The 144,179-nt window shown below is 40.0% G+C and overlaps 4 protein-coding genes across 5 annotated transcripts; all 4 read left to right on the forward strand.

The window, feature by feature from the left end:
- The first annotated feature begins 37,051 nt into the window (after positions 1 to 37,051).
- On the forward strand, positions 37,052 to 49,672 carry LOC130170458 (thiamine transporter 1-like). Its single transcript, XM_056377734.1, has 5 exons — positions 37,052 to 37,248; positions 40,639 to 41,395; positions 46,896 to 47,088; positions 48,271 to 48,412; positions 48,659 to 49,672. Exons 1-5 carry the CDS (start codon positions 37,057 to 37,059, stop codon positions 48,800 to 48,802), a joined length of 1,428 nt encoding a protein of 475 aa, XP_056233709.1. The 5' UTR covers positions 37,052 to 37,056; the 3' UTR covers positions 48,803 to 49,672.
- An 11,475-nt stretch (positions 49,673 to 61,147) lies between these two features.
- On the forward strand, positions 61,148 to 85,233 carry LOC130170344 (regulator of G-protein signaling 8-like). 2 transcript variants are annotated; one of them, XM_056377533.1, is made up of 5 exons: positions 61,148 to 61,352; positions 75,456 to 75,569; positions 76,633 to 76,694; positions 81,716 to 81,882; positions 83,015 to 85,233. In XM_056377533.1, exons 2-5 carry the CDS (start codon positions 75,469 to 75,471, stop codon positions 83,207 to 83,209), a joined length of 525 nt encoding a protein of 174 aa, XP_056233508.1. In that variant the 5' UTR covers positions 61,148 to 61,352; positions 75,456 to 75,468; the 3' UTR covers positions 83,210 to 85,233. The 2 variants fall into 2 exon arrangements, with proteins under 2 accessions (XP_056233508.1, XP_056233507.1); XM_056377532.1 differs by having other exon boundaries at positions 61,150 to 61,352; positions 75,459 to 75,569.
- A 15,213-nt stretch (positions 85,234 to 100,446) lies between these two features.
- rgs16 (regulator of G protein signaling 16) lies at positions 100,447 to 102,385 on the forward strand. Its single transcript, XM_056378763.1, has 5 exons — positions 100,447 to 100,606; positions 100,844 to 100,927; positions 101,044 to 101,105; positions 101,285 to 101,451; positions 101,573 to 102,385. The coding sequence occupies exons 1-5, from the start codon at positions 100,563 to 100,565 to the stop codon at positions 101,786 to 101,788; spliced, it is 573 nt and encodes a 190-aa protein (XP_056234738.1). The 5' UTR covers positions 100,447 to 100,562; the 3' UTR covers positions 101,789 to 102,385.
- A 20,077-nt stretch (positions 102,386 to 122,462) lies between these two features.
- On the forward strand, positions 122,463 to 133,365 carry LOC130170812 (regulator of G-protein signaling 5-like). The gene is made up of 5 exons (XM_056378458.1): positions 122,463 to 122,615; positions 123,398 to 123,511; positions 124,695 to 124,756; positions 128,414 to 128,580; positions 130,451 to 133,365. Exons 1-5 carry the CDS (start codon positions 122,572 to 122,574, stop codon positions 130,613 to 130,615), a joined length of 552 nt encoding a protein of 183 aa, XP_056234433.1. The 5' UTR covers positions 122,463 to 122,571; the 3' UTR covers positions 130,616 to 133,365.
- The last annotated feature ends 10,814 nt before the right edge of the window (positions 133,366 to 144,179 follow it).

Raw genomic sequence — 144,179 nt, forward strand, 5'->3', positions numbered from 1 at the left:
CTGACTTTGACTGAGACCCAGTGTATGTGTGTGTGTGTGTGTGTGTGTGTGTGTTGTTGTGCCAGCCACCATCAGCTCAGTAAAAATATGCAATCATCAGCCATATCTCTGCCCCCCACCCCTCCACCCCCGCCCTCATTTGATGGTAGCCTTTTAATGACGAACAAGCCAAACGACTTCCACCCACTGCGTCCTTGCCGCTAACCTTTATGCAGAATAGATGAACTCCTGACATAAAGTGCGACTGGGGGGGACGCAAAGACACAAGGCATTCTGGGAGGTGTGTTTTTAAAACGCAAAAGGGGGTTTGGTCTCACACGGACATAAGGAATGGCAGGTGGAGGAAGCGAACCTTTTGACCAGTCAGCACCCTGTCGTCCTACCCTCATCCTTCTCAACCTTTCCCTCCCTCTCGGAGCCTCTTCTCTGTCGCCCGCTCTCTGCATTTCTTCATCTTTTCCCCCTCACATGCAGCTGTAAAAATCTCATTTGGCATACATTAAAGTCCTGCAGATAAGCTACAACACTCTGCTCACACTGAGTGACAAGGACAGATTGCCACCTATTGGTAATAACTGGTCATTGGTGGCAAAACAGTAAATGTAAAGATGACATCATTCCTAACAAACTTGAGATCACTTCAAGGTGTCTGTAAAGCTGCACGTGTATTTATGTGTTTGCACACGTGTACACGGATTTAAGTAAGAGGAAAAACAAAGCTTTAGGTTTGTTGCTGTTGCTGTTTCCCTTTCTACTTCAGCAACCTTTCTCAGCTGAGACCAGACAAAACAGACATTAGCATAACAAATTATTTCTCCCCAAATTGATTGTTTTGTCTGCAAGCAAAGCAGGCAGACACCAGTGCTCACCACACGCTGCAATGTCGTTACATTTCTATATTAAGATTCTCCTCCAACTGCAACAGCTCTCTTTTTCTCTTCTTACACTTTCAGAAAGTATAGAAATTAAAAAACTTAACGCCTCTCCATTTATCCAGCCCATTTCTCAGGGGGCCCTTGAACTAATCTGAAGTCTGGGTGGATTTTTTCCACCCTGGAGGAGTGTGTCATTGGACTCTCATTTGAATAATATTACTGTGGATAAAGAAGTGCCATTATGAGCAAAGAGAGCCTTAATAGCGCACCACAATCAAATCACAACATTGCAGGAGACCAGAGTTGGCACCACGGTGCCTGGACTCATTTAGCAGGCCTTTTAACTCGGCTCCTCTCCAACTTGCTCACCGTAACCTGCATAAGCCGGTCTGTCCTGCAAATCCTTCTTTCCACACATATCGTCGTGTTTGGCTATTTGGCCATTTCAGCAGGGTGAACACAAAAACACCAATGTCACCTGGTTCCCCCAATTCCAGTTACATTTTTAATCCTGTCTAAACTAAATCATTCACCACAAACAGCAATAGAGCATGGGCTGTATCCACCACATCCTGTGACACTACAGTGCATTCTTTACCTTGCCATTGTGCACAGCATATGTCAACCTGTAAGTCAGACAGTCTGGTTTCTGACAGTGAATAATGATTTTGTGGAAGGATAATCCAGGACTCCAGGCAGAGGGGTTATGGCACTTTTATATCATTTTCCAGAAGTATTATTCGGTTATTGACAATGGTGAAAAGTACACATTAGATTACATCCGTACCAATATATATATGTAGGTCCAAGGTGTGAAGTTCATGGAATAAGAAGGTAACAATTCAGGATCTTATAAAGAACTTACACTGTAGTTATGTTTAAATTACTGTGTGCCTATTCTATTATCACAGGGTATGTATGACTTTCTTTTACTTAACTTATTTTGTTTAAAGTTACTGTCTATTACAAAACACGTGGTTATCTTATGAAATATGATGCATTGTATCAGTATAACCTTGAAATGCTGCTGTAAAACACTTTGACAGGGGCCATTCTGCATAATGAGTACTGATATTTTTTTTTACTAATAATACTTGTGTAAGCACAATTGTGAATGCAAGACCTTTTTGTCTAATTGAGCTCTTTTTATGATGTGTTTTTTGGCAGCAGTAGCTTAACAGTGAAAGAATGATTGGCTGTTCTGGTTGGTGGTTTGATTCCTGCCTCAAGTGTCCTTGACCAAGACATTGAGCTAGAAATTGTTCCTGATGTGTGTAAGGAAAAACTGTATGTCACTTTATACAAAAGCATTTGCTAAGTAATTGGTTATGTTATGTAGTGCCTCATCCACCACCACCACTAAAAGATTAACGTAGGAAATATGCATCAGCTCTCCTCTTCTAAATATCCTCACATCTGACATGAAGTTAAATTGCTGTAAAATGATCCCCAGAGTGTTGTCACACTTTCAGAAGTACAGTCCAGACAAATGAGAGAGAGACTGAGAGCACGACAGAGGGAGAAAGAGAGAAAATGTCAAGGATACGTGCAGCACACATTCTAACCAACTGAGCTACAAGAGACAATATGCAGGGCAGATTGAGGCACCAGTCTGAATCAGCATTAACAGCTAAAGCCTCTAGTGTTCCCAAACTTCACGTCAGACTGTGACAACTTACAGCTGTTTGTACTTGTGAATGCGCAAGAGACACAAAACAGAAGTTAGAGTACCAGGAAAGAGCCGAAGCTCTCAAGTGACAATCTGGCGACCATATTGGAGGTCCCTTAGCTTGTCATGCTAGCTGAATGTCCAAGTGGAATTTAATTCACAAGCTTATGCTGCGATTTCAACTGAATAGCTGATGAAGTCTGTTTAAGAGCTCCATGTAAGTTTGCTAGAATCAAGTCAGCAAATATCTGGTTTTTACACTTTTATTATACTGTGGCTACAAAAATATTATGATTGGCTGGTATCTGCTGAAACCACAAATTGTCACTCTTATATTGTGCTTTTTATACAGATTAAAGCAATGTGTTAATGAGCGGTCTTTAGAGGCAGTGGTGAGCAGAGCCTGGCTAACTGTTTCCTCTTGCTTACAGTCTTTATGCTAAGCTAAGCTACACTAATGTCTACCTTTAAAAGTGGATTGTGATTTTGTTCAACTTTACTGGAAGGCCCAAGCATGACAAGTGCAATAATACTTAACAAGAGAAGCTTCCACTTCATCTGTCATATTCATAAATGAGCATGAAGATGACAGCACCATTCATATCATCGCTAGCCTGCTATTGAGTTAGCTGACTAGTTTGTTCAGATATTTAGTGACATGTCTTACCAACCTAACCTATAGGCTAGATCTCCATTATCAGGTCCAAATTTCAATTTGTCCAATACTTTGGTTTATGACCAAATGACTACTTGTGTTGCCAAGTCCTAATTAGACAATTTTGCATGCTAACATGCTAAAGATGGTTAACATGGTAAACATATAGCCTACCTGCTAAACATCACCATGTCAGCATTGTCATTGTATTAAACTATTCAACTATGTAGCATTGTGTTAGCATTTAGCTGAAAGCACAGATGTGCCAAGATGTAACTGCAGCCTCACAGAGCTGCTAGCCTGACTGTGGACTTTAATCTTGGCATATTTTTTGCCATTACCTCCACACAGCTACAATATGGTTGATGGCACAAGCTGCGGTTGCTAGGAGATGAGTACCAAAACTGTAAAGCCTGTATAAGTATTATGAGAGAGGGAGGGTGTGAGAGGTTGGAGGTTGTGAAGGCTGAATGGAATCCATCCTTCATTAACGTCTGTCTCATGCTCACTCACTAGTGAGCACATCTCTTTGGTATTTAATAGTAAATAAAGAAAAAAAAAGGCATGCGGGTTGGCCTGTGGGAAATTGGTGTCACTCCCCCAAATTAGCCCGTGCTTTGTGAATCTGAATAGAATAATTTGCGGTTGATCACTTCTGCCAGCAGGTTTGTTCCCTGCATAATTTGCTCCCATCTTAGGACACTATGCCGGAGTCATTTGACATTTCTGGGTCACTTCTTGCTGCTGAGGCCTTTGTTTTCAGGGTTCAGCGGTAAATTGATACATGGAAATGGCATGTTTCTATATGCAACATAATAGCATCATGGTTCCCCGGCTGGAATGACGGAGCAAATGCTTTCAATTCAGCAACACATTGATGCCCCCGGGGCAGTGGCACCTCTCTCCCTTTTTTTTTTGTCTCCTGGTCTTTGTCTCCTGTTCCTCTAAAATACACACAGAGACAACACAAACGCAACAGTCAAGTCTTTGTCTTTGTCTTTGCTGCATTAAAAAATGCAAGGAAAATGCAAAGAGAACTTCTTCGCAAAGCCTAACTGCCAGTCAAGGGTATCCACTGCAAATCCCATTCAGGGATATAACAAAGGGGCGCTCACACACAGACACTGATACACAAATGCAGGAAAACATACACAGGCACCTCTCCTTCCTGTTATGCTGAGACTGTACGGCTTTACGGCCAAATTCTCTCAGTATCAGAGATATTTGCAGGGAACTCTGGGTGCAGAATGAATGGATGAGATATGGTAGATGGGAATGGCAGAGGAAGCGGTTGTAGAGAGAGGTGGAAAGGTCAATCTGTCTTCAAATTGCTCTGTCTTTCTCCACAGCAGCAGGTAATCAAAGTGCCATTGAAATATTTCATTGGACGGAAAGAAACAAGTACAGTAAAACCCTTCTTCTTGGGGTTAGAACTGATCCGACACTGCGACCTTTACTCAGCCAGCTGTTGTGTATGTTATATAAAATCACAGTCGTGCGAGTATCTTGCACAAGTGTGTGGTCTTGTAAGAAGCAGACTTTTCCTTTCCCTCAATAGAGAATACTTCAAAGCGGCACATTACCATTTCAGACAAACTGGGCCAGCAGTAGCCCAAAGGTTAGACAAAGAGTGCTTGTGACCACAAGGCTGTCATTTTTAATTCCGGAGATTGGCTGGGAAATGACATTGCTATTGATGGCCTCTTGAACAAGGCACTTAACCTATTATTGTTGCACTGAAAACACATATATAAAAGTGGTCATTGGATTTTTTTATAAAATTAACTTTAGAACTGTAGACTTCAGACTGCAGATGCACATTATTTTGAAGATAACCAGAAAGAGGATATTCTCACTGTCATGCCACTGCCTCCCAATACACAGAGACACAGGCACAGTGAATCAGAAATCTCCCATCGCCTACCCAAAACGCGTGGAGGCTGTCATCCTGCTGTCTGTCCTGCTGAAGACATCCTGGCTCAAATGCCCAGTGTGGAGTTGTCTTGGAAACCAGCACATCTGACAACTCCCAGTACTGTCCCCAGATCCTCTGCTTGGGAGGAGGACGAGGAGCACATGGCCGCCAGTCTTCTCGTCACATGACCACCCTGCCAGCAACAAAGCCAAGTGATTGGACATGCCTGAGGGAAGGTGAACATTGCCTCTGCATCATGCTTAAGCAGAGAGCGGTCGTGCAAGGGAAAGCTCAGTGATGACTGAAAAATAACCGTGATTGAGGTAGATACCAAAATTGGTACGGCACCTGGCCACCTGTTTGATCCTATGTTCATTAAAAAACAAAAGAAATGGGATTGTACAGAACGTCCAACACTCGATTGTGGTGGAAATGCAACCACTCTTGGTCACAATAATACCCTTTGATATCTGAGGCAGATGATGATGATGATGATGATATGCTAAACACAGCCTCTGCTTTCAGTATTTCTTCTGTTTAATTTTTTGCTGATAGAAACATTGCAAACAGTTTAGATTAAAAAATAAAATTTTCTCTCAGAACTGTATTACTGATGTTCAAGAGAGTGAACTGTCAGTACGGATGATAACAGAAGTGGTTCTGTAATGAATGAACACACTATTGAATTTTGCCTCCATGGTATCTTATTTACAGGTGTCTGGAGGTTTGGAGTCAGGTCATCAGGGGGATTTAGCTCAGCTGGTTTGGGTGGCTGTGGCTCAGGAGGTAGAGCGGGTCGTCTACTAATCACAAGGTTGGTGGTTCCGCGTGTCGAAGTGTCCTTGGGGAAGATACTGAATCCCAAATTGCCTTTAGTGGCTGTTCCATCAGTGTACGGGTGTGTGTATGAATGTGTGAGTGAATGGGTGAATGTGGCAAGTACTGTAAAGTGCTTTGAGTGGTTCATAAGAATTGAATAGTGCTATTAAAGTGCAGTCCATTCACCATTTACTTGCTGTGCTATTTAAGCTGGGTTGTGGCTAAAGCACAGGGCGCTGGTGGGCGCATTGTCCTGTGGAAAGGCTCGCCTTGCTACAACAAGATCCAGTACAATCAAGTAGTGGAGGGAAAAGTCTCATGGCCTTGATCCAGACTGTGTATGACATTTTACCAAGCCCATCTAATTTGTTCTGCTCAGAAAAGGCAGAGTCACCAGTTTGCTCTCTGTGCCTGGAGAAAAGGACCCTGCAGCACATCTCCAGCAGCTGTTGGAAAGCCCTGGGCTAGAGGCACTGCCACAAGTCCTGAAAGCCATAGTGGACACCATCTGCAGTGGGATTAGCCTCTGCCCAGTGAAAAAGACCATTGCTTTCATCAGGGCTGTGGAGAGGACAATGTCAGCTGCCAGGAGTACCCCCTCTGGCCTGCTAGCAATGACACAAGACTCGGAGGTCAAAGTCGATCTAAGCAACTGAAGTTCACAGAAACTGCTGCCACAACAACACTAGCACTAACTGTTCCCAGGGAGCATCACGCTCAGGAGGCCAACGACAGGAAGAGTGCAAAATACGCTGAGCTAGTGGAAGAATGCCTGAGTGATGGGTGGCGAGCGAGGTGCTAGACCAATGTAAAGGATTCATAGTAAAGTTCCTCTGCAGGGCCTGCAACATCCTGCTCATCACAGTGGCCAGTCAGTGAAGGGACATCAAGATGGCAACCGAGACAACAGCATTTGCTTCAAGGTGGCTGTGGATCAGGGGAGGAGAGCCGCGGGTGGAGCAGTGCTAAATGAAAATAAACCGGGACTCTGGACCAAGCTGGGTCACTTTAGTGAAGGTGTCTGATTGTTGATACACCCGATGACCCCAGGAAACATCACTGATGATGTGTCCGGGTGCAACACAAGACAAGTCATCCAGTCTACTTCCTCTCTTCAACTGACCTTCACTCTTTCTTTAGCCATTGCAGTATTGTTTTAATTTAATTGAACCCAATTTCCTTTCTATGTCAGTTTGACGAAGAAGAAACTTTTTGGTTTGTGGTCTTGAAGCAAACCTCCTTTCAGCTTTCAAACTTAGGCACACCAAGTTTATATTGAAGAGTTTTGAAGTTTACTAAATGTTCCAATGTACCTCAAATCCGGTCCCATGTGCTGAACAAGGTTTAGTTTTAACCAAGCAGTGTTAAGTCTGGGTGGTTTGTTAAATGTCATGATATGCATCTAAAATACTCCATGCTTATTGAAGTACTAAAACTGACAAGTTAATTAGATTTTCTTTTTTTCAAAGAGCACTTTAAATCTCAACATCTTTTCCCATCATACTTTCATAATTGGTTTGCTTGGACAGAAAATGACTGCACTGCTGCTACAGGTAAGAGTTGGTTCAGCATTTTGAAGCAGTTTTGTTTTCTTTTACTTTGTTTATTCTCATTTCATATTTTGGATCAGTGTCATTACCAGCATTTTTCCTACATCATTTGTATACTGCAGGAGATTTCTATGCTAATCAAAATTTATGGACTTCCCAATCATTTATGACTTAACAGGGGATAAACATTACTGGCAACATCAGTCCATGTATGATTTTTATTCATTTATTTCCCGCCATCTGGCTACTATTCATCTGGACAGTGTCAGGCAGCCATCAACAAGATTCTGTATTAAAACATTAATATGTGTAAATGACTTTAATTTACATGAGCACATGTCACCCAGAGTGAAATTAAATGTCTGTGTTGGAGAATGCGAATGATCTGCATTTTAATTAAATGGCTTTTGAAAGTCAGGAACTTAAAATCATCAGAATATTAACTTCATGAAAAGAACTTAGTGATTATGAATCAGGCAAAACTTGCTTATTCATTTCCACATCTTACTGCAGATTTCCTCTCAAGAGCCAGTTTTCTGCATCTCTTCAAAACACCATTTTAAGTTAATCTATTTCCACTTTCCTCTCTCACATCACAAAAACCAAAATGAAATTAAAATGCATAAGTCTAAAGGAAAGCATCTCTGGTATTTGTGGTTCTGTGTGATACGATTCAAAGAAAAGCATCCACAGTGCACTCTGCGAAGTGTGTACAGTTAACAGACCAAGCAAAGAAACTACAGATATAGATTTCAGTAAGAATACACTCCCTCTCACTAACATGATGCCAAAACACACATCCTATACACTGCTCAGCCAGTGCATGTTAGGTCTCCAGCAACCCGCAAGGTCTAGGAAAGTAACTTGAAGCTATATGTTATACTTTGGAAAATGCAGTGATGTGAAGAAGCGCTAAGCCGTGAGGATGCACTGCTCCCACATGCTTGTGTCAGTGCTGCACATCGCGACAGGGGTTCACAGCTGGGGTTCGAGTTTTTGTTAATATACTGTGAAACCTTTTGCTCGACTGGGGCTGAACAAAACTAAAGAGTGTTTTTAGTTCGTGATCCCCTGCTGTCTGGTGGGGATAAAATATAGCAAATTAAAAGCTACAACATTTTTAAGAATAGAAAGAAAACTATCACCTGCTAGTGGTAATTAAAAAAACATACAGTTTCTCTGTGAAAATCATTGCAACATATGATGGTGTGAGAAACTCAGAAATAAAAGACAATGAAGATGGTAATTGGCATTAAACAGAAATCTTTTCAATGTAAGAATCCACCAAAATCCTTTGATTATTTTCATAACTCAGAAGAATAACAACTATGCGATGCAACACTGCCCTTAAAAAAGAAGAAAAGTGCATCTAAAAATCTAATTAACTTGTAAAAGTGGTCAACAAAATATTGTCCCATATTTTACACACTCGCCCTGTGTGTGAAGTTTTGATATCCATAAGATCATCAGGTGGTTTTAAAAGCCAAAAACCATCTCAATTTAGTTTTACATCTGCTTGGTGAGCCAATCGGGAGAGAGGAGGCTCTGAGCTTCGCTTCTGATTGGCTGAGTTTTCTGAGTGATCCAGTAAAAATATTGGAGATTTCAGGTAAACACTCAGAGAAACCAAAACTTGCAAGGTTGGATGGTGGGTCCAGGTGGGCGGGGCTTGGGGTAGAGCTGAGGGCGGTGACTGCTTTGTTGTGACATCAAAAAATTACAGAATCCTGACAGTTCATTTTAAGGCTCAGTTTCTGAATACAGGCTGTGTGCATTCCTCTGTGGACTGAGCGCTTTGATACTTTCACAGTATTAATGTAGAACCTAGATCTGCTTTATAATCAAAAAAGACAGGGGAATCTATCTTTATACAATATGGGGCCTTTAATATCACAAATTGAAATGAGTTCATTTTATTACATTGTAGCTTTTTCCAGCCTTATTCTTCCAGTAAACTTGAGAGCTCTGCTAATTCCTAATAACTTCCAAGAAGGAGCAATGTCAATTTGTACTAACTAAATAGTTATTTTAGTTTGAGACTAGTTACGTGTTTTGACTTTTGATTTGCTCCATTAAACCGCAAATAAAAAAAAATTTTAGTTGACCTGCTGTGAAATCCTTAAGACACTGTCTAGATTAAACTAACTTAACACTGAACTGGAATTAGAAGGAAGTAATTAATTGTAAGTATACCAACTGAAGCCTCCGTTTTACCACTACTTAAGGCAAAACTATGTAGTTTATTCCAAGAAACTTCCTTTTGGATATTAAGAACTTAAGGGCCTGTAAAACAAAGCATTACAAATTGGTCCTGTGCAATCAAATGTTCTTGTACTTTTGTTTAGTTATTTCTTTATTTTGCAACAAAGTTTCTAGTTGTGCTATAGCTAAACCTTTCCCTGTAGTTAGTTGTATTCTGAGAATAGCCCCTGTGTCTAACTGTGTAAGTGTCCTTATGCCAAAGGGTGCTGACACTACTGTGGAAGAAGGAGTGCAATCGAAAAACCACAAGTGGGTTCATTTGAGATATTAAAAGAGCTCAAGCCCTCAGGAGAGCTGAGTTCAAACAGGGAGCTGGGCCACGCCGGACCCATGTCTAATACAGCAGCAAAGTTCCAAGCATCATTTCAAATCTACTTCCTCGATGCGTCTTTATCAGGTGGATCGGCCGGGACAGCACCGCTCTTACTTCACACAAAAGTGGCGTTGGCCTAAGTACTTGTTAAGAATTATTGCAGCCCGTGCAACTCTATCTCTGTCAGATCTATAAATAGTATCTCCTGACAAATTGAGGTTGCTCTTATCAGAAAATTGAGATTTCACAGCTTTGAGGGTGAGATGTGAAGTGACACATCAAAGAGCTTTTGGGTTGGGTTGAGCTGGGCGAGGGGGTGAGGAGGGGGGCTGATAGCAAAAGGGGGTAGCACATCTCGCTCAGAAAAAGGAGAGCAAGATGAATGTGGAGCCAGAGAGGCACTGCTCACTGCCATCAACTGGTGACAAGTGATGATAGAAGAAATGTGTGAAGTTGTCAAGAGGGTGTGGCAGGAGGGGGAAAGATTCGTTTTAGAGCATAAATTATAATACATTAATGTGACCAGATGGAGTCCAAGTAAGATATTCTAACAGCACCATTCCAAGTATAAATGATAAATGAGCCTGATATAACCTCCCCAGTTTCACTTGAAATACTCATTTATAGGAGCCAGAATCCAGTTATTATATTGCTTGTTTTTTCACTTATTTAATGAAGGGACCAAATACTGTAATAGATCTTACTAAATTATCCTTTTAGTTTAGGGTTTTTCTCAGCACATTATGAAAATAATTCAGTAATCACGCCTCATGAACCAACCCCCTTTAGTGTTAACAGACTGATGACAACTATCCACACCCAGGTTGAGGCGACGATTCCACTCTCAGCAGTCTCTCAGACTGTCCTCGTATAGCCGACCTCTCAACCCGCTAATAAGGCAGCAAAGATGAAGAGCAGAACTCTCATCCCTGATGGAAAATGTCAAGCCTCCAGTGTAGGATATACAAACGGCTATGGTATGTAAGAGTGAAACAAACCAACACAGTTGGAAGCAAGATAAAACAAAATGTTGACGAAAAGGCAAGTATATAAGGATATAAAAAACAAAGTGCAGTCACTCCAGTCCCCTGTCTGAACTGTGATGCATGATGCAACAGGGGTTTGAAATATAGATTTGTAACACAAAGCACAAGTTTTTGTGCAGGCACATGGCAGCTCTTTCTTTTTCCCATTTTATCCCCGCACATAATTCAATTTTATTAATAAAACCCAGAATCACACATTTGTCTGAGACAGTATCTACAATCTGTAGCCTACAACAGACACACTCTGTCCTTAGATCCTCAGTCTGGTAATGCATGTGAATCAGTATATGAGACAAGACTGACCTATGAGAGTGCTCAATTGTGAGAGCGGTCAGGGAACTTGACCATTGTAAGGCAAGACATCTGAGAGACTGCGAGCTCATATCTGACTCCACAGTTTATCTCATATAAAAACCAACAGCTACTTTTACTGTTTTATTTGGGTGTATATTCATATTCATTTTATGAAATTATTACTGAGTTTCATCTACATTTTGCAGTTGTCCTCATGAATGTTTGACAGAACAGCTATGGTTCTGTTTTCATAAATCAAACTGCCTACACAAGCCACATAAGGACTCATGTTTTCATCACACTGTGCATGAATGCAACCCAGAGCATATTTTAATGCTTCGCTTTTCTTCTATTTTCTGCACATAACTACAGTTATGTTACCGTAGTTACTACAGGATGGGTGACCTACAACTCAGTCCTGTGTCTGAATTGTGCTAACATGCTCACAATGACAATGCTAACACACTGAAGTTAAGCATGTTCACCATCTTAGCTTAGCATATGAGCATACTAACAGTTGCTAATTAGCACAAAATGCAGCTGCAGCTGATGTGAATGTTTTTAGTTTTGCTGGTTTCATAAACTGACACTGAAATTTTGACCTGATTACCAAGGTTTGCTTTATTTAGATGAATGTGTGAAACAAATGCCATGGCAATCCATCTAACACTTTTCACTCAAAACCACATGCCAACAAGAAGAGTCAGGGCTGGGAACTGTGATTTTGTAGCAATCCATCCAGCAGACGTAGACATATTTTCAAAATTTACCTGTCTTTGCCACAAGAGGAAGTCAGAGGGTTATCAAAATCTGCAGGAATCATCTTCTGGGATAAATGACTGTACAGATTTCATCATAATCCATCCTGTATTTGTATTCAGATTTTAGAATGGACCAAACTGGACCAAACTGGATCGACCCACTGAAACACAGTCATTACCATCCTTAATGCTGCTAGCATTGCTAACATTGCATTTTCATTGCTTTTTCTAGGAGAGTTTTGTGTTGCATGCATCGAATATGTGTTCACATAAGTCTTTTGTAATATGCATAATACCTGTTTTAAACTGCTCCACAGATAAGAGCTGCAAGTCTATTCCTGTGTCAACAAAGGTCCCTTATATCTCTGCCCTGCTCTATTCATAGTGGCCAGTGGCTATAGCTTCTCTGCTGATAGTGGAGCAATCTTCCGCCTTCATCTCTCTCCAGCTCTGTCGACAAATCCACCAACTGTATTAAAACTGCTCAAGCAAAATATCACACCAAGGACGCAGTTGTCGGCCGCCAAAAGCATATGAGATGTATGTTGTTGTTTTTTTTACCAGCGTGCAAACGTATCTGGAAAGTTTGTGTTCAACAAAATAAAGATCACAATATTCCATCCATTTACAGTCTATGGTGTTGCTGTCTTATGTGTTGCTCTGAATTATGTATGAAGGAAGGCAGCCTACATCGTCACTGATAACATGCATTCACAGAGATATTACAAGGGCTGTGTCATCCAGCTAATAATTGCTAATGAGCTTGGTTAGCAACCAGCACTTTAATGAAATGAGATCCCTGTGGGTGGTGTACGCTTAACTACTAATGAGAACATACATCTGAGGACAAGACAAGTTTTCAGTGGACTTTGAATACTTGACATATGATGGCAATCAAAGTCATGTACATGTTAAGAGGCTTCCACGTGGTTGGCTGCTGTATGATGTGCTCATAGTACATATGCTCATAGTACATATGTACACGTCCTAATTCTACCAGATTCTGCCTTTTCTAATTCTACCTCATCCCAAAATATATACACTGGACAATTCTGCTAAACCGTGGATTTCACTTCACTACCAATTTTTATTTCCTAGAATGTCCACACATGGATATTATATAGTGTGTTTTTACTGCCTGTTTTAGGTCAGTAACACGACTTGGACCTTACAGGATCCAACAACTTTCAAACCTTTATTTGCGTTATTCTTTTATTTATCTCAGTTCGGTTCCTTTTTAATGCGCTATGTTGGCAACACTGCAGACTGTAAATGTCCCCCTAAAAGAAACTGTTTGTGCCAATTCATTTTGAAAGAGCAACAGCCAATGGTGAAACTCCAACTAATGGTGGAAATATGAGCACTTAACTCTTTCACTCAGTCAGTCAGTCAGTCAGCGACATTCATGATTATAGGGCTGGCCTCGCTGTTGCGGTCCATCCAAAAATATATGTATTTCCATTGTGAGGTTATTTTGCACTAAGCTTAATATTTATCAGTTAATAGTTCAACAGCTTCAGACAAGTCGAACAGTGGGCCAGTATCCAGCGGCAATCCTACACTCTGGGAGGCCTTAGGCAAAGAAGCCCATCAAAGAAACCCCATTAGACCCCCATTCAGACTACTGGCAGAAAGAACTTCACAGATGTCCCCTTAATGCCTCACATGCAGACCATCAGTAGACAGTACAATTTACAGATGTTCCCTGAATGCCTCAAATACAGGCAGTGGGTAGATGCTAGCTAGTGTATGCTTCATCAGGGGTCTCTCTTAAGGAGGTTTTGGGGTGAAAGCAGTGCACTGTATAGTCTCTTTATGGAAGGTTTAAGGGGGTTTATAGTTGCTATTGCAAAATGTTCCAACATGAGGAGCCATCAGGTGTCTCCTTTCCCCTTAGGGGGCCCCAAGTATTTGCCTGGTTTTCCTCTTTTGATGGTGAGCCTCTGCCAGCAGGTTTCTGTGTTTACAGTCACAAGCCCAGCTTTATTTTACACCCATCATCTCATTGACTTGCCTCATGTTTCTTAGAGCTGCAGCGATGCATTATGAGTGTAAATGGGAACACTGAACTAACAGCTATAAATCCTGTGGGGACTGAAGGAATTTCAGTGCAATTATTATGCAACTGTAAATGACATTTATTATTGATAACCATAGGGCCAACCGGCTTGAGGCAAAAATCTTTGCACTGCTAGCGTGCTAATCCTCTCGTTTTCTTTCTTTTGTTCCTTTATCAGTGCTGCACTTTATGTCATTGTATATGTATGTCTTATAGATTTTTCTGCTTTTTATTACTTGACTTCCTTTACATTTTACACTCACCATTTTCCTGAGTGGGATGCTTCAGTTTGATCCAGTCCTCTGAGCTTGCAGTTTTAGTTGGACTTGGGAAATATAATTATTTTGAATATAAGGATGCATCGGTACATGTAATGATCTTTCCTTTCATCCTGCTGCACTGCTGTCTCAGCTATATTTTTCCTGTCTGAAGTCCTTGTCAGGTGCATGTATACGTGAACTCATACAGAGTCAGTTACCTTGTTATGCAGATGCATGGCCAAGAAATCAGCCTTGGCCAGGACAAATCTACCTGGGGAAATCAGATTGCTCTAATCCTGTGCATGTAAACATTAACTGATTTTGGACTTTGCTCTATAGCTTTGACAAATCTCAAAATCTCAAGCAAATCAGGCACCATGTGGGTGAATCCTACTGAATCTGAATGTTGTTATGCAGTCAACCTTGGGACATTCATGAATTATTGACAATATTTTTAGAATCAAGGCCTTGAGGAATTCAGCATCGTGCCCTGAGGCGAAAGTGGTTCCTACTTAGATCTAGCTGATCCGAGCAGGCTGGGCATGCACACACAGAACACACACACTTTTTGTGTCATCATTATCGCAGTCACTACCTAAATGCTGTAATGTCGAACGCGGCTGCAATTCAGACATAGAGTCACTGAACGATCGGCATCATTGGCTGAGCAGATAATGTGCTGTAGAGTAACTGGTGCTCAGGAGCAATCAAAGAGGGATGGACTTGAGCCAGACAGGCAGGCAGCTAATGCCGATCAGAATCCACTTCAGCCCCGTTGAAATGGACAGATTAATAATTGCAGGATAAAATGGACCAGCATGACTCAATAAAAAAAACTGAATATTAAAGCTGAGCAAAAAAAATATCCCCTCTCTCTGCCCTTCTGCTCAACTCCAAACTAGTGTCTCCCTCATAACTGGCTTCATTAGCAGCCAGAGAGAGGCAACATTAGCGCTGCCCCTTCCCTCTAACACTAATAAACGTTCACCACGTCTGGATTAACACCTCTCTCCCTGCCCTTCTCATCATCATACAGTATTTTACATCGTTTTCCCGAAGCCTCGAACAGGGTCACGCTGTCTGGGCCCCAATGAATGGCCATTTCACGCCCACCTCGCATTACCAGAACCGGTGGCGTTGCCGTAAACCTACGGCCGTATTCATCATAGTTATGATTCTGTGACAGGGTCGTCTCCCCTGCCTGAGACGCAGGGCTTGTAAAGACTGCCTTGCTGCCAGCAGGCCTCCTGTTGTGGAGCCTGTAATTGGCTGATTGGCGGTGAAGAGAATGTGCTGCTGTCTTGTGAATGTATGGCCAATAAGACGCAACTGTGGTCCCCCGGGGCAGGCGGGTACCTATTAAGGGCTCCTTTCCAGCTCGACGCCTCATTGTCATTGTTATACACATCGAACCTTTACACACTATTATTTTTTTTCCCCCCGTCCGAGTGCTGTCTCTTCTTTTTCTCCGCCACAGACTAGTAAACTATAACTTCTAAATTGTCTGTTCAAAGAAAGTACATCCTGTCCCAGTTTTTGCTGCTGTGGGATGTTTGATTGTTCGGCTCGGCTGTATCGCTTTTCCTGCGAGTAGTTAGACAATGGCCCTCAAAATTGCCCGTGTCCTTAAAAAACGTCACTGTCAAATGCCAGTAATTAAATTTGAGACTCTCTCCACCGCGGATAATTCACCTCACCTTTCATTTTTGCCCAGTGCATGTCACCTCTACCCGCATAGACTGTACTTGGCAGCAGATGTTTGGCTTTCTGAGGCGTAATAGCTCAAAGACCATTAAAGAGAATTGTATGTAATATTTACAAAGGTTGGTATTTTCTATCAGTCTTCATAGACCGCAGGAGCTTTTCCTCCTCCATTACCATGCGGAGTGCGGCGCAGAAGTGGAGGGTAAGGAGGGTAAATACTCTGTCTTCATGTCAAGATTATCTATGCACCTTTTAGGCAGTGCTGGAAGCTGCTTTTGCTTAATAAAGAGCTGATTAATGAACAGAGCAACAGAGGAAGATAGGAGAAAAGAGAAAGAGAAACACTTTACAGCCTCTGCCATTTCAAACCCCCCCCCCCATATGGACATGTGTAAGGGCCCGTCTGCTTTTGTCTGAATTGAAGCCTGTTTTTTCCCCCTCCATCTTTTTTTTTTTTTTTTGTACTGACAGGAGCAGGAACAGCTCATAATTGCATCATTCAGCCACACCTAGGTCTTTCTTTCTAAAAAAGCATCAAAGGATCCTGGAGCTTTGAGGAAGGCTTTTTTAATCAGAGAGAAATGTGAATGGAGGGATTGTTGCTGTGTATAGGACCAGTCATCTATATCCATTCAGTGTGTTTTAAACCCATCAGATCAAAGCGGAGAGACAAAAGCCGATCTCCGACAACTCCTCGAGATGTTTTTTTCTTGAGTTTTCCTTAAGCGCACTAATTAATAACACACTAACCGCCAACATCAGTGCAGCTCTGAGGAGGATGTGAGAATTAGTGTACTCTAAAAATAACTGCAACTGTGACTTTTCTGCTTGTGTGTGGGGGCCCAAAGGCAGGGAGCTGTATTAATCTAAACTTCCTATTCAGATTTTTGTTATTAATTCACCGCGGCTTAAATCCTCAAATTACACAAACCTGATGGTTTGTTAGAAGTAAGGCAGAGTGGGCACGAATCGGGATCTGAGAGATTAATTAGCTAAATATGTTTGTGACGCTTTGGATTACAGCCCTTCTCTTATAATTACAGTGTTACAGATCTACAATGCATTCAGTATGTTTACCAATAAACTTAACAGTGAATATCTGCTGCTGAAACTAGCTGGTTGAGTCTAGATAAAAATAGACCCTCAAATATGACAGATAGCAGTGCCCAGCTTCCAACCACTCTGCAGTTTAATAGCCCATAATTTTGCACACTGTATTCTGCTGCCAGCTAATTACCATGTAATTATGAAAATATGGGAGCTGTAATTAAAATGCTTACCAACATATCATATACTGATGACACTGAGTCGTGACCATATAGGCCTTCACACTGAAATGTTCAGCAGATATAAGAAGATGGTGCAAACAATATACATCTGTGATATACATAGGGGTGTTGGATTGTGTGTGCCTGGCTGTGCGATTAGATGTGTGCGCACACGCCCTGCGCGTGTGTGTTTGTGTGTGTGTGGATGTGTGTGTGTCCAGGTAAGAAGGAAAGAGAACCTTAAACAATTAAAGGTTGTCCATGTGGAGGTAGCATCCAGAGACACAGAGGTCGAGGCAAATTAGACAGCCACATCACAGACTGTGTGTAGGTGTGTGTGTGTGGCCGCGTGTGAGAAAGAAAGAGAGAGCACTACTTTACTGGTTGTCCTAGCAACCTCTTCTTCCCCTTACCCAAGAACCAGGAATCAATTATTCATTACATTGTGTTATTGCATATAATCTAACCACTGTCTCCCCCTTTTGCATATACGCTATTAAAGCGTGGCTAAATGCTCACCAGTAAAAGCTCCATTGCTATGGAAACTTTTCATGGATTTTCAGTGATGAAGCTCAGCAGACATGATATTCAATACAGTGATAAAAATGCACACACTGTGCTGATCAATAAAGCTTTTATGAGGTAGTTAAATGGCTCTGGCAGCTTATTAGAGGGAGTCATAGATGTTTTATAAATGGGAAAATACAATTATGATATTAATGATTTATGTATGTGTTTGCATGTTTATCTCCCGTGTTTGCATGCATTGCTTTCTGTGTGTGAGAAAGCACACGCATGAGAAATGAGCTTTTGAAGGAAAGTATGAACATATGTGTGTGTGTGTGTGTGTGTGTGTGTGTGTGTGTGTGTGTGTTAATGTGTGAGTACATGCATGACTGCAACATGCCTGTCTTTTGCAGGGCACACAGCCATTTGTTGTGAAAAATACAAACATTGATGCCAGAGCTGATCGACATCCAGCCTCGCTGTGGACTACAGGGGATTCCAGATGCCTTCTCACCCTTTCACTCAGAACAGCAAAATCAATTAACATAACTCGCAAGCGCAAACAAATAACCGTTTGATTCCTCGGGGAGGGGGATCACGTTCTCTCTCCCCATCAAACAGTTTGCACCCCGGTGGTGCCATGACTGTCTTTGCTCCCTGATGAGTAATTAATTTATTTACATCAAATTGCCGTGGACTCTCAAGTGTTTCTCATGGTCCATTTCCTTCTGCTGTGCAGCTGAGATAAAGGGATAAGAAGTGGAAACTATCTCTATCTCAAGTCAGCCTGCATAAAGATCCGCTGCACTGCTGGACAGCCATTATTTATGAGGGATCCTGCATTCTTAAACTCACCAGATGCAGCCTTTTAGTTTTGGTAGTCCAGTAGATTACTGAATTTTTTATGCCTGTCTTGAGCAGGTGCAGTCACTAGTATACTGAGAGCATAATCTCAGTGATAAAGGAGTCCTGGTTAACTCTTGACATTAAATAGATGTTAACACGGGGCTAGAAACCCATGTAATTATCACACTAAAATGAAGCACACTCTGGAACTTTTGATCGTATCACATGATCTTTATCAGCACTTGCTCTCATAGAGATGTAGATGTTAGAATCACCATGTTTTGACTAAGCTCCTTAGTTTTCATTAAGGAAAATCTTAAAGCTACAGCATACAATGGTTTTATATTTGTTACAATGGTTTTTGGAAGGCCCTGTAAAAAGAAATGGTGTTCCCAGTTATGCTGTTTGAACTGGAACACACAGTGGGAGCCTTATCACCCAACAACAGCGATCGAACTCACTGATCCCATCCAGATGAATGGGAACAAAACCCTGCAGCCAAGTTCCCGAAATCTTGGGGAGAGCCTTCCCAGAAGAGTATCTCACAAGTTTGTGTGTCCACATACTTCTGACCCTGTTGTGTGATACTATTGCAGTTCCAGGATGACCCTCCACCTGCCAAGCATACAGACCTGTAAGGAGATATATTATCATGACATACAGTATATACATCCTCTGGAAATATGAAGCTATATATGAAGATAGATAGTTTATAACATACATAGTAAAATTTGCATTTGAACATACAGTACAAATATCTACATGATTAATTTTGTTGCAACCATATATGTTAACGATATATATTTCATTCATATATGCAAGTTTATTAAAACAACATACAATAAAAAATTCTGTATGCTTATGTATGTTTTTCTTATTAATTTCTTAATTCATTTAAAACATGTCTGTCTTCCCATTCTGGGAAAGTCTCAGACTTTTGGAACGTAATGTCTCTAAGTGTCAGGGTTTTGAGGTAAGTACGACCCAAATGCAGCCAAAACTTGGGGAACGGTGCAGACAGGTTTATTAAGCAAAATAACAGACATGAACAGACGACGTGAACAGACCCTGAACTAAACAGAAAGACAACAGATGAACCGAACAATGACAAAGGGGAGCACAAAGACTATATAGACAAAGGAGGCGAGGGTGATTGCACACAGGTGAAACACATTAGGGCGGGGCAAACAATCACCACACAGAAACAGGACCAAAACAGGAAGCACAACACTGAGACACACAAGGAACCTAATTACAAAATAAAACAGGAAGTGAGAAAAGTCCAAACAAAACTAACAAAAGGTGTCTGCCATAGCAAACCATGACACTAAGCACACATACATAAACATACATATTTATATGGGCTATAATGTATGAAATGTTCCAAAAGGTTTTATATAATATGTTTACATACATGTTTTTATTTCATATGTATATATATTACATTTGCATATGGGCAGTACTGCACTTAATTATAATATATACAGCACATTATTATAATAACTTTAAATCCGCATGTCAAGTAAAGTGTTCTGATAACTGGCTGGCCTTCTCAACAATCAGCATAATACACCCAGCAATGTGTTTTTACCAACTTCGCCAATGGGACATTCAGCCTGAACTAAAAGTAAAGCCAGGTCCTTTGACCCTCTGATCCTCCAGTACTGAACAAGACCTGGGGGGGATCTGAGAGCTGTTCAGCTTGCTGGATTGAACTGCAGCCTGTGGCCAGTCAAGGCTCAGAAAAGGGTCAAGGGAAGGTCACATGCACCTCCGAGACCCAACAAGACAACAACGTTCGACCCGGGCCCTGTCCGTGTTTGACTTGAGTAAACAACAGCAGATGAACACAAACAAGATTGATGTCAACATGATCCCCTGTTACCCAGGAGAGGTATATCCGCAGGTCTACCAAAAACAGACCAAACAAACCCAAACAGAGTATTTTGAGATTTTATCATCTGTGGCCTCACGTTTAATTTTTTCACCCACACCTTCCCCGCTGTTGCTTCATCCCTGGCTTCCTGCTCTTGGCCTGCTGGGTTTGCTGCCCACTGTGCCATCAGGACGTCGCTCATAGAGAGAGACAGAGCAATTCCAGGGCGACTGGTGTGAAAATAGGGAGTTTAACCAGAGGGGGTTGGAGAAAATGGCTTGTTCTGTCCTGTCTTGTTTGCTCTGGCTGAGGTGGGCACTCAGCCACACTTGGCCTCTCTGGCCTGACCGATCACATAAATACACACAGAAAGAGCTTGCCTTTGCTGATGACTAAGCCCGCTGCCTGTTGTCATTCACTGGGGGAGTCAATTGCTGCCTGTCAATGGTCGCACATCACGATGTGACCTAAAGTGAGGGTTTGTTTGTGTGTCATGAAGGCAGAAACAAAAACAATCCAGTGCACAGTTGAGAAACGATGGCATGTGGGAGGTCGTCAAGGAAGTCCATCACCCAAGAGAATATTATTCACAGACACAGTAAAATATATCGAAACCTGGAAAACAGTGAATCTTTAATAATGACCTCATCCTGGAGTCAAAGACATTTTTTAGTAATCCCACCCTTCTTACAGCCTTCCTCTACTGAGCTGATATTGTACTGGTTTAGAAATGTATACTATATACTGAGTTATGTACTATACATTATATAATGTAATTTCAATAATTTCATACCAAGATGGAACCATTTTATATTTTAACACATAAATCAACACTGAGTGAGACCCACAACCAGTAGTGATGTAAAACATCAATTATTTCAGTACAGTTTATGTCAAGTGCTAGCTTGCAAGTACTATTGCTAGCTTAGTGACTTCCTTTGGTCACATGAACTGTACCTTGCATGTTTAAGTGATCTGTTGAGCCGCCCCCTACTTCCTGGTGCTTTATAGGGACTAATGTAAAAACATCCAATCAGTTATTTTTTTTTAAAGTGGAGGATCACTATGAGACCTGGTCTCAATACACTTTGCAATTAAAGAGAATACATGGCACAAAACAGATTGCAAGAAAATAAAATAATGAAAATTAAAAATAAAGCAACCACATCAGGATTAAATGTCAGATAACAACTGATCCACTATGGGCGCTGGCTCAACTTTCATTCTGGTTTACAAGACCACTGCAGGCTCATACATCATGTTTGTAAGAAGGCAGAATGGATGAGAGAGTCACGGAGACAGTCAGCGGAGCGCTCCACAAGACTTTTGGCTAAGAGGGACTGAAAGGTGAAGGAGAGCCAGGGAGTTCAGAGACTGCAAAGTTAGCTAACTGGCAGGCGGAGAGGATGGCACAGATATCAAGGTTGGAAGCCGGAGGGTGCACGGTGTCAAAAAGGGGAAGCAGAAACCTTCTGAGAGCCAGGGGCCGTTACAAACTCAGATTTAATCAGAGCATCTGTCTTGCAAGTCTATAAAACTTCACGCAAGCACTTCTCATTTCAGGGATGCATTCATTAACACAGGAATCCAAGAGGGTGTACTGTGCAGAGAAAAGATAAAATGTCTGCCCATGAGGATGGATGCATGAAAACAGTAGCCTTGATATTCAAATACGACATTCACAATGATATTTTTGAACTTGCAATGCCTTTTTTCCATTAATTTTATATAATATAACGCCAATATTATTTTTGCAAAGTTAGGGTTAGATATAGGCTACTAAAACGAGTTGAAATATGACTAGGATAAACTTAAAATTAGGTGTTTAAAGGAGCTATTCGTAAGTTTTGCTATTGCTAAATAGCTAACATTAACAGCTGTTTACTTACGAGTCCAGACTAAATGTTGCAAGTTCATCATCAAATTTGATTTCTTTACTCAGCAAGAGCTGTCTCCAGCAGTGTAAAGCAACACTAATGTTAATTCTTGTCTTTATTACATCTTTTCTTCTAATGAAGTCCCTTTCTGACAGCAGCTCCCTGTAGCCTCCAAACTGTCCTAACAGCTAACTTACTCACGGCAAGAAACCACGTTCGGACATACAAATAGCCCCTTTAAAACCCCTAGGGAGGAAACTATTAATCACTGATTCAAATAATTTCACACAGCTTCACAGTTCCTTTGTATTTTTTTGTACTTTTTTGGTGAATAAATGCACATGAATGATCAAGGCATTGATGAGAATCCCATGTCCCTAAGGCACTGCTTCTACTGTCTTCCCTATCCTTATAAGTTCACACTGCTGCCGGTTTGAACTGCTTCATTCAGTTCAGTCAAACACTAGGCAACTGTAAGCACTGTTACTTATTGCATCATGTTTTTGTAGCTTTTGTGGTCTGTCAGTGAGCTTATGACCAAGAAGCGGTATAATGCTTTGGCTCAGCAGACAGATAAATGTCACCAGCGAGGAAGCGCCAATTCAAGAGTCAGTTCGTCCTGAAGATTCAGTGTCAAACTCTTGATTATTCATGTGCCAAACATGTCTAGACTGGATGCAAACTCCAGTTTCCAGTGGGAACTTCCTGTGTTGGCTCTGCCAAAGTCAGATGGGATGATTGAATAAGAAATAAGATAACAAGACGACATAATCATTATTTATGAGCATTCTGCTTAAGTAGACAGCACTGTATTACACGATGGGAGAAACGCGTCACATGGCAGACGGTCCCAGTCTGTTGGGGATCGCTGCACCTCAGTTTAGCTACACCAGGAAATTGTAGCCTCATGAGTTTGAGTGTAATTCAGTTAGTTGAGTCTGGTGCAATTTCCTCTCTTTTATAGCTTGCCGCACACAAATGCTCACTCCAAACCTATTCCCACATTCCAATGAACACACACTAATTCACTTAAGGCTGACAAATCTCACATACATACGTAGCTCAGACAGTCAGCTCAGCTCAGCTCAGCTCAGGTCTACTGCTTCGACCACTGCTGCGTCACTTCACCCCATGAGTTCATCAGTTCACCACTCCGAGGGGACCAAGCGTCCCCCGTGCATTATGTATACCCTCATAGACCTAATTGAAACTGAAAATGTTATGTTCCACTCTGGTGCTCTCCTAATAGGCTGGCTCTCAGTAACCAGGCTTGTGAGGCAATTACAAACCAGAGCCATGAGTCTAAATGAATCTTAAAGTGGGGGATGGGGCCAAATGGGTGTGAGTGACTTTGTGCGCTTATAGTGGGGGTCTTAGCCAGCTGTGAGCGCCGCTTGAGAGAGGTGAAGCCTAACTGACTCACTAATTATAGATGTCTTTTTTGGCTTTGCCTTTATGTTTCACACTGTTCTGTCTGGATGAGGGAACGGAGTCCTGGCAGATCAAACGACACGCTCCGCTTCATTGGCTCGGCTCTAAGGCCTCCAATCAGAAACAACTGGGCGCCAAGTGAGAGCAGCCAAGGTGGCATCTTTATCCAACAGTTTAAGGGGATGAAATTTAGGACGCTTTCATACTGACGGTTTCATCTGAGACTGGGAGAGGTTTGCCTAAAACATTGGTAAGATAAACGCTTTTTCTGGAACGAGGTGGCGCGTGATCGATTCCAGTTGAGCACAGTCAGAATCCTATCCATACTCCCACAGGGGATGAAGTCATGTCTGTATTTTCAGTGGCATTCATAGCTAAAAAAAAACATGAAAAAAAAATTGGTGTATGAGAAGGGAATCACATTCAAGCCCAACGTGATGCCATACCTTGTTTTAGGATAGTTGAAAGGGGGTAGACTCTTTCTCATTACTCATTCCTTTTCTTTGTTTTCTCCCTTGTAATGTGGCAAAACAAAACATGTCACGAAAGGTAAATTAACCAGACACATGAACAACAGAGCATGCAGACATCAAATAAAACCGTTAAAAGTGATATGTCTGATAAAACAGTCAGACATTAAACATTGATTTGATTTGTTTCAAGCTTTCTGTATGCTTCAAATGATGTGCTTGTAACATTGTCGAACAGACTCACAAAAACAGATTGAGACAGCCAGAGTTTCATACGTTATATGACCTAAGCAATCAATCCCGTCAATTTGTGGTAACAGGGGGGCGGAGCTGAATAAACCTGAAACCATGTCAGTACCGAAAGCGAGAGTTTGCATTAGCACAACCACTAAAAGTGTGTCAGCCACTGCCAGTTACCAGCTAACAAACAACATCAACAAATAAAAGATGCTAACTACACTTACTGTTCTGATATGACTGCTAGTCAATCATTTTGGTCACAACAGACACTCTCGGTCTGACTGAGGCCCAAACGTGGGTGTGTTTCTCTACTATATTTCCTCTGCTTACCATCTTGATGCTCTCTGCCCTTTCACCTGTCAACCTAGCACAAGCAGCAGTGGTGGGTGGGGCACAAGGCCTGATTTTCCCAATGAGGAAGTAAGTGTAGATGTGCTTCCTATTATTTTACATAGTTTGAAACATGTCTGGAGCAGAACTTTAAGTTGGTTACTCACTTTTGGTCACGTAAAGTGCGGTCATCCACCTATTAATAGTGCTATTCTGTCTCCACCTGCCAAAACAGGCACCCGATCTTAGCTGCCAATGACACATGACTGAGGGCTGGCCCCTCCCTATATTTCTGAGCTTTCATCCCCCTATGATCCAGGATACTGTCTGAAATCCTCTGGTAGTGCATTTCTGTCCACTCCAAGGTCTAGGTTGAAAACCAAAGGAGACAGGGCCTTTGCTGTCAGGGCTGTTCAGGAGATCAGACCGGTTTTATCTCACTTCTTAAGACACATTTTAAATTCATATAAATTCTACACTTTGATTTGTTTGGATGTTTTATATTTGACCGGTGTCAAGGACTTTGTTATTTGTACTGAAATAAAGTCTCATTATTGTTATCTAATAAAAGGACCCAAGCAGACCACAGGTCAAAACAACAGAAAAGAAGTCACAAAGAGGAGCAGGAAGGTCAAAAGGAGTAGTGACAATCGAACTCTGGATACTAACAAAAACACTTTGGGATAATGGTCTTACAGTGCGCTTTAGGCATCCTATGCTGTCCTCCATCCCGATGACCCGGGACAGTTCTTTGTGTATAGGCGAACATCTATTACTGTCTCTTGCAGCCAGAAACAAGAGAGCAGAGCTGGTCCGGCCCCCGCAGGTGTGAGGCTCCGCAGAGAATTAATTAGAAAAGATGGAAAAGGTGGCTGAGGAAGAGCACAGGGTATGGGTCTGTATTCTGGTTCAGAGCTGTTAGCGCTGCTGCAAGTGGTGCGAAAGTTCAAACCAACATTTTACAAGTTCACAAAGTTCATACCTATTTCCTCTCTCTTGCCAAAAGGAGCGACTCAGTGTTGACAGCACCGCAGATGCTCATGTTCACAAGTCAAGAAGTCCTAGAGATGTGGCATAATGGGGTTCTTTAAAGTGAGTTGTGAGCCTCTTTGGAGTAGCAGTGAAGGCATATACACTCACATTAAGCTGTGTTTCAGTATCTTTTATCTTTCTAAAAGGAACTTGTGTGGCAAGGGCATTCGGTTGTGTATGAGACCAACAGCTAGCGATATGGAGGTTGGCTGTTAGCCAAGTTCTACAAACTTTTTTTTTTTCTTTCTCACCCTGGACAAATTCATAAATAATGAACTTCAATACGACACGCAACGTGCTGCTGGTGAGATTGTTATGAGGGTGTTGTTTGAGCCTCGAACCTGCATCTTATCAGTCCGCTTTCTGTGTCCCTTTTGCCTGTGTATGTGCGTGTGCGTGCACATACACACACGAAGAGCATCTTCTTCTTTGGTTTAAGCAGTACAATGTCTGTCCACCTGACAGAGTGCACTAATTAAACACATACAGGCATGCTTGAGCTTGAACCTATGGCAGAGGACAATTTTTGGAGGGGTCCTATTTCCCTCTTCTGTCCACTGTGGGGAACTTTTCCTTCATGGCAATTACACATATGTTGGGTGGTGTTACAAAAGCTGTGTTGCTTATTTTAAAGTTAAACCCAAATTTTAATTCTTACCTTATGTGTAGGAAAAATGTAAACCAACCATGATAGTCGAGCTGTTGTGCATATTTTTCCATTTTCTGAGACAAGTAGAAAAAAAACGCAGCGCGTTTCTGAATTTGTTTTGTCTATTTGCATGTGTTTTATTAAGCTGCATTGCGTTGAACACTCGGGGCCACCGTACATGTTACTTGGTAGCGGTAACTGAAATTTGAGAGACAACAAATGTCACAAAGCAACGGTTTACGATGTCAGCAGCCAAACTTTAGTGCAACTGAATTGATACTATTTTTAGTTCACTAGTCAAATCACCAGTACCAGTAACAACATTGTAAGTTGGATCGCAATTAATTCAATCATTGTTTCACAGTTTTGACCTCATACTGTAGTTCCACAAGCCAAAACAAGGATATATTCATACTAGCAGTTTAGCATCTTGCTTTCATTAAATAAAGAATTCTTTTTTTTTTTTTTTTTGTTTGAAGTTTCAAATGAAGCATAGTCTTAAACAGCAAATGGTTGCTATGGTCCAACAACATTTGTACCAAATGTTGAGTAGTGGTTGCAGTTCACAGAGAGCTAATTGAGCGTTTGCTATTTTCAGTTGGTCAGTAATACAGTGCTAAATCATAGTGAGGCAACAAGAGAGAGAGCACCAATACGAGGGTAACTTGATCGACAAGGTCATTAGAAGTAGCATTGGCGCACAACCTCTCTCAGATGAATGTATTAATTACCATACAGTATGACTCCCAATACCAAATGTATCTGCCGGCAGCTCGCTTTGACCTTAAAGTGGATTCCCTGCTTTCATTAGAATAATTAATGCCCAAATCAAGGGCAGAGTGCAGCCTATTGTCAGCTGCCTAAAATGCACTGTTGATTACCATCCCCGTTATTTTTCTTTCCCTTTATTCTTTAATGGTTTTCCATTAACATATAAGGCTTAATGGGAATGGCTGCAATTTGCACCGTCGATTAATAGAAAAGACACAAAACGGCGCATTTACTGAGAACACTGCCTGGAGGTTAAAATTAACAATGCATGTTTCTAGAGATATCCAGTGTGCTTAAGAACTGTTTGGTCTCTAGGTGCGCGAAAAGGTCACAAACTGATTGCCTTGTCCTCACCTATCTATCTGTCTATCTCGTCTGGCACGGGAGGTCAAGTGCCCTAAATGTTAGTTATCTCAATTATTAGTAGCATTTAATTCCTGCCTGAGCTTTTTACGGCTTTCAGACCTCCGCCCAAATGATAAGCACTAAGTACAGTTTCCTGTTCGGTTGTGAGACGAAAATAGAGTCTCACAAAGGACGGCACGGTAAAGAATATGATTAGTTGATTGCGGAAGGAAGCGCCCTGAAGGATCTGGATAAGAGCTGTCAAACGGGAAGCTGAGTGGTGCTCTAAACTGAAAAGGCAGCAGAAAAACAAAACACACTAAATAAGTGCTTAGCTAATCTCCTCCTGCTCTGCCACAATTACTCCCCAAAATCAGGATCTATTACAATAAAGCAAGAGATGCAGAAACAATGAAAGGGAGAATTGAAGTCGGTAAATGGTGGAAAGACAGAAACAGGAAGAATGGAGCGTAAAAAAGCCCAACTAGTACTGATTGAAAATTTCATTGCACTCACATTCACACGTTTGCGCACATGCACACCCCCAAACGGCGAGCTGATGAAAGGCAGTCTCCTCACAGCTAGCCCGAGCATCCAATAGGAATGAGAACAAGACAAAAAGGGCGAAAGAGGGAAAGAAAAAGAGAACAAGAGGTTTTGGATATTGGATCGGGGCAAAAGAGGACAACTCTGACAAGATGTGGAGAGGGTGCTGATATGTCAGCTTTTATTTCCTTCCTCCTCCTGCAGCTCTCTCTGTCAGAGCAGGGCTCGTCTGGGAAGGAGGGGAGCCCAGTGAGGGGAACATTAGGCCTCCAGCGCTCACCAGAAGCCGCTGACACTCATCAGTCTAAGAGCCCCTCCAGCTATGGCACGGCATCATCTTAGAAATGACCTTGATTGATTGGTGCCAAAGACCTCCCATCCTCTCCAAACAAGCCCTAATGAGTTTTAATGCATGGCTTCTAATAGATATGTCCTAACTGGCGTGAATATTGCCGTATTGAGGCAGTTTTTTCAATTAATTTATCTGTTTAGGACTTGTTAAAGTGGTATTAAGTCATCTGTGACCTCTGAGGGAGCAGTAGGGATCTCTCTTCACTCACACGTCTCAAAATGTCTCACCCTTTCAATCCTGTGGATCTTTGGTGGCCTCTACTTCACCAATGCAGCTGCCTTTTATAGAAGCGATGAACAGCACTGCTGTCACACCAGTTGTGTGTGTAACATTGCGCATGGCAAGGCTGTTATTTTCAATGAACTTTTCCTTCAGTTGGTTTTCTGCCAGATTCTGCAGCCAAACTTCAACTAAAGCTGAGCTTTGACCCCCCCAGCCCAAAAAATATGTGGAACCCCAATGACATTCTGGCATTGACGGGATGCAGAAGTTATGACGTGTGAATTTCACCGTAGAGAAGAATGGAGAAAGTTGATTTCATGGTTCTTTGAATTCCTAGAGTTACTGTCCAAACTTACTGAGCAACAGTTACAGGGGTAAAAAAAAAATTGTGTCGTTTAGAAAGTAAAAAAGATTTCTTAAACATTTTTCAATGTTGTCTGGTCAGTTGGTCGGTCCGTCGGTCCCCCACTTTGGTCCAGACTGAGATATCCGGCTGGATAAATTGAATAACTGTTGGATGGATTGCCATGGAGTTTGGGCAAACATTTAAAATTCCCAAACAATATATTTTAAAATAAGAGGTAAGACCAAGAGAGTTGAGTTTTGAATGTAAGAAATTCTCACAACTGCTATCATCCCTGTCACACACACACACACACACACACACACACACACACACACACACACACACACACACACATACACCGAGATATTACTGTCATTTTGTGCAATGGGGCAGTGAAAACCTTCCTTGTTTCCCCTTTTAAATGTCACAGGGTTGGGTTCAGTGCTGACAGCCATAGGTCCACTTGCCTCAAATGTGAAGTGGCGATCGGAAGCAGCTCCTCCTGAGCTTTATAGTGCCTTTTGATATATTGATATTCAGTGACATTTGAATTCCACAAGTTTCTCTTTTCTGTGTTTTTTTTTTTTTTTTAACTTTATATACCATATCCATTTAATTGAAGGCCTTACTTCCTACAGACAATGCAACATAATCTCTTTGTATTTCGGATTCATTGGTAACGTAGTGTTTCCAGTGGAAACTGGAATCACCTATTTATGCGTGTCATAAGAAAATATTTATGTTATTCATCAGGGCTGCCAAAGAGAAGGCTGTACCAGAATGCATGATGAAAAATTTTTATTTTTTTATTTTTCATTTTTCATCTGTTTGACAGGTGAAGTGAAAAATAGGAACTCGCCCTTGTAAATTGGTTCTACTGTATGATTTATATATTTTCTGGTATTGATCATAGCAGTGATGTCCAGATGTCCAGAGGTGTCCATCATATCATAGATTCTTGTCAGAGTTGGGAGGATACATTTTTTTTTCTTCCACGTTACTGTGGGTGAAAACTACATCCTGTGAAACCCTTGGATCTTTACAATATTTCTCAGTGTCAGGAAATGTAGCCCCATGGTTGAGTGAACAAAATGTCAAAGGGGATTAGCTGTAAGCCAGCAACGCTGCTCTTTATATGATTCTCTGGACCAAGTTATATCTTCACTGCAAGCATGTCAATAGATCATAGCGGATGTCAGCTATAGCTCTGATCTATTGACTGATACTGCTTGTTCGGCTGGTGTTATTACTAATTCTGCTACATCTATTGCTCCTGTATAGAATCGAGGAGCCCAAAAGAAAGCCAGAGGATAATTAAAACATATGGAGACAAAAAAATTAGCAATCAAGCTTGCATTCCAATCGGAGCACTCGTCGGCCAATTAGAGAGGAAGCGGCAGATGGCCGCACGGCGAGGACAGCTGGTTTTGAGGTTTTCACTGTTTGTCTGTCCATCAGCGTGTCAATCATGTGCTGCTCTTCCTGCAGCTCTCACGAGTCTGATGGTGAGGCTGTCAAAGTAGGAATGTGTCATGAGCACCCTGCATTTCAGAGATGAGGAAGTGATGTTACAGGTGTGTGATGAAGCAAGAGCTCCATCTAGTGTTGTGGGGTTCTTCATCATCATCATCATCATCTGCCTTCAGTGCTGCCATTAACACTTTCAGATGGATGTAACAGCATCTTGCTGTAAAAGCTGTGTTCTCGGTCTTAGCAGCAGACTGCAATCTGAAAAGTGTTGGTGTAAAAAAGATTTGGATGCTAATCCAGGATGTTGGAATGAAATACGCTTTTTAATTAAAGAGCTTATTAAGAGAGTGCAGAGCTGGTTTTCATCTGACTGTATCAGTCAGAGTTTTACTTGGGAGAATACAGTGAAATGCAGTCTATAGTGTGTGTGTGTGTGTGTGTGTATGTTCAGTATTTGACCTAGATTTAAAATGTGGTGAAATTCAGTATAGAGCCATATTAATATAGTACAGTATAGATCAGTATGAATCAGAATAGACCCCAGGACCCCATACTCCTCTAAGGGTCGCAAAAAATCCAAGGTTCACACTGTATCACTTGGCTTTTGGTAATTGCAACTTTATCAGGGAATTTGCTCCACTGAAATACAATATCAACTAAAATCAGTCTCGTATTATTACTTGTTGTTGCTAGTTGGGGCTATTTGTTCTCTCTACTCTATTAAGTTTTCTCTGCTGCCGAATGCGATTTCTTTCTGGGAGCTGGTGGTGGTGGTTGTCGCTTGATAAGAGCTTCGTGCATCGCTGCGTTTACAAAACAAGAGGTTATAATACGCCATCTGAGCAGTGCTACATCTTCAGGGCAGATTGGAGGCTACAGTCACTCTGTATCGGAAAGTAACGGCCTGGGGCTAGCTGGTTAGCATGCTAACTTCGGGAGAAGAAAAGACGTGATAGAGATAAGGGTTAACACTGGCGTTGCTTTCCACCTCTGGGGACAGCTGTTGGTGGATAAAGGAATGAAGTTTGATGCTGAACTCACAATGTTTCTTCTAGAATGGGAATTAAACAGCTGTCAATGCTAACGTTAGCTAGCAACAGCAAAACTTATAAATAGCTCCGTTAGATAAAACTTAAAATCTAATCTTAACACCTGTGTAACGTCAATGCCCAATATAAAGTGGTTTGGATCACTCTTGATAAAAGAAACAGCTGTAAGGAGCAGCCACAACAACACAGGTTATGCAGACAGTGTTTCGTTGATAACTCTATCAAAACTGCACCGTCCAAATTAAGTGGTACTTCATGTGAATATTTTAAAGGCAAAAAAGTGTGTAAATGGTATTGGATTGTATTGTGTTTGCGTTTTTAAACTTAGTTTAAGCCTTATTATAAGTATGACTCATTGTCCAATAAAATCAACAGAAGCCATAATGGAGGAGGGGTAGAAAGAAAAAAAAACACATCGAAACTTCCACGTCTTATCAGCTCAACACAGTGGGAGTCCTGTTTTGCAGCTGAACCACTGCACACATATGCTTATCTGGGCCTGACAAACACCTCAATATACACCCCCCAACACACACACACACACACACACACACACACGCATACACACACACGCACACGCACACATTCACTGTTTGTTTCAAAGTCAGGCTCCTGACTGTAGCAGCCTCATATGATTTGCCAGCATGGAAAAAAAAAGGAGATTGTGGGAAGAAGGGTTTGTGAGGCGTTAGGAATCAATGCATCTGGGTTGCCTTTGAACACTCACTATGTCAGATGCTGCAATCAGAAGTGATGAGGAGGAAAGGATAAATAGGTTAATTGAAATATTAAGCGAGGGTACAGACAGGAAATTGAATAACCCTAGTGCAACACTGTTGAGAACAAAATATGTAGTGAACGACTTCCCTTTGACAAAGGTGACATTTAAAATTTATTTCTTGCAGAGGCTTTCGTCTTCTTTTTTTTCTTTTTTTTTTTTGGAAAGGGTTGGTTGTGGGGCTAAACTCTGAACAAACTCTTTGTTCACAGCAGGGTCAACCAGGGCATTTCAGAGCTTACTCAACAAAGTGTCAATCTCAGTCCATGTTCACACACCAAAATCAAATTCCACACGGTTTCCTCTAAGGAATTTTTTTTTTTTCTTTTTCCTGAGCTGGTTGCAGGTTACACACATGGATATGGTACCATGAGCCTTTAGATGTTCTTCACCATGCTGAGCTCCATTTTGCCCTACTGCACACTGTAGGTGGTCATGACCCCCCCCCCCCCCCCCGCTCAAGGTAGCGTAAGACTGTCTAACTCTATCTTTAACCATGGACGCACAGATAGAAAGGAAGCACAAAGGGAGGATAGATACCTTTGATCATCACTTCAGTCTCAGCACAGACTGGAGGATATTACAGAGGGGAAAAAAAGAGAAAATTAGGTAGTCTGACTCCTTAAAATGAGAATGAGGTTCATCTCTGTCTGCTGTAAATTAATAGTAATAAGATGGCAAGTCAGAGATGATTAAGAGTGTAATAAGTCCAGAGAGCAGAATGAGGGAGGCGTTTCGCAGTGTTGTTGTTAATGTTATTTTACTTTCGCTATAATACTTAGTAGTCTTATTTTAACAACAGGAAACTCAACAAAACTTTATTGATGAATAAATGATGTTTAAAAAATGAAAGATAAAAAAAGAAAGTGTGAATATAGATTGTTTCTCTATGTGAATAACAAATGGTGTCCTAGCACATAAGAAACAGAAGTAGAGATTAAGACTACTAAAAAAGAAAATCTAATTGAATGAAGTTGTGGTTTATATGAAGGGATGCAGCAGGTGCAGAAACAGCTGCTAGCTCTATATTGCTGATGCTACTCCTCCCACTGCAATTATTAATAACAGAACTACCCCCTGTGGTATTATTAAAGTATGACACCTGAAACCTATAGAGGGAATAGAAGATTTGGCAGATTGAGAGAATGATGATGGACGTGAGATTAGGAGGAGGACGCTAAAAGCATTTAATGAACACTTTTTTAATGAAGCAGTCAAAACCTTCAATGTGTTTTTCCTTCAGGTTGAAAATCATTCAGCATAATTAGGAACACAGCAATCCAAAAAAAAAATATTTAAAAAGGGCATGAAAGGTTAAAGTGTTGAAGCTGATGAAAGGTCAAATACACCAGGAGACAGGGTTGAGTTTTCCCCAGTTCAGACTTGGTATATAAGAGGGCCTTTTAAAGCTATCCTGAAAAATCCATTTATAATGCAGTAATTTGCCACAGCAAATGTATTTTGAGAAAATTGTAAGACCATCCAAATTATATTTTTTAATCAGGCAACATTTTAATCAACATACCTGGCAAGTTGCAAAATGTTAATACTGAACCTGTCTGCTAATCCAACCCAATCCAATCCAGCTTTATTTATAAAGCACTTTAAAAAAACAACCAGAAGTTACCAAAGTGCTGTACATGATAAAAATGATAAACACAAGATAAATTAAAAGACATAAAACATCAATAAAAACAGATATATAATTAGAGAAAACAATAAAATAAAATCACATTTTACATGGTGTCAAAGGCCATGGAAAAGAGATGGGTCTTAAGAAGGGATTTAAAAACAGACAAGGAAGATGCCTGTCTAATGTGCAGAGGCAGATCGTTCCACATTTTAGGGGCTGCCACAGCGAAAGCACGGTCCCCTCTGAGCTTGCGCTTCGTTTTTGGCACCCTCAGGAACAGCTGATCAGCTGACCTGAGAGAGCGGGTGGGTGAATATGGTTGCAGCAATCCAGAGAGGTAGGGAGGGGCGAGACCATTGAGAGATTTAAAAGCAAATAAAAGAATTTTAAAATGAATCCTAAAATGTATGGGCAACCAGTGAAGTGAGGCTAAAATGGGGGAAATGTGGTCATATTTGCGTGTGCCAGTTAAAAGACGTGCAGCAGCATTTTGTACCATCTGGAGGCGGTTGATGGAGGACCCACTAACCCCCACATAAAGTGCAATGCAGTAATCCAGCCGTGTGGTGACAAAGGCGTGGATCACTGTCTCAAAGTGCTGCTTTGAAAGAATTGGCTTTATTTTGGCCAGCTGCCTCAAATGGTAAAAACTTGACCTCACAACTGTCTTGATCTGATTGTCAAGTCTGAGGTCAGAGTCCAACTTAACTCCCAAGTTAGTGACGCTGGATTTTAGGTGTTGAGCCAAGGAACCTAGATCTAGACAGAGGGTCTCGGAGCTGCCACCAAAAACAATCACTTCTGTCTTCTTTTCGTTAAAATTTAAAAAATTTAGAGCCATCCAGGCCTTTATGTCGGCAAGACATTCAAGTAAGGGTGTGACAGAGAATGCTTGATTCTTTTTAAGAGGCATATAGACCTGAGTGTCTAAAGTCACTCACTGACAGAGTTGAAAGCATAGTTAATTTAAAATTCTTTTTGTAATTTATGTTATGTGAACTTACAGGACTTTTTTAAGGATAAGGGACAATTGTGTTTTTTTCATGTAACTGAAACCACAATTTACCCCTTACATGAAAGGAGCTATTTGTAAGTAAATTTTGCTATTGCTACATAGCGAACGATAGCATTAGCATTAGCATTAACAGCTATTTAATTACCAGCCGAGAGGAAAAGTTGCATTTTCAGCATCAAACTTCTACTTCTTAGCAGCTAACCCCGGCTTGTCTTGTCACTTTCCAATAGCAACACACTGTAGCCTCCAATCTGCCCTGAAGACGTAGCGCTGCTCAGAGAGCGTAATATAACCTCTTCTCTTGTGAACGCAACGATGGCAATCACCACCACCCGCTCCCAACAAGAAATCATCTTCAGCGGCAGAGAAAGCTTTCGAATAGCCCCTTTAACTAACGCACCTTCTAACCAAAACTAACTACATTATGGATACAACATGTGTTTGGGTTTTGTTTTGTATATCCACCATCCACCCTGACCATGTCCCCATAACTTGTACATATGGAACAAAAAGATTCCAATTCCTTCACTTGAATCTTGCAACTGGACATAATTAAGGAAGTAATTTTCCCACAACATGCAAATCCATTGCACATAAATGCAGTTTCCAGCATATTAAATATTTCAGCTATAGACACAGTAGCACATGAATGAATAATGATGTATATCTGACCTTTTCATATTACGTTGTACCGATAATAACAGCATAAAAGAGAATTTTATTCAAAAGAATAGAAGGAAAATATCAGTAAAACATTATAATTCCACTTTCTGTATCTGTTTCCTACGGCCACAGTCACAGAACATCACACATTGTAAATCTGACAACATTAAAACCAGAAATGCCAAACACGTGAATATGAATAATACTTACCGTGACCTTGAAGTTGAGAATTAAGTCATGGAGACACTCTGACAGTTTGAGCTCAGGCAGAGCTTTCTGTTGACACCCCACTGGTGAGTCATAATTCGCTGCTGGATATTTTAAATTACAGACTACAGTAATTCTCATCTCGGAAATGATTGCCTTGCTTATTTCTTTCCCTAAGTATTAAGAATTCGCTGCCGAGCCACCCAAGCAAACTCAAAAAAAAAAAAAAAACTGACTTTAAAGTTCGAGACTTCCTGTTTCTGACAGTCACAAAGACAAAATACTGAGTGTAAGATGATCTGATCAGATGAGGTTCTCTGGGAAATTGAATTTTGGGTGAGTTTAATTTTGAGCTAAATGATATTTGTGGATGTGTGTGTAGTTCATTCTATTTTTTTTAAGCAGCCTAAAAAAAGAGGCAATGCATCATTTTTAAATTCATTATCGCTCTAATCAAAACAGTGTTGAAGCATTGCATCACTCAGATTGTTTTGGACTCCAGTGGCTAATGGTGGCAGAAGCTAAACAGGCACACAGTGCAGGTGTACACACAACCCTGCTGCCCCCCCACATACAGACACACTCATACATATTCCTCTGCTTGACTTCCACCCCTTCCTCAATATCTGCAGGAATGAGGGTGTTTTTGTATAAAGACAGAGGAGGAGACAGTATTTATTATAGCCTGCTGGAGCCCCAGGGGCTCACCACCTCATATTTCATCTTAATGTATCTTCACTCACAGCCTCACATTTTTTTCCTGTCTCGCCGCGGCCAGGAAAACTTCAGAGGAGAGAAACAACAATGGGTGAAGCAGGTGACTTGGTGTTCACAGTCCGTCTCACCTTGGCCTTATCTGGGGCTTCCATATCTCAACAGATTAAACTGCCTAATTTAGACTCTGGTCTCGGCGGACGCAGCGAGACGTCCCCGGGGAGCCAGAGAGGAACGATGGGTTTTTGCTGGAGCGGGGAGTGTGGCAACAGGCCTTGCCGGGCAGGCCATTATATGCCCTGCCATGCTGGATGGGTGGGCCCCACTGTGCTGCTCTGCATCTATGGTTTCTGCTCCATGATGAGGCCCATAGAGCCCTTCCTGACAGAGTTTCTCACGGGAACTTGTAAGAATCTCACCACCGAGCAGGTGAGCTACTGAGCTATGAAATTAGATATGTGCCTGTTTTATAGTGATGGAAGCCTCAGGTTATTAGATTTGCTCAGTTGTTTATGTTTAAATGCACATAATAAGAATAATGTACATCAAATGAAACAAAGTTATGTAAAAATTAATAACATGGTTTCATGGTTTCAAGGTGCATTTGAAATGTACACATAAATACATTATACTAGTTATAGTTGCTAGTTGCTTTAATATATTTCTAATTAGAAATTACTGGTTAGAAATTTGATACACAAGTGAATATAAAATATTTACACGTCAATATAATTATGTACAATTTTCCATCTCATTATAACTTCATAATTAATTCTCTGTTTATCACATACAGTGGCATTCAGATGGTTATAGTGTGCAAGAGTTGTTTTTACATGTAGCCTCCTGTGCCCGGATCATAGGCTTTTCCAGCTTTGTTTATGTCCTTTCTTTGACCTGTGAGAGGGAGAAAAGCAAACGCAAGATAGTAAAACAAGCGTCTAAAGCCCCGTTCGCAAACTCATAGTGGCTGCATTGCTCATTACACCTGACAATATGAACAGACTATACACTGTATACTTTCTGCGATTCAGTTTTATGCTCCTCTGCGTGGCAGAGGCTAAACACAGGTCAGGGGACGCTCGATGACATTTGTGGGTCTTTCTTTTGTTTTATACTTACACTTCAAATTCTGATCCTGACAGGAGTTGGATCAACATCAAGCTTGCGTGACCCTCAAAACCAAATGACACATGGGGAGGTGTCCACATCCGCTCGTGTGTGAGCCTTTGTGATCCATAACGCACTTCTCTGTGTACACCCACAGAGGTGTTTAGGTTTCTGACAGTACAGGAAATATAGGGTCAGGGTTAGATATAAATATTTAAGATGCTTTTGCTGTGTCCTGGGTCATTGCCACTTTCTAATCCGATAATGTTTTGTATTTGTATTTGTAGACTAGAAAACCATCATTATTTCTTCATGCTGAACTATTTTTATTTCCTGAATACCAGGTGTGAAAACAAAGTACATATATTTTGTGGAATTAGGACAGAGCTGTTACAGGACAATCAAAGGCAAAACAAACACACTAAAAAACAGCACTCTCTACTCTCAGCACAACTCTGTTCTATCTTGGACCAAAACAGTCAAGACAAAACTGATGGTGGCACTAAAAAGAGTTAAGGTTCAAATGTTTACTTAAATTAGTATGATCCCTCCTCTGGCGGCCATGAGTACACAAGTCAAACAGATTTTCCGTCTCCAGACTAGTAGGACAAGATGAAACATCACTACCAATTTTCTAAAATACTTTGTGTTGGGTTTGTTAGATTCCCCATTTGAATTAAAGTAATCACATGTTGTATTAATCATTTAAACATGTCATCGTAAATGAATGATCCATATTGTAATATTCATTACTTCTTTTCGATATTCACCAACATTTGACTTTCACTCCATACATGATAAAATAACATACAACCAGAGCAAAATGATGTAGGCATGAACCAGACTGACAACAGTGGACCTGTCATGTTTACTTCAGCACTGAGTAAATTCAGGGCTGAGGTAAAGTTTGGCTCTCCAGTGTCACGGCTCACTGGTGACATTAAGATGAAACTAGATGGGGTCCTTCACACCTCGGCAATGACAATCACTTTGTGATGCACAAGGCAAGATGGAAGATGCTTTGTTCACACAAATTATAGCAGGTACACTCAAGGTGTACTCATTTGATGCTCAACCATGTATGATGCAAATTACCTCTTCAACTTGTGGTCCTGAATTGCTTTTGAGATTTTATATGGTGCTATACAAATTAACTAAGTTGGTGAAGAAAATGCAAACTCCACACATTCAATTTCCTGTTCCAAACCAATACCAACAAAGAAGAGTAGTCATTTCAGAGAAGACTACTACCAACCTGATGTATTTGATTTCATTTAAAGAGCCTGAGGTCTGAAGGTGCATTTAAACTGAAAACTTACCAACAGATTTTGTTTTATTTTTTTTTGCCCCAAACAGACAACCTCCTGACTGTGAGGCTTCAGCTGTAGCTGTTAGCTTGCCAGACTTGATAGCTCTTCAAAGTCCAGCTCTTCTTGTTATTTTTCTTCACTTTCTCTGAAATGTGGACTCCTGGTTCTGCTAAGAAAATTTCGGGGGACACCAAACTAATCAGGGTTTGTCCTCTGAGAAGAGGCTAACCAATATCAAACCATTATGTAAAAAGTGTAATCCTTAAAGTGGCATTGTCAAAGATTTACATTTAAATAAGTGTCTTATAAGTCACAATCTTATCACAGAATGAGGTAACGCAATGGTGATTGAACCTATGACCCACTGATGAAATTATATCAAAGTCCTTCCTTTTGGATGCAACGATCCAGGCACCTGAATTGGGACACAGCTAAAGTTACTGACATGTCACCAAGACTCGTGTGATGGTTCAAAAACAAAACTGCAATTTTCCAGATGTTCGTAGCAAAAAAAGATAACGAAAGTGAGAAACTTTGAGATTGCGTCAACACTCCCTTGAGCAGCTACTTTGTCAGAAATACAACAGGCGAGGGAATGGGGTATTGGTTTACAGTGCAGCCAAACAAACACACATTATATTATAATAAAGAGGCTCACTCTGGCTACACAGTGAGCCTGAGATAAACCTGTGCTGGATTACATCAATTGTTTCCTATGAATCCCCCATGTTTAGGCAGCAGTCTGAATCCGGCACAGGAATGGTGGGCTCCATTAGCACCAGTAAAAGCCACTGTGTAGAGAGGTAATTAGTGAAGGCAAATAAATGGAAATGTTATTGCTGAACAAATGTTGACCATAATGATGGGGTGTGGGTTCATGAAAATTTTAGGGATTGTAACTTTAATAATCAGCCAGTAAATAAAACATTTGGGAGTACTTCATGTGATGGTCCCCAATTGGAACACAACTGCTGTCGTCCATAAACATTATTCTGTTAGTCAGGAGCTGACAGAGATTGCAAATGTAAAACTGTGCATGCTGTTGCCATAAAAACCCATCTTTGAATATTATTTCAGTCAAGGCCAAAGTGAAGCACAAAAAACAACTTAATGACTACAACAATTTAAGAACAATATTTTATTAAAATGGAGCTGGCTTTCAAGCTGCAGCCATTGTGTTTATTTGCATAGTATTAAAATGAATTAACTTGTCACAGTCTGAGCAACAGAATGCTGCTTCCTCTTCCATCATGTAAACATAGAGGTAATTCCTCATTAACAATGACTACAGGTGAGACTGCATCTGTGTGGCACTGTCATCGTGTTTGACAGATATTCTTGCAATCAGCAGTTAGGGATTGTTTTCTTAAAAATAATGAGGTCTTTGTCTGCCTTGCCCCAGGTGACTAGACAGGTGTATCCTGTGTGGACGTACTCCAGCTTGCTTCTCCTCATCCCAGTCCTCCTGGTGACAGACTTCCTCAGGTACAAGCCCGTAATCATCCTCCAGGGACTCAGCTATGTCATAGCATTTCTTCTGGTACTAGTTGGCTCGGGGGTCCCCTCGACTCAGTTGGCCCTTTTCAGCTACAGCATTGCCACGGCGGCAGATGTGGCCTATTTCTCCTACATTTACATCGTGGTCCACGCCAGCTACTATCAGAGAGTGACCAGTTATGTCAGAGCGTCAATACTGCTGGGCTACTCTGTGGGTGGCCTGCTTGGTCAACTGCTAGTGTCTTTGGGTGGAGTGTCCTTGTACTGCTTAGCGTTTGTGACTCTCATCTCTGTCTCCATAGCACTGATTACCTCCTTTTTCCTGCCCATGCCCAAAACCAGTTTATTTCTTAACGGAACATATTCTGCACAACAGAGAAACTCAGATGAGGATGATCACAACTCAGAAAGTGAGGACTCTGACAACAGAGTGAAGAGCAGAATGGCTGCAAAGCATATTGGGAGGATGTTCAGGAGGCTCATACTGGACTTCAAGACGTGTTATTCTTCTGCGGCCCTGCTCTTCTTCTGCATATGGGCGGCTACAGGCAGGTGCGGCTTCTACCAGGTGTCAGGCTACGTCCAGCTCCTCTGGGTTTACATCCAGCCACAGAACGTAACAGCCTACAACGGAGGGGTGGACGCCATCAGCACATTGACAGGTAACTAATGCACCATCCATTTGACCAAAAATGGGCAGAGTTTTCAAAACTTCTTGCGAGACCATAGACTGTATATGAGCAGGCCACATCCACACTGTAGGAAGCTTCCAGTGTGCTCCGTTGCTAAAAGAGGTATCTTTCCTGTGCTCAGAAGAAAGTGTTAGCACTAGCCCTGCTAATAAGAAGAAGCAGGGAAGCAGCAAGGAAGAAAAGGCTGTGGGTACATGAGACCCTCAGGAACTGAGAGCAGCTTGGGGAATTTAGGGTTGTGAAGGAGCTCTCCTCCATTTTCGTTTTGTGCTCGCCGGATGGCAAGCCATTAGAAATAATGGGTTTCAGAGCGCAGTGGTGCCATTGTGTGTGAAAGCAGCTTAACTCTAACCATATCCATCATTTCCAATTCATCCAGAGACATTTTTCTGGCAACCTGATGATTATAAGTCAAATATTCACTCTTTTTTTGCTCTTTTTTGGTCTCCCCCTTAAGGAAATATCTGGTTCTGGAGCTGCTCCACTAGTTCACAAGCTTTGCCTGTCCACAGTAGTGCTGGGCAGTTAGTACATTGAGTCTTGGCCTGAAAATATTTGCTGGCTGTGGCTGAAAACCAGTGAGACTGAAACAAAAACAGTGAAGTTGCTGGCCGTAGAGAATTTTTTCTTTTTTGATATAATGAAAAATATTGCATATGGCGGGGGATATTGCAATATTCGATATTATTGAATGTATAATTCGTACAGCTTTAAAAACTGTTAGAATTTTGTGTTGCGAGGGAAAAGGATCAAAACAGGCCACCTCCCACATTTCACACCTGCACTATCAGTCCAACACAAGAGAATTCAAATCCTAAAACCTCTGATTAATTCTGAGTAGCAACTGCTGCGTATCCAGCTTAAAGAGAATTGGTTGAGATTCTTGTAAAAACAAGTCCAAACATTTTCATTACGGCTTATGGGTGTTACACACATTCCGCCACAAAAAATAATTGAATAAATAAACAGAGAGAAAACACAATCCCTTTATACTATCAGTATTTCACAACCCCTAAAGCACGGCAGACAATAGGAGCAGCATTAATTAGACTATTTAATTGCCTGCTCTCATCCCCAGATGGGTATGGCAGCAGCTGCTGCCATCCAGCCAGCGCACTTTATTGATTATACTACTGATACATTCCTGTATTCCCCAGAAACCAAAGGCAATTACTCTGTGTAAACCACATCCAGCTGTATGCCTTTCACTTGTAAATGGTTCTGCCCAACATGCAGTCAAGCTGTAGAGCCCATGTCTGATATTTCCCCAAAGATGCTTGTTGTATTTTTCTGCATTCCACACTTAGCAAACATCCCTGAGGAAAAAAACCTGGTGAAAACCGATAGGGAAAATATGAATATGGATTACCAACATGATAAAATATGGAGGAAAAGCACAACATAATTTACTATTTTCATATTCAGCATATTAATAACTGTATGTCCTGGAGCTTGAAAGCAGCATTTTTTAGTAGCTCATTAGTTTTAAGATGAAACCAAATGTGTATTCAGAACAAACTAAATTATGTTCAGTTTTATTGTGTTGTACAGTTTGATTTTCAAGGAGAGGTAGTTACAGGGCACCTCGACCCATTTATTTATCTGTGGTCTAAAGGAGTAATTACAAATCATTTACACATCAAACATCTATTTCCATCCCTGGATAATGTAGTCAGACCATAGTTTCAGTCAGTACATAACCTCTCCCAGGTCAGGGATGTCTTGTGTTTGCCATTTAATTTGACATGAAACTGCATGATGAATATATTTCCATTTAGATTTAAGCTACACACTGGTGATATGGTGTTTACCAATTTAAAATGTATTCCCCCACATAAGTTATACTCTAATCACTGTGAAAAGCCAAACACGAAACACAAAATTTCCTGTTGATATCCCTGATGCCCAGAGGGTGAATCCTAATGACCTTGGTGATCCCCTGGCTTTTTCTGTAATATCACCAGCATGTCAAAGTTTTCGTGACATTCGTGAAATAATATATCGCATCCATCTACTGGATGGATTGGTACAAAGGTTTGTATTCATGGTTTCCACATGATGAATCCCAGTGACTTTGCTGATTCTCTTATTTTTCCCTTTGTACTGTCATTAAATATGTTGAATACTTTATGACTAAATACCTGCAAAACTAATGACATTCCCATCAGCCTCAGCTGTTGAGTTTAGCGCTAATTAGCTGTTGTAAGCATGATAAACACTACTGTCTTACTTCAGCATGTTAGAATTATTAGCACTGCTGTGCACAGTCTCACTGAGCTGCTAGCAGGTCGTGGACTCTTGATAGCTTCCCGACTTTGCAAGAGTCAAACCCTAAATTGCTGCAGTAGTTTGTTTTTAATCAAAACAGACAAAATTTGTAACCAAACTTTGTTGAAAATAAGCAGAGAAATATATTACAACAACATGTTTGTTCTCCCTACAGTATCCACTTGTAGAAACTAAATACAGGATTAACTTTTGACTGTTGCGTGAAGGCAAATCATCGCACTTGGTTCAGGTTCAGACCGGTATCACTAGAAATTTACGTCCAAATCTGACAATTCTGTACCTGAATATTGAGGTCCAATGCTTAAGTTCAGTGGAAATGCAGGAAACAGCGTGACTGTCATGGAGAGAGATGGAAAGTAAGTTTGTGGAGGTTGGTTAGATGGATGAGTGTAGAGCACACTCTTACTTTTTATGGAGGAGACTGGGGTATGTTTATTATGTGTCCTCATGATTTTTCCATATCCATAACAAGGTGTCGTAGTTGCCTAATTTTGGCCATAATTTATTTGCCATTAGCATTGTCACTCTCTAACCTTAACCATACTGTTTTTGCTATGCGAAGATAATGTAGAAAGCATTGCATGCAAAGCAAACTTTGGCATTGGGCATGATCTGGGGTTTTGCAAAATTGTGCGAAATCAATACATTTCTCATTGGAGATGGTTTTGTTAGGTTACAGGAAGGTCATGGTCCAAAGCTAAATTTTCACAAAGTCCACACCGATTTAAAGCAGGTGGTAGGACACGTTTGTTTTTCAGTAATTAACCCTCTCTTCAGTCGTTCCCTATCCTTCACCAAACCACGATCTTTGTCCAAACCTTCAAAGTGTTTTTGAAGCCTAAGTTATAATGGCTCTCTAAATTCATATTGATATGAGATATAACATGAATTAAATTATATAATCCAGTTATCCAATTAAACAGAGATTTCACCACCAATGTGGTGTTTAACATGCACTGCTGCATTGTGGACATACTGTAGAGCTCAGCTGCATTATTGATCCCTCTCTATGAAGTTGAACAGCTAGCTCATGCTGACCTCACTAAGCCTCCAATTGACACTGCTGTGGAAACTGGTCTAATTATTCAGTCTCCATTTGACCCCCCTCTGCTAATCAGAGCCATGGGACTGATTAAGTACATCTTAAATACACACATGGTGGCCTGGGTGATGTTTATGCTGAACTGTTAGTACTGATTGACCATGAATGGATAAGGAATCAAAGGAAATGTACACATTTAAAAGAGTGAAGCAATTATGCTCAGCCTCTCTTTATACTGTGGTGGATAAAGAGCTGCGAGTGAATGTCTCGAAGGTATAAGTGGTATCCTTATTTACACTCGCTTCACTGAATGCGACTCTGGTTTTATTCATTTATTCCTTTAGTAATTACACACACAAAAAAAAAAAGATTTGACAAAGCAGTGGTAGTTATGGAGAACGTGATGAATATGTAGCGAGGAAGTTAAAGTAATGTGAGAAAAGGAGATGGGGAAAACGTCAGGGGATAGAGAGAGGGTGAAAGAAGGCAGACAAGAGTCCTAGAATAATCAATGCTCCAAAGATTCTCTGTCTGGAGTTCCTGATTTTATATCCATCCACAGGGACAAAGTTTCTCATGACTGTTTCACATGAGGCGAAACGAGCCTTGAGATGTAACAGGGCTGCACTGTGCCATCATGTGGCTGAAATGAGGAACAACACTTTCCAAAAATGACTCGTTACCTGCTCAGAGTTCAACTAGTAATGTTGGGACATTAGTATCAGAGAGGAATTCTATCAAAAATATTTTTCCTGCTGCTAAAAACTCATAGTTTCGTGTATCACTGCACATCTCTCAGAAAAGTGACCTTTTGTGAGACTGTATGATACAGTGATGAGAAAGTTGCTGAATATCGGTGTAAGGGATGAACTGAATGGAACAGAATGAGTGATGAATGAATGAAATTTAAGCTACCTGTGCCTATTTTTTTTTTTTAATTTCTTGGAGACAGTAAGCAGCAAAACATGGCAGTCTAAAATACTGTATGTGTCTTACCTGCAAAGAAAAGCAGCAGATGTTTGTGACAGTAAACTTGTCAAATTTTACAGACACTGCAAACAGTAACTATGAGAGGCTATAATCCTTTGATGCCCAGGGAGAAAGTCCTCAGACTCCCCTGAAAAATTGTGCCATTTTATTGATTTGTTGAGTTAGAAAAAAACTTTTGTTGTTTTTAGCTCACCTGTCCATTCCTACTGCATGTTATTTGACATCTATTGTCAGTGGGTTGACATGGTGCTGTGGTAAAGTGCTTTGCACTTTAGTGAGTGTGGACTCTAGAGGCGTTTCAATGGGCTTCACCTTGTTCACGGAAGTCGCCTGATGGTCTTTGCAGCAGGGGCCGTTATGGTTTAGTAGTGGCAAAAGAAAATGAGAGACAACCATATGAGAGGCCTTTGTCCAATATCTAAATGAGATCATACAGCCTGTGAGAATGTTACAGTAGCTCCTTCTCATTTGTAATGTTGTAGTAAGTCCAAAGTGTTACAGTCCTTTCAGCACAGTTTCTGCTGGTAGACGGACAGGAATCTGTACATTTAACACTGATGAGAGTGATCAGTATATCAGTAACATCCTCACCACAGCCATACAGTACCAGCACGTTTCTGATATAGTCTTGTTCGCGTATGAAACTTCTGGCGCAACATATGCTTGGATCCTCGGTCCAAGTCTGGCCCAGATACCTCCACAGCTGTTATCCTCCAATATTGGCTGACAGCAGGAATATTTTCTGTGTGCGAGCCAGAGTTGGTCCAGATGTGCGAGTAGCATCTGACAATCATGCTGCCAGGCACGGGGCTGTGCAAGACAAGCATGTTGCCCAGCTTCTTATTTTGTTATGTGTATATGGTGTTAGATCAACTCTCTGAAATCTGAGTTGAATTAATACTTCTTACATGATCGAGCCCATCATGTAAGATCAACTATATGCTGATGTTCGAGTGCAGTTTTATTTCCTTTCCGAAACTACATTTTGAAGTTACTAAATTACTAAATAAAGACTAAATAAAAAAGAAAAAAACCTGACCAATAATTCACTGAACAGTTTGTGTTGGCCCCTGAGGTCTCTCTTTGTCATGTTTTGCTACTTCTTGTTTACCTCACAATAAAAACACAGTGGTTGTTATTTTCCTTTAGGAGCTGCAGCCACAGTTGCCGTGGGCCACATGTCCCTGGAGTGGTCTGTGTGGGGGGAACTGATCCTTGGGGGTTTCACGCTCCTGATCGCTGGGTCTGTATTCCTGATGGATCTGACTGACAACATCTGGATCAGCTACACATGCTACATCCTCTTCAAAACTGTTTACATGCAGCTCAGCACCATCTGCACGTAAGAAGGTTGTGGATATGTCAACAGCCAAATGTCTGTTACAAAAGACCACTGATTAACAATTCCATTGTATCTGCGTGGATTAAATGCGTTGATGATGCCACAAATGCATCATCAACCACAAGATGTTTTGTTTTAAAAAAAAAAAAAAATCCAAATGTGTCTTGCGAGCCATTACGGTCTGTTCTGTGGTAAATGGAGAATAAGTTCAAAGAAAAATTATTACCATATTTAATGTTGCTGTAGCACAGATAATGACCCTTTGAGCATGTTGATGTGGCATTTTATTTGGACTTTGTTGGGTAATTTAGCCTCCAGCTGTGCTTTAAACTGATGAAAAGATCACCGGCCCGAGCATGGCATAAATCAGTTACATCCACCTGTGACACTAAAAGCCAAAAGGAATCATTCTGGTTGTTTTCAGCTTGGGTTATTTTTCCCTCATTTTTATTATTGTGGCACTCACATCTGTCTCGTCCATGCCGTCTGTTCCTCTGCTGTTCCTCTCGTGGCACCAGAAGGTCAAAGTTGTCACTAATCTGGTGAAATATCTCAATGTGTAATAGATGGATTTAAACCAAACTTTGTTCAGACATTTATGGTTCCCAGACGATGTATCCTACTGACTTATATCCCCAAACTTTTCCTCTGGTGCGACCAGGGGGTTAGAATTAGTGGTTTTGAGTGAAATGTCTCTATTGGATGAAATGACAGGAAATTTGGTAAAAACATTCATGTCCTGCTCATGATGAATCGTAATAACTCTGGTGATCCCTTAATGTTTCATTAGCACTATCATTAGATCAGAAATGAAACTTGTCCAATGTTTTTTTAATGACCTGCAAAATTAATGACATTCCCATCAGCCTCAGCTCTACTTAAACTGTGCTAAATAGCAAATGTTGGCATGCTAACACCCTAAAATAAGATAGTGAACCTTGTTATCGTAACCTACTAAACATCAGCATGTTAACATTGTCATTTGGGCATATTAGCTTGCTGACGTTAGCGTGCGGCTCAAACCCCCACGTAAGCTACAGCCTTGTTCATCTTTTCAATCCTATTCTTTTTATTCTACATTTGATTGCCATTGGTTGTAGCTCCTTCACTTGAACACTTAATATATGAATCTGCATTTGCATTGTTAGTGTACTGCATAGCATCTTATGTTGTATATGTCAGGTTTCAGATCGCCAAGGCACTGAACAGAAAGCGCTATGCGTTGGTATTCGGCGTCAACAGTTTTGTGGGCACAGTCCTCCAGAGTGTCCTCACCGCCATCGTCATCAACACCAAGTCTCTCCAGCTCACCATCACCTCCCAGGTACTGCAGCGCATGAACATTTTGAAAATGAGGCTATAAAGAGGCTCACAAGGAAAAGGAGATAAACTGACAAATTGATAAAGACAATTAGGAGTGTTTATGAAAATGATGCTGTTTGAAGGGCATTTGATGAACATGCAGAGAGAGCCAGGCGACAAGAGGCAAAGATAAAATAAATGCGTGAGTTCATTAATTCATTTATCAGTCATCCTCCACCTTTCAAGTCACCCTCACTTCTCTCTTCAGTTTTTCATCTACGCCTCGTACTTTGCTGTTATTGCCCTGCTGTTCACAGTCAGAGGTGTGTATACTGTGCTCCACATGAAGCGGCCCGCTGCAGGGAACCAGGCAGAGAGAGCCACCAACCTGCCAGAAGAGTCCCATCCGTGAAGGACTCTCTGAGAACATACAGATTTTTATTAACTCCCACAACAACTAATCAGCATACTACATCAGCAGCAATCAGCACCAACAGAAAAAAACACACTGTATGTACATGCACATCAAGACATTCAATCCATCGCAGAGTGATTCATTTGTTTTTCAGTCTGTCATCAGCAGGTTTTAACTAATCGATTCTGCAAACGTGATGTGACTCAGACAGTGAGAGCGCAATTCCTACGTATTGCCACAAGAGGACACTACCTGCACAATATAAAACAACAAGAATCCTACAGGGCAGCTTTGAGGTGGTTCAATCTCAACAGACATATGTTAGCTCATTATTCTGTATGCAGGTATTTCATAAATTGTATGCCAAAAGAAATACCTGAGTATCAGCCGTCACAAATGTTGGACATTCAGTGATATGGGGCTTGGGGGCTTCTCTCAAGCACTTCTCATTTAGCATAATGGTTGTGAAGCAACATTTGGTAAGTCAGGTAAATTACAACCAGGGCATTGCAGTAACTCACTTGCTAAATCACACAGTGAATACTGTAGACAGATTGCCCGTTCAGTAGAAACTCCCAAGGATCTAATTTATAATTTCAATATAAATACTTTTTTTTAAAAGATATCATATTTATAGGCTATACATATGTTTAAATAATGTATGAAAAATAACACTTATTACTGATTTAGTTATATGGTTTTCATTTTTACCACATGAATTGTGCTCACTTTTATATGTAAATATGTCAGATCAACAAAGGCTGTGATGTTTTTATGCCTGTTTGTTTGTTAATTGATGTAAAAAAGATCAATAAAAGATGTGCTTTAAAAAATCCACAAACACAATCAATACTGAAGGCACAATCATTTTTAAACTTAACATGTGTAGACTCCGTTAGGTGCAATAACAAAGTGAGGGAGCAAATCTTTAAGCAACATGTTGTTGCCAGGTAACAGATGCATTTAGTTTTTGATGCTTTAGAGCCGTGTTCAAAAAGCCCTGGTTCTGTATGCTGTGGCTGCTGATGTTTGTGTTTGTGTGCATCACCACATTTATTAAATATGTGTGGGGGCATGCTTGCACAAATGCTTATTTCCAGGACGCACATCTAAAGAAGTAGGATGGAACATGTACCATAATCATTGTCCTGCTTGGAAAAGCAACCTCGTCAAAATCAATTCGGTGCTGTGATTCTCAGCAGGTGGTGTGTTAATCTGATGCTCTCATTCTGCATGCTTATGATATTAGCCTATTAGCCATTTCTGCCCCCATTCATAAACACCATGCAGCCAGTCAGTCAGGACAGACAGAGAAAAAAATGGAAATAACCCTCCAACAGTGGTCAGATGATGCATGTGTAGTCACGTCTGACCTATAATTCATAATTACAACAGTAAGCTAATTAAGGCTCAAAGATGGATAACAGGGGCAGCTGTTAGCTGAAATGAGCTGGCATACTGTATGCGTCGCGCATGCTAATTGATCATATCGAGATTAGGACCTGTCCCTTGGTTTTGTCTGGTGTTGTCATTAAGATTCTTATTAAACGCATAGTGAACAGGATGTTTCTTTGCCACTCAAAATTAGGGCTGAGCAATTAGAAATATCTAATTGCAATTTCCCCAACATTATCAGTTTTAATTATTGCATTATCAGTGCATTTCAGCTTAAATGTAATCACTAAATTTATCACTCAGCTTTAACAAATACAGTGTTTTTCTCCTGACTGTATGCTAATTAAATTCAAGTGAAAACAGGTGTGCAGGTTGTAGCCCCTAGCTGGGCCTGTGAAGTGGTTGAAAGAAAGGTCAATTCGCTCTAAAGCAGATGGCATTACACTCGTGTGTGTGTGTGTGTGTGTGTGTGTGTGTGTGTGTGTGTGTGTGTGTACGTGCCCATGGCTACATTTCAGTACCACCAACTTTCTAAGTGTCTGTTTTGTTTGTTAATGTGTATTTCCTTCTATGCATGTTGATTGCGCCTGTTTAAGTCACCCCTGTGCTTACCTGAGCAGATGGTACATTCCATGCTCAGGTGAGACTGAATGAAAATCAGAGATCAGCCTGTGGTCTTGTAGAAGGAGAGCTGGTGGATCTTGCTGCCAGGCTGTGTGTTGTGTATTTATAGCCATGCCAGCAGTGTGGCTTTAGGGATGGCAGTGTTGATCTGTCGGTCCACCACTTTGGTCCGAACTGAAACGATCAAACTGTGGTTTTTAATTATCACAACAACCACTGTGGTCGCTGTGAAATTTGCTAAAGACATTCAGATCATTCCCACAGGATGAATCCTACTGGCTTTGGTGATCCCCTGACCTTTCATCTAGTGTCACCATGACGCCAACATTTCATTTCGTTTTTCAGTCATTTCCTAAGTGTTGCCTGGATTACAATGACACTTGCTACGCACGTTCATGTAATCACCTATCACCCTTATCTATTTGTCTTCTACCACCATCATGTCAACATCAGCTAATTTAGTGCTAATTGTCAAATGTTAGCATGCTATGCTAAACCAACTGATGAACATGGTAAACTTTATGCCTTCTTAACATCATGCTAACATTGTTACTGAGAGCATGTTAGCTTGGCTGTAGTCTTGCCTTAGTCTTGTTTTCATTTGCATTAGATGAGAGGTTTTTTTTCTTTTTATGCATTGTAATTTTCATGGTGACTGAAACTCATCTTATTTTTTTTGGACACCCACTCTGTAGTTGTAGCATTGCTCATCATCCCTTTTTAAACGCTTCCCTGTGCCAAACAATGTCTGTCTGCTGCCCATTATGGGATGTTGGCAAGACAGTATAAGCACAGAATACATAGACTCACACATCCAACTGCAATCAAGGCATGTGTAAAATGTGTTATGACACCTAATGTCAAACACTACAAAATCAAGTATGGGTTCCAAAATGATTTTGATGCACATGATTTTAAATCAAAGCATCTGATTTTTTACGTTTTGCTTGACCGGATCACAAAAATGTTTTTTTTTTTCACTTGCATAACTTTACACAGCTAGTGTTTTTAAATGTTTTTACAAAGCTTTTGAAATGTCTCTAAGAATCCTCTTTTATAGGTAGTATTTTACAGTGTTTTATGGACACGCATAATTTCTTATTTCTATGTTTTTTCAACATTGTGAGCACCACAAATAAAATTCCATTCACCTCCATTAAGAATATTTCATGGCTTAAAGCACTAGCACATAAAACTGGAACTATCTATATGACTCAAGGCCATTGAATATGTTTACAAAAACAGTGTGATATAGGCAAACAAGTCTTTTTCAAAGAAACAGTGGGCATTTGACTCATAAGCAAAGCTCACGTTTCTAATAGCCCTGAATGTGAAGCAGCTAAATGGAATTCAGCCATCATTAACTGCATTATTCACACTTGTGCTTCTTCTGCTGTGACAAGTCAAAATGACTTCTGTGAAAAAGGCCGATTGGAATAATGCGTCTCCCTTTGAAGATCAATACTCCGCATTGATTTTGAAGAGGAATATACTGAAATTAGCAGAAAATGGTCTGTAGGTGCTGTCGGCGAGAGGGGGGCTTAGGATAAAGATGAAGAGGTCTTGGAGTCAAGACGGTGCAATGTTCATCCTTTCAAGGAAACAGTTGTTGCTTTCCTCAAGGGGCATTTCAAGGAACTGATGCTCATACATGGGAATTGAAACCGACACTTGTGATTCAAGGTGTGTACAGTTTATTCAGTCTCTGTTAGAGGAAGATGAGAATTATAGTGTTGTCAAATAAAACAAGTTAACAGGGTCATTCCATCACGCTATCAGCTGTTCAGTAAGTAAACAGCAGCAACACACCTTATTGCACTCAGCTTAGGTCATAACTGCCTTTCCTCTGAGAGGAGAGGGAGTGACTTGGGATTGATTTATTGAGGCAAACGTACTAAAGATAATTCATCAATGATCAATTAATGACTTTTGTATCTTCATGCTCTGGCTCCCGCACATGTTAAAATCCTCACAGACTGGTGATATGCAGTGTCAGTTGGGTTTTATCTCAGCACTGTTATTACTGAAAACATCATGTGTTTGTTTTTTGTCATACAACTTTAGAACAATAAAGTTAAAAGATCCGGATCACAAAGATCAACTCTTGTGGAGCAGAATGAGTCATTAGCACTTTACAGTAGTTTAACTGGGGGTAAAAGAATCACATTTGATCCGTGATTCACTTCTTTAGTCACATTTCCAACAGCAATATATCAAGGGTTTTAAAAAAAACAATTATTCAACAAAAATGAGAGAAAAATACCCATATATTTAAAATATTACATCCGTTCCAATGGGTTTATTTTCTGTGGTTTTAAAGGACCTATTTGGAAGTTTTTTTATTGCTACATAGCTAGCATTAGCATCAACAGCTGTTTTCTTACCAGTCTAGAAGAAACATCATTCCTTCATTCGTCCAGGTCTGTCTTCAGTGTTGGAAAGCCAATGTTAAATCTAACCAGCTAGCTCCACCTCATCTTGTCAAATTCTGATACCAAATCACTATAGCCTCCAATATACTCTAAAGAAGTAGAGCTGCTCAGAAAACGTATTATAACCTATTTTCTTGTAAACGCAATAGAAGATCTTGAGAAGTGACAATCACCGCCACCCGCTCCCGGCAAGAAACTATGTTCAGCGGAGAACTTACAAATAGCCCCTTTGTTGTTTGCACATCAGAAACTGTTTCCTGCTCTTTAATAGCAAAAACAGTGTAAGGTAAAGAAAAGAGTTAATGTTACACAAAAGCCAGAATACTTCACAGTAATTAGAAGAAAGAAAATGGTTTAAAAAAAAGAATTTTTGAATTGGTTATGCTATAAAATCTGATTTTCACCCCAATTATTTGAATTTCTTCACTCCTGAATATTAAAAATAAAATACTGAGGAACATCTGTGAAAGTAAGATCTTACTAAATCAGTACTTTCATTAATGTTGTTTGTAAATTATTTTAAATGAATTTAATATATGTTTTATCTTTAGGAGGAAGTGTTTAAGATGTGCAACAGTGTGATTTTCAGTTGTAATCCTGTTGTCTCTGATCATCCACCACCATCCTTTCTCTGTCAGGAAAAATCTGTTTGTAAAATTTTCTCTTGTACCTCCCACACAAAAGTTACACAGCCAACTTTTTTTTCACTTTGTTGCTGTAGAGCCGCCACTGTCGCTTCTTTCACACTTCTGAGATGCTAGTGGTATTATTTAATTGTATTTAGCTGTTTTCTATTTTGAAATACTAACTAGACTAAAACAATGTTTTTTTTTCATTTTACAACTGAAGCAACACACACACACACACACACACACACACACACACACACACACATAAAGGGACACTAGAATTTCAGACTACATTCTCTTATCTCTATTTACACTTGTACATATGGTTAGTAATGACAGCCAGGGCATTTCCCTTAAGAGAGCGTATGGTCAGCTCTCCAGGTCCAGTTCCTATTATTTATGATTTTATTGTTTAAGGTTCCTGTGTGTCACTCCATCTGGTCGCCATGTAGAGAGAAAAATACATCAACCACTGAATTGGCTTTCTATTTCATCCAGCGTATCTCTCTTTCCTGTATCACTTCATTATTTTTTTTTTCCAGACTTGTATTTGAAAGACTGTTACATAACATTACATTTCACACAGATTCCACATAATGACTGGCTGTAGTTTACTGACTGCATTGATATTACGCTTTAAAATCTCTCATTTACACACATGCTCACACACAAAGCGCACTAATCTAACAATCAGGACGTGTTTGGAGTTCAGTTTCTTGTTCAAGGACTTTTTTCGTTCTCCGTGCAGCTTGGAAGGAGGTGAGAGACGCTGCAGAAATCGTCAGTATGCTTTTATTATCGTCACTCCCCAGTCCGTGCTGAGTTTAATTTGGTGTACATTTGAGGGGAGTGATGGGGTCACTGACTCCGCATTCATTAGATATCATTTTGTAGAGTATTGGCTGACTGAAATAGAGGAAAGTCTGCACACTAGTTACATAGACAACTGGAATGTGCCGCAACTCGCATCATATTCTCCACTCACTGCACCATTACATCTATCTGATGAATCCTTCACAATATGACAAGTGTATTGTCAGTTTATTTGACCTGTTACACCTTGTAACTCTAGTTCTCTGAACACGGCTCTCTAAAGCTAGACATACACTAAGTTTTGAGTCCGTTTCTGACTCGATATCCGAATTAATTTTGTGTACAGAGCGGAGTGAGAAGCTTACAACTGCTCCGGACCTGCCGTCGGAAATTTTGGGTCAGCCATTGTCAGTGACTCGCACAGCTGAAGCATATCTAAGACCCAACTCTGCCGTTTTTCTCACTGCACAAACTGGCGAACTGAGTGAAAGTGAAATCAGAACATAGCGACACAACGCATCATATGGACAGAAAATATGGAGGCAAGGCTGGTCGAGCTGCGGCAACACCAAACCTGCCTACCTGTGTCCTCCCCCTCCTGCCACGCCCGATGTACCAAGGAGAAATGTTGACCTGAAATAGCCTCTGAGCTTCTGCTGCCTGGTAGTACTTTTGTTCTGATTTAGCTAGCTAGCGTGTTAGGTTGATGGCCCTCATGACAAGTGTGTTCTCTCTTATCTGAGGAGCTTTCCACAGGGGCCGACGGGGCCTATTTCAAACATACAGCGTGAGCAGTCAGGTCGCGGCTTTACGATCTGTCTGAACACATAAATTGTGAGTTTTGGCTTTACATCGCAGACAATTTACTCATACGGTTCAAGTTGAATTTAACATTCGTAAGGTTGTACAATGTATTCTCAGGTTAAGAGGCTCTACAGGTTTACCTCACTAGTGTCTGCAGAACAGTGCACTGACATGTGCCTGTAAGTCCACTAGTTTGGCAATTCAGGATCCAGGAAGGAAATCCTTCAACTACTATTTCTATTTCTTGACAGAGTTTGGGTGATTTGATCTTTATGGACTGTTAATACAAACACCTGGTGCCAGATGATTAACATGCTGATGGCCTGCTGGCGTCGTGGGGGGGGGGGGGGTAGGGGGGCTTCAGTCTTCTCACCCGTTGTAATAAAATGCTATGTGGGCAACACTTACTTGCATTAGTCAAGCACCGCTCCAGGCATCACTTTGACACGTTGGTCTTCCCTCTTCGGACCATATAATGTCACGACATGACATTGTGCCCCCTACTATCACAGAATAGCCTTAATCCAGGTTGCTAGAGTTTTAATAACCTTCCACAGCAGACCAGAATGATCAGAGAGGTTATTTGTCAGTATCACATGGCAGGCACGTAGGTTAACACCAATGACTCACTGGTACTTGAGAACAGCAGAGTGAAGGGAGCTGTGACACTGGTGTTTCTGCTAAACATATGATCCATCTGGGCCAGTCTTCCATCCAAACCGCGAATATGGCAGAATTTTTAACACTTAGCTGCTAGTCTATCTCTCTCTTTCACCCTCTGCCCTCTGAAGTCATCTCCACCTATACACTGTGGAGGAGGTTGTGGATGGTTTGTCCTATCTGTTTAATTATGTATTGCATGTAGCCTACATATCCCAGTCTTTTATTAGTATTTCTGTGGATGCCACCCTCATCCTTGTAAAAATCATTTCCACAGTTGCCACCCTCATGTTTTGGGTTTCAAATCATCCTGCAGAGACTTGAAACATTCTTGAAACATCCATCCATCAAAGGAAATAGCAGGTCAAAGTTCATCTACGGCCGAGCTAGTTAGCTTGTGGTTTTCACAAATGCATGTTAGACTCTTTACTGTTTTATTGAAATTATTCAGTCAAATGTGGTTCTCACATAAGCTAAAACCACATTCTGTTAGCTCCTGTTAGCAGCTAGCGGAGCAATATCAAGAGGTGCGTGTGTTTGGATGTCAGATGGGAGGTGTGGGTGGAGATCAATAATCCCAATCCCAAATCCAGCTCCTATCTACACCCCTTCCGTTTGCCCATTAACATGGAGGTTTTGCCGTATTTAGGTCCTTCCCCAACAAATCAGCACGGAGTGTAAGTGAACTGTGAAACCCCTTAAATAGCGAGTGTGCATCAGTTTACACATGCAACAGGAGAACGGAGGAAATGATCAAGCACATGCACCTTGTGCGGTGTGTGGTCTTAAAAGATAAGACAAAAACTAGGACAATATCACTTTGTCCCTTCGTTTGCTTGACTTGTACCAAACCCAGAAATGCCTGTACGCCAGACTGTGGAACAGCATAGCAGCCGTGCACACTGGGCGTCTCTCCGTTGCCATGGTCCTTGTTCCAGTAAAATGGCAAAGGCATCCCATAATTTGGCTTCGCATGTACTGTATACCCTCCTCCTTCATTTGAAGTACCCTCCACAGCGTCGAGTGTGACTTGTTTTGGAGTGACACTTGTTGGTGAAGTGGAGGTGGGTAGGGGCTGGTTTTAGACTGTGCCCATATCTAACTACAGCTCGGTATTGCATCGTATTCACGTAGCCATCCCCTCATTTAAGCAACCAACATATTGTGAAGAAGAACCTCTGGAACAGGTGGTTTTTGTGACCTTGGAGTGTCAGTGCTCTGTGACTTAAACATGATGAGATCAGAGTGTCCTGCTTTCCACCTTGATAGTACAGAAAAAGTGAATATTTATGATGATGGACGGTGTGTTTTCTATTGAAGATTTCCTGCAACATGAAGCTGCCCCTGGCCATAATGCACTACAGCTGAGAACATTTCTTATCAGTCCAACCTGAATAAACAGTTTTTTTCTGTTTTACAAGCATACAAATTAAAAGTATGAGGACCAACAGCAAGACTGTTTGTTTGTTCTAATACATGACATAATTTCAGATAAAAGCGTGGCACTGTTACATCACATGGATGTTAATTAATTAGACAGATAGATAGAGTAAAGTCCTGTTTCCCCTTTTCAGAATTATCACTGAACAAATGGAGAAAAATTTTAAATGATATTTATGCAGTATCACACGAGAGGGAGTGATGTACTGAATATCAGCACGGCTGTGATTCAGTCATGGGTACAAGGCCGTAGGCCGATTACCGAAGGCAATCACAGCCGTGCTGATATTCAGTACAACATCATTCCCTCTCGTGTGATATTGATTTTATAAAACAGTTCTACAAGCGCCATATTAGTTAAATAAGCGACAACAGACTATGATTTGTGTGTTTATTTGATCATTTATTTGACAACAAATAGTTCCGCAACTGGACAGACAGACAAGCATACTGTTAGCACGGCTATAAAACCCAATCAAAAAGAAGCAATCTAACATACTGTACCACTGGAATGAAACAATGCATTTTAACCATGCTCACAGAGTAAGCAGTTATTTTCACTATTGCAGTGGAATGGAGCTACAGTACCCTACTGCATAAAACAACTCTGTAAAATCACTTTGAATAATATTAATCATGGCCTGGTGACGCTGTGGAGAAAATTCTCATGGAGGGCTTTTAAGACAGAAAGAAAGAAATAAGACAGACAATGTGAAAGACAAATTACTTGATAAAGTAAGAACATGTGAAATTTCTTATTCTGAGAGAGGATTTCCGATTAGTCATCCAGGGAGACAGAGAGAGAGAGAGAGAGAGAGAGAGAGACAGCGCGTGACTGGGGAACCTACAATACAATGCAGCGTCATGAAGGTCACACATCTCTGGTCGGCCCTGTGGGCGAACATTTTTCATCACTCTCCCTTTATGGCCTGCTTCCTCGAGTTTTGAAAAGCGGTGTTGATTCACGCATAGTTTGAGTTTGTGCTCAGTGTAATATTGTTTACCACTGCTGGATGACATTAAGGGGGCAGGAAGAAAAGGGTTGTACAAACTGTAATTTCAAGAGCTTGTGTGTGTGTGTGTGTGTGTGTGTGTGTGTGTGTGTGTGTGTGTGTGTGTGTGTGTGTGTGTGCAATTTCCATTTTCAGCTCGGATAGGTTCATGATCAAAGACATTTTTTTTTTGTAAAGCGTTTTAATTTACACCACATAAAAGGCGCCTTAGAAATATGAAGTAACTGGCAGAAAAGGAGAATTTGTGTTGCATCTGACCGGAAATGTACCAAGGTCCAAGGCTGTTCAGGGTCTGTAAAGTCCATTTTTTGATTTAAATTCTTTATATGTAGTGTTCTCCAGTCAGGCTGCACTGCTGGTAATAAACATCCTGCAGGTTTTAACTGAACAATGTTTAATCAATGCCAACAGGACACGAAAGCATAAGAACATTTAACCTAACTCGCTCTGGATTCACATCCGACACCAGTGACCTTTTGTAAGCTTTAAACAAAGCGCTTGTTCAGTTGTCTCACAGTATCTATTTTTGTGTATACATTTTTTACTACTTTTACTACTGGTGTCCACACTATCCCGGAGCGTTCAAGCCCCTAAAACAGGGACTCTTACTTTGAAAACTCTGGGGTCACACTGCAGTCATATTCTTGTTACAGTATTGACTTACTGTTGCACACTTAGTTTATCTGTTTATCTGAACATATCCACAGCAATGGACTGTACTGTCAGATAAATCCTATAAGTGGTCATGCCATCTAATGCACACATGCATGCAAATGCATAAGCAGTATATAGGAGCTGTGGGTGCAAGTACATGAATAATGTAACCGCATTGATCAAGGACCTTTCTGCACATTACTATGGCAAAAGCAAATTTTGATTTCCTCTGATTTTCATCCAAATTCATTTTAAATTATTTTTCAATGTTTTTCATTTGGCCTCAGATTAACTTTCCAGATAGCATAATGGTGTAAATTGTTCAAGCTGTTAAATCATTTTACACCTACCACCCAAACCTTAACTCAGTGAGTGTGTGTGTCTGAAACTGAGGAGGAGAGAGAGACAGAAGGACGGAGACTTAGAACATGTGTGTGTAGGCAGTGCTTCGTCCGTTCGTGTGTGTGTGTGTGTGTGTGTGTGTGTGTGTGTGTGTGTGTGTGTGTGTGTGTGTGTGTGTGTGTGTGTGTGCATGATTTTTATGTAATACTTGGTTGTCTATTCAGTGGCAAGAATTATCTGTCCTCTGCCAGGCTGCCTCCTCCACACTCTCAGCTCCTTGCATATCATATCTTCCTCTTCAGATTGCAATAAGATAAATGTTCTTCACTCTTCCTTCTATATGCTTTAAAGTTTGTCATATGCCGTCTTCCATATGCTTTCGGGTACAAACAAATGAAGGTGCAATTGCACCTCCTGTGTGCTTTTCTATTAGTGTGTATGCAACATTCACTAAATCTAACCAAACATTAAGACAAATGCGAAATACTGTGTTACTGTTGACTACCAAATAGGATGTAAATGTCATTATTTTCATGTTAACCTTATGAGCACCAATTTGCATGTGCACACTGTAGCTTCTGCATTACATAACATCTTTCCATGCACAGATACACAGCAGTGCCCCAGAGGATACTTAAAATGAACATCCTTAACTTTATTCTTTACATTGATGTTTTAATTTCTATGTAATATTCTGCAATCCTTACCATTTATACCTCGCACAATAATCGCCTTTAGTACATACTTACTTTTGGGTATGCAGAAACGTCTGAATGTGAACAATCTGTTATACAGTAAACTGTGAAATATTTTTATTGCCAAAAAAATACAGTTTTTTTTCATCCCCTCATCATTCTTTTCATTGAACTTTTCAATTTAATTGTTTCATTTATAAAATGAGAGAGAAAACCTTCATCATCATGTTTTGAGAGCTAAATCTCAATATATAACATAAGAGTTGAAAATCCAAAAATATTTCATTTAAAATGACATTTAAAAAAAACAAGAAAAAAAAAAAGTTGAAAATCATCTCATCTCCTCTCAACCAGCAAATGTTTTTGCATTTTCTTCTTGATAGATGATTTTTGTCATTTTCAAAATCATCAAAAAGTAAAGTCAGCTGATTTGTTGTTAATGAACGAGTTCTTTCAGCACTAAATAGAAGTGAATGTTTGTTGAAGGTTTGAGGTTGAATCTCTCTCCATAAGTCTTAGCCTTCTACCACACCTCTACATCCATCCACCCCCAGCTGCCCCCCCAACATCCACCAAGCTGACCCCCCACCCCACCCCCACATCCCCCCCCATGCTTTTCACATTTATGTTTCCATCTCTTCAACCACAATATGACTGAACAGCACTTCTCCACTTCACAGATGTGCTCGGGTTGTCCTTGGAGATTTCCCTTTGCAAACAAAGCACCCCCCACCCCCCCAACACCACCCCCACCCCCCCCCCCCCGTCTCTTTCTGATTCCACCCCCTCTGCCTCTCCCTCCATCCATCTCGGCAGCTCTCTCTCCCCCCACGATTTCACACCAATGAGCATGCCGCGTGTAGCTCCCACTCGCTGGCATCAGAAACACTAGATATCTTCAGTCCCGAGCTGTACAGATTCATACAAATACACACCAGCATTGGCCAGACAGAGGCTGCATTCTGCCAAACACACGCTGGGGATAGGCAGTCATAAAAAAGAAGGGGACAAAGAGTCCAGCAGCTCTCGCACACACCGGACTCAAGGTAAAGGATCCATATTCATTTATTGGATGACAGAGTATTATGTAATTCGGCTGTGGACACAAAGCTCCGGGCATTATGTGGGTCTTTGTCATTCTTTATGGTTCATGGGGCTGATTATTATCTGCAGCTTTGAATGGAGGATTACTGTTAAATTAGGGAAAGCATTGTTGATGAAGTGATTTGACGTCTGTGTGGCTAATAATGAAAACAGCAATGAAACTATTGCAGGAGAGAAACACAAGAGTGCTCTCCTACTACCTATTATCCAGCTAATTTTATGGGTGTTTTTCATGGGTGTTTGTGTACACTTTGTGCGGCTTCATGTTGAAAGTGATTGCTTATTCATGCATGCTCTCAGTGCCATTTCCTGTGAGCACTACTGAAATTCAGTTCACACCCTCCCACCTTCCGTTCCTTGATGCTGATGGCTCTCAGGGCGTACGGTCCAGTAAATGTCACTCAGAGCTATCAAAGATGGAGTAGGGCTTTGAAGCCCACACAAGTGCCACCTCCAGGTGAGGTGTATCCAAACCCTTCCATAACACTCAGATGCTCCACTTTTGACCCTTCCTACCCCCTCTTGTTCTCTCCTTGTCTGTCACTGACCATGATACTTAAAGGGTCAGTTCACCCCAGTTACATAAAACTTTTCTTACTTTTTGTTTTTTTTTTATCACTTACCTTTTGTAGAGTATAGCCATGCAGATACAGATACAGGATGTGGACACCAGAGACCAGGATTCTCATCCTGAATTGTTAAGGTTTGAAAAACATGGCGGTTTTGGTTAAATATTGATTACCCAAAACAAGATGTTTTCCTTCAAGCGTCAAAGTTGTTTAACGGCTGTAGTAATAACAACAGGAGCCAAGGAGGAAGTTAGGTAACGTGATACATAGCGGAGGTTGAGGTGGATGGATGGGTCAGCGAAACACTGGACTTCCATTGGATCCTGTTTTCAAACCAACAGTCATATTCTTACTTTTAACCATGAACTTTCCATCACCTTGTCCTTATTGTAACCATGACAATGAAGGATCTTATGCAAGTAGCAACCCATGATCTTTCCTTAAACCTAACCAAGTTGTTTTTGTGCCTAAACCTATCCCATAGCATTGTCAAATCATGACACATTATCAACAATAACATGTTGATAATAACACTTGGCATATCTCCTGTCAACGCAGGAAACCCTCCTGTGGGCCGTTTCAGAAGGTAGTGACGAACAACCTTTATGGTCGTCTAGGTTGGTAAACTTGTTGGATGTCCCTAAACGTCAGTATAAAAACTTACCCATGTTCGATTTACTGTTAATATGAGTGTTTGTGAAGGCAAAGAGCAGTTTATTATATGTTTATTACTGCTGCCTTGTTTAGTTCCTAAAAGCAAAATCCAGGGACGTCCTACACATAGTGTACAGACGTTAATAACAATTAATCACAATGTCCATGTTCACAATGTTCAGTTCCAGCGAGGGACCCTTGTTGCATGCTATCCCTACACTCTGTCCCAGATGTTTCATGCCCATATCTATGGTTAACTGTCAGACAAAATGACAGGAAGAGTAACTGAAAACAATCCAGTCAGCATTACATTTGCATAAATGTATTTGCTTGTGCACATAGCTATATGTATGTAATATATATATATATATATATATATATATATATATATATATATATATATATATATATATGAATGTAATTCTTAGAAGACCTGGTTGGCCCAGGTTTCGAGATATCACCTACACACAACTACAATGGAGGTAATGGAATTTTGTTAATCCGTGAAATTCCGCTATCAGTTCTGTGTTCATTGGGATGTTTTGTTTGGATAATCCACAGACCAGGCTGTAACCAGTTTTCATAGCATGTAACCAGAACACTGACTCTTAGTACTAAGTACTGTTAGGGTATTTTTTTTTTTTTATGTATTTTTTCAATGATTTGAGCACCACAAAGAAATTTCTGTTCAAATCCTTTGTATTCAGGTGGGAGCAGGAAGCTATCTATATCTAAACACCATAACTATCTGCATGGTAAGATACCACTAGAGGTTTGTGATGATATTCATTTTAAACTGATAAACAAGGTATGTGGTCAATACCAGAGCATACTAATTATGTTATAAACCATTTAAGAGATAATCCGTTCTAGGTCTGCTCTCACGATGTGCAGCAGCATTGTCACCACGTGGTGATTCAAGCAAGCGCACCACTGTAGCTCAACAGCACAAGTCATTGTGTGCTTGCTGCATGCATATGACAACACACTTGCAAATCCCACTCAAGAGAAATGCTTTTAGTAGACAGAACGACAGGCCCAAGAGTGGAGCCGCTTTCTGCAATGCAAAATAAATCCCTGGAACAAACTGATTACATAAATGGCTAAAGGCGGGATGAGCGATAAGAGACATGCGCTCAGTGTGTAGCACGGAGCAGTTAAAGCTGAAAGGAACACAGAGCTTTGGCATCCTGGCCAACAGGCCCAGATTACTACCAAAAAAAAAAAAAAATCTACTAGAGCACTGTACACCTACATCACAGGGTTTGTTACAAGAGGTGGTGAGGGTGACTGGTTGAATGTGACATGACAGCCATTTTGCTTTTTCTTCAGTCAGCCACAGAAAAGACAGATTACCTCCAGGCTGCCTCCACCTGAGCAGAACTCCATCACAGATATGAAAAATGAGGTTTGCATGAACTGGGAATGTTTCTCTTCCAGACTGCGCTGGTGAATTCTTACTGTCCTAAGCCTGGCACTGCCCCAAACAAGAAGTTCAGTAGGTCCATACAAAAGCCCATTCAGTCCAGTCATATCTCATCAACTTTGGATATAGCCTACGGTAGATGACAAGCTCTAATTTTACCACCAAGCAAAATGTTCTCCAGAAGCAAATGCAAGTCAGTGGCGTGCCCTTATCATCCTGAGCACCCCTGGCACGCTTGTGCTTTTAATAGTCCAGTCCAGCCAGTGACAGGCAGATTTACTTGAGTGTAATCTGACATAGCTGTGAGTCAAATACTTGGCCAAAAGATTGGGAAGCCTTGTTTGCCCTCCCTTTACCCCTGAGCTGAGTGAGAGTGATAAGGGCTTCAAGCACAGTAAGTTTTGACATTTTGTCTGAGGTGAAAACGAAGATGCATTAGAGTTTTCTTCACACAGAATATAAAGATTTCAAGAGGCACGCTTTATTGTGACAGCAGCTGTGAAAAGCTGATCGGGTTTCTAAACATACTGTGCAGAATGAAAGTTGATTATTTTGCCATTGATTGTGGTTGATTTTAGTTAATTAACTCTCTTGAGAGTTGCTGCTGCTCCAATCAGTGTGTTTAATGTGAAAGATGCTGCTCATAGTGACAAACCCACAGAGAATTATCACCTGACTCTGTAGTCAACCTCAGCTCTATGGAGTGATTTATTGTTTTCCAGCTCATTGTTTTGGTCTGACAGTACATTTACTGCATCACTGTTCCCAGGTTAGCAAGGCTATGTGTTTAACTTAGCTGCATGGTTCCTAAGAAGCTAATGCTAAAGACATAATCTACCTCATCAGGCAATTCATTTATATTTACAGATTTTAAACGATTTAAAGGGAGTGTAAAATATTTATACTCACCCTCCTGCGGCATTAGGAAAACAACAATTCCCTCCCCATCATTAGCAAAATCTCATCTAGTCTTCATTAGCAGAAAGATGCTATTTCTTTATCAACAATCATTAATTAATAATGCATCCCAAGTTGCTTTTAAAAGCCTTTCCCCACTGTAACTGAACCATATGCACCTAAGAACAGTCTCAGTCCCAGAAAACTACATTTCCCCATTTTGAACATGATCCACCTACATGATCTAAAACAGTCATGTAGCCTAAATGTCAGTTTTAGCTTTCAAATAATTTCAGGTATTATTTCCATTCTTTGTGTTCACTATAATCAGTGCTGATACTTTCAGGTGTGGTTTTCATTCTATCTGATATTATCATAAAAAAAAAAACATCCCTGTAAGTAAAGTGGACTAGTGACCTGCACAGGATGTACCTTGGCTTTCACCCGATGCATGCTGGGACATGCTCTAACACCCACTGAGCGTAAATAGGCAAAGAGAAAATGAATGTAAAAGGAGGAAAGACAGATGACTGTGGATTAAAAAAAAAAGCATTTATCGTATATTTTTACAGAAACTTCCCTTTTCTCTTTTTGCCTGTTACTACATATCATATATTACTTTCTCTAATAGACTACTTTAATGTCACCTAAATCCAAGTTATACTAATTTAACAAGCACCTTTTTATTGCGTATACAACGTGTGAGTGTTTTATAGTATATAAGTTTATAATCTGTAACAACTCTGGAACAAAAGAAATGGCAACAGCTGAGCGCCTGCTGGCAGGAGAGTAGCATAAATCCAAATGAGCACGAGCATACATCAGTGAAAAGGGGATAAAAATGTCAACATTCAGCTGCCAAACAAGTTACAATGACAAATAATATGCCGTGTCCCTGTAAGGCCTGCGCAGTGCATTTCTATTCTTTTGGAGATTAAATATTAAGATGCTGGAGCTTGTGAACTGGACACACAGATTAAGTTGATACAAAATAAATAGATAGATGAGAGCCTGCGTGGTGGGGGGGTGACATTAATCCAACCGTACATGAGTGTACCTTTTCTGAGTAGAAAGTAGATGAAAATAGTATCCAGGGCGTTATGTGCTGAAAAGCCCCTGGGAAGCTTTATCCCAGACTGACCTATCAGACTGTTGAAGTGAGCGTTGAGCTCAGGTGTCGGCACAGGAGGCCTCAGAGGAGCGAGGGACAGCGGAGTGGAACATGATTCATAGTAAAGAACATGATTCACTAGACAGAAGTTTTATGAGTTGTTTTCTAATAATCTGTCCCCATGGTGGGCACTGTGTATGGTGGTGGACATAACGGTTTTGTGCATGACAAGAGTTTATCAATCTTAGATTTTATTTCTAAAAATATTTTTTAATGAGACATAATTATTTTGAGCCACAAAACTAGTAAATGACATAAACCTTTTTCTAACTGGACCAGATGTACTGTAAAAAAACAAACAAAAAAAAACCCCAAATAAATAAATAAATAAATGAACACAACCTTCTTTAATCGTGATTCTGCAGCCAAAGACGGAGACAGAAATAATCCCATACAGTAATGTAATTTATGACATATATGTTCCTATATCAAGTTTCTTAGCACATATATGTCACCTATAAGGAGATATATCATTATCACATATATAAGTACATATTTTGGATATATGAAGATATACATTTACAACATATGAAATACCCATAGTAAAAGATAATAATAATAATAATAATAATAATACTAATAATAAATAATAATAACATTTCTAAATATCTTTATGATGACGGTATGGTATAACATGTTGTGACCATGCATGTTAATGATATACATTTAATTTATATATATATATATATATATATATATATATATATGCACGTTTATTAAAACAACATACATACTGTATAAAAAATTCTATATGCTTATATATTTTTCTTATTAATTTCTCATTAATTTTAAACATGTCTCTTCCCATTCTGGTAAAATGGTCTCTCTATCAGCATTTATTGACAGGCTGTGGGATGGATATACATGTATGTATGTAACATATACCTACATCATAATAATACAAAATATGTCAATATATGAAAGTTGTCCTAATTTTTTATATGTTTCGTATATAATTTTTCCATTTGTTTTTATAATTACATATATGGAAATTCAATGTATGTACATGCGTATGGGAAGCATGTGCATTCTTTCCATTAAATTATGTTCTATTTCATGAATCTCAATTTTTGTAGAAGTGGGTGCATAAACCTCATTAGTCATATAAATGTATTTAGACTCACTCTTATTCATCTTTGGTCTGCTCCAGCTCATGTTCCTCCTGTCAATGACGAGAGCAGAGGAGAAGTGCAGTTTCCCTCATTGTGCCACATCAGCAATGTTCTCCAACAACGTCAGAACAGCTGTACATGTGACTATTACTCACAGCTGTGGCTATATTTAGCACCTGTATTATTTATTAATTCATCACAAGTACCTGTCAGCCATTAACGGTGGTGATAGCTCATTCATTATTACTAAATGTCAAACAGATAATCAGTCATTCAATTGGTAGCACTGTCATTCAATCAGACTTTACAAACTGCATTACAAAAGATGATAAAATGGAAAAAAGATTCAATGAAATAAAATGATGCTTCCAATGTAAATAAAGAGAAAAATAAGAAAAATGACCATACACAAGTAATTCATCAAATTTAAGTTTATAAATGAGCCTTTGACTGATATTTTACAGATTACTGTAAAAAAAAAAATGTTTTGATTAATATTATAATAATATATAATTAATAAATCTAATAATATATCTGTGGAAAACGGCTGATGCATGTGCATACACATCTTTATACATCTGGCCCCAGGCCAGTTTCTCATGAGCATTTTCTCATCATTTCCCCTACACTGTATATTTCCTGAAGCCTTTTCTGACCTGCCCTTGACACGGCAAGACTCTGTTTACTGTAAACAGCAATAACCAGTCCTTTGGCACCGATGTGTGAACATTAAATCCCTTTAAATCAATCCAATCCCTTTTATAAAGATGTTAATGTGTTAGAAAAGACATATCTTTTTTTTTTTAATATTTCTCTGTATTACTTTTTCTTTTTCTTGCAAGACAACAACACATGAACACAAGGAGACAAGTCAGAGAGGTGTTTGTAGCTGCAGGGGGTTTCTGGATCAGAGTAGCAGCTGCTCCTAATGGCAGAGTCCAGTCCTGAACCCTACCTGAGCCAGGACAGAAATACACCCCCCCCCACCCCAAAACCAGCCATGATTCCCCCGTCTGTTGTTGCTTATGGTGGCAACATTTCAGATGGTCTGACACATTCTTCTGTGGGCAGTCGGGCTTCCGCTCTGGGGGCTAGGCTGCACACATGCAAACACACAAGTGCAAGACCGCAGTTGTGCACCTGTGACTCAAGTCCCAAATCTGACAAGCTGGCTGTAGAAAGGCAAGGAACATGCTTGGGCTTGCCAAAAAAAAACTGAATTGTCATCTGAGTCACAGAGTATCTTAATTAGCCTGAAAACAGCTAAAACTGTCTCTCAGAGTGACAGCAAGACAACGAATTTAATTACTTTTTGAAACATTTGGCACAGATTACACCACATTCTGAGATATTTCCAGTTCTTTGGGATTTAAGCATCCCTGTCTGTCGCTTGTTCACCATTTACCTCAGCTGTAATAAACTTAGGCATGTAATGAGGCAATGCTTTTCTTTTGTTCCTGTCTCTGCTGTGCGTGTCTCTCTTATGAATGCAACACAACCTTTCCTTTTATTTCCTGTGGCATTGACCTACTCAAAGATACTGGAGGAAATCTCTATCTATTTCTGTTTGAAAATGCTTCTCCTTAGTCCTGAGGAACCTGGTGATTCCTATTCTTTAGTATTTTTAACCCTGTGTTCTCTTACAAAAGAAAAATGCAGCACAACGCGGGTGCGCAGCATCATACAAGTGAAGCATCCAACGCAGCTCAGTGGTTCTGCAGAGATAAGACAAACAATGACCTTCTTTTAGTCTATGTGACTGTGTGTGACAAAGTGGCAGGCACAGAGAGACTGTGACAGTGAATGAGTGAATGAATTAACGTGTTCATGAATTAAAATGAATTAATGGATATGCGAAGCACGGTTGCTCCGTGGATATGAGGCTGGAGGGAACCAAGACGGGTCCAGTGATAGTGTAACGGGCTGGAGTGTACATATTAGAACATTTGCAAAAATCGGAACATTTTTTCAATTAAACATAAACGAATAGATGAGGATGAGAAGATAACACCGCTTTCATGTCTTTACAGTAAATATGGAGCTGGAGCTAGGAGAACGCTTGCTTAGTATAGGATAAAGATAAGGATAATTATTAATATTCACAAAATTATTAATACAATTAATAATTGCAGGGCACCACCCTGTTACCTGGGTAATGCTAAGCTAAGCTAACCGTCTCCTGGCTCCAGCTGCATATTGAACATTTTGTTCTTTTCTTGAACTGAGTAAGCATATTTCTCTAAGTGTTGAATTATACCTTTAAGCATTGCTGCTATTAGATTTTTTTTTTATTGACTATATGTAATTCAGTGGACATTTAGTTAGTGCAACAGTAGTAGCAACAGTAGTTGTAGTTGCAGCTGTTCTCTGTACTGTATTACAAATGTAAAATTCTAATCTCTAGGACTAAGTTTGGAAATTGTCAATGATTTTGCCTGGAATACGATGATATTATATGCACACAGTGCAGTGCTTTATAAAAACAGCATGACGTATGTTTGGGGGACTGTCCTAGATTTAGGATAAAAACGTGATCTGCTATATTTAGGCACAACCCAGAATGTCCAGAAATGTGACTTGAGATGTTTCTATTTTTACTTGCACTCAGCCAGAACCAGAGCAAGGAAGTGACCTGTGCTTAAGTGGTTCTTGTTTTAACTTGAGAGATGACCTGACAGACACACACACACGTGCCCCCTGTCTTTTTAGCCTTTAACGTCAACGCCAACGTCACTGCAGATATGTGCACCCTAGCATCCAAGCATATATAATCCCACTATGAGTAGTTTAGTACAGTATAAATCTATTGATCAATTCTGTTCACCTACAGAATTGGCACCGAACAAAATTAGTTTTTTTCTGCAGAGCATTTGCATTTGAATTTGCTTTGTGTACATGAATTTAATCTATTCATTATTATACAAAACCTGTTTCATAATCACTTTGCAGCATGTCAGCTAATACAACACGTAGCTATAGAACTGCAGGGTGTCTCCTGTCAGCATCCAGAAATGAGGACATGGAGGGAAATCTGAAAACCTGCATTGCACCAAGTTAGGTAACATCAAAGAAGATGTTCATACACAGACACACACACACACACACACACACAGACACTTCCAACTTCCATGATCTAGATTCTTAGTTCTTAATCCGCCAACCCTCCCGGGCATCTCAGATACTAGAGGTCTAGCTGATGTTTCCTGTACTTTTAGATTCATGAGGCGTACTTGTGTGTATCTGAGACATTAGAGTGCTGTTGCTGTTTTTAGCCTCTTTCCTCCAGGAGCCAGCCTTGCTGCATGGCTGAATAGAACATGCACTGCTTCCTCCTGACTACATGGATTTGTCAGGGATTTTTATAAATAGCTCAGCGGCAGCACGTGTTTGCACCATACTGCAGACAAAGAATGCAGCTCACAACAGCCTGGGAGATACAGATTTGTCAAAACAGAGGAGGAGACACGGGGAGAGAAGACACAACAGGAGGAGGGAGAGCTCTGTTATCTCGTTATTGACAGCTTGGCACACACCAAACAGACTTATCAATATGTCCACGTCTTCGCTCATCAACTTCATGTGATGACCTTTGCCTGCTAAAAAAAAGGCACATGCTGACACATATACGTATTCAACCGTAATAAATTATTGAAGGCTGGCTTCGGGTACTAATTTTTGGAGTAAAACTGCCGTCCCATGTCCCAATATTTAATATTACAATTTTTATATATTCATGCCAAAGATGAATCAAGACCATTTGTGTATATGTTAAATTCAAAGCATCAGCTGCAGTCTGACGGAGGTTTGTTGATGCATATGCACTCTGTGTCAAATAACCACTATTAATTATGTATTTTTATTATTACGCTATCTAAATATGCAGACCATGAATGTGGTTACACACAGTAACGGCTGAAGGAAGTGGAGCTTTATTTTAATTATTTTTTGCGCTTTATCTTGCAGTCAAACAGCCCTTTCAAAGTACTACTACTGTATTACTACACACAAGAGCAAGTACAGCATGCAGTGTGTTACGCTGGGAACACACTGCCTGCATTGTGTGTATGGTGGTGACTCTCAATATGACTATCAACAGATCTTTTCTCTGTCTGTTTTTTCTGGGAAAAGTGTGCGTCACGCGTGATAAATAGGCACATGTATCTCTACATTATACGATGCAGCTGCGAGGTGTCGCACAGGAAGTGTGTCTGTGCTAACCTGTTAACGTTTGCGCCAAAATGAAAAGTTCTGCAGACGCCACTCACACCTCACACATCCAGTGTGTTCCTGGCCTGCGCTAAGCTAACAAAGCTAAGCGTAGCTGATTTTCAGAATAAAGCGCACACTTCAGCTGATATTGGCATACAAAAAAAAATGATTTAAAACCTGTTTTCGCAGCAGTACATCACCCAGCTTCTGTGCTGTGTGGTACCGTGCTTCTATAGTGCTTCTATAAACTGGTAGGGTGCCGATCCGTGTCTTCTGCAAGTAATACACTGACAGTATAACTACTTTACACAACCCAACGTTAAATAACCCAAACTGTCACTTTAATAAAGACAAAGTTAAAGTAAAGACAAGATCAGTAAGACTGAGACAAAGCAAGTGTATTTATATAGCATTTTTCAACAACAAGACGATTCACAGCGCTTGAACATAAGACAAGATAAAGATCAAGACAAGATACAGTTGTATAAAAAAGTTTGGGCACCCCTGGGCATATTACATATTCTCTATTTTCCTCAGTGAATATAAGTAAGTGCAACCCCTGCTGCAAACAGTGCGTTCACATTTGAAAACAAGCCTAGCTTTTAATACCTGTTAGTTTCTATTTCATAAATTTGAAATTGTGGCAAAAGTTTGGAAAGTCTGTACATTTTTAGCCTTCTTTCGCAGCAGGGCTTTAAAAATAGCAACGTACCCTGTATTAGTATTAGTGGTACTGACATAACTGCTGTCACAGTGTGAGAAAGTCATTCTAACAATGCTCTTTTATAACCTTCCACAAGTTTATGGCGGAACCTGACGTAAAACTTGACTCTCACTCATGAACCTCAGTAAATGCATAACGTATTCATATTCTCCTATACTTAAAAATATCTCTGCCCATTATTTTTGCAAACCTACGCTGAAAATAACTATTCATTAACAACTGAAGTGCATCTTGAGATTATGACTCACATAAATGAAACTCAAACAGCTCTTCCAGTCCAGCGCATCTGTTTTATACATAACATCCGATACATAATATGGGTGTTTCTGGAACAGACTGAGTCATATCTACAGCGCATCTGAAGCAAGCTTCAGTGTTTTGCTTTCTGAAATTTATGGAAAAGCTTCTGAAAGAGCATGTAGACCATTAACGCTCCACTGAAACCCAAACTCCTCGCTCTGGAGTGTGGCAGGTTTCAGGCTTTTTTAAACTCATTTAAAGACACAATCAGAAACTATATATATATATATATATATATATATATATATATATATATATTAGTGGGACCAAAAGTGTTCTCTCTCTCTTTCTCACACACACACATTCATACACACATGTAATACCTCAAAACAACCTGTCAGAGGTCGATGGAGGACATAAAGTGAAATTCATGTTGTGGTAAAGCACATTCATCCTCGCAAATCGCTTTTGGATGGCAAATAATGAACGCTACATTTCATGCTATGTTCCCAATTCAAGGTCCAACCATCAAAACAATCCGCTGCTCTGACTCTGTTTCTGCATTGACACCATCCAAGAGAAAGGAATACTTAGAGGTGAAGGCTTTTTAAGGTGAATGGGCAGATTCTGTGAATTGAAAGATGGACAAACAGGCTGTACATCGTCTGAGTCATTTCTTAAACTTCTCAATGTTGATAGGATTATTTTTACATAACAGATCTGTTTAACTCTTACTTTGACATTTTTCGGAAAAACACTTATTTGCTTAGTGGAGGAGCTTTAGATAAATAAATTGGTATCACTCTTATGTCCGTCTGGTGTAAGTATGAAGCTAAAGCCAGAAGCCAGTTCGCATAGCTTAGCATAAACACTGGAAACAAATGGTGAATTACCGTTTTTACATATTGTTATTTGTACGGAATAAACAATATTCTGTATAGTGTTATTTAGTTAGTAGATGTGCCATTAGACAGATTTTGTAACTTTTGGACGGAACCAGGCTAGCTGTTTACCCGCTTCCAGTTGTTGTGCAAACAAAGCTATGCTAATTGGCTTTTTCGCCATTAAACAGAAAGGGATGAGAATAGTATTGATCTTCTCATTTAACTGCCACAGAGCAAATAGGCTTATTCTCAAACCTAGGCCAAAAAGAAAAGTACAATCCTGACAGACTTTTTTTTTTTTTAAGTTTGAAATGTTCTTGTTAGAGGGCAACAACATGTATATTCCATTTTAAATATTCATTCATACAGGATCACTAAAATACTTTCTTGTGTAAAGGATAAGGAGTCTAGATTTAGCATTAATGGCAAATAAAGGAGATTTAGATGCAGAATTCATGTATTCATGCATTTGTTATATATCCCTGGATTTCCTTTGTCATGGCCATTTACATCCAAAAGTGAAGTTTGGAGGAATTAACATGAATGTGTTAAGATGTTATTTTTGTCAGTCTAATGGTTTCCAGTCATTTTTCCTTTGCAATAGACCTATTTTTACAGAAATGTTTGGCATTTGATGGAGCATCTTTACGACTATGCCCCATCTGGAGTGACTCATGTGTCCCGGAGGCAGAACACTGACAAATAGTACATGACAGCATCAGTGTACAAATAAGAAGGGACAGATTGTGATGAAAGATGGGGATATGGTTCATTTCAATGAGTTCAAATATCCACTTGAGAGAGGAAATGTTTTTTTAAACACATTCACAATTAATCACCACGTAAAAGTCTATTTATAAAAAGAATAACCCATTTTCCATAACCAGCAAATAAACAAACGTACAGACAAACAACCACATATATGTATTTAGTCCATAAGCTGGGTATCCACACAGAGCTATGCAGTATATTGTGAGCTAATACAAGCTGGATAATGTCTATAATAGTGAAATTCTAAAAGATACTGCTGCCTCCATTTTTCAGCCTCCGTAGAATTCGGTTACAGTCATGCAAAACTGCGTAGGAGGTTTTCTCACACTCTGCAAACTATGCTCAAACAAGAAAGCTTATCAGGATGTGAGGTTGGGCATCAGGGATGTTTGAAGCTCCCTCCTGAATGAGGCAGAACCATACTGAATCAGCTTTTTTGCATATGAAGTTGCACCTGTCGTCTACATCCAGCCCAGGCCTGTCCAGTCAGCCGGCCTTATCTCTCTGCAGAATTTTTTTTTTTTTTTTTTTTTATCAGTTTATTCAGCAGGTCTTCCTACATTTAAGAACTAATACATAGTCTAAACATGTAAAAGGGGCAGCCCGACTACATGAAGCCAAAGCATATGATTAGCCACCGTAGCAACAGCTAAAATATGACAGCCGTGCTCTTGATGGTGCTGAGCTTACAGCTGAAATGCATTTTTAATTTGAACATGATTTGTCTTCAACTGCAAGTCACTAAAAACCCTTAATGGGGGTTCACATTCAAAACAACTGTGTCTTGCTTATGGCTCCAAATCTGCTGAAACAGTTTCGGTTGCACTTTCTACATCTATATGTTTGGAGCTGGTTCTTACTCTTACTCTTACTCTCTTACTTTCCAATCGAGAAGAAATGTTGCAAGTGAAGCATCAAACTTCATTCCTTTACTGAAACCATCCAAGAGAAAGGAAAGCAACATAACTCTTTTAACTCTCCTTTATATGTTTTTTTCTTCTACTGAAGTTAGCATGCTAACCAGCTAGCCCCGGCCCATCTCCTCACTTCACGATACCGACTTACTATAGCCTTTTAATCTGCCCCGAAGAAGAAGCACTGTTCAGAGGGTGTGTTGTAATCTCTTCTCTTGCAAACACAACGATGGCTAAAGCTTTTGTCAAGCGACAGTCACCACCACCTGCTCCCAACAAGAAACCATGTTCAGCGGCAGAGAAAACTTACAAATAACCGCTTTCAACCTACTGAGCACAACCTTGCTTCTCAGTGCAGCGGAAAACAAAAGACTGCATACTGTAGATGGGCTGTATCTTTTCTTTGTCATATGCAGGGAATTGTATCCAGATAATATTAAGAATTGTATGTTTTTTTTGTTGTTTTTCCTCCAGCAGGATCTGCACCATGAAGACCAGACTAGGCTGCCTGTCCAACAAATCCGACTCCTACAGCGACTTCTCCGAGTTCCTTCCTCCTGCCCACGAAACTACAGCCAGGTGTCTGAAGTGAGTCTGCCAAAAACGTCCTGTGTCCGCTTCTGTGGGACTGCACATTTTGAACGAATTTTTAAACTCAAGCTTCTGTTGTGTGAAATGACACTCTCGATTGGCCTTCCAAGTTTCCTTACATGTTATGGAGCTGTCTCCTTGTTTAAGATATTTTGTCAGACAGCATGCCAGCAACATAGATTATTCAATTCAACCTTCTGCTGTTCATCATACAAAACACTTACATGACACAGTATTACTATGTTGTAGTTTTTAGAGCTGTTTTTTACTCTCTGGAAACAGCCATGACACTTATTATAGCCATTTTTAATATACAACCACAGAAAAGATATTTTTCTCAGTGTGATTAAATTGGTTTAACTTTAGCTGCCTATTGTTGTGCCATAATCAGTGTGATATATTAAACACAACCATTTGTGCAATTGAGGTCAGTGATTGAGCTTATTAATGTCTTTAATTTGAAAAAAAAAAAAAAAACATATAGGTGATAAATTAAAGCCTCATGATGATTCCAAGAAAAATGCATTTTCCCTCCCCATCTCAATCAGTGCAAACACTTCCCAGCTATGTGCTCTAACGCATCATCACATCAGCTTTACTGGGGAAACCTGTGGCAAAGGTCTGTCATTTTTAAGATGCATGATTATTGGGCTTTTCTGATCAGCATCAGTGCTTTTCACAAATAGTCTGATGTTCTATACCGAATCTACGAAAAGCGCAGGGGTACAATAATGTTAATGTATCCCTTTAATCTCCAAGATGGTGTGTTATCTCACCGTGTTTTCACCTCTTCGTAAAGAACATTAAAATGTAGACAAAGGTCAGCCATTGTTCTCCTCCCTTCCCTCTTGTCATCACTATGTAAATATGACTAAAATATTACAATTACTTTTACAGCCCTTGAGCAAAAGAAGCGCTGCGAGCAGGAGATAAATCATACATTAAACTCAGCTGCCCTTCAATAATACATACAGTACCATCTTGTGTTAAAAATGCATGAAAGCACAGTGGTTGGTTAGCATCTCACTCAGGCAATTTCCTCCTGCTCTCTCTCCATCAGACTATCAACGGATGAGGTGGTTCGATGGTCTGAGTCGTTCGATCACCTTCTCTCTCACAAATGTAAGTGGACAGTTTCTATTTTTCACATCCCTACAGCACAAGTCACACACAGCCAGCAGCAAGAAAATTAAAGCCACCTAAATGTAGCCGTGAAATAGTCCATTTCCTGTTTCTTTAATAGCTTCTATTTTCCACTCGGCGCAAGTAAAGTCCATTTTCTTCCTCCAAGCCCATCTTATGTAAGGCTCTCTTTTCTGTGTTGTAAGAACTCCTTACCACATAATGAGTCACATACTTGTCTTTGACCTTCCCCTTGGACCAAACGCACAGCACAGACTCACTTACATGCACTGTTTGTGCATGTACACAAACAGGTCGCACATTTATTTTCTACCTGCTATAGATATGCGACGTGGCAGCAGTGACACCAAACACACTGAACTGACAGATTAAAGAAAAAAAAAACACAAGTTGATTCAGAGCACATCCACTTTATGATTATTCCAATAAATAAATGATTTCAATTAATAAATCTCACAAACACTGAGCACACTCTTGTTGATTAAAGTCAACATTGGCCTGCTATGAAAACCACTTTTTGGTGTTCAAGATGTTTGTGTTTTTCTGAGCCCTGGAAAGTCACATTTAAAACAAAAATTCATATGGAAACCAGCAACCTGTGTGCTCAGATTCCTAAACTGTGCTTATGGCTTTAAAACTTTATTGGTAAACTGTTGATATATAATCTCTGATAGCCATTTACATCTAGAAACCATGTGAGCACAAGCAGAATCCAAGGAAATGAACGTCACAGCAGCAGATACAGTAGCTTACACTGTTTCACTCACAAGCAAAGTTAGAACCAAAGATGGAGACAACATGAGGTCCTGCTGTACATTTATAGCTTTGATTACTGGACTGATTATAGTTACGACTTGGGTTGATTTATGATCAGACTATGTCAACAACTCCTCCAACCTGAACAACCGTATAGGTTGTTGTTTTTTTTTTTCAATTATCTTATATGACCCATTGCAGTGTCTCCTGAGATAGCGCCCCTACGGCGGCAGGTGTACCAGACCTTGGTTGTCATGGTTACAATAGGCACATGGACTGCACCGACAATGATGTACCTACCTACCTCACCATGGTTACTATAATAACGGTCATGGCTTGGTTAGGTTTAGGAAAAGATTGTGATTTGGGTTAAAATAAGTGCTTCCTCAAGATTAAACAATCTTTGTTGTCATAGTTACAATATAAACTGCTGATTTCACATTGGATTCGAACACCGCTCTCCTGTGTCATATTCCTGTGTTGATCCATCCATCCACCACAACCTCTCCTCAATATCTTTTACTCAGTCAGTATGTGCACATGTACGTGCATCAAGCACATAGTTGACACTATACACCTTCCTGCTGAATGCAAATGGCACTTGTATTATTTCCTCAATTAATTGACATAATTATATGGTCCGTAAAATTTCAGAAAATAGTGAAATGTGCAGTAGTTTCCTAGATGATAATGTTATGTCCTCAAATGTCTTGCTTTGTCGGACCAACTTCCATGTATATTAAATTTGGAATAATAGAGAAAAGCAGTTTATAACGTTCACATTAGAGAAGCTGGAACCAGTGGATGTTTGGTGTATTTGTTTGACGAATACTTGAAATGATAAATCGATTATCGAAATAGATGCTGCATTATCAAAATAGTCGTTAATTAACAAGAAAACTCCACAGTGCTCCTTTCTGGATTTACCTTCTGATCCAGTTTCTGTCAATAAAACAACAAGTTTGATCTTTACACCTGGAATCGAGTCCAATGTCAACAGGAGAAATTATGAGAATCTGCCTCAAAACAAAGAGTAAATGCAGATTTTTTAAAAAAGTGCCACATATGATAGTTTATTATCCATTTCATCTCCACCCACTTCCAACCCCCTTTGCAGATTTTACAGTGCTTGTTGCCTAATTGTCTTGATCCGCAACCAATCCATTTTTCATACTTTTTTTTCCATGTTTTTGTGCAAATATTTGAAGCAGATTGCTTTAGATGGACGCCTCTGGGATTTCTGTTTTGGTACTGTCCTGCGCGAGAGTTCTTCATGTGAGACTTGAGGGGTTTAGAGACTAAACTCTAATCACAGATATTCAGTGTGCTGTTCTGACTGCCAACACTTTTTAAATAGTCCTTCGATCTGTATCCAACTCAAGCAAACAAGACAAAAAAAAAAAAAACTCATAGTGTCTGCTTTGTCATTAACAGAGGTTACATTTCAAAGCTTTGTACCAAACTGGGAAATGAACCACTAACAAAGGGTTTTGAGGCAGCTAGCCTTTACTGAAAGAAACCCTGTGTGCATCCTCATGGACATTATCTGTTTTGCTTGGGGTCGATGTTGTGACATAACGCATTGGTTTGACATATAAGAAAGAAAAGCTAATGTCGCCCACGGGAAACATGAAGTTTGGTAGAGAGCCAAGAATAGAGCTTTCCCCTGGCGGAGATACACCTGCGTATCCTGTTTCAATTGACCAAGCATTAGATAGGTGAACTACAACATGTACATCAATATACACACACACACACACATACATTACATAAGTAATGTCAAGGCAATAGAACACAGTACTGAATGTTCCCTTGATAGGATATTGCATTCACATTGGCCTTAATTTGATTTAAAAGGAGGGATAGTGTATCACACTTAGATCTGACTGCATTCTAGTATCATCCTTCAGTGTGTAAAGCTGATTGTGTGCTTGCTGGGGGCCTGACCTGTGCACAGTCAGCCGTGACATATCTTGTTAGTACGAGAACATTATGTGAGGTTGACAAGCGCCACTGCTGTGCTGCTTTACGAGCATATTGTATCAGGGCAACAAGTTTGTATTTTGGCCAAGGTCGTTATCCGGAGTGATGTGAAAACAAACCAAAGTGCCAGCGTTTCCGGAACCTAGCACATGCAGTCTCTTTGTTTTTAAGCTTAATAATGTTAATAAAGTAATATCATGGCTGGTACCAAGTGTGCCACAAGATAACGCCTGAGTCTCCAGCTGCCCTGCATTGTCCTCGTCACTCCCAGCTGCTCCTAATTGCTCTGATGTGTTTAAGCTTGCCTCTGTGGACAGTCTCCTGTCAGTTCATTAAGTTCCCCAGCAGCACTGACTTGAGTTTCCTCAGCTAGAGGCCCTGCTAAATTCATCTTGAACTACCTGTAACCTGCCCTCGATTCTTCAGCCATCAGCCTGCCTGCGTTATTTATGCCCCTTCCCTGCCTTCCATCGGCCATTCCCGCTGTCGCTCAGCCCTCCCCAAACTACTCCTTGCTTTTCCAAGCTACAGACCTTTAGCCCCTCTCCTTTACAAATAAACTATAATATATGTAAATGAAAGCTACATAATCACACCAAATATACTACCACATGGATATTTTCTTTTACCACTAGCTTGATGGGGTAATGTTTTGATGAATCTGTCCCAATTTTGTTTGTGGCATGAGCATGTGGCTGTTCCGTGCATCTCCACTGATTAGCAGTTGGCAGCACTGTGCACCACACAGGGTGGCAATGCAACAACAGAGGCAGTAATGAAGAAGGAGAAGGAGAAGTGCACAGGACACCTAACCTGTCCTATGGCTACAGAGATGCTACCAAAATACTGGAAATGAGTATTGGAGCAGTGATGTGTCAGAAATTAGCTAAATGAATAAATGACCATGAATGCATTTTATTTATTGTGGACCACATTTCATGATAAACTGACTTTTAAGTGCAGAGGCTAAAAGAGTTGATTGTTTTATCCCAAACAATCAATGATCCTAGAGACTAAAACCACTGAATAACCAACACTGTGCCATAGAAACTACATTTCGCAGTTGCATTGTGATGGCAAATGTAATCAATGGCTGGATTATTTCGAGAGGTATCATGTATGGTTTTTTCTTTATTTTAATGGATGGATTGATTTACAGTCCAGGAGCCACCAGGACATGGTTGGGCTGGCTGGTGGGTGTACAAAGCATGTGATGTTCACACCAAAGACTGGGATTCACATCCAGATTCCATCTCTGGTTTAGGCAACAAAAGCACCTTGGTCAAAGATAGGGAGGAGTCGTGGTTTAGGTTAAATGTAAATAAACGTGTCTACAGTCAATGAACCTTTTTCGTATTAAACTAAGTGCTGTGAGACTCTGTTTTTAATAGTTTTAAATAATGCTGAAGTCACAACAATCGGATACTGTTGTGCAAGATCAGATATTTTTGGTGGCGGAAAAAGTTAGCAGTGAACATCAACCTGGCAAATAAACAACATTTCCTCATTTTTATTACATTTCCTTCAAAGCGTATTTGTTGCAAATTGATTCAAGTATCCAAGAAGGAACATTTTAAAAGCTCTAGATTTCCCAATGCTGTAACATCTGCTCTCCGCCTGTGTTATTTAGGGATTTCTTCTACCCCTGTTTGTGTATATGGCCTTGTGCATATTGTGCAACCTGCATGTTGTTGTGTGTGTACACTCGTGAGAAAGTGTGTGTTTTCTGTATGAGCAATGTTGTTGCATATGCACAGATAGACCAGCCCCTCTGCTCTGCCCAGCTTTTGTTAGGTAAACAGCAGAAACGAGAACAGTGGAAATAACATGTCAACGTGACAAGGGCCGGTAGAAAAACATGGCCTTCGTCTGTGTTATCAGTGGGGAGTACATTAATTGATCACTTATCATGACTGAAGACAGAAAAAGGATCTTTGTGGGAGTACTTTTGTTCTGAGTTGTTTTGTGTTCTTAAGATAATATAAGAGCCCTTTTTCCCGCTTCTGGGAACAACAGTGTGTACCCACTGGAAAAATATCAACATAGGACGAAGGGTATTATCACATATCACATGACTTAAGCTACTCTATGCTGAAAAAATAGCACATCCATAGAGGAGGCAGTTCTCAGCTGCTGCCGGGAAATAGGTGCTACGTTGGGATATCAATCATGATTTTGTTGTGTGTGTTTTTCGTTACCTCCTCCTTTTTTCTTTTTTCTTTTTTTTTTATTTACCATTTGATTCATTTTCGTCTCTCCAGATGGCCTGGCTGCCTTCCGGACATTTCTCAAGACGGAGTTCAGTGACGAGAATATCGAATTTTGGATGGCCTGCGAGGAGTACAAAAAAATCAAGAGCTCCACCAAGATGGTGTCAAAAGCAAACAGGATCTTTCAGGAGTTCATTGATGTTCAGGCACCAAGAGAGGTGTGTGTGTGTGTGTGTGTGTGTGTGTGTGTGTGGTACACATTATAGAATTTTCTCTATCATCCACTCACTGGTGGTTTACCAAAAATATACTTAATTTATGGAACGTAAGCTCATTAGGTTTAAGTATTTTCTCAATTTTTTAACCTTTTCTTTTTTTGGATCAGTCATTGCTATGGTTACGGTTGCTATGGTGATGTTTAATGATCCAAAACCACTTTCTTAAGGTTACAGTTAAAAGAAAAAAGTTGTTGAGGTGATGTAAACATTGGAATTAAGGTCCAAGTCCAAGTTGCATAGTGTTTTCTTATCAATCCACTCCAATCACCAACCTATGAGATTCTGTGGTGCTATACCAACATCACACTACCTCTACCTTTTTTAGTTTCTGACAGACAGCGGCCATAATTCCTAGAAGTCCCCACCAGAAAAATGTATTTGAACCATAGGCTGTAAATAAAGATGTGACGTTTCTGATGAGTGCTTTTGAAGCTCAGAGTGAGCTGCTTTGCCATCACCATCTTGGCAGTGCCTGACTCCGCATTACTCCCAGCTAATCCATAAATGGGCAAAGAGGTGGAGCACATGTGGAGCTGAGACTCTGGTTAATGACAGGCATATGTGAGTCGATGGAGACTGACTCACTTTTGGAGCCAGCCTCAGGTGGTCATTAAAGGAACTGCAGTTTTTAGCATTTCATTTTTCCGTCTGAGGTTGCCGCTTGATTTCAAACAAGCAAACGATGTGGTAATTTTTTCTTCAAACAAACTTCAAATGAGCTGTGCTCCGCTGTCTATAGTTTAGAAGCTGCTGCAGCATCAAGCAGTCAATGAGCGAGTTACTGTAGAACAGAGCATAGAAAATAAGTAGACAGGCACTCAAACGTGCACACACCTGCTTGTGGAAAATCACTTTTAAAGATCTTACTGTTCAGCTGCTGTAGATCATGCAGAAAAAAAATCTCCAGGGAGCAGGTAACCCATAGAGCTGGTTCTGAAGTGTTTGGTCAAAACAGACCTGATAATAAAAACATAGGCGTTAGTTACGCTCACACACACTGTTGCTATGTGTCACTGTCATGATATCATTTATTATGAGCGGCCCGAGTTATTTGCTCTCCTTCTCCTGGCAGGTCAACATTGACTACCGCACCAGGGAAAAGACCAAGCAGAGCCTGGAGGATCCGTCCCCGACCAGCCTCAACGAAGTCCAGGCTAAAATCTACAGCCTCATGGAGAAAGACTCCTACCCACGATTCCTCAGGTCCAAGATGTACCAGGACATAGTGAACAGGGCGCACGCACAAGGCCAGCGGCGGTCTGTTTGACTGAATCTGATGAAGACGACAGTGGACACAAAAGTGGACCTATACTGTAAATCATTCATTACCCCTTTCACATCTCTGAATATACTGTGAATCTGCAAGGATGGGGCGACATGCTTGACTGTTTCCTTTTGTCTACACCAGCTCCATGCATGCAATCCCTCTAGATAAGATGTGTCTCAGTGGACTGCACTGTACAGAGAGAGAGAGCGAGAGAGAGAGAGACTGGAGGAGGATAAGCTAATTATTTTACCTCTACTTGGTGCTGGGTGATAGAAAATATTATCATGATAAAAATGACCATATTCTGCGATAACGATATTTATTACAGTATAATCTTGTGCTTTTCTTTTTCCATCAGTCATATACCATGTCTTTTTAAAACTTTGTTAAAATGAAATCCAACAGTTAATTAATGAAATGGTGTGAGTTTAGACCAAAAATGCCATAAATAGATCTTGATAGTAAAGCGATATATATATGTTCGTGTGTGTGTAACTTACATTGTTTGTTTTAGGCACTGTCATTGGCATAAATTAACTGCTTATCCAAAAAGTATGAAGCAATTAATGAACATTTCAATATGGAACAATAACAACAGAAAGTACTAATTTTTCGTGGAGCCTCTGGTTGTGGCTCATTATATTTAGATGCTAAAATAAATTTAGCTGTTTTAATGACATATATGGTAAAATGTTCAGACTATGAAATAATTGGAAAAGAAATGTCAATGACTGACATAAGAAAATGTTCTTTTATGAACAATTTGACCATCTTCAGTTGAACTTGCAATCATTTGACATTTGTTCTCCTCACATGTCCCTTATATTTGTACTTTGGAAGAGGGTAGGCCTCTTTCCATTGACATATTAATGTAAAATTGGCTGGTGGAGCGAGATTTATAGCCGGGTGGATTGACTTGTGTTGTGTTCCACTGACCCAGTATTGACTTGATTATACTTGATTGATTATATAAATAAGTAAATTGAGATAATTATCGTTGTCACTTTATTGCCCAGCACTACCTCGTACTTATCTTCAGTTCTTTGTGGAATAGACGCTGTCGTACGCAGGTGACTTAGACCTGTTGTGGTAGTTCGTGTTTACACTGAAAAATGAAGTGAGTGAACACTTAATATCTGAAACTGTGCCAAACTAGATTGCACTTAGATATTGATTATAGCTACATAATCCTGTGTATTGTAAACTCTTGCAGGTATTCTACGTGATATTTAAATGTGGAGTATAAAGGCAGGGTTGGGTTCATTTTTTTGCTTTCAATTCACTCAGTTCAGGAAATGAAAATAGAAGCTGTTGTATATGGTTTATGCAGAACATCCTATTGGACAAGCGGCCATGATTATATCATATCTTTTAAGTTATGTTTGATTTAAGAACTAAAGTACCATAATTAAATGCAATCATCTTTTTTTCCTTTTTTAAACCACTGCTCAACATTGGTTTTAAAAATGTTTTACAAAATGACTCATTATTTGCATAAAGTGCTGACTAAATAGTAATTTAATAGTATATTAAATCCTCAGTGCTTCCCATTAAGCTAAATATAAAATATTTTCCTCCCAATCCTGTTTAAAGTGAATTGAAAGCAACAGCCCAACCCCCTCATAGAATCTGCTCTGAGTTGAAAAATGTTGTGCAAATTTTTTATTTTCAGCATGATGCAATACTCAGAATAACTAGATATTCCTTGACATGTACAGTATGTGATGAAAATTACTGCAAAAAAAACCTTAAGTCTAGAATATGTCAGTGACATGACAAAAGTGTTCCCGCGGCATTTGCACTCCTTTTAAATAAGCTGATTGAAAAAGATTTCCTATAGTCTGTTTGGGGGGGGGGGGCAAATGTTTTCTGTATAGTGCATGTGTACTGTATAGGCCAAACTATTTGAAATACAGCAAAAACTGGCTGAACAACATATCACCCTGTATGGTATGTTACTGTGTTCCACATGAATGTAACCTCACCCCCTATATTTTGTGATTAAAATGAAATCTGCATCTATATTTTGTGCACTGCGTGACTTCACTCTCATAATACCAAAAGCGTATTAGAGCCATGAAAATGCATTTATCCACTGATCAGACGGATTGGCCTTGATTCCACTCCCGTTTTACAAGAGCGACGAAACGAGACATTAAAAATATCTAATAACTTGAAAACCCAGTCCTCCAATCTGTGGCGATTCCCCACTCTGTTTCAAAAAGAGATGTTAGGATTTTAATGTCCATTCACCATTCTGTTGGGAATCTAGCCAGCAAGAATGAAAACTAAAATTAAAATGACTGGCATTTTCAAAAGCAATTAACTTACTTTGTTGTTCTCCAGAGTACTTCTAAAACTTTACATCTTGACGCATCCTAGGTCGGATGTTGCAGCTGGTTTATCAGCGATGAGTCACACACAATAAATTTATAACTAGCTGTGCAAAGGAGTCCTATTTTACTCCTCTTTCTACTTTTAGAATGAGGAAAAAACAGACAAATGATCAAATATTCATGCCACAATTCATTTTATTTAGCTGCAGCAGTGCTAAAAAAGCAGCACTCTCTTGAAGTATCTGGGGTAACAGTGCGATGAAGTCACCCACCGTGACATTACACATCCACTGACTTGACTTTCGCTGCTGTTGTCAACGTGTTAGTCACTCAGGGAATGAAGAGCAAAGTGAATGTGGGACAGCGCCGTGCTCAGTAGACAAAACACAAGCCTATCTGGGCCAGTAGACAACAAGCACAGCCAACACACATCTCACGGAGGAAGTGATTACAAAGTGAGCGTCAGATCAGGATGTGATGGTGATGGTATAACTTAATCTGTGGTTATGAAAGTGTAAACTACAGTAATGTAATTGCACAGTTTCCTTTTTTGATAAGATCAGTTATCAATGATGATGCTGCCTTGGTGCTCTGCAGTTGTAAATACAGTCTCTCACATAATAGGTTAAAGGTCACATATGTGAGATTTCCATGTCTTTTTTTGATTATAAAGCAGGTCTAGGTTCTATATTAATACTGTGAAAGTATCAAAGCGCTCAGTCCACAGAGAAATGCACACAGCCTGTATTCAGAAACTGAGCCTTAAAACCAGCCATCAGGACTTCTGTAACTTTGTGATGTCACAACAAAGCAGTCACTGCCCTCAGCCCTGCCCCAAGCCCTGCCCAGCTTGAACTAGGATTTCGTGTCTCTTCGTGCTTTACCTAAAATATGCTATTTTTTTTTCCAATGAAAACCAAGTCAGCCAATCAGAAGCGAGGCTCTGGTTCATCGACCTGTTGTTACTAGAGCTCCAAAGAGAAGCCTGAGAGAGGAGATGTAAAACTTCATTTGGTTCTTAAAACCACAAATATATCTTCTTATGGATCAACACTGAAAAGAAAACTCATGAACTGCTTTACATACAGCACTGCTTTTCTGTGCTAACCCTGAATTTCGACAAGGAATTTTATCAGTAAAGCCTTATTTTCTGCTTGACCACAAAGCAGCTGTTGAGTTTAACCTCATTCTCCCTTCAACTGACTATAACAAAGAAAAAAGCTGGATTCATGAGGTTCCTCATTGACAGCACTCGGTGCTCAACCTCTATCCATTTCTATTTTCTCTCTGTAACTCTCTCTCTCCTTCTCTCTGTATCTCTCTCCTCTCTTAATCAATAGTAAACATAATACCCATGGTGCAGCGCTGCCATGACTATGGATCATGCGGAGGATGAGAGAGGCAGTTGATTACTCCACCTGTTTGGCTCTGAGACAAACAACAGAAGCAGTCCAGGAAAAACAACAGAACAAATTGGATTGTCTCTGTTACAACAACCTGAATTTAAATTTATTTATTTTTTGTTAGATGATGCACCGGTCTCACATGACTGTGATGATGTAAGATGTAAATCTAAAGCTCAATATGTTCCACACCGAATCTGATGACCTAATGCAGTGTGTGCACAAGGGCTTGTTTGCAGTAATAAATACACAAAACAGCTTTATTGGGTGTTTTGTTCATTGTTTTGATTTTGCAACATATAGTTTGGCACTGTAAGCTACATTACCTGCAACAAATGGTAGACAAAGCTAGCAGCTAGCTAACATTACTTATCAAAATGGCATTCAAAATCTAGCATGTGAAGACTAAGATATTTTTCTTAGAAGACCAAACTAAAGCTAAACATGAGTGAATATTGGACTTGCATTTCTCAGATGGCCCAAAACACAACTTGTAAAGGATCTTAATGGTTCTTCAAGTCTGGATTAACCTCCTGAGAAGCTATGGGCCCCGATTTCAACACCACTATATGTGGCCAAAACCAGTACTCAAGAGCAGAAATGATTAGTTTAATTTGATAAGTTGATCGAAGCATTAATTGGCAACACATTTAATATTAGATTCTTTTTTCTTTTTAAAGGAAAAATGCCAAAAATTCACTTGTTTGAGCCTCTCAAATGTGAATATTCATAGCCAAATAGGAAAACAAGCACAACTAACAAATAAATAAAATAAAGGCAAATAAGCAAAAAACTAATCTTTAACTTGGGCCCTAATTTGAGTTTTTTTCATATTTCATATATTTCCTCATATTTTATACACCAAACAATCGGTGTATTGATAATGCAAATAATTGTTGATTGCAGCCTGTGTGTCAATCCCTTGACACACATGGGGAAAAAAGCAGTTTGATAGTATTTTGATATTCATATTCTGTTCAGTATAGTTTAAACATGGTTTTAGAAAATCATGGCCTAATAAGAATGATAATGTAAATGAAGCACTACAGTGCCGCTGTAGTTTGCTCTTCGTGATATTACTAAAGACCAAAGTTTGCAGAGTTCACATTCCCCTGTGTAATTTAATGCCTGAAAAAACACAATTGCCTGTTATTTAACATTCAGCAGCCATTGTTTAGTTCAATTCCAAATAGGGAAAAACACTTGCAATCCAGTGATAGAATGTATTAATTCAGGCTGTTTCAAGGGGCTTTATTGTCATTGGCAAAATGTAAAGAGCAGCATTTGGATATAATCATCATATTAACATAATATCTCAACATATCTCTCTTCATACTGTACCCTCAGGTCCCATAGGACTGGATCGTCCACTTGTGTTACGTCTTATTTTTAGTCACAAACAACAGTCACTGGGAATAACAGTACCTGTCCGTCCCTGATAGCCTATTGACATTACTGATTGTTTGTTATGGTCTCCAAGGCAGCAGGTACATTCAAACTGTGTGTATGTCATGTTGACGAGAGTCAAATATCAGTCCTGTTGTTGTCTGGGCCTGATGTTTCGCAACCCTGACACTGGGGTACAGCAGCAGAAGAAGAAAAAAAGAAAAAAAAAAGTTAATCATTATCAGTGATTTCTCCGGGGCACGCTCTTCTGGTAAAGGACCACCCACAAGTCCCCGTCATTCATCTGCTGGAGGTGCTTTTGTCGGAGAGAGCATCACGGTTATATTTTATTCATGGCCGTTGAATCTGATTTAGCTCTGCGACATAACCCTGCTCCTCTCTCATTACAGTCACCTCTCTCCAATAAACACCTCCAAGACAAACACACACACATTTAAAAGGTTTATTATTCCATCACAATCGGTACAATAATGAATCTAAAGGGGTTCAAGGATGTCTGAGAATAAAGTGACGGCACAGACACTCTCAAAACAAATTAATTAAATGATTTCCAATGCAGTGTGACAGGCAACTTCTTCTTCTCTAGAATAAAAGACAGCACTGAAGAAGAAAATCAACTGGTTGAATTAAATAAATTTTAAAAAATGGCACCAGGTGCTTCCCCTAATGACAACCGAAACACCAGAAAGGCATGCAGCATTAACGGACAGGACACGTTGCTGTGGCTCCATCAAATACTGTTAGTAAATATGTACATGAACACACAGGAAATGATAAATACGCACACGTCATTATGAGGTGGTGATAGCCAGCTCATAGATGAGACAGTAGCATATTGCTGACAGGAAACAAGATACTAACATGCTTTCTATCACAGGCTTATATCACTTGATTGGATGTAAAACCAGCTGAATGTTTGGCAGTGAAGTGCATTGTATATAATTGTATTTTTATTTTTTGGCCATGTTAACTGTATAGGTCTACAACTTGGTGAGTCAGCTGTTCAGCAGCTGTTGTATGTTATTCTATGATGTTTGTTCCGGACACTTGAGTGTTGTGCTCCAAGTCCATACTACATGCTAATCTGTGTAGTGTATCCTGTGTGTTTCTCAGTGACTACACATCAACACATCTATACTGGCAAAAATTATACACTCCAGAAACAGAGAGTGAACGGTCTGTAATGATTCAATACTTTCTTTTGTTTGTTTTCCAAGATATTTCTGGAGCCATCGCTATGTAATTGATTTTATTTTTGCCGCTGCAGGTTTTAAAGACATAATATATGACTGATGCACAAAAGCATACACTGTAATAAGTACCATTATTGCATGATATGGTCATTTTCTGTTCTCGATGGGACAGATATCTTCACTCTTCTTCCAACTGGCTTCAGCAATTTACCAACTGGTCTGATGGGTTGAAGTTAGCCCATGATGGACAGACAGCCGGCTCATCCAATCCAAGTGATTTCCTGCTGACAAAATCTTGGACAAATATGTGGATTTAGGACACAGTTTCGGTCCCATGAGGATTTGTTGATACTCTGACCAGTACCTCCGGGAGGATACGATTTTCGATTTTAATAAAATATCTCATTATTTACCATTAAATGGACTGCCATGACATTTGGGACATTCAGGTTCCCACATAATTACTTAAAATCTAGTGATACCAGCAGGTCAAAATGGCATTTATATGGTAAAACATCTTAACATCACCTTGATGGATTGGAAGAAAAACATGGTTCCCTGACAGTGAATCATGAATTTTAATCAACTTGGTGATCTTCATCTCCATTTTCATCCAGCACCGTTATCAGTTTCAAGTCTCAGTTTACCAATATTTGGTTTGTGGCCAAACCTGATCACAACCTGACATTCTCATCAGTCTCAACTGTACTCTGTCTTTAGTGCTGTTTAGTTAATTTTAGCATGCTAACAGCTAAATCCAAAATGATAAACATCACTTGCATAACATCAGTATGTTAACATTTTAAATGTGAGCATGTTAGCATGCTAATGTCAGCATTTAGTTCAAAGCTCAGTGGCTGTAGATTCTAAGTCTTGTTATAAAACCACCTGGTACTTCAAGTGCAGCGTCCAGCTGACTAATGCCTGTGTGACTTCCGTTTCGCAGCCTGAGGTAAAACTGCAGACTGCACTGATCGCTGGTGGATGCTACACAACCCCCTGTCGCAGTTTCTATTAATGAAACCTGAGAATTCAAACGCCTCGAAGAAAGACAAGGGTAATAAAGTAGGTGATATGACTGTAAACAGCTTACATAACAGAACAACTTAACATAGAAAGAATAAAGTTCAAACAGGAAATCTCAGTTTTTGAACAGTAATCTCTGATATTAAATAGTGCAAAGCAATTAACACCAGCAATGGAAAAAGAGAGAAATTACTTCACAGATTATCACTGTGGATCTCAGGACAGTTTGCATATTGTAGGCTGGGCTGACCTCTGTCTAAACAGCCCCCTGGGGGTAGTTACGGATCATAGTGTTGCTGAAGGGGGAGCACACTCCAGTGGTTATTGTTTAACAGCCACAGTGAGCATCTGGCCAGGCCTGCAGCAGGCTGCTCCTCTCCTCCCCTGAGGATGATCAGACAGATGAGCAACCTGAGGCTCCTACATGAACACTGCCAGACGCACTCCCACAGAGACCAAACACTACCACTTCACAAATGTTGAGAGGCTTGGGGGAAAAAAAAAATCTGTCCAAGCACGAATTCTAGCACTTTTTGTTCTAATTATGAATATGAGGGTATGTCTGGGTGGATCTAAAATATTCTCATTTTAGGCATCCCAACCCAAAATGCCATGAATCTTTATATTTTTTCATGTTTTTAAAGTTCTGTTCAACTCTGATAAACATTTTTTCCTCCTCCCCTCACGCCAGCTGACAACATGTCGGGAGCTCATCTTCTAATATGAGATTTCAGCAAATATTTGAGTCTTTTCTACACTTAAGCTGAAGTTAGATAATTACAGTATAATTCTGAATACATTATTATGAAAACATCTTTAACAGGACAGAGCCATGCAGTCAGTTTACCTTCATGGTGCAAATATATCGACTGGAAACACACGTCTAAAGATTTTGATTCCATTGAAGAAATCCAGGACTGGGACTTATGTAAAGATGTTGCTGTACTACCACGTCACAAGCCGTGTTTCCATTAACCACAGTTTGAAATTGTGAATTAAATAAATGAGTTATGGAAACGTGAATCTCGAAAACACTCTCAATTGGAGCAAACAAATGTATTGGCTATTTATTGATTGACTATTCGACGAAGCAATATTTCGCCAAAGTGAAATGAAAAAACTTATTCCACATTTGAGTCCCATCTAAAATCAAAAGTAAAGACCAATCCCCTGATCCTATACTTGTAACGCTCAAGGTCATAAACATGTAGATAACTAAACTAAAGTTTAAATTTGATAAGAGTTCTAACCATGTTATTCCAGATTGATACAGTCATGTGATAAAGTGTGATAGTATACATCCAAAATACTCCCGTAGACTAAAACCATTCATTAATCAAGCCTGGGCCAATGTGTGTTATTCTAAAGTAAATGGGGGAATATCCGGCATTAGCTCATGATATACTTCACTCTTAATACTCACCAACTAAATGACTAAAAGCAAACATCAGAACCAAAAGAAGCTCAATCATTATCCATCCCTTTATATGGGCAGATCCGTTGGCAGTGTCTGTCAATGTTCCCTTTCACTCATTCTTTCTCCTCTCTTCACTGAGTCACTGCTCTGAGGGACCTTCAGAAAACAAAACAAAACAAACAAGCCCGATGTAATGCCGAGAACCATTACAGACACTTCCTGTGGCATTGGCCTGAGTCTAGGATGTTCTCCTCTCCACCACATATGGGCCATGAACACACACAAGGTAGACAGGAAACACTGGGCGCTGTCGCTCGACTATGATTGCTTCTGCTGTGTTTTCATCACTTCGTCAGCCATAAAGTCACACCAAGGCTGCAGGGAAACTCGTCCCCATTTGTCTCCATTTAGCTTTTTCTTGTTTTTTTTATTGACTGCACAGCGATGTTGCACACATGCATCAGTAGCCTTGGCAGGACACTGGAAGTTCACACATTGAGACTTGCTCTATTAACGTGTGTGTCATCTGAACAGCTGCTCGACATGTTTGTTCTGGAGCCTAATGTGTACGTTCTGTATTGTGGAGGTGATTTGCGATCGGCATCACAAAGCACAGCAAATTTAACAGCTGGTTAATGCTTCGCAAGGGGGAAACAAAGGAGCGCGCCCTCCTTGTTGGAGCATGTGGAGAGCTGCATTGTTCTTCAGTGCACTATAGCTTTTTATCTGCATGTTCATCATCAAGCGAAACACAAGGAGCAAGATGTTCATACTGTCTGGAACAACAGTAGCTCAACAACAAAGCTGATTCTGACTCAATGTTCGGATTATATCTATCAAGGGAAGATTGAATAACACACTTTATTGCATGAGTTTCACACTTTTTGCTTTGAAAGTTTAAACTGTAATTCTCTGATACAACAGCCTATCAACAAACCCAACCTTCATGAAGGTTATACTGTTCAGGTCTTCAGAGAGCTGTATGTTTATTTTTGAGGATGTAGTTTGCGGTGATTTTGGGATTGTATTGTGTTATAACGAGGTCATTGATATAAATGGTATGACATTGGTACATGCGGTTTGTACACCAAGCTAAAACCAGTGGGATCTCGATAGTACAATCTGGAACGGTCACTGCCTGTAGACTTGTATGAATAGTTTGGAGCTTTGACCCAATTTTTCTGTGAGAAAAGCATCAAAAACCTCCAGGCTAGACAAATCTAAAAGCACTTGCTGTCTATGTTTTGCTCAGTGTCTTAACATATTAATGCCAAGATGTGTCTAAAAGAACAACTTCTGTTTTGAGCTGGCACCATTGGCTTAAACAGCTAACCTGGCTAGCATCAAACAGAAGCTGTTAGCTGTTTTGTACATGCCTTTGAATGGTCCAAACACTAACAGAAAAATAATCTTTTTCTTTAATTTATTTTTTTTTCTGTTACTCAATAATGACAACTCCCTGTGCTCTTTTGGCAAAGAAGGTTCGTATGAGGTGAAGGACACTCCGCCTTAGGCTACTACTTTGAGTGTCTGCCTGGGTCTGTGTTTCCTGGGCCTGAGGCCGGAGCTGGACATGTAGGCATCAAGTCTGAGGAGGTTCAAGAGAGGACAAACGGGGGCGACCCGATAGCCAAGGTAGTTCGGGCACATACCACGAGGGCATTAAAGAGAGAGTGAGAGAGAGCTGACAAATAGATAACAGTAATTAGTCTTTTACAGCCATATTCAATTTAGCTCAGTGCAAAAACAAAAACGAACAATTTCCCATCTGATACAGGTATAGTGCTAATGGGGATACTTTTTAATTCTGGTTTCAACACTGCTCTGTTTTTTAATACCTGTTTTAGTACCCTTTAATACTGATGAGAGGAATATCCTCAGTTCCTTGCCCTACTTTCTATGCTAATGGGAAGTTCTCAGCCTCAGAAGGAAAAGGCTAATAACAGATTACCATCAGGGTGTAATTTACTATCAAATAACGTACTATTATTGCCTGTTGTTGGTCTTTTTTTGTCCCAGGCTGCTCCGTTTTCTAAAGGCAGGGGTGAAAGTGAGGTATCAAAGACCTCATCTGATTTATTTGTCATTTTCTCTTTGGCAACAATACTTCAAGGAGGGTGGCATAACAGCATCCCCCGAAGAGAGGATGATCTGAATCCCGCTCTGTCATCTCCGCGGCAGAACCCAGGAGGAGGTGAACTGAAAGGAGCACGCTGAGTTGAAGATGAGCTTCCTCTCCATCACAGCTGAGCCCAAATGAAACTGAAAGGTCTTCACCACGGCTCAAGATGGACAGCCTGAGATGAAAAAACGACTTCCAATTTCAGGTAGTGTGAGGTAAAGGGGCTTATAGTCCAAATGCAAATAATATGAATAAGACTGTGGTTTGAGGTAAAGTAAGGCCTCTGAGACGTAAGTGTCCTAAACTGGCCTTGGCCTCTATTCTGTCCCAGAGGTGATAAAGCAAAGCTGCGACCTTTCATTTGAAACTCCCTCGTACAGGTAAATGTCATCTCTGGTTTATCTGGTTTCCCCGACGTTGTGCTTCCTTGCCACTATTCAATTTTCTAACTTGATAAAAGACATTTCATCAGGGCAAATACAATACGATGGTACATGCAGCGTTAATACCACAAATTAAGTTTCACAATAAAAGCATCTAGTTGAAACTCTTCGTAGTCATCATTCGTAGAAAACCCCAGGTAGTCTCGGTGATGAAGATGAGTTTGAAAACTAATTTTTCTCTCTGATTTATATGTGTATCTTCTGATTTTAGGCCACAGTTTCCCTGAATTTGAGTCATCTATGGTTTTTGACACATTTCTATGACAGACGGCCACATCTTAGAAGCAATTTTTGGATGAGGTCTGGGGGGGATGCCTAAGAGCCCCATTAGATCACAACCAGGTTAAAAATATGAACACGAGACGCCGCTGTTCTCATGCACCAACTGAGCAGCTCAGTTTTATTAATAACATATATATAATGCCAGTACTCCCCTGTTTTTGAACTTTTGGGGACCATGGCCATACAGTAGCCAAAGCCAGCAGTTCTATGGAAAACCCGGGACACAATGCAGCCTGGTATCACCAAATGGTGAGATAAACAACACGTCTATTTCAAGTGTTATGACTACAGCTTTTTCACTGTCCGCATGACTAACCCCTAACCCTGACAAAAACTGAGTTAAATGACATTATGACATTAAATGACATGCAACAAGCTGAAAATGCATAGACAGATAGAAATTGCTCCCAAACTAGGTCTCTGTCTAAGACTGAAATCTGGGCAGAGATACTTAAGGACATTCCAAGAAAAGCCTCAGTACATATCTCAATACAGAGAGCATCACAGTTCATCAGACTGTGCGTCTCTTTGCATGACCTTTCATCCTTTAGGTAACCACTCCATACACTCAATATATGGTAGAGCACATCGGTGCAAAAGAATGCATGACCATCTAAGGGCAACAAATAGTGACACTAGACGATAGCTGACCAATCAATGGGATCCTCTGTTGCTTACACCTCAGATAAGGATTAAAATTCAGCAGTATTTCTAAGAAATAAGATGTAAGAGCACTTTCTCACAGTTTTATCTCACCTATCAGAGCTGTGCTTTTATTCTAACACTGGTTATAGTGCTAGCAGTGCAAATATCTTTCTTTTTGTGTGTGTGTGTGTGTGTGTGTGTGTGTGTGTGTGTGTGTGTGTGTGTGTGTGTGTGTGTGCGTGTGTGTGTTGCATCAGGCAGCTTCAAGGACAGTGAATCCCCAGTTTCCGGAAAAACCCTTTGCTCAACAGTATTATACAAAATGTTTCTTTTTTTCTTTCACCTTCAATCTGTTATTTTTGTCCTTTGTCAACGAGACTGATAGAAACCCAGATGTGGGCTGACATCACAGTATGAGCGTAAAGTAAGAGTTGGCGAGTGGGTGGCCAGGTTCCCCCAGGCTTCTCAGGCAAACCTTTTGTTCTTTCCTGGCAACAAATGGTAATTAAATCCTCCCCAGCACAATGAATCTAGACAGGTTAGGTAATCCATGTGCAGTTGTCTTTCTTCCCAGCCGGAGCCATCCACCCTGCATTAGCTGACTCAACCTAATCAGTGCTGCCTTGGTACACTGTGAGCTCTCTTGCTAAATGCTTGCGTATCCCAGGCAGTGGCCTTTGCACTGCTGCCTTTTTAGCCCAGGGATATTATTAGTTTGGACTAAAGGTGTGATATGTAACTTTTATGCATTAAAATCTCTAAAACGACTAGACCTATGTTATATATTTTGTTGAGTTGTGTACTTCAGTGGTGTCATATCCCCTTTTCCTCTTTGTCTGCCAGAAGCATCAAAATAGACTTTATCCGGTCTCAAGCCACTTTTTTAAGATACACTTTTTAGGTCTTGGTCGTTTTTTAACTGTATATTTGAACTGGATTAAGGATTTTAGCCGTCAAACTTATTAGCGAGACAAGCTAATGTTAGCAGCAATTTGGCTCCCAGCCCCTCTGAGACTTCCTTTGTCTGCCAAACAACATCAGAGAAACACTGATTTTTAATGTGAAACTGCTTTAGTCAGTGGTTTTATTGGATTTAATCACCTGCTCCATTTGTTTGCTATTGAAGAAGACCTCTGAGGATAATTCGGCTCCTGATAAAAACCCCCTGAACAAGTGACGATGAAGGAATCCTAACTGCGAGAAGCTGACTAACTGACAATGACGGCAATTGTGGTGAAGACATAAACTCCTGTGATTCCACGCTACTTTGTGACGTCATCCAGTTTCGTCTTTTCTTATTGTTTTGGTTGAGAGAGCCCTAGTGGCAGAAAATTCACTTCATGGCTAATTTGTTATTTTGTCAATGCCTTCCAAAACACCCCATGTGACTGTCATTAGTATCGGTGTTTTCTCATCTTCCAACTCTATAGTTACGGTCAGTATAAGCTTTGGCAACTAAACATCTTGATTGAAGGTGAGGAAAAAGTCATTATAATTAATAAAGACAAAAAAAATATTGACTGTTGGTAGTAGGTGTCTATTTCCAATCACCTAACCACATCTCTTTAACTTTTGCATCTGAGACACAATCATCACTCACACAACAGCAAAAGGTCGCTTGTCAGGAAAACATGCAGGTTGTTTTTAAAAATTTAACCAAATGACTGAAACCATCATTTTTCTGGAAATCTAATTTAACTCCACTTTTTCTTCAAAAGATCAGTCTGACGATATTCTATATTTTTCTTATTGTCAGAAACTATGGATCGATCCTGCTAACAAGTATTTCCTGTGTATCCAAAGCCTGTTATGATTTATCCCTCTGTGCTGTGGAGCTCCAATGCTATAAAACTATAAAAACACATCAGTGGGCCGCACTATTACGCTGGGTGACATGTTCCCTTTTTTTCGATGAACATGGGCTCTGTGGTTTGCGTCGCTCAATCCCACATACACCATTTTGCCCCTGTAAATATCCATTAGTGCACCATATCTGCTACTGAAAACAGTCCCCAACACGAACAGTATTGACTCCTGCTTAAAGCTACAGCGTCAAGTTGTTTTAGCAACTAATTTAATGTCTTTACATATACTGTATCTACTGATAGACGTCTTCAGTAGTGACCATTAAACTTGAGGCTGAGAGTCATCGGCAGGCTGAGAAAGCAGGGAAGTATTGACAGATGGACAAACACACTGCTGGTTTTGGTCTTTTCATGGGATTTTTTGGACAGTAACAAAATATAAAATGTTGCTAATCTTATCCTTTTTGGTTAACTCGTGGAATAATGTATTTGACTTTGGCCACTTGGGGGCAACAGAAACAACACACCATTGACATATGGTTGACTTTGATGTTGATGTAGCGACAGAGTAACAGTTTCTGAGGTTGCTTCTAAGCATTTAGACAAATGACCAAACCAACATCAACAACGAATCGATCTTACCAACAAGTATTTCCTGTGTACTCAAAGCCTGTTATAATGTATCCCTCTATCCCCTGCCATAGAGCTCCATTGCTATAAAACTCTACCACATCAGTGGGCCGCACTATTGCATTGGGTGACACGTTCCTTTTCTACAATGAACATGGGCGCTGTAGTTTCAGTGCTCAATCCCACATACACCATCTTGCCACTGTAAATATCCATTAGTGCACAGCAGTTATGGAGCCATGTTATTATTCAATCGGAGTCATGTGCATGTTAGCTAGCGGTTAACCAGCTAGTTACCAACTTTGTCTGTCTGCCGCTCGGTGCATAGCAGGTAGTTACAGTAGGAGATCAGAATATTAAACTTGTGGGTTTCCCATTGTCACATTGTTTTCAGTCACTTGATACGTTGTTATAGTGAAAATGATGATAGCCTCTTCAAGCATTTTCTTACCAGTTCCCTCTGTCAAGAATAATTTAAAATAGTGAATTAGCCAGTTTGATCATGAGGAAAGGAATGCTGACATGAATGTCACTGCTTGCCCGTATAATGTGTTGTAATGAGCTGTAGTGCACTGAGCTTTGGGTTATTGAAGAATATCAGTCTTAGCCGCTCTAAATGTGATACTGTAAATGTAGTTGAAGAATAGAGGTCACTGATGATTGCTTCTGTGCTGATTTAAGATGAACAGGTCAAGAATCCATTAGAATTAAATGCCGTGTCCTAATTCTTTTTACTTTACTAATCTTAAACTAATATTGAATAAAAATTGCACTTGAATCCTCTATAATGGGTCAATCAGAGTAAGTAATTATTTCTGGTTAGATACCAAAACATTTTCTCAGCATTTCAGTCTCTCTCGCTCTCTCTCTCTCTGAATATCCATCTGTGCGTCATCAGTCATGTTTGAAGTGGCTTCTTTGGTGAATCTAACCGCTTCTTAGATTTGTTATTCAAGTCACATTCTATCTTACATTTCTTAAAAACCCCAAATAACATTTGACGACAAACCTTTTTATTATTATTAGAGGGGAGTAAATTTGCCATTAACAGAGCTGATTTTTATCCGTCACACAGCCCCCCCTCCCCATTTGGTCTCACTTCTTCGAAACCCCCATGGCTATAGACTTATGAAATGGGTGCAATACAATGTCTCCACTGTCATTTGGGTGGAGTGCTGGAGGTGCTTTAATGCTCTAATTCCTGTATTGGTTCCGGTGGCTCAGTGTCTTGTTGAGCATCATACTCACAAAAACAGATATTATTATGAATGATTCCTGTTTTTATCTCAGCTTTAATCAGCTAAACTTCTCTATTTTGGATATTCTGAGAGCTGTGAAGCGGTGCAAGTCATGCGTTAGCGTCGTTACCATTCTTCAGTCACGTGTTTCCTTTGATTATCTAATGTCCATTTAATCTGTATTATATGACAAACAAATCCTAGATAAGCAACCTGCAGCTCAGCCATATGGGAAACGGTCCCGCTTCAGCTTTATTGTGTCGAGCAGCTGGCTGTACATCCAGCCTGCTTACAGTAATATAATTAAACAAAGTGAAGACCGCATTTCCTTCCCATCATTCCCTGGAGTGGGCACCTTTTATCACAACCATAAAGAGGCTGAGGGTGATCGTGTTTGCCACCAGAGAGGTGCTTCTTCAGCCTGCCTATTTCTTCAATTATGTCTTTGTCCCTGGTCCATGGTCCTGCTTTTCACAAAGGAGCAGAGGCTAAGAAGCAATTTGACGACACATGATGTTATTAGCAAGATCATTACATTATATCAGACACACACTGACTGATTCAAATCTTTATTTATACAGGAAAACTTACAAAGGGCCTGCTCTGTTTAGCAACACGTGGTGACATGATAGAACAAAATCTAAGGTAATAAAAGACTAAATATGACAATTGACAATATGACAAAAATAAATATCACAAAAGAGTCACATTCAACTGGTGTTGATGTTTTGATGAAGGAAAGCTGTGAACCGAGTGCAAATGATCTAAAAGCAGACGTCCCTGAGCCCCAATCCACAATACTAAATATATACACAGATAGACAGTGGGTGGAGGTTCATTTTCAGCTTGCATGTGTGTAAGTGAGTTGTTTTTGAAAGAGAAGGATCAAAACAAGACACTGAACGATTCACTGTGTTTTCAGGGGCATGCAAAAAAAAAACATGGCAGAGAATGTCAGCGGCTTTTATCATTTGACAGTAATTTCCCAGCCTCGTCCTTGCACACACACTCACACGCGCGCACTCACACACGCGCGCACACACACACACACACGCACACACACACACGCACACACACACACGCACACACAGCCCCCCTTTTTTTCTGACTTCATCCTCTCTCTCTCTCTCCCTCACTTTCTCCTTGTCCCTTTCTCTCTCTCTCTCTCTCTCTCTCTCTCTCTCTCTCTCCCTCACTCTCCACCCCTCTGTGATTGGCTGAGCAGGCTGATGACACATCAGAGGCAGGGGAGGTAGGGCTATAAAACCTCTGCTCTGGCTCTGCTCAAACTCACAGACAATCTCGCTCACAGCCGAGCTCCACTAAACGGATATTAACTGCCACCCGACTGAGACCACCACCACCACCACCACCACCATCCCCACCAGCTCCAACCTGCTGCTGCTATGTGTAAAGGACTAGCATCACTTCCTACCTGCTGCTTGGAGAGGTACATGAAGCTTCATGCAAACAACACTCACATGTCGGATGGATTTACAGGATGTGAAAGCACAGCTGCTTTTAATTTTGTGACTCTGTACATGTGTGTGTGTGTGTGTGAGCGTTTGAAAAGCTAGAGGAGGATTTCAGCTTTAGATTAGTAAATTGAAACTTTGCCTTCAGCCTGAACTTAATCTGTGCTTCAGTGTTTAATCTTTTATCTAACCTGTTCTTCTTTTTCTGACAGGGCCAAGGAGCTGAAAGCAAGGCTGGGAAGCATTTTGCAAAAACCCAACTGGAATATATCCTGCTGCAAAATAGGGAAAAATAAGTAAGCATCAACACACACTGTGCTTTACTTAGCAACCAACATATTCTACATTTATTGTCACTGTGTGCGTGATTGAAAGTCTATGTTGAATCTAATCACACTTCATCTTTTCTCAGGCCAACACTGGAGGAATGCCTTAAGTGGAAGGAGTCCTTTGAAAAACTCCTGTCCAGCAAATGTAAGTAAACATTTAGATTTCTTGCATTTCTTTTTTTGACACACATAAAAAAAAAAAAAAAATTTAAAAATGTGCCTGCAAATGCCAGTAAACGTGCATTATACACACACTCGAGGACACGTGCAGCCCTGCAGGACTGTAATGGACCATAACTAATCAAATTTGCCCTCTCTCCTCAGATGGACTGTGTGCCTTCACAGCCTTCCTGGTATCTGAGTTCAGCGAGGAGAACGTCGCGTTCTACTTTGCCTGCGAGGATTACAGGACTACAAAGTGTCCTGAAAAACTACCCGCTAAAGCCCAGAAGATCTACAACGAATTCATCGGCAGTGAAGCTCCAAGAGAGGTAAGATATATCAAAAAAAAAAAAAAAAAAGATATAAGTCTGAATCCTTAACATTCCTCCTCAAAATAGACAAAAATAAACTAAAGACTAATATGTTCTGTCGCTTTGTTCCTCTTTCTAGATTAACATCGACCACGAAACCCGTGACATCACCAAAGCCAACATGCTGGCCCCCTCAACATCTTGCTTCGATATGGCCCAGCACAAGATCTACATGCTCATGGCCAAAGACTGCTACCCCCGCTTCCTCCGCTCTCCAGCCTACAGGGATCTAGTGTGCCAAGCCAAACCAGGCGCCAAGGCCACCAAGCAGCCCCAGCAGGAGAAGAAGGCGTGAGGTCGAATCTCTCCATGAGCCGATGAAGGATTGTTTCGCGGTCGCCTTAAAAGGTAGAGAAGGCAAGAGAGAGAGATGTTGTGGCGTTGCGGCTGCTGCATCGCGGAGCCGGGACGCTGATGATGCTGATGCAGACGCAGAGGTCGTCATGAGATGAGAGCGTGCGGGTTGGGTTCTGCAGACGCCGTCTCTCTCAAGATGAGGAAGGATGGAAGCTGGAGCAAAAGCTGGAGGTCGATGCCTTAAAGTGGACTGTTGTGTGAATACAGTTCGGACAAAGTCAAGAGAGAAAGTAAAAGATTGAGTGACAATCAAGCAGGAGAACTGGGAGAGGCACTTTTCTTTGCCATTAGGCAAATGTTGTTGTGGTTGTGATGTACAATGTCCTTCTGTCAAACTTGTACACTGTTTGTGAACAGGCATGTACTTCACGAATTTGTATTTATTTGTATTTATTTGTCTGTAATATATTTGTTGAATTTTTACCAAACAAAACTGAAAACAATGTGCAATTTAATTTATAATATTATCATATTTATATCACTGTTGTCTTTTTTTACGTACCAGCAAATAAACTAAATTATTTGAGAAATAAGGTGTGAAAAAGTGTTGTCTTCATTGAATAAAATCGTGGTTTAAAATTGATTTCAATTTCAGGGATATAAGATGAGTTTCTGAGGAGAGCCATATTCTTATGTGAAACACAGGACCACTAAACATTTCACAGTCTAGACCGTGGGTATCTTTACCCTAGTAACCCTAGCAACATCAAATGTCAACAGATTTAGGTGAAGCTTGCCCAGACCGTGCATGTTTAAATACTCACATTACCTCATATAAAAAATGACAATGACATATTTGCTCTCCGTTATGAGAGGCATTCTGCAGCCGGTGTTGTGTTCATCTGTTATTCACCAAGGAAACTGTGTCATAAAGGACTCGGGACTATCACAGCATCCGCCCGCTCAGGCTTTTGTCCCATATCGTGTGAATGAGAAAGAGCTTTCTAGCAAACAGGAAGCGCGGAGAGAGGTTGTGACAGCATTAACGTAATAGGAAGAGCAATAAAACTTCATTATTGCCTCAGTGACTGTTTGCGCTGGCCATCAACTTCAGGTAATAAATGACAGCGAAGCTGCTACCATAGCTGGAGTGCGTCCACTGCTGCTGTCTGCAGAGCGAGCGTGTGGACATAACGCATAACACAGGGATGATACAGACCCCGTCCAAAGCCTGTAGTTACGTAATAACGCCATCGATTAAAGTGATAATGCTGGTTATCTGATTTGCCCTCATTAAAATGCTAAATATTGTAGTTAAAGATTTGGTAAAGTGCATTTCTGCAGCAGGTTGAGAACAAACTGTGGCTGAACGTCTGCTTTGTGTATTCAGATGTCATCAGTGAAGAGCGGAGCCAGTGTCAACAGCTGTTCCACAGGCCTGGTGCATATGAACGTCTCATAATGCTGGCTCACTCTCCATAGTAACCCCACGGACATTTTTATCTAGATTACAGACAGTCATGACGATGACCAGTTGAAGTTTTACTATATAGAGAATAGTGTTGCAGGGGACATGCGACAGGCGTTCATTCAGTTTTTAAGACTGGGAAAATATTTAAACCCAATCATCTCAACCACTTGTTTGGAAGAGAAGAAGAAACACACTTGGAATGTTAGTTAAGATCACGTATTTCATTTTTCAACTTTATGTGTGAATGTGTGTGTGCGCCTATATCACATATGAGTATCTTGAATCAAAGGCATTAAACTGCTGTTGTGCTGCATTTCACAGTGTGTTTGTCTGTGTGTGTGTGTGTGTGGCTGGCATTGGACAGGTCGCCAGTCTATCACAGGGCTGACATATAGAGACAAACAACCAGTCATGCACACATTCACACCTATGGTCACTTTAGATCTATTAACCTAATGTGCATGTCTTCGGACTGTAGGAGGAAGCCGGAGAACCCGCAGAGAACCCACAAAAATACATGGAGAACCCAGAACTAAATAGTTTTGGTTACAGTCAGTGCAGTTTTGAGGTATCTATCTCAGAGATTTCTGCCTCCCCCTCAGTTCAGTGGAAGTGAGCTGAACGTAATTTGTAAACGGCCTTCCAGAAACACTAAACCACAAACCAGCCGCAAACCTCACTGTGAACAGTCTTCATTGGGACTATGTTTCTCTTAAGATGAATTTCCAGTGGGACTACATGGGAAGAAATGTTTTTCTTTGGGTAAAACAGACCACCAGTTCAGCCAGTTCACCCAATTCAGTCTGATTAACAGTCTAATCAATATTGAAATGTAATTTAAACACTTGCTGTATGAGATTCAGTCTCTCGCATAGTCACTTTTTCCACTACCTACAATTTGAGAAACTTTATAAGACAGTGTGTAGCCCACCCTGACATCTTACCCAGGCAGCGCATGACTCTGGCTCCCACCTCCAAACACTTAATATCACGTTTTTGTAACTCCCTGTGAGAGGAACATCTCCTCTGAATATCTCAATGATGTACTGGTAAGGCAAATGCCTCTTGAGCTTTGGGGGAAAGGGCTAAGCTGAATTAAGCATTGCTCATACAATTTAAAACTACGCAGCATCTAAACTAAAGGTCAAGCTGAATAAGATTCACCCATCTGTTTCCCCCAAATGTGACCGATGTGAGTTCGAGGAAGGGACTTGAACTCATAAGTGCATAATATCTGGGGGGAGATATTACAGCGGAACAGTGTATTACTTGGAAAGCAAGTAGCCCCTGACTGAAAGTTTGAATACTGGGCTGTTCTGAATACAGCTTTTCAGCCACCATATGAGAGTCAACTGGGTCTCATGTTCAGCATGGCTGAAGCCAAAAGGCTTATTTTGAGGGAATGGAAATCTTCATCTCCTCCTTGTTATAAAAATGGCTGAATGATATGATTTCCTGTTTATACTCTGAAGAGATAAGGTACTGTATGTCTAACTTCGCCTTTAAGTTCGCAAAGATTTGGGGACCCTATGTGGACCCGTGTCTAACAAGTGCATTTATGCAGGTCTATGTCCTGAGAAACTTGAATTGAACATCCCACACATTGCTCTAACTGTCTACAACTATGTGTTTGTCTGTTCATTTATTATCTGTCCTTCTTGGTGACTGTTTCTTAGTAAATACACAAACACACAAATGCTGTATGAGTGGTACACTGATGTCCTCCAACAAGGCAGACATTATGAAAAGTCACTACAGTTTTAGCCACATGCTGTTAATGCCAAAAGGAGCGCAAAGGACAAATAACACACTTGTACCATTTTTAGCCACAATTATGCTCATGAGTGGCGCTGGGTCTGCTCCAAGCTAACACTCAGCTGACCCCTCACTCCTCAGGGTAGGATGTTCCAAAACACAAATGTTGTTCCAGGACACAGAACTGAACTAGTTTCACGTTGTGTTTCCAACTTTAGACATGACAGTTATGTTTTCAACAACTACGTGTTCTGTGCTAGAAGTCAACAGATTCAAAGTGCGTGTGTGTGTGTGTGTGTGTGTGTGTGTGTGTGTGTGTGTGTGTGTGGGGTGGGGGTGGGGGGTTCTTGGTTCTTATGAAGATGATTTATCTAACAACCATCCTATTGTGCTGTGTGCTGTACGTCTGTGACATCTAGTGGTTTGATTTAGTAATAACTACATTTGCCTTTAACTGGAAATATGGTCAGTCAAACATCACGTTTTTGTTTTCGAACCTGGAGTTTGGGAACAAAGATGAAAGTAATCAAACCAAAAACTGACATTTTGTAAAATAATAAAAACATTTGCCTCTTTGATTTCAAATGAAACAACCCAAGAAAGACAAACTTTGTCCTCTGTTGCTCACAAACCAAAACATGTGATGAGTGGTCACAAGTAGATATTCAAGAAACTCCCATCAGGCGCTCTTTGTTATTAAGTGTCTTTATTTAATCAGGCAAACTGCTTAAAATGGTTGAAGTGATTTGTTGACGAGGATGCCCTGTCCCGCCTGAGTGCAGGGTGTCGGCTTCCCTCTCAGCACTAGGGGGCAGTGACAGGTTGTGAATAAACTTGGGCACAGTCCCTTGTTTTTCTCTCGTCCCTCACCTCAAACTAGAAAACCTAAATCACATGTTGAGCCAAGTGAGTAGCACAGACTTAAAAATCACCAAGGTCATGGGAGGAGGTTGACGAGGTGAGGATGGAGGTTTGGGATGTTCTTCTCTATTCACTTTTAAAAAGCAATGATGCTTTTGAAGTTATGAACATATGTACATATATTGAATTTCCATACATGAAGTTATGTACATATGAAATAAAAAAGATCATCATACAAAAAATCATACATGAAACCTATTAGAAATTGTATGTCTTGCCCATACAAATATGAAAGTATGCTTATATTGTTGACATATGTTATGTAAATATATATATATTCATCCCAAAGCCTGTCAATATATGTTGATATTATATACAGCAGGCTCCAAAAGTCTGAGACCACTTTGATGTTAAAATTAATAAGAAATTAATGACATATTACATATATCTAAGCATATTGAATTTATGTGCACGTTGTTTAAACTTGCATATAAAATATATATTGTTAACATATATGTTGACAAGATGCTATGCCATATAAAAATTCATCATAGATATTTTTAATACATGTACATATACAAATTTTACTATGGGTGTTTCATATAGGTGACATATATATGGCAACATCACTCTAGATATATGGTCATATAAGACTTCAATATAAAAATATAATCAATATAATTAAGTGGGGAAATGAAACATAATTCTGAACAACAAACTGGACTGGACTCACAACACCAAAGCATTTGATAAAAAAGGACAGAGCAGGACGTATCTGCTACAGACACTCAGGTCTTTTGGAATAGAGGGGACACTCCTGAGGACCTTTTTATGACTCTGTGGTGGCATCAGCCGTCTTCTACGGTGTGGTCGGCTGGGGCAGCAGCATCTCGACTGCTGACAGGAAGAGAGTGAAGAAGCTGATCAGGAAGGCAGGTTCTGTTAGGACAGGCCCTTGACCCAGTGGAGGTAGCAGGCGACAGGCTCAGCTATCATCCCTGTTGGAAAACATCTCCCACCCACTCCATGCAGGACACACTAACAGCACTGAGCAGCTCATTCAGTAACAGGCTGCTGCACCGCAGGTCTTTCCTTCCTGCTGCCGTCAGACTGTACAACAAACACTCTACTCAGTAGATCACACACACCAGGAACTGACAGACTCACCATGTGCAATAATGAGCAATAAGTAACACACACCATCCATGCAATATACCTCATATGCTGCTATTTTGTAAACCTTTGTAAATACCTATTGTATTTATTATATTATTATCTATTACCCATCTTTTTAAATATTTCCTACAGGCATTTTATAGTTTTTATTTCTTTTACTGTCCACTTTGCTGCTGTGACACTGCAAATTTCCCCAGGTGTGGGACTAATAAAGTAATATCTCAACTCATCTTATCTCATCTTAAACTAGACTTAAATTGAAGGAGATGTTCATTCATTTCTGACCCTATGATGTTTATTTTAGAGTTAAGATTTGGAGAGTGAAGTTTATTTGAAGTAGAAACGAACATGAAAAAAGAAAGATGTGCTCCATCTCCTAAATGTCAGTTACATCCCTGATGTTAACGGAGCCAGTGCGCTGAGAAGGACAGACTGTATGTTCATCATGTCGTCGGCCATGATGGTATTTATCACATATGGCTGTGCTGAACCCAGTGACCCTGAGTTTAAAATAGGTGCAGAGAACACACAGTGTTCTGCGTGCATCTTAAAGGATGAGGCGCGACCCCCCCTTGGTGGTCATTAAGACCAGATCAGATATGGAGTGGATGACCCAATGTGCACATTCCTCCATCTCTCCCCCAGGACTGGCTGTGCATCTCCCCAATGCAGACGCACCTCAGTGTGGCCTCAGGGCTCCCTCACATCCCCTCATGTGAGCCTACTGAGCAAAAACAATATTTTTGGTGCCATTCTTCATGTTGTTGTGTCAGGGCAGACATCAAGGAGCAGGACAGGAAGGGAAGAGAAGAAGGGCAGTAGGAGAGGAGATGGAAGGAGGAGAGGATTCGCGATAAACATATTAGACGAGTGGGCGAGAACAGAGGGAGACAAGAGGAGGGAACGAAACGGCAACAGCACATTACACTCCAAGCGTGGGAAATCTCCTGGTGTGGGTCCCCAGTGAAAAGGGAAAACTGTGCTATCTAGTGACTCTGAGTTCCTCAAGGTTCACATCCTCTGTCCGTCCGCTCAGGATCACACTCAGGCCCGGGAGAAGAAAAAAAACAAAAAACACACAGCTTCACATGCTGAGTGCTTGTTTCGTCTTTCATTTTCATTATCAAAGCACCATTTAAAGTCAAGCATCACAGTGAGTGTTATATTTTGTTAGATACTGTATGATTGAAATATTCATATAGCGATGGCTCTAGAAAGTGTCATCAACACTGTGAGTGGATTAAGAATCACACGTAGATGTTTTATTTGAAAAATTTTCCAACTTCCTTAGACTATGGTGAACAGCATTGGTTGTACTATAAGTAGGTACAATAAGTAAGAAAGAGTTTTGATACTTAAGGGAATTACTTAAAACAGTGATTCCCAACATCTACACTTTGCCCCTTATCGTGTTTCAGACGTCTGCTGAGGGTAATTGAGCCTGTAAACTTCTCAGATGGTTTCAATTTAATAACCCAAGATTAAATGAGGTGAACTCATCCAATATTTCAAATGTAAATACAAAAGTATGTAGCAAAAGTTAGTTTTCTCTTTTATCACTCATCTCATTACACCTCAGCTTTATCCTGAGACCCCTGGAAACCGCTGGACCAAACTACCACACTATCTACAGCAACACTGAAATGCTGCCTATGCAATGATGCATCAGAAACACTTGAATAATGTTATATTTAATATCAAAAGGACCAAGAATATGCACTTGTAGTTTTGAAACCTAAAGTAAATTCTGCTGATAATAGTATTTGAATGCCAAACTTTTCCTTGTAATGGAATAACCGAGTAAACAGTAAGTCCTGTCCATGCGGCTGCACATTTTGCTCATAACAAGGCGACGCCTGCGCAGTTCTATTAACTCCAACTATACACAATTAGACAAATTAGCAGTAGACAAAGAACAAATATTTAGGTAATTAAATTAAGATTAGTAGAGGGAGAAGTGATTAAAGAGGGAAACAAAAGAATATGCCAACATTAAAACACACTAAAACATCTGTCACACACACTCTTGTTTAAAAATGTCCTCAGACAGAGATATCCACTGTATCAACATGAGGTAACTCAGCTGACTTTGGATGGAAGAGCAGTTCAGTGTTGCTGCATATAAATCCACATAGAGGTTTAGATGACTTGTTCATGTCAGCTATTGTTTTTATATACTGTATTTCTCACCCGGGGCCGACCGTCACACTGTGTTCCAGCTCTGCACTTATTTCACTGGGAATTTATTCATCTTATTTTTTTCAAGTGTTTTTCTCTCATCACTCTTCTAAGCTCTTGAACGCACATCTGCCAGATCTAATCGCATGTGTTTTACCAGAATGCCAATGTTGACATATTTCTTTTGCAGACGCTTCAATAATCAGGACCAGATGTTTACACAATAACAAAAGCCCGGCTCGCAACACATCATCTCCGGATTCAGAGATGTTTCATTCACTCACAATAAACTGTGACGTGTTTGCTCATATTTTCAGGATTTACTACTCCGCTTCTCCATTGCTTTGTTCTCTCTGGCTCAAAAGCCAAGTTTTATCATTAAAATTTGAACCAGGTTGGAAAGTCGCCCCATTTTTTTCGAAGCGGGATCAGACTTTGAGTTCAGACAAGGCCAAAATGTTAATGAAATGTATGATGAATTTATCTTTTGTTAGCCCCCCCCCCCCCCCAAAAAAAAAAAAGCAAAGTTATGTAATGTGACAAAGGTCAAAAGTCTGGAAAATCATGATGGGATATAACACATAATCTGTATCGGAAGAGGAACAGGGTCCAAAGCTCACTGATGAGGACACGTCAGCAGAAAAAATGTTAAACTGCAGCTTAAACCAGTTCATTCTGGTGTGGTGTTGTAAAGTGGATTTCGTTTTATCTTTTATTTTTTTTAATGTTTACTTTCATAGGTCTACCTTCCTTTACTTCAGATAAAAACTCACCATCTGGCCCCATATTTCTATGATAATGATGTCAATCATCTATCACTGCTCCCTGTAAATAAATAAAGCAGGGTTGGAGCTGCTCGCTTCTCTTTCATAGAGAATTTATCAGGTTTGGCAGGTTGTAGCTTACCAATGCCAATACCACTAATTTCATCTCTTCTATGTGTGAATATTATATACACTGAACAAAAGTATAAACACAACATTTTTGGTTTTGCTCCCATTTTACCTGAGTTGAAATGAAAGATCTAAGACTTTTTCTAAGCACACAACAGACGTCTCTCTCTCAAATCCTCTTCGTTAATGTGTTTAAAAGTGTGTTAGTGAACATTTCTCCTTCGCCAATTATCCGTCCACCTGACAGGTGCGTCATATTAAGATGCTGATTACACAGCATGATTATTGCCCAAGTGCGCCTTGGGCTGGTCACAATAAAAGGCCACTTTAAGATGTGTAGTTTTATTTTGGGAAAAGACATGTATTAGATACTGAACTATGTGACTTGGGCTACAGATGTGCTTTTTGTTTGGGGGGGGGGGTTGTAAAGAGTTGATCAGTTTGTTAATTGTGAAATATTGGACCACTCCTCTTCATCAATGGCTGTGCACAACCTGCTCGCTGGGTGACATGTCTGGTGGCGACGCAGGCCATGCAAGAAGTGGGATGTTTCAAGCGTCCGGGATTTGGGGCAATAGAAGCAGATGAATGGCACGAATGTTCACCTCAGCATCTCGTCACGGTATAGTCTGTGTATGTATCTTTTGTGTTTATAGAAAAAAGTTTTGTTCACATTAGCTGAATGGATCTGTCACGTTATAAACTACATGCAACAACAACAAGGTGACACAACTTCACAGGAAGTCACTGAATGGAGAATATACTCATGGTATGTATGTGGATACGACTGTCCCCAGATTATTGTGTACTTTTGGTCTGAGGCTGTTTTTCATGATTTGGGTTAAGCCTCTGTTCCACTCTTAATGCTAACACTTAGTGATCCTCCAGCTCAGCCCAGTATTCCTAGGAATTAAATACATATCGGACTATTCCACACTGAATAATTTATGTCAAATGCCAGTGTTCAGTGCAAATGTAGAATGCCCTTTTATGTATCAAGGCAAAAGGGAAGGGTCTAGAGGTTGGTTGGGTGGACGGGCAAGTAGCACATCTGGATTTCATGAAGGAAACCAGAGTTAATGTCTTGTCACAGACCAGCAATAAACATTAGAGTTTATTTCAACCGTAACCACAATCTTTCCCCAACCTCCCCTAATCTCTTAAAGTGTTTTAGTTGTCTAACCACAACTCAACCCTACCTTACTTTATTTGGCATATCCATGATCTTGTCAGGGTTAGGGGTTAGGGTTGGGATTTTCTTTTCCCTCTGTGTTTTCCTTGTGTGTGTTCTTTTTCCTTGGTGTTTCCCTTTCCCTTGTCTCTGTCTCCCCCATCTGGTTTGTTTGCATATGTCCCCGTCGGGGGGGGGCGTGGCTCCACATGGTCTCCAGGACACCTTGGCACACCTGCAACTAATCATCTCATCACAGTCACTACAAGAACCCCTGGCTTTCCTCCACTCCTCCCAAGTTTGTTCGGTCTCTCACACGGTATAGTGATCGGCCAAACTTTACTACGACTAGTATTCTAGTGTGTGATTTTTTTGCTTAGTCTAGTTATCGTTTTGCTTATTGCCTTTTTGTCTTGTCCTGTCTGTGCCCTGTGTAACCAGCTCCTGTCAAGGAATCACTGCCACACCACGCCTGTCTACCTGAGTCTGCCAGTCTCTCTAGCCACGCCACTCACCTGCTGCCACTCACCTGCCATCTTCAGCCACGCTCATACATCCAGCCTCCCTTTCCCCTTCATCTCCCTTGTGCTACAATAGGGGGAAAAATAAAACTTTTATTTCATTACCATTTCAGAGTCTGCATTTGGGTCCAAACATTCCACATTCAGCCCTTAACAGATCTTTCCCTAAATGAATTGTGGTCACCATGTGTAGGAACTATAGAAGATGAGAAGTTTTGAACGTAATGAGAGTTGTCCAACTTTGTGGCCACAGTTTGATTTGGACCCCATCCGACAACTTTGGGATGAACCATAAATAAAGATGGACGTAGCCTCTCTGATGTCACCCAAAGGTTTATGAACAGCGGTTTTGAAGCTCACAGTGAGCTGCTCTACCATTGCCATCTTGGTAGTGACTGACTCTGCCCCTTACTCCCAAATCCAAAAAAGGGCAGAGAGGAGGGGGCGTGTGTGGAGTGAACTTCAGTTCGTGCCGGTTTGTGGCAGGCATACGCTCACCCACTTGTCACTCAAAGCAGCCGCACGCTCAATTATGCAGAACTTTAAGCCTTAATAAAATTGAAATGGGTGAGTTGTATAAAAATTCACCCTCTGTACAGATTAAGCTATAGACCAAAGCTTGTTTTTTTTTTGTACCAGGCGGTAAACATGTTTATTTCTGCTGTAAAGTTGGACATTTTAACATGGGAGTCTATGGGGATTGACACACTTTTGGAGCCAGACTCTAGCGTTCATTAGAGGAACTGCAGTTTTAAGTACTTCTGTGTTGGCTTCATTTTTCAGCCCTGGAAGTTGCAGCTTGAACTGAAAGACCAACTGCAACCAGGTGTGATCATCCAACATTAATGCAGCCGGGTTCCAATGGTCTGTGGAGGCTGAATGAGATGGTGAAGAATCTTATTTAAGTGAAACTTTGAAAGAAGACCTCAGGAAATTCAAGTACATTGGTAATATTGCAAAATATTTCAGGGGACAGACGACTTTGAGACTTGAGTGGAAAGTCTGCTCCTTAGCCAGAGACAAAAGCCCCTCCCGCCGTCACTGTCTGAGACTGCATCATTGTTTGAGTTCCCATCTTCGAGTCCATTAGCAGCACATACAGCAAGATACACAACTTAGGCCTACATCATGTAACTCGGAGAGCTGGGAGGGCCAGATCAAACCTCCTCTTGAAGTGCTCCTCAGTGCATTAACCCTTCGTCAGTGTGAACATGACAAACACAATGTACGTGAGCTCCAGAGGCAACAGGCTGTTAAGGCTTCCCACCATGTGACTAAACACTTCTCTGCTCACTGGCTGCACACAGGACAGCACCAGCCAAGCGGTCACCTCAAACTGTTGCTATTTTCCACATCCTGGCTTGGTTTTCGCTTTCATGTTTGGTTTGGCTTGTTGTTATATTGCCAATTTTAAGGCTATTTGATCTGATTTGAGTCCACATCTCTGAAAACCAAACACACTCAGACTACAGGCTTCAACTTAAATGGCTTGTGATAATCAATGTTGTTTTAAAGTTGGGTTTATCTGATCTGATATTGATGTGGAGGTCTCTTAACTGTCAAAATACACAGGCATAACTTGTGCGGTTGGACACAGTGTTTCTCATACATTTCTCTTCCTGCACATGTATTTTCATGTGTTCTTATGTTGCTGTAATTCTTAAACAAAACCTGAGCTGCCACTGAATGAAATCAGGAATGAAATCCAAACTGTAGATTTATGAAAGCACACCTCGTACAGTTAAAGCATTAGGTCTACCACAATGTAATAAATCATATTTTCTATGCATGTAGCTTGGGCAATCCGTGTTACATAAAAAGCAGCCCAGCAATAGATCCATTGTTAACATTTTGCACTGACCTCTCCAATGGAAAATCCATCTAAACCAAGAATGCAATTTATTTCTCTAAGGTAGGAATGATAACGAATACATCATTGTTTATCCTTGGAAACCCCCCCACCCACCCCCACCAGCATTCAGGCCACAATTCTGTAACGGACAAATCCGCCATAATTCAAGAGAAAACAGTCATTGTAGCTCTTCTCTGCAACCCTTGTAATCGCCAGGTTCACCGGAAAAGCCTTTGCAAATAAACAACTTAGCGAAAACAATTAATGGTGCTGTGGGAAAAGCGATTTAATTTCCTCTCGCGGGCCGACGGACGGAGCACTGAGAAGCTGGACACCTCCTCGGTCACCCTGCCTCATGCCTGAGGCTCAGCATGGCGGCTTTAAGCAAAGAGAGAATGGTTGTTTGTAGCAGAACTGAGATTTTCTCCCAATTTGGATTTAGTCTGGCAGCAGTGAAGGGAAAAGTCCAAGGCTGATAATGTTTTTATAAAAGAAAACACTCTCATGAATGTGTCACGGCTTTAATTCAGTCCGTGCAGGGATGACCTCTGTGACCTCCTTCCCTCCCTTTCTGTCATCATACAGGCATGTTTGCTCTATAAGCACTTAGCAAAAATGAGCACCCTGGTTATCACAGCAGGGATGTTATATCCTGTGCGTTGGGCAATTAACTGAAGCGCTCACTGTTATTTTTTTGTTAATCAGTTCCCCAACATCTGTTTTCTCTTTGACTATACTAAAAGGAATGAATGTGCTGGATGTGATTGTATTTACATTGTATCAATAAATAGTTACACACAAATATGTACTAATTTTTGAGGCCAATATTTGCTATGCTGTTGTATTTGAATGCATTATATGTCAAGGTGTTAATGTGTCATTCTGCCCACCTTGCATGTGTATGGAGCAGAAAAAAATAAATGGACATCTCATAGGTTCATTATGGTAAAATTCAAACATGCAACCATTCCCTATACTTACTTTTGCTGTTCATGGTCTTGGGGGACTGGATATTGTCCAAGCATGTAATAGGCAAGATAGGTACGCCTGAACCATTTGCTTGAGCACTGACTGACAGAAAACACACAGGTAGCTTCCTTTTTCTGCTGTAAAGCACAATCTCTGATAACCAAAATGCCACATTTGGGAGGTTATTTTTACAGCATATGTTTAACTTTTTCTTGAAGCAGGGATAAATCACCTTTCGGTTTTGTTCGTATTCTTCTTCATCTAAGAGCTTTCATGTTGCAGCTCATTCATGAACACAGCACAGTACTCGCCACTTACTCCTCACTTAAGATGCTGATAATCGGTGGCTCCAGATGTCAAACTCAGGTCAGCAAAGATGTTTCTTTTTTCGGCACTAATGACATTCCTCTGTGGTAATCTGAAGTTCTCGGGCAATATTTCGTCAGACCTTCTTAGCTCCCTGAACTTAATGGGAAAGACGTTTTTATCTCTGGTTAAATGCCCCATTCAGCATGTAGCCAAGAGCTGGAATTAGTCCAGACTCCTTCAGCTCCACTCCTGTCTCCAGCTTCACTGCAGGGTACACAACATTAGCAATATTGACAATTTTGATCTGTTCTGGGAGCGAGCTACACTTTTTAAAAGGAACTGTTTACACCTGAAAGGACGGGGTTCTTGTGTGTTGTTTGCCAACATTCTTCACATCGCTATAATTAACCCAGATGTGTCTCTACTATCATCATCCACTACACTGACACTTGTAGGATAATTTGTTAGAGCTGGTCCACATTAGTGGTTTTCTCTGAATGAATGTGAATCTTTTATGTCTCAGATTACAAAGGTATTGTTTTTAATTAATTCGTTAAGTCTCGTGCAGGTGTCCTGTCGCGTCTCCTTACTGCTTATTCTGATGGTCATTTTTGCGAAGCTTCCTCCAACGCCTTAACCTCAAGCTCTTTCACGCAATAACAGCGCTCTGATGGTCAATTCTTTCCACACTATCTGTCTCTCTATCCTTGACCATATTGCTCATCTCAAATTGTGAAAGAAAACACTGAATCCCTCTCCATGTGTCAATGAAAAAACCCAGGTCCTCAAGAGAGAATGTAACTGTAAGTCTCCCTGGACATCCTAAAAAGTCACATGATCCACTATCAGACTGCATTTAAAAAGGCAAGATTTTCATAGTTTAACTTCCAGAAATGCCCATTACTCAAAATGTTATTGATGCTGTTGTGAGCGGTTCCACCAATTACCCTGAATTAGAAGAGGATTTTTTTTAAACTCTTTGTTAAAAAGGTTAACAACATTAAATCTCTGATTGTGTCAGACTCACAGGCCCTAGTATCTCCCCCTGCGTGCAGCCTTTGACACAGTATACCACATCCTTTTACAGCTTTTTGAAACTTGGGTGGGTCTAAAAGGGTCTGCTCTTTAATCATTACATTCATATTTGTCTTTATAGAAACTTTCACAGAGTTCCTCAAGGGTCAGTCTTGGAGCTCCTGTCCATTGACAATGAATAAGCTTAAAAAAAAAAAAAAAAAAACTTGGATAGCAACAACTGCAGAGAAAGAAGTCTCATACACAAAAATGAATGCAACTGATTATCTGCAAGATTTTGTAAACTAGATGTGTTTTGCCAACAGGAGCTTAAATTTAAGACATTCCCACCATAGCGTGTTGGCTAAACCTTCCAGCCTGAAGCATCAGGCGTTCTCAGGATTTAGAGTTCTCAGAACGGATCTGGGTTCAGCAAAGCAAATGGTAACAATAAGACCTTATTCTGCACTTACCACAGAACTCCTCGGATTCACACATGTACGTTCTTCTCCAAGGCACCCTGGCTTGCAGTGTTTAGCTCCCATTGTTAACCCTTAACCAGTGGGAATTGAACAAAATGTCATGAGGACCATCTGTGATCTCTATGATCTGAGCCAAGGAGTCGTAACAAAACTCAGATTAGCCCAGGATCGGCACTTGCTGGTATTTCTGGAATAATGTCAGACAAAGATTATGTTCTCCTTCATGTCTGGTAAAAAAATAAAAATAAAAAAAAAGACAGGAATGGAAGAAAGCAATACCACACTCATATGAAAAATAAATGATGATAGCGTAATGGAAACATAATGGTAGTGATGCAAATAATGTGCTCCCATTTTGAAAATGGAGTGTATAATGTCCCTGAAAGTCCAGGGTTGGAGGGTAGTAATCATAAAACTTGAACAGAAAAAGGGAAAAATAATTTTTTTTAAAACAGAAGTAGAAGCACAAACAAGGAATTTATCAACAATTTAGATCCAAAGAAAAGTACTTACAACAAAAACAACAGAAATCTAGCTTGCTATAAACAGAAGGAGAAGCCTGTCTAGATGTAGAGTTAATTTAAGCTAAAAATACAAATCAGGAAATAAACACTTGTAAACACCAGTAAGACTGATTTCAGCACACTACAACTGGAGTTAGCACCATGCAGCCTGAACGCTGCCAAATGGCATCACTGGCACCGTCCACATCTCCTCTCCCCGTCTCTGTACTCCCAACCCTGATGAGCAAAGTGGAAACAGCCGCGCTCAACCACCCGCTGCAGGTGATAAGTGCTCACTCATCACAGTTCAAAGGGCTAATTGTTGTCATTAATTGATAATACGAGTGAAGTAAAACCAGGTGTTTGCTGTGCACAGGCACAACAAACATCAGCTGGCTCTGGCTGCACAACATCAGTTACCATCTGTTATGGCTTTGAATATTAAAGCAGTTTTAGAAAAAGGTATCAGCTGTTTTCAGGTTTTCAAGTTTTCAATTTCATTGTTCAGTTTCAGTGGCTGTGAATCTGAATTCAGTAGAAAAACAAGACAAACAAAACAAAACTTTTGAATAAGGTCAGTTCAGCCACTTAAATACATTACCATATTCATTGAGTTTATAATTGCAATTATCTATCTCTGTGTATATCTTCATCGTGCCATTTGGTGACCATTACTTTTGAAAAACGGTCTTTTCATCTATAAATGGAGCGCGGAGATTCTATCAGCATGGTAAACAAAGCACCTGGATGCCAACTGTTGCCAGTATATTTGAACAGCAGTAGAGCTATTGCCGTTGGCCTAAGTACACATCCACTCAAAGGGCTGCCCTTTACTGAACTTTGCCTTCTGGGAAATTCTGTAATGAAAGCAAACCTCCTATGTAGCTTTGTGTGCTTGGCGTGTCCGTGCAGGTGTTATTGGAGCCGTGCCATCACGAATAAACAAAAATACAGCATTGTTTAAAGCCTCCAGGTGATATGCCCTCACCTCATCACCTCACTGTTTTCTTTGTCTTTCACCACGTAGTGCAAGCTCGTTTAACTCTGGACCCCGCTGCTGGCTCCAGATCTACAAAGCTATGTTCAGAGATGCTGAGAAAAACAGTTTTATTTGCGGTCGCTAAAGTATGACTCAGAGGCCTGAAAGTTGTGAGGTAAAAGAGACTCTTTCAGATCATCCAGTTCACTTTCATAATTCAAGACTCACAAGACTGCACTTGAGTACAAGCTTGTGAACTCAGCACGTAGTCAGAAGTACCATAGAAATTTTTATTCCAGTAGTTAATTTTCTTCCTTAGTTCACCTCTCAGTGTTTATGGAGAACATAGCTGCAGGATTTGTTGTTATGTTTTCAAGGACTCTGGTTAAAAAAAGGAAAAAAATGTAAGCAAACAGCTCTCTACCAGGCTTTGTTATTGGCCCTGGAATAAAAACACTGATACAAGATGGCCTGATAGTTCAGTCATTTTTAATAAGTGCTGCACTTATGTAACAGGCAGGGCTCTATTGTCTGGCTGCAACAATGTGTTAATAACATACTACTGAAAACTGTATTTTCTGAATACATTACTGTACCAACAAACTCTGCCATTTAATAGCTACGTGTGCCTCAGGCTTGTTTGAGCAGCTCACATATCCATCTTCAGTATCCTGAATGTTCTGTGGAACTGGGGCAGTGTATGTATTTATTTATTTATTTATTAGTAGTGTCAATCCGTGCGAAATCAGAAATTTTCCAGGGATGCTCTGGCTCATAGGTCTGACTATCCGTCTCATGGGGTTCATCACTGGCAGATTCTGTTTACTTTAAATGTCAAGTTGCTCATGTATCATGTATTAAAAACTGATATAGTAATACTGTGTTGAATTGAAACCACCTAAGTTGTACCTGGTATTGTATAAGTTTACTTAAATATGTTGAAATTATGTTTTTTATTTGTTCTTGGTGGTGTTAGATATCAAAAAAGCACTCAATGTATAATAAAGTAATTATACTATATTTATATTTACATGTAAATGTACAACAAATACAAAAAACAAATACATGTTATCTTAGTAAAACTACACACAATGTTTATCAGTGATAATATCATGAAGTTATGGTACTTCAAAATAAATATTATGCATTTCGCTGTTTATCATTTCCGTCTCGTACATCACTACATCGTTACATTGGTGGATCTTTTATCTATAAAACTAGAGCTTATTTGGTCTTATGTCATTTGTTAAATATGAACTGCATTACTGCGAACATAAAACCTGAGTCAAATCTAGAAATGTTATTTTCAGTGATAAATTAAGACTGTGAAATTTAAACCTAGAATTTCTCTATTACAAAACCTGCTTTTTAACCAGCTGGGCCATAAGATCATGTTCAGCTACAGCAGCTCTCACACACAGGGCAACAGAATCTGATGTAGCTCAACCAGTTTTGGTAGAGCTACATCAGCTCAGTAACAGGTCATTGTTTTTAGGAAATGTGATATACATACGTTTTGTATAATTTGTATATTTTGCTATCTTGAGTTTATGTGGCCTTTTAAACAAACAGACAATCACATTCAACGTCAAGACGTTGAGAGCATCATATGAAATATAAAGTCTTGATCCCGGTAACTTTGAGCTTTCCTTTTCCTCCCTAAAGCAAGTCAGTGCATATGTACTCAGTTCCCTTTGCTCAATGGCACTTTGGTAGGATTACAAACCTGCAGCCTAATAACCATCCCACTGTCACACAGTGAACTGCCACATCAGTGGCTCCTCCCTCCAGAAAGTATTAAATTCTGCTCTTTGGAATCCATATACAAAAGATTCAATCAGTCTGATAGAGCTGACTCAATTTCTTTCTCATACCAAACCCCACAGATTTTAAAATTAGATACATCAGAACCGCTTTCTGCTACAGATTAGATTTTTGATCGCCATAGCAACTGGGAGGAAATTGCTATTTCTCGCTTTTATCTTTGTTATGACTATGGTTGTATAATGATCGTCGCCCAGCCAGTGTTACACTGCCAAGCAATGGGCTGAACATGAAAAAAACTTAGCAATCCTAATGAAAAGTAATAACTGCACTCTGGTTTGCTTGTTTAGCTTGATTAACTATCACACATCATGAGTCAACATAACATTAATCCCATGTGCTTTGGCATTAGTAAATCTTAGCCCGTCACCAAATTAAAATAAAGTTTTTGGATGATGAAATTCCGTATAACTCATATTGTAAATGAGTCCATGTTTCAAAGAGAGCTGGCAAACTGAGCTGTGAAGATAATCTAATCTAATAATAAATTAACGAGAAAGCATCCAGCCCAGAATAACAAAACGAAAAAAGAAAAACTCTCCTTGTCTTCCTGACGATTTCTTTCTAACACCTCAGAAAGATTGTAAACGGCAGATCTACCACACCATGATTCTCCTTCCTGTACGACTGGATTGAATGAATGAAAACAACGTGATTCTATGAATTTCTCTATGAATTAAATACACGTGTGTGTGTGTGTGTGTGTGTGTGTGTGTGTGTGTGTGTGTGTGGAGGTTGAGTTTTACTGTGGTTAAGGCCTTGAAATATTGAATGAATAAAACATTTCATGAAAAAATATTTTCTGTATTGAAAGACAGCATTGGAAAAACTATTAGTACTAACACTATATTAAACCAACTTTCTCAATGGAAAGTTTGACTTGAACGGATATGTTTGTTTTTGTCATCATCAGAATGTGATTCATAGGACTTTGGATAGTTCACTCAGTATAAAGCTTCATAATAAGAACTGTCTCCCTGAAAAGACACTTTCTAGACAGGATGGATTTGTTTGACACCAATAAAGAGTGCATGTCAGACTGCATTCATCCAGTTCACCCAAACATACAATAAAAAATGATGAAAACTCTCCTGGATTTAAAAGATTTAGAGATGTTGGTCTGAAAGAAAGCAGAGGTAAAAGCAGAGGTCAAAACATAAAATGTGTTTTTGTCCTTGAAAGTGTCAAACCCAATAACTGAAATGTTGGACACGGTAAATTGAAAATTTAAAAGCTTATTCAGATGATTTGTATGAGTGTTCATCTTAACAACTTCCAACGCCCATGATACAAGAGAAACTGCCCTCTGCAGAACAACAACAGCAGTGATGTTCAAAATGCTCACAACAACCTCTGTTTATGTTTTCCTCAAGCAGCCTTCAGTGGTTCGAATATTGACTGTGTTCTCTTGAAGGTGGATGTAGCAGGATGTTGTTAACCAACACAAAATCTCTTTGGTACAATGTCAGATTGAAGGGGTTGAATTCAGAGCATGTGATGATTAGCAGACACTGTGTGGATTAAACCTGATTTAAGCCTGAATTTTGCCTCCACTCCGAAATCCACAGCATCTCCTGTCCTCATGTCAGACTCTTTGAACTGCACCTTGTGTGGTATCGGTGTGAGAGCGGATGTATGAATATGTGAAAGAGCATATTCTAGATTATCCATATTTTATTAATGAAAAGTACAAGATGAGTAAAACACAGTCTAGAAACCAGAAACAGCTGTTTGTGTCACTTCTCTGATCAACACTCAGCACTGACATAATTTGATCACGAAGAAGCTGTCACAAACTTTATGTGGCACGATGGGATAGCGAACAAAGTATTGAACCTCAATACGTTTTTGATAGAAAGATGGAAACCAATCGCTGAATATGAAAAACTGTCAAATACTGAAAGCAGGGATCAAAAATCTGGTCAGATTTGAAAATTTGTGACTTTAATAAGAGAGTTCCCGTTTTAAGCAGATGCTTAACAGCTGTTTATGTTTAGACAACAGTTAACACTTAAAATGCTTTTGTGAAATTGATTTGCAGAAAATCAGGTTTATATTTCTCAGAGCCAGAAAAAGTTCTGTTTTGGTATTGGCACCAAAACTGAGGCATCGTATCGACACTAGTGTCTAAAAATGATAAAAAGCTAAATTAATTTTAACGCAACTTGTTAAATGACTGGATGTTTGCATTTAAAAATATCAAACGTTTAGGCAGAGTCCACATTTCAAAGTTGGTGAAAAGGACAGTAACAATCTCTGCTCCAGCTAGAGTTTGATATTCAAAAGTGATGTGTGATTATTGTGTGTGTCTGTGTAGATGCAGCATGTGTTGACAGTGTGTTACTGCTGTGGAAATAACTGTAGCAGAAAGTAGTAAAATGCATGAAAAAGGATATAAAGAAGAAGAATTTATTATATAATAATAATTATGAAATTAAATAATAAATAGAATGGAAATGCATTGATAAGAAAAATTTAAGGAAAACTTTGCATTCAGAACACTGACAAGATGTGATGTGATCTGAAATGAGTAAAGACTCATGTTTGCATCCTGTTCTGCCAGTTAATTGAAACCTCAAAGCAAACAGCCACTCACGTCTGAAAACCCGCCCTTCCTCAGCGCAGGCTCCTCAGCTGCCCGTGCTGTACACATTCCAGTCTGATTGGCTTAGCTGTTGGCCCAGAGCCCAAAGGGTGTCTCTATAAAACTCCCCATGTGCTGAAAGCCAGAGTCAGAAAGCAAAAGGGGAACTCTGAAACTCACAGCGTGTTAACAGGAAGACTGATTTCTATCTGAAGAGCTGCAACTGAGAGCGCTGGAAAATGTGTAAAGGATTAGCTGCTTTACCCCAGTCCTGCCTGGAAAGGTGAGACCTGCATCATCACATTACATTTCCTGTCACATCCTCATGATGTCTTCCTCCCTGATGTTGAAGTTTGAATATATTTCAAACCTCTTAAGATCAAAAGATTTAAAAACACAAATTGTAAATCCATGTTGCCGTCATTCACAGGTGAACCTAAAGACTTAGAGGTCATTTTTGTGAACTTTTTACTTTTTAAAATGAGTTGTGTGTTTTGTGGAAATCCTTTTAACAAACTTTTTGACATGGACAGCAATATTCCCTCTGTGTTATAGCAATGTTTATGTTAACTTGGATGTTTTATGCTTTATATTTTTACAATAGCTTGAGCTCATACTCATGAGAATCAGAAAAGCTTGTTTTGCTCATGCACTTAAACCTGAGTGAGGTGAGGTCAGAGAGGTATCTGGTTACACTGAGGTAACTCTGGTCCAAACACAACAACAATATATAAAATACTTTCACCATTGGTTCAAAAATTTGATTTTGTTCTTGATCCAAACACAAAACAGTGAGTGTAACAAGTGTTACCTGATGCAACTATATAGCTGGATAATGTCATAAAAAATATTTCCATTTTGTTTTGGTTTCATGGTTTTTTTTTCTCCCTCTGCTGCCTCTTTATTAAGTTCTAAATTAGATTCATCAGCCATCTGAAATGCTGATGAATTTAACCTCAGTGTCTTGTATAAATATGGTTGTGTTGGAAAGAGGAGGGTAAATATCATCGCAGCAGACTTTGTCACACAAGCCCTTTCCTCCCTCTTCTGCTTTCTGTCATCCAGGGCCAAGGAGATCAAGCTGAAATTGGGAGTTTTACTGCAGAAGCCGGAAAATGCCATCGACCTCATCATCCCCTACCCGGAGAAGACCGAGAAGAAGCCGGAGAAGCTGCAGAAGTGAGTGTTTCTGGATGTCTGTCTGTGGAGGTGGTGGATGTTTTTCCTGAGTGTTAGCCAGATAACTGATGGGCAGAGCCCTGAGCGCGAACATCATGTTGATTTTATTAGAAATTGCCACAGAATACAGAGAAATCGATTACATGTGATGGATACCCTCATCTAAAATATACTCTTACCTTACCCTCCCTCAAAAAGGCTGCACAATAGATGATAGATAACAGCTATCTCCTTTACGCACCACTCATTGGTCTTTCCTTCTACCTTTCAAACTTAAAAAAACTTAAAAAACGGAGAATGTTTCTAAATCTGCAGCTCAGGCTCAGAATTATACTTTCTTCTTATCAACCCCTCCTTTTAAATTATTCAGAGTTTCGTCCCAGTGTCGAAAAGCTTCCCACAACTGGTCTGACACATATACAGCCCCAGATGCAATCTATTCTCAGTGGATGTTTTCCAGAAACTGATATCAAAAGGATGCAGTCCGGCTTTGTGAGACTAGAGTCGTGAATCAAAAGTGTATTTGAATATTTATCACTTGTTGTTTGAAGCTTTTCAGCAACAGTGACGTAGAGGATCACTTACATCCTCTGTCGGCTCGACTTAATGGTTGGTAATAATGAAAGAATGTCATAGATTATCTAATTAAAGACTCGTTTATGGTCTAAATCAAAGAAAGTTGGTTTTCGTTTTGGGTGAGAATGTGTCGATGAACAATAAAATAAAAGACGTTTATCATACGCTTCTTACTGTTTAATTTTTTTCCACACAAAAAAATCATTTTAAATCTTAAGAGTATTTTCACCAGTCAGTTGTCACATTGTGCTGATGAGTCTGATGTTCTGTATGAGCAGCTTACTGAAAAAACTACAAACTTTTGGCAGTTTAAAGTGCAAGTTTCATATAGCATCCGAGGATAAACACAGATTAAACTCCTTATATTTCCCCACAGGCGGAGTAAAATTCTGCATTTTTTTTGTTAGCTTGTGTTTGAAACTGCCATCCAGGACTTGGGTTGTAGATACTTGCAGACGTTTCACCTCTTCTTGAAGCCTCTTCGGTGAAACTTCAAATATCTACCACCCGAGTCCAGTTGCCCTGGATTCTGCTGTTTCTTCTTGGACGTGTCAACTGTCATGATACTTTGAACCGGTTTTGCTGAACTGAGGTATTTTGTGTGCAGGCCTGCTCTCGAGGAGGCTGCTCAGTGGCGTGAGAGTCTGGACCGAGTCCTGAACAACAGCTGTAGGTTTACCTCCCTTACCCTTTCTCTCTTGTACTTACTCTCTCACATACACAACCGCACACACAAAACGCACACTTATTTATTTCAATTACTGTGGGTTTACATTGACTTACATGAATTCCCTGGAGACTTACCCTAACCTAAACAACAACCTGTCTGTCTGGGCTTCACTCTTACCCTAACTGTAACCAAAAAAAAAGGGAACTAGAGTCCCTGTATGATTAATAAAAGTTCAGAGTAACTGGATTTTAATTGTATCTCATTATCTCACAGACTTAATCAGCCACTTTTCAAGAGAGGTACAGCTTCAGATTGAAAGTATTTTGTCCTTTGTGTAATGTGACTGAAAACACCTCCTTTCTATATAGCATGATTAAAGCACGTTAACAATTTAAAAGTTTTAATCTTAATATATTCTTGAGTAAACATTTTCACATTATTCTAAAAACCTTATAAACCAACTCACATAAAAAATATTTTGTTAGTCTAGTTGAATATCTTCTTCTTTTTCTACAGCGATGCCATTTATACTCACCAGCTTTTTAAAAATAGCTGACAGAGTCAGTTACCTCCTCATAAATGAGACACCTCCTTGTTAAAATCCAAAAATAGACTACTACTTTGTGTTGCATTTTGTGCAAAGTGGCTATTGTGCGCATTCTGCCTGCTTTGCTGTTTTCCACAAAAAAAAATAAACAATATAAAGAGCATCATTATTTTCCTACTCTCCAAAGCCGTGGTCGTGGCCATTATGCAACAGCTGGCACTTCAGCCTGAGTTTAACCAGAGGAGAAAACATGCCTTCCCTGAGCTCTGGTGCCTGTCCAGCAGACTGTTTAAACAGGTACAGGACACCTGCGGGTACGGTTTCCATGACAACAATGTGGCTTGTGTGCTCGTTTTTTTATATATATATATATATATATATATATATATATAATATCTTAAATATACATGTGCCCAAAATGTTTAATTACGTAATAAAGATAATGATGGTGAAAAAGGAAAAAAACAAATATGTCTGCTAGAGTGGCTTTAGCTGCTCTATTCCACAGCTTAACTAAATTTCAGCTCTCTTCAATCAATATCCAATATCCAACATTCAGTCTGAAACATGAAGTAAGAGGTGTTTTGTTATGTATTTTCTTAGGAGATAAGGTGACACTACATTAACATGGTGTAAACCAGACACCAACCACTGGCTCCACTGTTTACTTGACAAAGTGCACAGAAAGCCTGACAGCCAGCAAGACTGATGATTAACTCTAATGGTTAATGGTATTTAGTGTGACGTGTAAACTCTCCTGCTAATAAGTCACTTAAGTTGGCCCTGCGCATGAAAACACCCGAGTACAGACGTTACTGACCGGCTGATGCATGTGAGCGGAGAGACATGTTCTCTGCAGAGCTCAGTGGGTGGCAAAAAGACCTTTCTAAGTGGCTCCTTCAGCCAATTCTAGGACAGAGAGATGTATGCTCCTCCTGTGTTTGCATGCCTGAATGCATATGTATCGGTCCACAGAGGTTATGTGTGTTATGTTAACATCTCCAGAGAGAAGACTAAATGATTCCAACAACGCTGATTTATTGCATGGTTGCTGCAAACTGCAGCGCCGTGATTATTTATCTACATGAGACTTTACATTAACATTATTCTTCCTTGTTAATTCCCATGGGAGTCTCACTGAGTTATTACCTCTCAGATGTAGAACCACTCCCACCCCCAACTCATCCTCCACTTTAAAGTAAAGTTGCATAATGCAATGTACATTATGCAATGTACATTATGCAACAAGAAACACATAATGCATGCTTATGCTCACACATAAAGCCTGTACTTGTAAATTTACGTTAATTTAATTTTCAAGTTGATGTCTGTACAGCTTTTAATTACAAGAATGCTTCGGTGTTTCATCATTGGAAAGATTACACCAACTGTCTGACCTGTTAGAGGCAGTGCAGTTAATTAAAACTTAAATAAAACTAATTTAAACTCACATGAACATCTAGTTGAATCCTGCTGACATCGAAAGGTTGGTTGCTGCAGCCTTGATACACAAACAGCTTGTCATTAGTGCTTGTGCGTGTGTGCTTCCCTTTTTGTGTGTCCTTGTACTGAAGGTCTTTCAAAAAAAAAGAAAGAGAGCAGCAGTTTGATTGCGACTCAGTGCTATTCTGAACCGAACTAGCCATTTAGATTGCAGATAAAAAAGCCTGAGGCCATAGCAGAACGCTTATCATCTGGAGCACATGCTCAGTCAGACAATGGGACCTTTTCACTGGCATTGTGTTAAATTACAATGAGTGGGTGTTTCATCGAGCTTCAATTTTGGATGCTTATTTTGGATGTTTTTAAATGAAACTTTAGTTACTGTTTGTCACACTTTTGACATTTCCAAAAGGTTGTTGTTGTTTTGTTTTTTTGTCCATTGAAATTTAGTTTGAATATTTTGAATAAATGTATTTTTATTTCTATAATCCTTTGAGACGTTTTAAAAGGTCCCATATTTTACACTTTTCCTGTGTTTTATTGAAGTTCTGATATCCGTAAGAGGATATACTTGTGGTTTTAAGTAGCAAAAACCATCTCAATGTACCGTAGTTTGTCTCTGGAGCTCTAGCAACAACAGGTCAGTCAGCCAATTAGAAGAGTCTCTGAGCTGTCTTCTGATTGGCTGTGATTAAACTGAAATATCGCAGATTTCAGGTAAACACTCAGAAAATCCAAATCCTAAGAGGCTGGATAGTGGGTCCAGGCTTGGAGCATGGCTGGTTACAGGAAGTCCTAAAGGCTGAGCACATTGATAGAACCTAGACCAGCTTTATAATCTAAAAACATATGGACATCTACCTTCAAACACTAGGGACCGTTTAAAGATGTCTCTAGACATTTTCATTCCCTTTATGTTGTGCATACATATTCCTCTATCTCATTGCACTCTCTGCAATAAAAACATGAAACCTGTGTGGTGTAGTCACCATGTGATAATGTTAATTATGCTTTTCCCGCCGATTCACTTCTGTGAACCAGGTAATAAAAGCTTTTAAACATGGATGTGTTTGAAATAACGTCTTCTTGGTGTTTGGTGTGAGTTATAAATGTTCCGTAATGGCTTTGTTCAAACATGACAGGGCTCTTATGAAAAGAGCTACAATACTCACGTGATGTTTGACATTTAAGTTTGCAAGAGGCAGCTGTCAGGTTTCTCACAAAGGGATGGATTCTAAAACATATTTTGCCACTGAAATCTTTCTTGAGGATCACATCATCTTCTGAATGGTGGAAGTTTCTTACCACTTTCATCTTTTATTACAGAGAGTATAAATGAAAAACACCGTGGGTTGTGACTCACATTGAATTCCTTTTTGCTCGTGTGCTGTATAAAAAGAGTTTTGCTAAATAGTCATAGCAGTTGGCGTGGATGAAAGCAATTATTTAGAGAGGGAGACAGATGGTCTGACGGTAATTTTGGTTTTCTCATTATCCAGATTTGAAGTTGAATGAAAAATGTCATTGTGACTTTAATGGAGAGGTGACTCAGAACTTTTCATGCATGTGTTTTAATGATCCTGAATAAGCCTCTATGTTCTATTATCTATTCATCTCTATATCTGTTCATCTCTTTATCTGACATCCTCCCTCCTGTCTCCGTCAGATGGTCTGTCTGCCTTCCGCAGCTTCCTGCAGTCCGAGTTCAGCGATGAGAACATCGAGTTCTGGATGGCCTGCGAGGACTTCAAGAAGACCAAGAACCCTGTGAAGATGGCCGCCAAGGCCAAGAAGATCTATGAAGACTTCATCCAGTCTGAGGGACCCAGAGAGGTCAGGGACTCCTCTGGCTTCCCCCCTTTCTTTAATTATTTGAGATCCACAAAGAATGCAGTAGTTCACCAAGTCAGTCACATGTAGTGTGCTTTACATGATGCATACCAATGTTTCAGTTCAGTTAATATACAGTCACTGAAACTGGTTCACCCATCAATTGGCTGCAATCTCACACTTTAAAGACCAGTACAAGGAGAGATGACCTAAATTCTGCAACTGCAACTGCTGCAACTAACCACAGATACAAAACAATTCAATGTATGCAGATGCATACATTTTCAATATATTTTGATCAGTTAAGGTCAAATCTGTTTCTAAATATGTAGACTTCTGCATGCTGAATCCATATTAATTGAACAATGCCCATTGCCCTCAGTATGTTGGCAATGCATGAAAGCAGGGATTTCGTCAACAAGGTACGAAGAGTAACATAGTCTGAATTTTAACCCATTTCACATTTCAACGTGTATTCAAAATAAAAAAAAAACAACTCATTGGAGACAAGCTTGGTGGAAACTGTTAAAGAGTCTTTATCTCCTCAGTGAAATACAGACGTGCTTGAGTGTAAACAGATGAGGTTACTCACAGAGAATGTACTAAGACTCTGCACGCCAGTGAACATGCACCGGTAACCTACACACAGACACACACATGCTTAAAGCATTTACTGAAGTAATACCATCTTGGGTTCAGGAGTTGACTTCTAAAGGGTTCCTGTCACTGAATCACAGTTATCTGATGGTTTCAGTTATTATAGTTTTGCAAATTTAAAGGAATGGTTCGACATTTGCAGGAAACAGTCATTTGTTTTCTTGCCAAGAGTTAGATGAGAAGATTGATACCACTCTCATGTTTGTACGGTAATTATGAAGCTACCACCTGCAACCAGTTATGTTACGGCTACGGCAATAAAATACAGCTTGATATTATAGATTTATGCATGAATAAGTACAAACACTCATAAAGGACCATTTGGATTTGGATGACCTGGTAGCCTAGGGATTAAAGGCACTATCAATATAAGCATTAACAGTTGTTCACTTACCAGTCTTGCTGAGAGCTTCAGCCATCATTGCGTTGACAAGACAAGAGATTAAGAAACACTGCCTCCTCAGGACAGATTGGATGCTACAGTGACTCGTTTTCGGAACGTGAGAACAGGCCTACCAGGCTAGTTTGTTAGCATGCTAACTTCAGAAGAACAAAAGAAGTGATAAAAGTAAAACAAGAGCCTTGCATTCCACAGCTGGAGATAGATCTTGGCGAGTAAAGGATTGAAGTTTGATGCTGAACTCATGCTAATGCTAACGTTGGCTATGTAGCAATAGCCAAACTTACAAACAGCTCCTTTAAGGCACTGATCAGGGACAGCAGTGTTCAAGTCTGGCTGGAAACCTTGTGTTCATGTTATTCTCCCCTCATTTCTGTCATCTCTCAAGAACCAAAAGTGCCAGTACATTAGTCAGTTGTGGTTTCATTTATGGCAAACACTGCACATTTTACTGCTAATATTTGTTTTCTTTCATTATTTTTCCATTTACTATTACTTAAGCAAACAATTTGAGTGTTTTTCCCCCTTCGCAAAAACTTAAATTTATTGTAGCTCAGAATTTACATTTAATTGCGGAGTGAGTAGACATTTGGGCTCTGGTACGTCTTTTTCTTGGAACAGTCCTCTTGCATACAGGATGTGATGTAGTTTGTTATGATTATTCTAAATGAAATACAAACAATGGGCTGAATCATTAAATAGTAATATAAAATATTATGGGATTATAAGGATGATGAATCATCATCCTCATCTTCAATCTCTTGCCTCTTAATTGTATGTACTGTAACAGCAAGTCTTGTCTTCCTTCCACCACAGGTGAACATTGATCACTCCACCAAGGATGTGACCCTGAGAAACCTGGTGGACCTCTCCCCTGTGACCTTTGACCTGGCCCAGAAGAGGATCTACGCCCTGATGGAAAAGGACTCCTTTGGCCGTTTCCTCCGGTCCGAGCAGTACCAGGAGCTCCTGGTCAACTAAGCCAGAGCAGGAAAGCTGAGGAGTCGGGGGGGGGGGGGGGTTCAAACAGCAGTTACTTATAATGAAAATATTAGGACACAACTTCTAATTTTTTAAAATTAAATATTTCTAATAAACTACCACTGTGTATGGGAGCTTGAGAACCGAAGAACTTTTATTTTACAAAGCATTCAAATAGATCAAGTGTGAAAAAATTACTTGAAAATCATGTTTCAAAATTTAGCTAAAAGGGAAGGACTGCCTTTTGAAACAGCCCCACCTCCCCCCCGAACACACACAAACACACACATTCTTGAACTTATATCTACGTGACGACCTGCAGTTAACATCAATCAACAACCTGAAACCTCACAAAAAGGTTGAAATACAGGTCATCAAGATCCACATCAAACCGTGTGTCTATAAAGAACATACAACTCAATCTTATCAATTAGGCCACAAAGTCAGTTCTTTAATTTTAAAAGCATAGGCAAAGTATTGTCGTGATATTACCCCTAGAAGACAGTACCTGACTCGACTTGTGTGTCAAGGTGTTGTGGCTTTGACATACATGCTTACACAGATTTCTAGTTATGTGTAAGTTTGACCCCACTGGCTGCCAAGGATGAACTTCTGTCAAAGAGCAGTAACAATGTTAACAAAAAAAAGGAGGCCTGACCTGGCATTGGTTTCACTACAGGTGAAAAGGAAGGAAGATTACTGGTCTTACCTTTTGACCTCCATGTTGTCTTCACTGTCAACAAACACTAACCAGTCTGGAAAATTCAAAGCATCCAAAATAGACCAAGAAAAAGCAGCATCACAGTTACAGCTGGGCATTTTACACAAAGACGGTCTCATGCAGCACAACACATTTGTATAAATTAGCTGTTTCCTGGCCAGATGAGGCAACCACCTAGCTCACTTAGACCTAAAAACAACCGTGCCTTAATGTAAAACTGATGCAGATGGTGGATTGTTTTTAAAAAGACAGTAAACTGTTACCAGGGGTCAATCAAAATTAATCAAATTAAAATCTGACTAAAAACAATTTGCAGGTTTTGACAAATGAATAGGCTGAACCCAAAAAAAAAAAATCGCAGAAATGTTCAATCATTTTAAAACAGTTGTGACCCTCCTTCTCTTGCTGTAGATATACACATCTTACTCAGAGAGATGTCAGAGTGACCTATTAAGTGCTTTGTGGTTTTCTTAGGAAGACTCAAAAGATGTAATACTGAGAGCTTGGAAAGGACTACAGGAGAAAACCAATAGGAAACACAGTTGGTTATTCTTAAATTAATAGATCCCTTTAATCATTTCCAGCAAGGACCAAATATTTTGTCATTTTAAAAAAAGAACCCTAACCCGTTACATAGCGGACCCCCCTTCCAGTATCAATGCATGAATAATGATGATCGCATAACTCTCCCTTTTGCCTCTTCTCTCTCACACTCACATAGGCAGCAAGTTTGGATTTTCACCAACAAAACCCCCTTGGTTGTGGGGCATCCTGTGAGAGCCATCCTTGAGAACAGTGCTGACTAGTTGGCTCAGTGGTCGAGCTCCTTGGCTACCACTTAACTGCAAGTTGCTAAGATGGGAAAATCAAGTAGGAGGGAATCTCAGAAAAAGAAGTGAACAGAGCAGTAGTTTTATATAATGAGGTCTTTTTCCCATGTGATAATACCAAAGTTACCGTATATGTATGCATGCTAAAAAAAAAAGTTATTAATAAATAAGTGGTAATTTACTGGTAAAAACTAAAAAAAAATCAAAACAAAACATGGGAAACTGAACTTGCAGGTTGGTTTTGAGCACTAGATATTGACAATACTCATCATATTTAAAGTTTAAAATCAAAGTTTAGAGTCATTAAGGGAATAGTGGCACTGCGATAATAGTCACACTTGATAAATCCAATGCTTTATGTACTTTTCATGTTATTTTCCAGATTAGCACTTTCCACTTTTAGCCACAAGTTATTATCCACTACTACATACTGTATCCAAACACTGGTATTCACCTAACTTACACTAAGACGAGACACAGACTGACGGTGACGGTGGAGTTGGTGTTGGTGTGCAATGTTAAAGTGTTCTAAATATATACATTTAGTTTGATGTAGCAACCATAAAGTCATTATATTTACTCTTTAATGTCTTTTTACATTAGACAAAAGCATATGTGTCTTAACCCAAACAAAAATATGAATTAGATATTCAGCATTTCATAAGTCCTTATTGTTCCCATGATTACAAATAATCAAACCACTGGAAATATGACAGGTTAGGAGGTCAGGAGTGACATATTTCTCAACTTATCAATTGATGTTTTTTATTTTTTTTTATTGATTACTCAGAAAATCTGTCATTGGAATGAACAACAAATCTCAAAAATCTGACTGAAAGTTTCCCATTCAATTTTAACAACATTGACAAGGGTTTGCTCTGACACAGATTGGCCAGTCTGGTGTCTGAACCTACGCAACAAAAATCACAGACAAATCAATAAGGGCTTTAACACTGCTGAGTATGCATTATTCCATGTAGCCTTGCATGTATGTTTTGGAGTTAACCTCATAAAAATATATATATGCATACAATTCCTGAAGATGTATTTATTTTTACGTGTAAATATCAACTATTTACAAGCAACTGTTGCTAAGTTATTCTTAAATACAGCAATGGAATCCATGATTCTTTGAATGGAGAGCTGGTAAAAGACTCTGCCCAGAGTCTTTTCTCTGTTATAAAAGAGGAAACATCTGACTTTCAATTGTCACTTTGTTTTTCTTCATTAGATACATCTTTACATTGTGTGTGTACAGAATAATTGATTCTTTATGATTCTTTAAAACTAGAATATACTCCGACAGGGGCAGGGTGAGACACTTATTTTACCGGGAAATTATTATACTGCTTTATGCAGTTGATTGATATAAATAAGAAAAGGATGACAATAATAAGAAGAAAGCCTACACATATTACAACTTATCTTGTCCCAGATTTCTATATGTTGCATTCATGACATTTGTCCTGTAATTCATTTTCTGCAATATAATTCTGCAATATTACAACTTGCCTCTAGAAACTTCATCTTACCCTTTGCAAGCATAACATTGTGCAGTGTCAGTGTTCACACCTGTAGCTGTGTTTTCACTGGTACCTCCTTCTAGCCCTGTCTCATCAGCATCACTGGGCTGACTCAGTTTGGAGGCTGCAATAGAAGAACAGGAACAACACATACAAATATAAAAATATATTTTAATCATTAGTTATTATTAAATAGCTGTTAATAACACCTAAAGCAAAACACCTAGCCAATACAAGCACAGCCCAAAAGCTAGTAGCTAGCCATACTTGCCAAATTTAATATGACCTGAGCTAACACCTTGCTACAACACCCCAGTTTCTTTTCTCAATTGTTTCCCGTCTTTGACATTATGAACTAAACATCCTCCTGGACACATGTTGTCTCCATGTGATAGCATGAATGGTATGACCCCAAGGATCCATGGAGGCAGCCCAACAAACAAGTTGCTGGTGGATTCAGAAGAACAGGATCCTTAACTGACTTACTAGAAATTGTTGGGCGCTCATCCAAATATGTTGAAGGCTCAAGGCTCAACCTTTCCCAACATTTGAATGAAAAATACCTGTTGTTTGCAACTTACAGACTGGGACAGTCAATAGGAAATACGCCTCAGACTCTCAAAGAAAATCCCTATGAGACCAGATTAGTGTATAAATCTATTCCCTCTTTCGCTTCCACCTCAGAGTAAATTAATTGTTTTAAAGAACGAAAGGTGCATGTGAAAGAAAGGAAAAACGTCAGTGTTGAGTGAAAAACAGAGTGGAAACAGATTCGGCTGAGGAAGTGGCTGCCAACACAAACACTGTCAGAGGCTCGCATGGATGCATCCATTACTAGCGCAGTTCCTAGAAATAGATGTAAAGGTCAGATGCTTTTGGTCCCCAAAGGAGGTTAGTGACATTTCTGACAAACATTTTCTTGAGTTTAACTCTGAGCATGACAGTGACAGTGTACTGTACACGTAAAAGCACTTTTACTGACAATACTTTAGATGTTCCTCAGAACAGGTAGTCATTTTTCATGCTAACAAGCAACTTGAAACCATGTGGTAAAATAACAAAAGAGATTACAGGAGCTAAAAACCCTAATAAATACATTTATTAAGAGTTTTGGACTCTGATAACAACCTTACAGTTAGCTTTTTTTTCTTATTTCACCTGATACATGAACTGATTTTACTCCAAATGTGCCAGAAAATGGAGAAAAAATGTACTCTACGCACAAACAGACCGACATTTTCAGAGCGTTCTCTCAGAGCAAAAGCAGTAATCAGACTTATGACAGGAAACCATACATTATATCTGAATGTAAGTTTAACGTGGTCATGTCTTTTTGGGATCTTCAGCCTACAGGGAGACATCTAGGTAGATTTCACAGACACGCTCCTCCGAAGCTTGAGAAAAAGCAGATTTGTTCTCCTCAGAGTCCAAAAGAGTCTGTCCTGATGGATTAAAATCATAAAACTATACAGCGCTGTTTGTTGACTCGAATGTCATTAAAGGCGGAGGGTGTAGGTGAACATACAGGAAGCTGATTGCCCACTTAGTTCCTCATTAAAAACAGCACGGCTCAACAAGTCACTGACAACAAGATGTCACACCTGTCAGTCAAGTCCCCCTTGTCTTCTTCCCTCATGTCTCGTGTTTCCTGTTTTATTTTCATATTCACCTCTTCTCAGTTCAGGCACTTCCTGCCCTCATGTGTGATTACTTGACCCCGCCCTAATGTTTTGCACCTGTGTGTCATTGTCTCCCTTGCCCCAGTGTATTTAGTTTCAGTGTTCCCTTCACTTTGTGCCAGTTCGTCTTGTCCATTTGAGTTGAGTTCCAGCATTTCCTCTACGTGTTTGTTTGCGAATATATTTCTAAGTAAAGACTGTTTCTTTACCTGCTGAGTGTCGAGTTCTGCTTTTGAGTCCACTCTCTGTGTTCAGCCGTTACACAAGGGTTCTCATCGCTTCAGGGCTTTTTATACACGAAAAAAAAACACACACAATCTGTCTTCATTTGTGAGAAAATAATATTCTAACATTTCCCCAGCGATATCTGCGGCTGGCAGCAACATCCACCGCTGACAAAGCTACACCCACAGGGTTTCTGTCCACAGTCCGCCCCCAAGGTTGGTTAAGGTCTTAGCAATTTGAGCAAAATTCACAACACACACTGCTTGCAAAAGAGTAAAGCTGAGGTATATTAAAAAGGTAACATCAGTGCTTTGAGTCACACTGAATAACAAAATCACAGGGCGTGCAAGTGCATGGTGTCCAGCTTTAAGCAAGAATTATGTAAACAGCCTAATATCTAATTATAGTTCAAATATAAAAACAAACTTGCTATGCTTGCTTCACTGACAATTTTTGAAAAATATCAGACACTGCCAGTCCCATGACATCTAGGCAGGAGCTGAAATTTAGTCTGATGTACCTGAAGGACCACACCCTCCCTCACAACCCAGAGGAGCATCTCCTGAAATACAGCATCAGGCATGCTGGACCTTCGTCGTCATAGTTACTACATAGTTACTACACAGTTGAGCTTATGGAGCAGTCACGGTTTGGTTATTTCCCGGCACAAAAACAACTTGGTTAAATCATGGTTTAGGTTAGAATAAGTACTCCCTGAGGGTTAAAGGATCACAGTTGCCATGGTTACAATAATAAACACACAGTTAATGTTAGGGAGCAGTAATGGATCAAGAAAAGAAAACAACAATATTGATTATATGTTTCTCACACTAAATGAACAGCTGTCATCCTGTGTCACCTGACTTTGACTCCTTTCTTCTCGTCACAATTACTAAGGCAGCTAGAGGTCGCCTAGCAACAGAGTGGAACTCTGGGTCATATGCTCTTTCTTTGCTGTTGTTGTTGTGAGCATGGGTTTCACTGGTCCTCTGAGAACCAGTGGACTAGCAAAAATCTGTTCTTTGATGTCAGGCTTGGGGGGGGGGGGTGGTTCCATAAGCAGGAAGTCTCTGACCCCATCAGAGGATCTGGCGGCACATCTGGATGTGTTGTGGGTTTCATCCATGTTTGCAAACCGAGAAAATGTCATCGATGGGATTTAAAACTCCCATATCCTGTATAAACAGAGGCAAATTTAATAAAGATTTTATTAGGCTTTTAAGACTGATAATATAAATGAAAACAAAATACAGCTGTGCCTTTCATTTTGAGAGTACACAAAAGTAGCAGGTGAGAAGGCGGACACACGTACTACGACAAGCCAGGCACAGCGGCGGGGGTCAGTGCTGCGAGCACAATGAACTCTGGGAGTCTATTCAGGGGAAACGGCTGTGCACAGACACATCCAGTGTACGAATGCAGTGGAGCAGCAGCACTCTAACAGCTCCCCAGTCTGAGGACAACGTGGTCTCCGCACATGTGACTGCATCCACAAATGCTCCTTTCACTCACCATATGCCACTTTGTGCGCAATTAAGTAATAAAACAAAAATAGGCCGTCATTAATGGGTTTTTTTTGGTATAATTTCCTGTCTTACATAATATCAGTGAGCCCAATTGTCAGGTCACTGTATATTGCATCACAAGTGATGTAATGTAATTTATCTCTGGTGCTTCTAGTCCCTCAACCTGCAAAAAAAAGTAGTTGTCAGCACAAGCTCATACTGCAAACATGGGGAAGATACAAAAGGATGCATTTAAAGTGAATAATTATTTAAACTAAAATGCAAAACATAATCAGGAAATCAGTTCTGTAGATAAGAAGATATTGGTGATCACTTTTCATCTGATTATCAAGCAAAAAAAACAGAACAACTATAGATGTTTTTAGCAACCTTCAAGCCAAAGCCTGCCATGACTGTCATCAGACGTATGTACTTGTATATACAGATAAATCCCTGAGATGTATGTCTTTGTGCGGGTTTTTCATGGTACATTCATAGTAGTGTTAGACATTAATGTGACATATGGACTCTTCAACTGCTGTACAGGGTGAGGATGTCATCAGTCTGTGGTCATGTAGAGGGCTCCTCATATTAACCCAAACCAGATGGTGAGGAGGGGAAGTGGTGTTGACCTACATAACAAAATCTAAATAAGTACTGCTAGGAGGACACAGTCCCGCTTGAAAATGAAGTATATCTCAGTATAAATATATCACAAATATCTTTTGAGCATAAAAACATGTGTACATCTATTTTATAGCACATTCTTTCATTTATTTATTTTTGTTTCTGTGCAATTTACTAGGAAATAACAATAAAACATCAAGCATCCAAGGTGATGGATAATTCCTGCATATCTTTGTATTCCCACCTTACCCTTTAATATGGACTGCACCTCACAGCTGCAGTTCTGATTTACTGTGAATTCAGGTGGAGCCCAAACAATTGGAATGATTATACAGTTTATCCAGAATCATATGTAAAATATTAACCATTCCTGTGAAATTTTGTCATAATTGCTGTGTGAAGTCTTGAGTTATGGCTAAAAAGTGCTTGACCTTTGACCAGCAAAATCTAATCAGTTCGTCCTTCAGTCCCAGTGGACATTTGTGCCAAATTCAAAGAAACTCCTCAAGGCGTTACGGAGATATTGCATTCACAGGGCCAAAACCATGTTTTGTGAGGTCACCATTACCTTGACCCTCTGACCTTTTGACCACCAAAGTCTAATCATTTCGTCTTTGAGTCCTTGTGTATGTTTGTGCCAAATTTGAAGAAGTTCCATCAAGGCGTTACTGAGATATCTTGTCCATGAGAATGGGACGGACGGACGTGCAACCCAAAAATAATATGCCTTCAGCTCACTTGAGTGTCACCAGCGCTGAGGTGTAAAAATAAGTTTCAAACTGGGAAAATGTAGTTAACATTTACACTGCCTAAAGTTGGAACAACAAAAGTTTTGGCACACACTTGCTGAGCTGTGACGTCATATGCGTAGAAACATTGCAGAAAAAAGTTAATATTTGGTTGATGGTGAGAATCGTTTGATTTCAATTATTGGACATCAATATTTCTGCTAGCATTTAATTTGTAATATGTGTTGTTTTAATGCCTTGAGCACTAAAATACAGCAAATCTTCCTAGTAGCGTCGATGTTATTTCCACATTTTGACTTAAAAGCACATGAACACACAGAAATCTGAAGAACGACTTCCCAACCCAGGAAATGGGACCACCTGAGGAGCGCCTGAATGCAGCAGTAATGTGGAGTTCACCTCGCAGCTGCAGTTCTGATTTAGCGTTGAGAGACACTGGAGGGGACAGAGAAGGTCTTTTATTTTCCGGACCCAGTCATCTCTTAATGTCCCGCAAGCCGCCCTCAGTTTGTCTCAATGGCCTTCACACCTTTTCCTTATCAGCTCATCGTCTGCTGATCTGGAGCCTGCTCGCCCAGCTGCACCTCGTCTTCTAATCATGCATGCATAACACTCACTCAGCAGGCTTATCTTGGATACTCACAACATTGTGAGTATCCAACACTCCCTTGGAAATAGTCTGTCTTCGTGGAGAAAGTGCTGCTCGCCGTTTCCTCCACATTAAACCTGCCATTGAACAAATGGCGCTCGCAGAGGTAGCACAGATTATGTCATTTCATTTTCCTGAATTGTCTCAGCCCCTTTGCCCTTTGCTGCAATTAAAAAGCTGCTTGCAAAGTTAATGTATGACTAAAGCAGCAAATTAATTAAAGAGAGGGGAGGAGTGGATCCAGTGGCGTAATGAGGTTACATAACAGAATGACAAATGAGTCTGAGGCTGTAGGTTACATGGGGAATGGCAGCATAATTGGAGGGAAATGTCAGTTTTTCATTAGATTTATATTTTTGTGGCATATTTCTGTTTGACCTCACTAGTGCAGGTTGTATGAGATGGAAGTACTCTACACTTTGTCCCTGTCGCTACACAATATGTTGGATAATGTGATTTCCAAAGTGATGTGGCTGTAATAAAAAAGAAAAAAGGGCCAAAGGGAAAAGATATGGCCTGGCTAAGCCACAAGTTGCACTTGAAATCTAATATAACTTATTTATCTTTCCTGTGGTCATAAAGTTGTCACATAAGTACGCATAAATCACCTCTGAGCTTGAATATATTCATGTTTATGCCGATTAAAGATGCTGAAAAAAGAATCTCTGATCCCAAACCATGATACATGTTGCAGTGTTGAGCTGACGTTGCCTGTAAATGATGCATATTTCTACAACCATTACACAAATGAAGAAACCTCTTTTTAAAGTGTCAAACATCGTATTAGTTGCATTCTATTGATCATTTAAGATACTTTTTTTTTTTAATCAATTTGTTATTTTGACCAGCTTGTTGCATGTATTTTGGTACATAACAATTCAACTGATCCAAAACAAATCAATACTAATAGCTCAAATAAATCAGGATTGACTGACATATTGCAGCCACAGATACATAAGCACACGCTTATGCTCCCTCAAATTCAATTTTAACCTATTCTATCAAGCAATCAAGTAACGCAATTCACTATAAAGTGCATTTTTCAAAAGGTCTGGTAGATGATAGATGTGATGTAATTCACAGGTTCATGGCGTTGGTAGTGAAATCCTAGGAGGACGTTCAGATGTAGGAGTGGACACAGGTTAATGGTCCGATCCTCTAATCAGCATTTACCCTCACATTCATCAGACATTCATATTTTCTTCATATGGTCACTAACATAACATGTGAATGCTCACAGTTGCCTGTGGCTTCCTACACTTTTGAACACCTATGTAATTGGCACCTACAGTATGACTGTTATCATGATTAATTAACAATAATTAATACAATACTCAGAGTCAGTATCCGTGTCATGGTATATTGATACTTACAAGAAATAGTAAAACAACATTAGTATATGTTATCATTGTGCATGTAAAGTATACATGCACAGTGCCCTGAACAATGGTATACGATTTGCCTTGGTATATAATTAAAAGTATATTGTTTGTGTTGCCCTGAAGTGCAGATTTCTTTAGGCAGTGTTTCAGCTTCCATTGTTTCATTCATTCTTCATCTTCACTGGCAGATTTGATGAGGAGGAGGAGGAGGAGGAGGAGGAGGAGGAGGAGGAAAGGGAAGTAGGTATTTAGCATTTTTTTTAAATCATGCATCCAATTTTTGCAGTAGAGTATTTGTATGTAATGCTTCTGGATTGAAGCCCCAAGAACTCCTTTAAACAAAGTCAGAGCGGATGGTAAAAAAGTAGATTTCAACTACAGGTACAGACTTTTATTCTGAAACCAATATAGTTGTATATTAAAGGGAAATAAATTCTTAATGGAGAGCTTACTCACAGGTGTCAAAACATGCCTCGAGGTTGCCTCAAACCTGCTCTTCAAACCTTGCACAGAGGTTAGCACCAGTATGAACAGTAACAAAAAACAGACGCCGCAGTGACATGAATCTCGGCCCTGCAGTGTTTATTATCCAAACCTCTCTAGACAATAAACCAGAGATCCAGGGGTGCATGTATGTTGTGTATGTACTGAGCATATGCACGTGTTTTGTCTGGTACAGATAAGTGGCATTGCGTGCGCATGTGTCAGTGTGTACGTGCTTCCTCGCATGCGTGATCACATTAGGGCACCAGATCCTCCTGTCAGGTTTTAATTAGCGGGCGGCTGCTGCTGCTGCTGCTGCTGCTGCTTGGCGTTGGGAAAGCAGGAGAGGACATCCAGCGATAAGCAGGTTAGCGCTGAATGAAGCTCCGCTCAGGCCTGAGAGTCTGAGCCTGAACAGACTCCAGCTAGTGTTACTGCTGCAGGCAAAGAAAAGTTCACAAACAACAAGTGTTGTATAACAAAAGCCCTACATGAGATGCTGTAGATTGGTTTCTCTTTTCCAAAATTAAAATGTAGAGTCCTGCACCGTAGCACAGAATAGTCCCAGTCGGAAAAACTAATTTCTATGCCTCCAGAGCCGGAGGCATATTGTTCACGGGTTGTACAGACGTCCGTCTGTCCCATTCTAGTGGACACGAAATCTCAGCGACGCCTTGATGAAACTTCGTGTTCCATGAACGTGACAGTGCCACAACCTTAACCATGTGTTTATCATTAACATGATGACAGAGGTCCAGTATGCCTGCCACTGGTATGTTCTTCCTCTGGTCGTTTAAGTTGGAGGAACATATTGCAATTTGTAGTAAAAGATTTCATGTGTTTGGTTTCTGGAGACTGAAACAGATCTAAAAGGAGAGTCAATACTGTGAAAATGAAACGGTTGAAAACTGTATAAGATAGATAGATAGATAGATAGATAGATAGATAGATAGATAGATAGATAGATACTTTATTTATCCCCAAGGGGAAATTCATGTATAATGTGATAATGTACAAATCTTGGGCACCAAATCACCAACATACTCATTGGTCATCTGGGAATACACTGAAAAGCTGATCATTTTGTTGTTCACAAATACTCTAGATTGATTTACTACTTTCATGCTCAACCAATTTTGTTGTTTAAAATGAGGAGCTGTTGCTCTTTGAAGCTTGATAATTGAGAAATAATGATGCCCTCGCTTGTATTCAGAGAATGCTTCAACATAGGACAAAAGATGAGACAGACAATTACTGAGAGAGAGGTTTATTTTCAGCCTTTTAGCTTGCTATGGTATTAACTTAATTTTGGTGATTTTAGTCATCCAATGCTAATAAAACAAAGATCTTACTCAGAATTTTCAGTTGTGTCACTCTGGCAAGTAAAACCACATCATCCCACATTAATACACGGCTACATCACCAACAAGAATTTTATTATCCTGTAGAATCTTCGTCACCTTCCCTTGATGCTGTCTCAGAGCATTTGCAATACTTGAATACAGGATTAAACACCAATTTATCTCATCTTTGGAAATTTCATCATCACAGTCAAGGGTTTGGCATTGAATACTTACACAAAAATAGTGGCCATTGTTAGTTCCAGTCCAAAATGTGAATGTAATGGTCCAAATTCTCGCTGCTGGCTCCCTCACACAGTCACAGTCCTCCAAACTCCTCCATCCTAATTCGCTTCAGACGGCAGATAAGAATTCACAGAAGCACGACGGCCCATGAGGATTTATCACTTTCTTGTAGACATTTTAGCTGCAGAATCCAAGCTCCCTGAGGCCGACATACAGCAGTATATCACACTGAAATGAGGATCTATGTGTCTGTGCAGACATGAGCATGTATGTATTCATTCCTTTTGTGTATGCATTGCTGTTCCTCAGGAGAAATTCAGCCAAAAGACGTCACTGCAATCGTCTCCTCGTAGGATGAATTAATCAACAGCCTGTGATAAATGGCAGCTTTAGCGCAGTATGCTCGGGATGTTTCCAAAAACTAACCCATTTTAGGTCTGCATGGAAGAATTCTGAGAGTACTAATCCACTTTGGAGCATCTGTAAAAGGGTGTTGGTGAATTATTAACCCAAGCACTTTTACAGATTTTGGCTCCAAACAAAAAAAAAGAAAAATCTAATTCTATTTTTGTGCCTTTACTAAGCAGAAAAGCAGGCAGACAGAATTAACAGACAGTAAATATTTAGGCATGTTTGTCCTCTCCTTGACTGTTAAAGTCAGATAAGATTCAACTTATTTACTGTATAATGCGCCAAGGCCCCAAACACATTGCCCTTATATAGGCATGAAGTCAGGCTGTGAATGTAAAAACAGCTGCAGTAAACAGGTGAATCCAAACAAACTGCAGAGGCGGCCTGAACTATGAGAACCAATCATCGTGGATGGAGAGTAAAATTTTGGATTTGAAAGCTTGGATGGTTACGTTCTGAAAATGCACTGTAGTTTCACGAATAGATTCTGAAGGTTTCAAATTTAGATTTAGATGTCTGCAAGAGATGCAAAAGATTCACTTTCAGCTCTTTCACACACACAGACCAGTGACAAAGGAAAAACCAACATAAAACCTGTGTCTCACTATTAAGGTGTCGTCCTTCATCATCATCGTGCACCACGAAGGCCGAACTGAAATGAGATGGTCTGGTCTGTTTTGGCTTTGCAACACATTGGTTAGGGTGGGCACAGCTGGTGATGCAAAGTGTGTATCCTGTTGCCTAGCAACCTTGACGACACCTAACTTTTTTTGTTACAAAAACTTGACATTTATAAATGTAATCCTTTATTATTTTCATTACTGGTGCGCAATGAATCTTGGGATAGTTTGGGCCACGATGGATCCATCCGTTGGGGCCTTTGTTGCCCAGGAGAAGATTTTTGATGGAGCCTTCAAAATGAGACAGTCTAGTTGCGCTGCTGTGATGCAATTGGTCATCATCATACTCATCCAGCCAGTCAGTGATCCCTCATGTCCTGTGGATGGGGGCGTTGTCTTCCTGTTTCTCCTCATTTTTCAGGTTTTTCCTTTCATTCATCACCCGTCTGCGTCTGACACTGTTTCTGAGAAGGATCTGAAGATGAAAAGATGCTCAAACTAATCTGGGTGGGGACTAACAGTCAGCAAACAGGTACGCTGCTACAAGTGTTTTATTCTGTCAGTCAGATGTGAA

This window comes from Seriola aureovittata, chromosome 6 (assembly GCF_021018895.1).
Source record: "Seriola aureovittata isolate HTS-2021-v1 ecotype China chromosome 6, ASM2101889v1, whole genome shotgun sequence".
NCBI classification, from domain to species: domain Eukaryota; kingdom Metazoa; phylum Chordata; class Actinopteri; order Carangiformes; family Carangidae; genus Seriola; species Seriola aureovittata.

What these genes read in the sequence shown, in the direction of transcription:
- LOC130170458 (XM_056377734.1), top strand. Translation starts at nt 37,057, where the DNA reads ATGGGTTTTTGCTGGAGCGGGGAGTGTGGCAACAGGCCTTGCCGGGCA. An exon ending in AGAATCTCACCACCGAGCAG is followed by an intron (nt 37,249 to 40,638) that starts GTGAGCTACTGA and finishes GCCTTGCCCCAG; the next exon opens with GTGACTAGACAGGTGTATCC. An exon ending in CAGCTCAGCACCATCTGCAC is followed by an intron (nt 47,089 to 48,270) that starts GTAAGAAGGTTG and finishes TGTATATGTCAG; the next exon opens with GTTTCAGATCGCCAAGGCAC.
- LOC130170344 (XM_056377533.1), top strand. Translation starts at nt 75,469, where the DNA reads ATGAAGACCAGACTAGGCTGCCTGTCCAACAAATCCGACTCCTACAGC. An exon ending in TCACCTTCTCTCTCACAAAT is followed by an intron (nt 76,695 to 81,715) that starts GTAAGTGGACAG and finishes TCGTCTCTCCAG; the next exon opens with ATGGCCTGGCTGCCTTCCGG. An exon ending in ATGTTCAGGCACCAAGAGAG is followed by an intron (nt 81,883 to 83,014) that starts GTGTGTGTGTGT and finishes TTCTCCTGGCAG; the next exon opens with GTCAACATTGACTACCGCAC.
- rgs16 (XM_056378763.1), top strand. Translation starts at nt 100,563, where the DNA reads ATGTGTAAAGGACTAGCATCACTTCCTACCTGCTGCTTGGAGAG. An exon ending in TGCAAAATAGGGAAAAATAA is followed by an intron (nt 100,928 to 101,043) that starts GTAAGCATCAAC and finishes ATCTTTTCTCAG; the next exon opens with GCCAACACTGGAGGAATGCC. An exon ending in GCAGTGAAGCTCCAAGAGAG is followed by an intron (nt 101,452 to 101,572) that starts GTAAGATATATC and finishes TCCTCTTTCTAG; the next exon opens with ATTAACATCGACCACGAAAC.
- LOC130170812 (XM_056378458.1), top strand. Translation starts at nt 122,572, where the DNA reads ATGTGTAAAGGATTAGCTGCTTTACCCCAGTCCTGCCTGGAAAG. An exon ending in CCGAGTCCTGAACAACAGCT is followed by an intron (nt 124,757 to 128,413) that starts GTAGGTTTACCT and finishes TGTCTCCGTCAG; the next exon opens with ATGGTCTGTCTGCCTTCCGC. An exon ending in AGTCTGAGGGACCCAGAGAG is followed by an intron (nt 128,581 to 130,450) that starts GTCAGGGACTCC and finishes CTTCCACCACAG; the next exon opens with GTGAACATTGATCACTCCAC.